This window comes from Haemaphysalis longicornis, unplaced genomic scaffold (genome assembly GCF_048455015.1).
Source record: "Haemaphysalis longicornis isolate Haplotype H1 unplaced genomic scaffold, Haemaphysalis longicornis Haplotype H1 scaffold_7, whole genome shotgun sequence".
Classification (NCBI taxonomy): Eukaryota; Metazoa; Arthropoda; class Arachnida; order Ixodida; family Ixodidae; genus Haemaphysalis; species Haemaphysalis longicornis.
In genome coordinates, this window is record NW_027526422.1 from 131,557,023 (window position 1) to 131,701,201 (window position 144,179).

A 144,179-nucleotide genomic window follows, 5' to 3' on the forward strand; every position below is an offset into this window, starting at 1 on the left:
AATCAAATAAAATTATTTGTTTGGCGCAACAGCATCATAAGAGGGCCGTAATAGCCTCTCCATTACAAGGAACCCTACGCATGGCATTTGTCCACACTTCTCGTAGTAAGCTGGGGGTCACATGATCGAATTCCAGGTCAAAAAATAACAAATACATGTGACTGTTGTTCATTACTGTGTTAATTGAGTTCGAGCTTGAATGAATGAATCCGCGGTATCGCTACGCGTCGCCGTTATCAGGTGTAACGTATCGCTGTCTTTAAAGCGTCATACAACCAATGGTCACGGCCGTCTGTCTCTCTGTGTTCACTCCATAAACTTGTAACATTAAAACAGACGATAGCTTGGCACCATTGACCACCGGGAAGGCGATAACGCTGCAAAGCTTCTATTAGAGCAGAGGGCTCAACTACGTTACTAAAAGCGGATGAAAAAACATTTATTGATACGGCAAAAACATTATGTGATATTCTATATCTTAACAACCGCCTTTCGCTCGTTTTTGGATCAACGTTACCTGATCGCTTGTGGTTATGACGCCTATTTGAACCTAAAAAAACTGTGGTTGATTCCGCTGTCATAGGAATCGGTAAAACACAAAAGTGGAATGCGCAGCGAAACCTGCAGCTGAGCATGAATTGCGGGTCAGCGGCAGTCTTGTGGGTGTGGGTGAGCGACGTCCTGCTGGCGGATCGCTTCGGCAAAGGTGCTGGCGTCATTTCCTTGACGGGGATGACTTCAGTGAGGCCTTGATGTGTCCCGTCATAAAACACTTTCGTGTTAAAATGTAAAACCCGAAAACGAACAACCCTAAGTATAACCTACTCTTTTGTACTAAAGGTTGCTTCCCCGCAAGAAGCCTCTGTGTGCAGGGGTGCACCCATTACAGGCCACTTGCTTCGTTGTACTGGCGTCACTTCCGTGACGGATATAACTTCAGCGAAATCTTTGTGTATCCAGGAATAAAACCCTTTTGTCTTAAAAATGTTTCGCTTGCCAGCCTCAGCTGCCGTCCTAATTTTAATAATACGTGTCAAGTGGTTTTATATCTTTTATGCGGAATATTTCATAGCTTGGTTGTGATCTTTGTAAGCTTAGCGTGAAATTACACTGCATGTCGCCATAGCTATACGTGCACTTCGTCACTGACTGCTTACGTTTTGCTTACGCAAGAAACATGGCGAATTCACGGTGAATTTATGAAGTCGAGAATAGGGCCCATGACGTATTTCTTGCGCATACAGCTGTTGCCGACTGCAGCACACAAAAGCATGGCTTTCGGGATTACCTTGCGCTAACGCGAAGACGCTACCCGCAGGGGTAGCAATTCGCTGTCGCCATCAAATTCAAAGCCAATCCAGTTCAAGAAGTAACCGCGCATAACGCTCTTTTTTTCTTATTCCCCAGTGTGTTTGCGGTCGTCATAGCCATCGTCGTGCTCTTTTCGGTCGTCATGCCGTCATCGCGGCAAGGCCACCACGGCCGCAAGAGAAGATGAATGTTTTGCTGCCTAACCGGAATTAAAGTCTGCCTGAGTGTGTGTGTGTTTAAGAGCCGCGCGTGTCATGTTCTTTTCCGGCAGATAAGTATATAGGCGAAAAACTGGCATTGGTGGGTTAATCCGTACATCCTTTTGTGCGTACCTAAACGTCGTTGCGGCCGACTGCGTATCAACGGGGTTTGACTCTACATGTATTCGCACTGTAGCGGAAGAAAAAATTACCGTCCCTTTCTGAAGAAAGTTTGGAGTAGCACGAAAGCTTTCTCGCACCAAAACTGCGCCAAACGTGCGTCAACACATTCGCTAGAAGTGCGTCCAACCTTCGCTCAAAGTGCGTTCAATCAATCGTCAAACATTCGAAGACCCACACCGCAAACGAAGAATAATCCCGTGCAACGATTTTTTGCGCACCAAGTAAACGCACCTTCAAACGATCTAAATGTATACGTGGTTTATAAGATGCAGGTATACCATTGTACATCTTGTGCCGGAAGAACGACGCAAGACAAACCGGGGCCATGGCTGCCCTTAGCGCGAACGATAACTTTAATCTCAGGGTAACCTACATGATGATAAGGGTGAATGGCGCGTACCCAGCGCGAGATTTAACACACCCTCTTCGTGATCGATGCCTGTATTTTCTTAGGTAGAACCATTCCTCCTTCGCAATTTTCAAGTAACCGTTTCGACACAATGGAAGACCGGTTTCACGCACGCGCCGTGTGCTCAGACATCTTATCAGTGCTTATCGGTCGACCAATAGGTCGACCTATAAGAACTGGTAGGATGTATATTCGATAAGATGTAGATTCGATATAGGTCGACCAATAGGTCGACCAATAGTTTTTGACAGGACGCCATCAGGCCCACAAAGAAAGCTTCCGCTTTGAAATGTGCAGCGTAGACACCGAAACCCTCAGAGTACAAATGGAGGTGTTTATAAACAGGTTGTCCTTACATTGGCCTCTCGGTTTGGCCCCTCGATGATGGCCAATACCAACAGGCTAATAGAGTGAGTGACTGATGGAAACCTCGCTATTCAAATCCGAGACTGTGACTGCAAGCCGCCTCTTGGATGGTGCACCGGTTTGCTCTAAGACGTCGAAAAGTAAACTTCGGGCATTGTTTAGGCTCTGTAAACGCAGCGCCAAAGGCATAATTTGAAAAGGGACCTTTCTGGTGTGGCGTGCAGGATCTACGTAGCTGATGAAAAAATGAGTGCATACAGAGGGCGCAGTAACGTGGCAGGGCCTTATCTCACCGTGTACCCCTTTTAATTTATTACATGTCGTTTTTTCTATGACCTTTGCTATTTTTTTTACCACTAAAATGTTTGGAACAAGAAAGACAGGCTTCGTCGCGGAGAAGGTCGTGCACATTTTTAAGAAAACCCACTTATCGATAGCGTTCCGGCTCACGCTTATCCCACACTTGAAGCAAACGATAAAAGTGCAACACGTCGAGTGTTCTCTGCTTTGAAACGATAGCAAAGCGCGCAAGAATTTTGAGAGGTGACTGACCAGCACTGCACCGGGCCGGCGTAGCAAGCTAGGTAGCACGTTTGGCACATTCGTCGTTGCTACTTTCAACGTTTCTGAAAAAAAACCTGGGTCATTGCATCGCGTTACTGGTTCGTGCACACAACGGAGACGGTAGCAATCTGATGATCGTTGCAAAAGCATGCAAGCGCCAATGGATATCAATAAAAGGCTGGTGCAAGATTTTTATAGCATTTTACGCGACCTGGAAATATGGGTAAAGTTCTGCACTAGAGGACGGTGTTTTTTGTGCCGCACAAGCGCGTTCGCGAAATGACAAGCCAGCATTAAATGACAAGCAATAGTAATGTAATGAAAACAGTCGAAAGCAACTATAGTTCTCCAATTGCCTTAGATCCGACAGAGAGGTTAGATTTTTTAGGAAGATTATATTGCATTTCGGAATATCCCGGTCCCACGTTCTCGCACATAATGTTACTTTTGAGAGCAACTTAAGGCTTAATTGAGATCATGAGGTGAATCATTACCAAATATTTGTTTTGCCGCGGTTATCGTTTTTTGCTGTTTAATAGCGCGACTCTTTTGGTGTTGCACCGTAATTTCGTACACACATCTCCGTATATTACCGACCCCGACTATAGGCAACGTTTATAGCCGAACCTGACCTAAACCCTGCGTAACCTGCCCTTCACAGTTGGAGATCGTAAGGTCGCATCGTTACCCTTCATCCGGACCATCATATAGCCATATAGTCATGTTACAACAACGTAAGCAAGAAGACAGTGATGTCCGCTACGGCTCTCAGAGTCACCGCTCAAATACTTCCACTTGTATGAGGACATTTCATGCCATAAAGCATACGCTCGTTTTTCTTTCCGGCACCGCTGCGTGAAGTTGTCGTGAATTTATGAATGTCACACGGAATTATAGCCGCTAAAAGCATACGTGTTTTTTATTAACTGATATTGCGCCTCACTTCGGGCGATTAGGCCTAAAATCGGTCACGTGACGCCTAACAAAAGTGCTTTCTCCTAGTGGTACGTACGGCTTTTTCCGACATTCCGGGTTGCTTTAGCGCAAGCTTCTCCGTTAGCAGGACGTTCAGCAAGTGACGAATGCGTGTCCCTAAACGACCAAGGCCAAACGATGCGTAGCACGCGAGCGCCCATTCAAATATTTGTTCAGCTTGCGCCTGGGACAACAGTGGGTGCAATCTTTCTTTTTTTTTTTTGCGGTTTCACTCGACTGCGTGGGCAAGCTACTTCTGTTTGCCAGGCGGGTTGGCCGTGGCCAGACACAAAAACTAGTGCCTGAATGTGTGCCCATGTGCAAGGCGGAATGAGCGGAGTCGAGTGATGCCACCAGAGGAAGCTTCGTGAAGTCGTAAATCTTCATGGCACACAGATGGGGAACCGCTATTAATAAAACTTTATCATCCATTCCTAAAGAAAGTTTAGAGAAGAGCGAAAGCTTTCTCCCATCAATACTGCGTCAAACGTACGTCAAAACCTGCGCTGAAAGTGCGTCCGATTGATTGTCAACACCTCAAAGGCCCAAATCTCAAAGCAAGAACGAAACCATGCGAAGATTTGTCGCGCACTAAGTGAGCGCATCTACAAACCATCTAAATGTATACCGATACGTGGTTTACGAGATAAAGGTGCAATGGTGTGCTCCTTCTTCGTGATCGATACGCGTATTGTCATATCGAGAATCGTTCCTTCTTGGCGATTTTCAAGTAACCGTTATGACGGTATCGAAGCCCGGTTTCACGCACGCGCCGTGGGTCCACAGATCTTATCAAAGCTGTTCGGTCGGCCAGCCGCTCCAAGGGGAAATACATAAGTTTATTGACAGGACGCCATCGGTCCTACTAAAGAGATTTCGCTTTAAAATAACATACACTGCCAAGACGAGCACAGACGCTTGCCGCCCATGCAACTAACACATCATCCGGTGTGTGTTTGTCGGGCGGTAGTTCAATCATCGGCGATGTAAGAGATAACGCGAAAATATGCTTAGGTTAGGTGTTTAAAATAGCAGCTTGTTGCAGTATCGAGTGCTTTGTTTTAGAAATATAGCACATTTTATTGCTCGGGAGCAATCTCCTAGAGAGAAGTGGTCACCTATGGCTTTCTGAACGGAGCGGAAGATGCCAACTGCACATTACTGCCAGTTTTTCTACGAAAAAAATGCTAAAACACCTTTTTGATATTTGCATGCTTTACAAACCTCCCTTTGTTATGTGCAACGCAACTTCCAGTGTGTACACCGGTAAAATGCGCAACCGACCACCGAAATTGCGTATGCTGCTCAGGAGGAGGGAAATGTCTGGAGACATTGCCTTCCCCCTTTATCTTCCCCCTTGTAGCGCCGGTGTTTTTTTCATCTAGCAGATCCGTTTGTTTACCACCAGGGCGCTACACCGATCTTATAAAAGGTGACACCGTTCTCAGTAAACTATTTCGTCTTATCCTTCAATGTGAGCGTACGCCTCTCTGTTAAGTCTTTCGAGGCCGTCGCCGACGCGGCGCTACCCCGGCTCTTTCCGTTGAGGGCAAACGCGATGCCAGCAGTGCGAAAGAGGGCGTAATCGTTTACGGCGGCGGCATTCGTACAACGTTCTGGAGACGCCCTGTATACGTCGCCACGTGGGCTTCATCCCACATCGCTACGGGGGACGACGCTCAGGTCCCAGTCCCCGACGGGGAGAACCGAGGAAGTGCGCCATGGCAGAAGAGGCTAAGGTAACTTCTCCTGAAGATCCTCTCCTGAATCCAGAAATCTGTGATGAAAAAACGCGGCGATTACCAAGCTACCAAGCGAGCCGTTCTAACACCATCTCCTCCATCACCTTCCCATTACAACTTGAAAGTGCAATTGGCCGGCGCGAAGTAATGTGTTGCCGGCTTGCCTGGTTTAAAGGAGCCATGAAGACAAAATACAAGTTGGGTTTATTACAAAGACTGCTTAGTCCCGATCATACCAATATCATCGCAATCTTCGAAAAAATATCGGAGATATTAAAGAAAGCGTGTGAAGCAGTCGCGACCCCATAGCCAATTTCCCGCAACTTTTCTATGACGTCACGGAAACTTATTTGTGCGATTGGCGGCCGCCTAACTGACCTGTCGTGACGACACATGACTGGACGTCTGTAATGGGGCCTCTAGTTCCATTTGGCCGCATCACTTGAATGCTAACGTGCACTTAACGCACTGAAAATTATGTTTTATTGTTGGCCCGTATGACGTTACTCTTGCTCATAACACGTCACTGTGGAGCCAAGTTTGAAATTTTTGAAATACTTTTTGCTTTTTCTTCGTTAAAAAAAAACACCTTTTGTGTCTGTAATGGAGCTGAGTGAGATACTGAATCCTAGTTATTTCAAATTAAACGAAGTTGTATTTTCTCTTCATGGCTCCTTTAATGACCGTTAAGATCCGGGCAATTTTCCAGCTGGCCGCAAGGTGCCCTATCGGCCACAATTCGCTGTACAGGGAGAGAAGCTCATGAAAACCTTTTGTGCCTATGTGGCCTAAAGCCAAATACGTGGTGCCATCAGCGCCAGGGGAGGACGACAAACTGAGATTTTCCAACGCCCTGGTGTGCTCTTCAATGGTGAAAAGTTCACCCATCGGCGCCGCGTTTGTCGTGAAGTAGCAAAACACGGACGCCACCGAGATCACCACGTTGCTGGCCGGAGTGGTGATCTTAGAGCAAAATCCTTCTTCAACACATACTTCACTAACAATTGCCCGTCCCGAATGTCCTCACCAACGAATACTGGGCCTCACAATACCCAGAGATGGTGCTGGCAGACCAGCACTGCCACCCTTACACCACACATCTAGTCACCTCTTGCACGGCATCCACTGCGTCTTTGATTGTCGCTTATACTTCCCAAGGAAGAGATTTTACGCATCCTCCAAAACATTGTCATCAGAATGATACGTATGGCGCACCAGCATTAAACCTTCTGTGAAAAGTAAAAAAAATACCCTAATTCCCCCTCATGCGACCACTAGGCCACGAGAGCTTCGCAGGAAACGAGTCGACACACACACCGCTGTCTGCTGATTCACATTGGAGTAACCTCAAGGATAACACTACGCGTCACCTACAACAAAATTCTAGCGCGTTGCAAAAACGACTGCCACCGCTTCCAACCACTTTAATTGCAACTAGTACGTGACGAACTGGCCACTTTCCGGTAGCTGCACGTAATTCATATCCTTATAAAACCCTCCTACAAACTACGTATCTCATACAAATATCCACCAGCCTGTAGCTAGCACCTTATACAACATGGTGTAAGTGTGCCAACGAACCTTTACCCTTACCCCTAATCTCAATTCGACCTATGAGCAGTTAATAGAGCAACTGATTAGCTCCAAACCCTCGGACGAGCGACGTTTGGTGGAGCAGGCCTGGACTGTGCGCCACCAACTATTCGTTTCAACTATAGGTGCTTCTTACGGAGTGTAGACCATGACAACAGCGTCCTGCTCAGAAATTATTAAAAAAATTTGTCGCTCTCTTCCTCTCTGTATCTCTCTCTTACCAACGCAGGAATGAGTTTTAAAGCGAAAGCCCAACGTTTTCCCTCCTGCCAAGAAGCACGGTTGTAGTTGTCTGGTCACGAAAATGGCCACCACTGTAAACAGTAAAGAAACGAAAAGCACACCTGTCATCCCGTATAATTTGCAGCCGGGTATGTACAGTAGCAACTGCGCAATCTCCGCACTTTTTTTCTGCGCGTTGCAAGCGCTAGAACAAAAGTAAAAGTTGTCGTTGTTCCTTTATTCTTGCCACATACCCACTGGGTGAACTGGCCACACATCGAGGTATTTGAGAGGTTAATGTGCCCGTTTCGGAAAATTCACAAAACTACAAATTTGAAACATAAAAGTTGAAGAATAGTCCGTGCCGCCTGACACCTGAACGTGACGGCATATGAATACATGAGATGCACATCAGCCGCGCAGAACACTCATTCCCACGAAGCTGTGGCGTGTGCCAATCTGCTTGCTAACGTCATTCAAGCCGTGAGACGAACAAACGAAAGCTTCGAGATAGGCGCCAATACCACGCAGTAGAGAAGAAGCCCAGCGAAGTAATTCGCTTCAAAAGACAAATAAAGCCAACACAAAAAAAAAGTGAGGCAAATGTAACGTTCCTCCAAAGAGGTTCTGCGGAAGTTTCGTCAGGTTTTCACCTTTACCGCACATCAGCCGACGTACGTGTTCCAAGCAATTTTTGGTGTAGCACTTTGCCAAGCACTGTCGCCACCTACTGACATCGGCTAAAAGCAATCCCCATGAACGTGTGATACCGTATTCAGAAAACCGGAAAACGTTCGTGTGTGTGTTCTGTTAACAACGTTCTGTTCTGTTCTGTTAACAACTTCGTTCTGTTAACAACGATATTTTGTGATCTGCCTTTCGAAAAAGCTCTGACCCGAAATCGATACCAATCAGTGCAGGTCATCATTATCACCATCATTCATTTTCCAGCCCAGCAAGACGGCTGAAAACCCAGAACAGACCCCCTCCTCGTCTACTCCACAAGAAAATCACGACCTCAAGACCCTTACTATCACTGCACGGGGAAGCACCAGACGCGAAGCCGCCCGTCACAGCAGCGCTTCGTGCCAGCTCCCGGAAGGTTCGCTAGAAGGTGGAAGGGGCCCAAACCAACGGCGCCGCTAAGATGGCTGAAAACCAAGTACAGACTTCCTCCTCGTCCAGTCCCCACGATAATCAGGATCCCAAGGCCACCACCACCACTAAACGAGATAGCAAGCCAGGCGTGAAGATACCTGTCACGAAGGTGCCCCGCGCCCACGTCGGGAATGTTGACCCTCCGGTAGAGAACGCCCAAATCTTCAGCACCGCCAGCGGGTATGTTCCCAGAGGTATCCACGGCCATCCGCTGTCATCAATGTTTCCCTGCTGGGCCGGCTCACTGTGCATGGGTACTACAATAGGATACACGCTACCAGCCGGGCGAAGCTTCGTCTATAACATAGCCGAAGGCACCACCGACATCTCCCACGCGCAACTATTCTGGTAAGCGCGTCCATACGCTACGGCGCCACGCACACGGTTCTTCGACCCAATGGGGGCGTGGCGCCTGATTGATTGATTGATTGTGGGGTTTAACGCGCCGACGCAACGCAGGCGATGAGGCGCGCCGTAGTGGAGGGCTCCGGATTAATTTTGACCACCTGGGGATCTTTAACGTGCGCCGAAATCTCGAACACACGGGGGTTTTGGCTTTTCGCCTCCATCAGAAAAGCGGCCGCCGCGGCCGGGAATCGAACCCGCGACCTCGTGCTCAGCAGCGCAACGCCTTAGCCACTGAGCCACCGTGGCGGGTGGGGCGTGGCGCCTACGGGCCGCGTTGTGATAACTGGTTGGACGGGATTGCCGGCTTGTTCATGCACAAATTGGCTTTAAAATACGGGGGACAACATAAACGTGCTTTATTATTTCACCCTTATTTAAAAATTATTTATCAAGCTGAGTGAATGTTCCAGCATGTTGGCGGATACATTAACAACAGCGGATGGCATTAGCAGGATCTACAGGGTTTGTTTTCGTTACTATAGCAGTCACGTCGCTGGCTCTTTTTTTACGCACCTGCTTTTGCAACTACGGTCACTACGCCGTTATACGCTGTTAATTTTCAAACTAGGATACGTTCTTGTGCTACACCATAACGTTTGTGGAAACGAAACCGCCGATCGTGCCAACAGTCATACGATGTTGGATGCACATTGCGGTTCGCTAAAATATTGGCAATTCGTAGTCGTTGGCTACAAAGTCAGGATGTTCTAGGCTTTGTTGTGTGAGGCTCCCTCACTCGTATACACAGATACCATACAACAAACCCGCCAAACTGTTCCGAAATTTCCGCGCCATAGCATTTCAGTTGTTGGCACATCCAAAACAAAACTATAGGACGCTTATCCAGTTACCTCGTGACACAGGGTGCCATGTTTGTCGGGGAAGCTGCGAAATCTGTGAGCACGCTGAGATGCTAAACGTCTGAGAACAGAAACTTGTTCGGAATCTCAACGCGAGGAAATGCTAACCTGCGATTCTCGTTTTGGTGATTCACAACGAGAGGATATACCCTTAATACATTAAATCTTTTTTTTCGAAATATTATGCTTCAGCATTCCAAATCAGGGCGTCTTCTGCGAATGATTTTCGACAATATTAATTCATACAAAAGTTGCGCGCAACATCTCGTACCAAGTACAGAGAATTGCAGCCGAACTTAGACGGTTATGCTCATCTGTCAAACTTTTAGATGCGACTGCATTTCATTCACTCGCCTTGTCCCTCCACCCGCCGCGGTGGCTCAGTGGCTAAGGCGTTGCGCTACTGAGCACGAGGTCGCAGGTTCGACTCGCGGCCGCGGCGGCCGCTTTTCTGATGGAGGCGAAAAGCAAAAACGCCCGTGTGTACGAGATTTCGGCGCACGATAAAGACCCCAGGTGGTCAAAATTAATCCGGAGCCCTCCACTACGGCGCGCCTCATCGCCTGCGTTGCGTCGGCGCGTTAAACCCCACAATCAATCCTTGTCCCTCCATACGGCGTTGTCTGTCCACACCCCTCCCCCTACACTATAAAAAAATAATAATAGTTAGCGGCACCCGGTTTCGATCCCACGACCCTGTCGGCGGAACGTGAGGTACATGGTGCTCTTCCCACTGCTCCACAAAACCGAGACAGAATCAAATGCTACCGACGCGCCTTATATCCTTGACTCATTCAAACTACGTCAAGATGCTACTGATACAACGCGTGATGGGGCAGTGATTAACACTTGCAATAAAAGGAAAGAAGCTCCCACTTACAGCAACAATGATGGAGTAAAGGTCGTTGCGACAGCGAAGCCGCAAGCACACCACTTAGAGAGATTGACCAAGATTGGCCAATAAAACATAATAATAATCATACAACATATTAATCATACGCGTTCCCGACACGCGTCACGCGATTTCAGAATCAATCCAACGGAAACACTAAGTGAACCCCACAATGCGTGAAGTGAACCCTGTGTCTACACAGGGTTCCCCTCGCGGGGAGGTGGGCGCATTTTTTTGACTACCAAACCACAGAACATAATTGGCGATGTGAAAATTACCTATTCAAAGAAATATTCTAACCCACCAATCCCAGTTCGTGGTTTTTAACGCAAGTTTCACATCACCGGCACCTTCAGGGGGAATCCAGGTTGTTTCCGCTGCTCCGTGCTTAGGTCAGGGTTGCTTCTTAATGTTATAAATTTTATAGACTCTAAAATCAACTTTCCGTGGACGGCTGCGCCATCTGCGAGAAAGTAACAATCGTAATCACTCGGCGCAAAATATTTCCACGGTAAGATATATTTTGGTGGCGTCCACTGGGATACATATAAATAAAAAGAAATTCCCTTGACAAAATCAAAAATTACATAACACAATTAACATAATTACCAACAGAAATTTGTTAAAATTTCCGCAACAAAAATATTTCGTTGTTCGCTTGCCTTTTTTACTTTTACTCAGATGGGATATGTATATTACCAGCGTAACAGCATCCTGTTGACCTGTTCATTCTACAAAGGCACATGTAATTGGCACCGACACATCTGAGCTCGTAGCCAACACAAACTTTTTGCCGTCATTCGTAGAGTAGGCTTACAATGTGTGGTCTCCTAAATACGCTACTAAACAGCTACGGAAGTTTGCCCGTGAAGGGCACAAGCGTAGTGACGCGCCAGCAACGCTTTAGCCTCCTTCGGCAATTCGCACGTCTGAATTTTGCGCTCTAACTCCTGCTTCAACACAGCCGGATCGAAGCATTGAAATACAGCTCTTGAATAGCCACGAGGTAAAAACAACAGGCAAACACTCTCAGGGAACATAATTACAACAATGAAACCTTCAAAACTCTATTTGTGGCTGTGGAAATATTCTCTTCCGAGACAGGTACACGCTCAGTAGGTCCGGTGCGATGCAGAACAATAATTAAACCTGGTTGTACGCTGCGCCCCGCCCACAAACTGACCTAGAGGAGACCAAACCACCTTATTTATAAAAGAAATGCGTAGTAGTGATCCAAGAAAAGATTTTAGAGTTAGAACAAATCAAAGATGTTGAAGAACGGTTGCACTACTTGCGCTAGAACGCAGGCCGTTCGGATCAAAACCTGTTCGATTGATTGATTGATTGATTGATTGATTGATTGATTGATTGATTGATTGATTGATTGATTGATTGATTGATTGATTGATTGATTGATTGATTGATTGATTGATTGATTGATTGATTGTAGGGTTTAACGCACCGACAGCGCAGGCGATGAGGCACGCCGTATTGGAGGGCTCCGGATTATTTTACCACCTGGGGATCTTTAACATGCGGCGAAATCTTGTACACACGGGCGTTTTTGGTTTTCGCTTCGCTCAGAAAAGCGGCCGCCGCGGCCGGGAATTGAACCCGCGACCCAGTGCTCCAGGTCAAATCCTGCGGTTGTATCAATTGTATGGTGAAGCCGAACAGGAGGGCACTTTTAGCAGTTCCTCAAAACAATGAAAGGAGTGTTGCAAGCTCAGCAACAAATGATTTTCGGTGCGCACAGCAAGCGGCGGGCCTCAGCACAGAAGGAAAGAAACTCGCTGTTCTCCGAGAGTCGGCGGATGGAATCCTTTGCACCTTCCATTACTACAACACTTCATGAAATTCGCCTCAGAAATCAAGACTATGCTACGGAAACTGTCGCAGTTGCATTTCTTCAACCATAAACCGCTCCGTTTCCACCTTCTAGGAGCATATTTTAAGTTTAAATAAATCGTGCAGGTGTCATTGCAAACACAAAATATTACTCGCGCACAATGCCAGTCACTGCATTGCCGATTTCGATGCGTCGTTTAGCACAATAAAATGACCCGATCCCACTCAGCTTTTTTTTACAGGTACCCTAAGCGTCTTCATCCCTCCCAAACGACAATAAAAATTTCTAAATTATACACATCGAGCACGTGTAGTCTCCGCGCAACGCCGAGTACATTTATGGTCCATTTACCCCAGGCGACAAAAATGCGTGGTTGAACGCGGTTAAACCAAGTTTTTCGAGCAATAGCTCGGTTTTGCTTGCTTTGGGGAAGGACGAGACCATCGGTTTAACTGTAATAGGTTTAACTGTTTAACTGTATTGCATGTAAGGAGGCGATTATTTTTTCAAAGAGTGCCGCTTTTATTGCACCTACTGCCGCATCAACAAATGCAAAAAAGAGAGCACACATATGTTATTTGGAGCCATTGGCGCTCTCGGTGCAATCCAGCTGTCAACTTCCATTTAGCCAACGCTCCTTGCGGTGGCGACACGAGAGACTGACCTTGAGCCGCTGGTTGTTTTCACTCCGCAACAGCCAGAGGGCCTGGCAACGTTCAAATTTGACCTTGGCTGACCTTGAAGGTCAAATTTCCGGCGGAACAAGACGTTTTCTTCATTTGTGCAGCTATCCTCTGAGATACGGAGCGTATCATTTGTGTCGACGCTCGGTGTTTCACGTGCGCAGGTTTGCCTCGTTGATGAGTTTGGGCGCAGTGTTCGGCTGCCTAGCCGGTGCACCGCTCACGCAGCTTTGTGGCCGCCGTTGGAGCTTCGTGGGCGCAAGTCTCTTTCTAATCGCATCGTGGCTCACCGTTGTGAGGGTTCAACAGACCTTCTTCTTGTACACTGCGCGCTTCGTCACCGGATTCTTCACCGGGCTCATCTCGCTCATCGTACCCGCCCACATCGCCGAAATGGCAGTTGCCACAAAGCGTGGAAGCCACGTGAGTGTTGACACTGGGCTTCCCTGGTTTGCCATTATTTCTGAGTAGACCGAAGAATGCCCTTGCAACGGAGGACCCGTTAGAATTGACCGGAAAATCGAGCACCTGATCAGTTCGGGTGACTTGTGGAAATTCTAGGGTAGATACTCAGAAAGACCACCTGCTTTAGTCCGAGGGGAGTTTCTACCACTGAGCAGTACCAGGATAGCTGATAATCGGCCCAGCAGTATGTTACGTAGGGATTACCTGCCTAGGCCTGGTATCAACGGGTGCGTCTTCCCGAACTCGTAACGCACTTGGTTCGGTAATGCGGACCCTGTTGAAGAATTTTGGCACACCTCGGACTATTTCTGAATAGTCGTGTTGTGGATCAGCTTTCTTTTGAATACTTACTGCCACTATTTTCCTCGGAGATGAGTTTATAAAGATCTTGTCTCTTATACCATAAGCTCAATGCGTCGATAAGCTTTGGCAGCGTCTATTAGCACGTAATCCCACGACTTAATCTCGGTGCCGATGGTTCAGTTTATTGAAATTATAGCAGCTTGCCCAGTTTAGTCTCTTTTGCACTTTTTAAAGAAATAATATTTCCTGCGTGGGGAGAAGTGTTCGAAGAGGGAAATATGAAGTAGGCCATCAATGGAAAGCCATCCAGAATACATTATTTATCGTTTACCTTCCAGTGCTTGGAAAAAAGCTCAAATGGTCCCTCAATGCGGGCATGAAGCGGTGTTAGCAGTCTAAGGCCTTCCCTTTAGATTGGAATCCAACATGGGTATTGCATGTCAACCACAACACCGTAGATAGGATATTTGGTGTGCTTCACAATAATCGATACCTGCGTACTTACTGGACACTCCCTGCCCTTATATCTCTTATGCGCACTGAAAGCATCTCTTGGCAATAGTAAAATAGTATAGTTCTCTTGCACGCTGGAATTAACCAAAAAAAGAATCGCTGCCTCAAAGCAATAAAAAATCCAATAAATTTTTATTTTAGTACCACTCCACCAATACAAAAACGGCTCTTGTGATGGCGCTATCATAATTAGATCATTCTGGGCATGCTACTGGCAGTCGTCATAACCTTGGACGTGCCACGGAACGTGCACGAACAGAATGCAAAGCAAAGCCTCCCTGTGACGGAGGATGACCAACGGAGTGGCTGACGTTGCGACAATGAAACTTGTTGTGAAGACCGTATTGCATCACAAATCATCACTTAGCGACGAAGGCCACAGTAGTCTTGTTGTCGCTATGATACACACTGATCGTCCCATTTACTCGCAGCTGTACACATATTTTTGGCAATGTCAAATCGATGCAGGAACGCCGCTCAGTGGTAGGTTTGGGGGGTCGGTGTGGCATCGCAGGTCAAGTTTCCCCAACACGAAACGCGGGACACCCTCCCTTTTCGGTTATTACACATCCACATTGAAATCACAGCCTACCACAACTGGGGCAATATCATCGCCACTATCCATCGACGGAAGACAGTTTGAGGATTCCAAAGCTATTCTTGTGCGTTCTGGATGCGGAAGCCATAATGTGCCATAATGTCCATATAAACGCCTGCGCTACTGTACTTACGCAGTGCGTTCTCAAGGGTGTTCGTCGTTTCGTCCCTTGGGACGATTTGCTTTCTTATCCGCTCCAACCTTGTGCTTTCGAATGGCTTTGATCACTGTCCTACGTGTTTCGCCGCTGCTCGTTTCTCGTCATGTATACGGGATATTCCGGAGTGATGCACAGAAGAGCCTTATGAGGCGCCTAATCAGAGCGCGCGCCGGAAGAGGTTACTGAGAAATGGTGACGAAGCGCGCGTCGGGAAAGGGAAACTGCAGCGCCAGACAAGAGGTTCGACAAAGGGCGATGGACTGCAGAACCTTCTTGACGTGTCTTGTGTACGTCGCCGTGTGGGCTCAGAGCTTCATACTCTAAGCGCATTAGAATAATCTGAACACATAGAGCGGATTTTTAATAGTAAACTGCCAAAGCAAATTTCGGGCGCTTAATAGAAATTCGTTCTACATTCATCAGCACGCGCAATGTTGTTCGCTTTCAACACAAAGCAGGTCTTGACTAATCTTGCTTGTTATTTCTAGCGCTTAAGCACCTTACTCAGCAGTATTCCTGTAATGAAATCTCTTTTTGTTGTTATTTATATCGCTCTATAACAGAGTGCGAAATTAGGGTGACCATCAAGGCACTCCGTACACTGTTTCGCACCACACAGACTTGCTTCATTTCTCTGCTGTTTTATCGGTGCACTATCGTCTTTTCCCAGTATCACCAGGGCGCCTGCAGCGCCTCTTCCCCGACGGCGCTGCTGATCGCGGAGGCTGCACACGTACATCCAACCACGTGTCACATCTTTTCATCAGCCATTATGAACATCTTCATCTTTTAATCTACGGGCCCGCTACACCCCTATGTACAGTGCTGTTGCGGAGCAATTATTTACAAGTAAAAAAACGTGGAATAATCTATTCACCAATCATTTTCAAACCTGCCGTGGTGGGTCAGTGGCCAAAGCGTTGTGCTGCTGAGCATGAGGTCGCGGGTTCGATTCCCTGCCGCGGCGGCTGCTTTTCTGATGGAGGCGAAAAGCAAAAACGCCGGTGTGTACAAGTTTTCGGCGCCCGTTAAAGGATCCATGAAGAGAAAACACAAGTTTGGTTCATTCGAAAGATTGCCTCGTTAGAACCATAACGACACCACTTATAACGCAAACTTCGCTCAAATAAGCTACATAATTAGGAAAAAAGGAAATGACCATGCGACCCACCAGCTCATTTCCCGCAACAGAACCTGTGATGTCACTTGGGAATGCTCTGCGATTGGCGGAGGCCGGCAAAAGCAAACGCATGTTAGGCAGGGCTTACAGTTTGCATAGCGAGCAAAATGCCCGTGAAACATACTGCACATTCTTTTTATGACAAAGAACGGTGGAGTAAACGGTTGAAGGTCCGAACGAACTCGCAAGCGTGTGCGCCAATGCGTACGAAACTAGGCGCCGGCCGAGCTCGACATCTCGCCGTCGCGCAGACGAATTTTCGGGTTCGAGGCTCTTCGGGGCCAACGAACCGTTCCAGCACGCACAGCCGCGACCTTGCTTCGTATCGTAATCCCTTCACAGGAGGTTGGCCGTCATATCGCTAACCAGCAAAGGTAAAAATAGAAACGAGGGGAGTAAGGAACAGCAAGAAGCGACGAGATAGTGCCAGTCGTCACGTAAGTTTCGAATGGTGTTGGCTTGCTGCATAGACATAATATACTGACTCGCTTGCTGCTGTCGTTACGAGCTCGTTTCCAGTTTACAACCACTGAAAACTTCAGTTTGTTCGAGTACTTTACAATGAAATTTCGTTGCTGCGTTTTGAAATGCCCATGTAGTACGGGCAAATCGTCAAGGGAGTGCGACATCCCCGCCGGTGAGGAGATCTCCTTTCATGTGCTGCCCAACGACGAACCTAGGCGAAGCAAGTGGCTACGTTTTGTGAACTTTGCAAACGGAGGAGAAAGAGAGTTAAAGGAAGTACGAGTGTGCTCGCTTCATTTCGGAGGAAGTGATTACGGCAGGGACCCTTACGTTAGCTCACTCCTGGGACATGCTGGCGCTCGTCGCCGACTTCGTCAAATCGCTCTGACCTTGGGGAAACAAATGCCGTAAACACCGCGCATTGACGCTCGTATCTTTCTGGTCGAAGCAGAGAGCTCGCGCGAACGGCTTTCCATACACGACACCGGCCAACTGGCATAAGTGATACTGCTACTGAAATTGAACTATTATTAACCGTAATCAAAATACGGCACATACGTACCAGTCTATATTCGTCCGTCGCGACGGGGCTGACGAGGCAGCGGTGCCGACGGCTGGGCGGTCGTCTGTTGTGGCTATCGCGCAATGGTCGCTTTCCCGTCCACCGCGTATCCCACAACTCTTGCCGCTCGTGCACTTGGAAGCATTGAGCGGTTTAGCGGTGTAAGGTTGTTAAATGCAAGCCCGAGCTCCTCGGCGAGAGTTTTGTTCTCCGGATCAGGCGATTCCATGACTAGGGCTGCGGGTGCACTAGGTTTTACTAGTATTTTTAAAATGGCCGCCGTCTCGATCGACTCCCGCGTGTAGGTGCTATATGGAGTCGACATACTAAGTATCTGTTTCATGGACCGGCGCTATGACGCCATTGTAAACGTCACGGAATGTTCAATTTTAGCGGGAGATTTAAAATTTTGGCTTAAATTGCCTTATTTCTCAGTGAATAAAGCATCATTTGCTTCCGGGAAAGCGCTTGGGGTACTATGAAACACCTAATCTTTCTAATAAAACAAACTTTTGTTTTCTCTTCATGGCTCCTTTAAAGATCTTCAGGTGGTCAAAATTAATCCGGAGCCCTCCACTACGGCGCGCCTCATCGCCTGCGTTGCGTCGGCGCGTTAAACCCCACAATCAATCAAAATCAAATCAATCAAATCAACGATCATTTGCAAGGCAGATTCAGGCAGACAGCTAGATCGTTCTGCTCGGGCACACGCTAGTCCACCAGGACGTCTTATTGTTCCTCAATGCCTAGCTAGGCTGCCCACACAACCATGGCACATACCCACTTTGGGGGGATTGCACCCTTTGCATGTCGAGTGTCTGGACAGCACACGGTTATTTCATTTCTCTGATAACCGCCAAGCGGCAAAATTTTAGGATATATCACACTCATCTCATACATATTTTATGATCAAACCTGACTATTGTAGGACCACGTAAGATATTTTTGGCACCCTTTGGTCATAGATAGCCATGCTCCAATAAACATAAACATACATACGTATTTACATACACCCAATGCTTAGGAGCGGTGCATGCTGACATCAGCCTTCTCCTAGGGTCTCTGCTATGCATTCGTTCGCCCCCTAGGCTCTCGCACTATGCTATCATTTCTCCCGCGTTCCTTTGTCCTTGTTCCGGAGTACGCGCACAAGCCTTTAAGGCTTTAAAGGCTTCATACCCGCGCGAAAATTCCTAGCGGTAATGCACCATGGGCTAGCGCACTTAGAGTTTCTGAGTCGTTTCACTAATCTGTATGTGAGTGGCAGTAGTCGAGCCACGGGAGCTCTGCCTCGTTTTTCTAGGTTGTCTTTTTGTTTCTATTACTTTAGCTCCATCTTTGAACACTGTACATTGATCTTCTTTTCCTTTACAAGGCTGTCTAGCACAACGACCGCTACTCCGAAGCACTGACATCAGTCGAAGTACTTTGCCCGTGTATGTGCTGAAACTATTGCTGGACGATAAACGCGATAGAGGCGTTTCCCTGAATAAACGCGAGGAGTCAAGGCGACGTAAGCTTCGACCCGGCAATATGCTCCAACCTCCTCTCCGTACTGTCGTTATCTGTGCATCCTATGCCGCTACCGCGCTCTCCCTTGCCAAGTACAGCAGCCGCTCTGCCTAGCGTGGTCACTAATCTAGTCGTCTTCGGTGTCTCCGAAGTAGTCGCAGACCTCGGCCAAGGGGCAACGGCACAGTGAAGCACGGTAGCAGGCCACGCGTTTTGAACACTCCTGCCATCAGCGTTGCACACTGCCGTACTTTGGTGTTGCCTAACAAAGGTCTTTATTCGATACACTGCTATTTTGTGGCGCTCACCTTGACAGCCAGTGCTCATTCCAATCGAAAGAGCGACACCTAGAACCTCGGGGTAACTGTTTGAACATTATTCAAGGAAGAGAAAATGTAATTATGTGTACCGATGGTGGAATTTTGTTCAAAGACGCCATGAAATGCTAGATCATAATTTACCCCTTTCGGCCCGGGTGGTGTGAATTGACGCCACCACATAAAAGTCCCTCTAGCGCATAAAGAACAAAACCAAAGCTGGTAGTTCTCTGCGGAATTGTCCTTCAAGGATGACTATTGCGATAGACATCACCATCGTTGCGTTTTATCAGAGCTGAAATCTGCATAGAAGGAAAAGCTCGAGTTACTACGTAATTACGATGTTGAGGCTCAGGGAACAAGCGTTCTTGTTTTATTTCCAAGCTTCATTATAGTTCTCATTTTCCTTTTGTAGGCTCATGCCGTCAAAAAATGTAGGAAAACATGAAATTTTTTTCTTTGAAAATACACTTTTATTTCTTTATTTCCCAGTAGTCCTAATTATTGACTCATTGATAAATCACTTAGTACTTGCTCTGCCTGCTCAGTGTTGCGTTTGTGGGCTTGTGGGAGCCCTAAAACTTAGTACAATACACATAGAAGATTTCTCTGCTTAAAAAAAACCCGTCATAAAGAGGTAAAGCTCATAAAAACGCATTTATGGCCACCTTTTGCTTACTTTAAGAGGCTGCGCAGTTTACTGTCCCTTTTATGTTCTTTCAGTGGGTGAGTTCGACAGTTCTGCCTTTCACTGGTCTTAGATTTTAGGGACTGGTGGTGTTATAGAAAAACATTGAGCTTATTGCCCCACCTCCCTTTTTTTAATGCAATGCCGGGGGCACGCTGGAGGGAAAACTCCATTGGCCGGGGCTGAAAATATATCACGCTACAGGTGTACGAAATAATCCTTCCCTCGCCACTGTTTACCGTCGTAGTTCTGAGCGCACGTAATTAAGAATTTACGCAGCCTAACCTCAGACAGTAGCTCCAACACTGCCAGAAAGACGGTTTTCTGTACACCGAAACTGCGGCACACATACGGACCTCGTGCGAATTATGGTCCCTAGAAATATGTGCTAGTCTGCCGTCCGCCGGCCGCGAAGGGGGCTCCTCCGTGATGCATGCAGCGGCGGCGCTGCAGTCAATCGGAGCACGGTGGCCGGCCGGCGCGATGGGCAGCGGCGGACGGCGCTCTGCCGTGCCGCTGCTGCCTTCGTGTACTCTGCCCTGTTTCTGGGCGGGTTCAGCCCAATTTAACTGCCCCTTTTCGAACCCTATCCGCTTCTGTCGACAAACCAGATTAGCCAAATAAGTTGGTTCTTACCAGTACGAAGAGTTTTAACCGAAGCGTGAAGTGACAGGAGTACGTTTTCGCGTATTATGAAGGATCGAGTTTCCTAAAAACCGCGGAATCGTGTCGCTACGCAATTTCGATTTCGACACATATTCGGGAGCTTCGGGAACACTGCCGGCACGGCATCGTTTTCCAGTTTGGAAACATCATGCGGGACTTCAGCTACATTACCAACCAAACAACCGTTCTTTATGAATATCCCCGCCGTTGTTAACTGATGGATTAGTCAGCGCCTGAAAATGTGTGTGTGGTGTGTCAGCACTCCGCTTTTTTTGTATGGCTCTTTGGAACCGTCTTTCTTTGCAAGTTTCCCAAGATGTTGTCCCCTGTACGTGTATGTAAATAAAGCAGCTCGAATCGGTGCCTTCTGACCTTTCGCATCGTTGATCTGGAGGCTCTTAAGCGCGCGTCTTCGCGGCCCCCTCAGTTACGTCCAGTCAACTGGGAATGTTAAATGTAATTTCCGTTAAATGTAAATTCCGAATAAAAAAAACAAGACGTGTGCACATGCATACGAAGTTTAATCACCTTCAGTCATCAGATACAGTGATTTCTCCATAACTCGAACTCGGATATCTCGAAATACCGGTTAAGTCGAAACCTTTTTTTGCCGTGCATATACCTGCCATAGGCGACATTTTCAACCCTTTGTCTTCAAACGTCCATTCGGGGATCACGAATATCTCGAAATGTTGACAAAGAGGACGCAATGCAACATCCGCTGCAGGCAGCTGATAAGCTATCGGTTAAAGCTTAGCTCCCATTACCCGCCGAACAACGTCGCGAACGGCCAATTTGCGCGGAGTACGCACTGTGCGCGGCCGATTTCCCGTTAGCGGAGTGCTGTCCGACGCCTACATTGTTGATATAGCTGGGGAAGACGCTTCTGATCATGTGGACGACGACGGGTCTCAAGAAGTGCCAAAAACGGCAGGAACAAGAAAAACATCAGCTTTGCCTGCTTCACAGCAAGATAAAATATAGCGTTGGCGACCAACAGTTGATGCGGCATTGAGAAGCTCGAAAACACTTTTTTGGGACCAGATGCGGAGGCGAAACAGGCGTGCATCACGCAGTTCTTTTTCCGCAATACCTGAACAATTTTTTTTTCTGCAAATTATTTTGCCTGTATTCCGGAAGCGTCCCTGTGCATTGGAGCGTTTGTTACCAGCACTAGCTCATATTCCAGTGATCTGGCCATACATTTTTTGCATTTCGCTTAACCCAACACTCCGCTTACTTCTAAATTTTCAAAAATTTGGGTACTATCAAACCTCTTTTGCGTGCCTGTAATTTTCGTGAATACCACGATTTGAAACATTCGCCAGCATTGGTTACGTGAAACTGATTTTTAATAACACCCGGCTGCAAATCAGTAACTTCGCTTGCATTTCTCATTGCACAGGTTCTTTTTGGTCCCCCACACACTCGGAGGGAATTCCGAGACGCACGCGGGGAAAGCAAAATGGGAGAATATTTGTGTTATGGCCAATCATTATAATCGCGGCTGTTTGAAACCAAGGAGTAAAAATATTGAGGTTTATTTATACTGTCATGACCATATATACGTTGCTTTATCCCCTCTCCCCCCGAACTCTGCCCAAAGTATATAGGAACAAGTTTTTGCTGGCGAAACATTTTACTCAAGCTTTCGCTTTTCTTTTTGTCAGTCTACCAGCCGGCTGCGTGCTTGTCACCGTCAATGACGTTCGGGAATGACCCGGTAGTTTCAATGTGGAACAAACGCAGCTTCTGGTGCCGCAGGGAGCTCTTTTTGAACGGGATTCACTGTCTGAACATTGATGGTTGAACGCGAAGCTTTCTTGTGAGCGATTCCTTGTCGTCTGAGTTTTGAATTTGACTAATTGAGCTTTCACTTTGACTCGCACGCATTTTGGACTTATGATCGCGTCGGATTTGACATCGACCCTTTGCCATTTGATTTCACGCGAAGAAAGCTTCGTGTTCAACCATCGTTGCGGAGTGGAGGAGTGGATAATTTTTCTGGCTGCACTCCTCTCCAAATCCAACTGCTTTGACCATGTTGGAAATGCGCATTGAGATAGACGTCGGCTTCAAAACGCGATGGAGCCAGCTTCAATTCTGACCACGGGAAGCGTTATTTTTTTCCCTCTCACTTTACTCCCAAACATCACCGTCGTCAGAGACAGTTGGCCCTTCCTGCAGTGCTTTTTCGAGGCGAGATAGGCCATCAGTGAGACATAGAAAGCTTCACTTTAATAATGGTTCAAGTGGTGGTAGTGAGACGGCTACTCTGGTTGCTGCGGTTTCATCCTTCGGTCTCACTCGCGAAATTCAGCTGCCGCAAAGAGGCTCCAATTCTCCAAAAACTTGGGGCGTGAAACTAAAAGGTCTTATAGTACTATCGTACTTTCAATTGTGAGCTGATGTACCTCGTACCATTCGATTTCACCGCTCTAAGTGGCCGACAAACCCCGATGCGCGCTCGCGCTCCGCGGCAGTAGCGCGCGGCACAGGCCGGCCGCTCTCGCTCCGGCCGCTCGGGCTCGGGCGCTCCGATTGCTCGCAGCGCCCTCTGCGCAGCGCTGTGCATGCATCAGCGGCGCGGACACGCCTTCCCATAGAGTAAGCGCGCGGACGGCAGACTAGCACAATTTCTAGGGACCATATGCGAATTCAGCTGCCGTGACCACACTAGCACCACCTGACGGCTACCGCGTAAAACCAAGCCAGGTTGTATTTTTCTAGGTCAGCGACAGATGCCGCTAGCTAGACAGGTCCCAAGCGGTGAAGTGGAAGCGACTGAGGACCAGTCAGCGGACCAAGCGGCACGGGAAGTCGTGAGGGCGTTTGCCGAGCGGGCGTAGCGCCATCTACCGCGCCTCCGCGCAACACTGGGTAGGCCGAGCCGCACTGGCCGCACCGTCCTGGCCGGCCGCCTGCTTTCGGCACTGTGCGCGCGCCCTTGCAAAGACCTCTATCAAGTGGTTAGGTGCGCTTAAGTGGCTCAAGTTTGCGGAATACGCTGCAACGGCGACAGGATGGAGTGTTATCGACCGTGAGGCTTTAAAAAGAAACAAAGCCCAGAAGGAAAGCTACGGCCTTCGCTGCCCTGAATAGTCCGAATTGGGAAGGCTGGTCACAGCCTCACAGGCGGCACAATTCCGTGAATTTTTTAGAAAATACATGGCCAAGACTAACAAGCAGATTACATGCTGCTGTCAAAGTAAAGTATATCGGTTTGCCAGCTGTTAATACTCGTGAGCTTACAATAAATTTCCCCTCTTAGCGAATACCGCGCACATTGGCAGTGTTTACGCGAAGGTTGGTTTTTCTGCTTTGTGCATGTGTCTTCCGCGGCGTTTATAATGAAAATTCATGCGGCACGTAACACTCAGCTTTCGTTTTAACGGGGCTCACAACAGCAACTTAAGAGAACAATAAAAAATAAACGGAGTTTATGATGATTCTAATATTTGGAGGCCCTGCTTACCCCGTAAAAAGGAAGAGGTAGTCTTGCAGCGAAACCCGTGTACATTGTGAATGTATTCACGGAAAAGGAGACGGAAGGCACCGAGGTTGTAGGCTTTCGCTCCTGAGGCGATAATTGACTTCGTGCACAGAGCAAGGATACGTGCTCGCTCCGTGTTCTCGGGGTGGGACGAACTGGCACCAGTGGAAACGAACTGTCAGGGGCGAGGAGCAAGACGCATTCTGGGAATGTTTGGCAATAATTCAAGCCGTGAAATTTAAAATCGTCATCAGGTTCATTTCCCGGCCGCAGCGGCCGCTTTTCTGATAGAGGCGAAAAGCGAAAACGCCCGCGTGTTCGAGATTCTGGCCACGTGAAAAATGCCCAGGTGGTCAAAATTAATCCCGATCCCTCCACTACGGCGCGCCTCATCGCCTCTCTGGTGTCGGCGAGTTGAACCGCACAATCAATCGAAAATCTCCGCCATTTGGTGCGCAGTTCTCTATGATTCCCACCCGCATGATCCACACTGGAGCCCGCGTATTTAAGGTAATTATACTTGCTTTGAACTCAATGCTACTAGCACGTAGCGCAGCGTACACACCGAACTACACCCAAACAATCGATTCTGTGAGACGGGCACCGTACTCGCGAAACCACGGCGGTCCGATTTCAAGTATGCGAACAAAACGGCTTCTTCCCAATGCTTTGAACAGCTAATTAATTTGTGCTTTCTAGTGGAAACACAAAGTCACTGAAAAAAACAATGTGGAAACGTGAAAACGTGCGCACAAAAGGCTCCACCTGCGTTCTGGCTATGCATTGCAAAGTCAATGTCGATGTATAGTACTTCTTTTCGCAAAAATCAAGCATCCACGAATTTTTCTTATAAAAGAACACTGTAAATATCCCTTGTGTAATAATTTTGTCTTATATTTGCGTAATCTCTTGTTCTTGTTCAACAATGCTGAAAACCGGACTTATACGTTTACATTTGGCTGTGAGTATATAAGACTATTGCGCAGAAATCGTTTCACTTTGGCCGGGTCACTGAATTGAGTCACAGACACACAAAGAGACACAAACGGACAGACCAAAATTTCTGGGTTTAACTAGCCCAAGAAAGACTATCGTCTTTAAAAAACGGGCACTTATGACCTGTTTCCGGCTTTCGAGATTGCTTCTGCCGCAGTCTAATGCAAAATTATGGCATCCGACATCAAAGTTTGTTACCCCGGCGGGCGTCAAGCCAATCCTCATCCAATCCGAAGTAGGACAGGGTGCTTACGATTCAAAATGGCTTCGTCCTGGAGTCGCAGCATGGCTCTGTCGCTGACAGTTTTGTCCGGAAAGTCGAACTTTGGCTTTATTATATCAGAAGTATCCGTTGTTCATATACAATACTCCTATTGGGCAACTGGCGATTCCTCCGTTAAATCTGTGATATATATTTATCAAGTCCGAATTTCCGCAGTCTGAAAAAACGGCTGCCTACTGTGCACACAGAACACTTCTTTCCGGTCTCGTAATAGCCGGGGCACGTTGAGTCTGACAGAGGGAGGAAACAAGGGTTTCGGCGAGAAGAATCTGTTCCCCGAATCACGTTTTAACACACCATTTATCATAACCCCCCTTCATTAGCTTGCATTACTAACCCTGACCATTTGCGGGAAGCATTGTGAATTAAAATTTGCTGAAAGTTTTTTTTTCCCAATACTTTCTAGTAAGGAGTGCTTTTTCCATTTTCGTTGTTTATTGTTTCTTTTTTCTTTTTTTTAGCGTATTGTATGTTTGTGTCAATCCGCCGTTACTGTGTTCTTTTACAGCGAATGATGTGCGCTTACCATTTTCTTTCCTCTTGCTCCGAGTGTGATTTTGTTTATGGCTGCGTTTATTGCATTTGCTTTGCCAGGTTTTTTTTAACATTATCGTATATTTTTGTGTGTACAATCCTTAAACACTTGTCGCGTGCTTTTGACATGTTTTTTTTTTTTTTTTTGCTTTTCTGTGAGCCCCTCCCCTCTACAATGCTTCTATGCCCTGAGGGCAAAATAAATAAATAAACAAACAAATAAATAAATAAACCAGTTTTTTTTTCAGGATTTTACAGCTGTCGTGGGCATGAATCGCCGCAAACAAGGGCGCGCGTGTCAGACACGCTCCGGCCAGCGGTAACTTGTTTTAGGAGGGCGGGCTTTTCCGCAACACACACAATAACTTCCCCGCACTGCACCAAGTTTGTAGCACCCGCGCACAGGGTAGCGGCGTGTTGAATCATAGAAGACTATCCATCTTCTTCTATCAATCTTTACCGGACTTGACTACATAGCGTCACAACAGCCTAACGCCCGCTACGGTGGTGAAGCAAAGGCTAGCTCTATAGGGAAGCAGAGACCCAATAGCCCTTTCCTGCCCAACAAAAAGTAACCTGCACTCACGCTACTCTGTCCCGCAGCGCTTGCTCTACTTACACTCAACATACGCGTTCCGCAAGATTTTAAAGACGATAGTCTTTCTTAAGCTACTCAAACCCAGAAATTTTGGTCTGTCTGTATGTCTGTCTGTCCGCCTGTCTGTCCGTCTGTCTGTCTGTCTGTGACTCGATTAATCCACCCGGCCAAACTAAAACAATGCCTCCGCAATAGTCATGTAGTCACAGCTAAATGTACCCGCCTAAGTCCGGTGTAATGTTCATGCTTGTCAACATTGTTGAAGAACAAGACATTACGCAAATATAAGACAACAAATGAATACAGATGTGATATTTGCAGTGTCCCTTTATAAAACATCATATATGCTTGACTTTGGCGAAACGAAATAATTTATCAACTGCAGAAAAAAAAATCACTTCGCCGCCGCCTGCTGTCGCCGGCGCCACTATAGCTTCTGGCGCCATTTTAAGAAATCAACCGGCAACAGTTACGAAAGGTTCCACTAGATAGGTTCCACGTTCTGCTTTCAACGCACGTGGAGTAGGGAAACGCGGTTCTATAAACGTTGAAGTAGGGCGCCTCGATTCACGTGCTTCTTCGCCATACGGTAGCGTTGGCATCGAGACACCCGGTTTGGAGCAGTGGAAAGCGGGAAATTTAAAATGATTTAAGCAAACATTTGGCGTCTTTACCTTGGGAGGAGCGCGACGCAAGAGGAAAAACATGAGAGGTGAGCGGAAAAGCGAAGGGAGGTATTTACTTGGCAAAAGTCGATGAAGACTATCGTCTTTTGACGACATTTGCAACGAAAGGAGCAGATACGCGGCCAATTTATTTTTCCTGTAACAACGCTGTTTATCTTGCCTTCATGCTGCTTCAGTAGCTTTATCGGAGTCCTCCGTGGGTGATGTCCTTCATAGTAGCATTTTATTTTAAAAGCATGTTGGATAATTGGTACGTCGCACGCGTAGGTGGGAATCGACGTAACGCGAATCTTCAATCGGGGCATAACCGGGTTAAAATCATCTCGCGTACGACATTTTTATTGTGATTACACTTTACGCAGCTATCGAGTTTTTAGAATGGTGAGCAGAGGTGAGTATGTCGAGAAATACGAGGCATACCAAAAGAAAATTAAACGTGTCAATCTCATCGTTGTGCTTTAAGCGCCAAGGGCGTGCTATGCACGCAAGAACTGGGGTCTTCCCGCGCTCTGCGGAGTTACTAAGCCAGTCGCTTCTCGGCCGACCCTTCGGACGCAGTATAGAGGGTCCAGCGTTATCTTTGGCATGTTAAAACTGGCCGTGCACCCGATAAGAATGCCAGTAGCAGCAGCAGCCGTGGCACCGCCCTCAGAAAGCCGGAATAATAAGTCCAAAAAAGCTTCCCATAAAAACATGTGGAGCCGATAAAACTCTGAAACACGATAATAAAGGTAAAGCCAAACATGCAACGGCTGCAGAATTCGCCGTGAGGCTAAAGCCGGTATCGTATTTGTATAACAGAAAACGCAACAGCAAGAGTCCGCAACATCCGTGAGTTTGAGGCAAATCACGCTACTCACTTTCCGCGACTTGTTTTCGTCAGATACACGAGTAATTTTGCGCAGTGCCCCAGCCTTGTCCGGACATGTCTGCATTAGAAATTACGTGGCTGTCGGCTAAGCAGGCATTCAGGGTTTACTGATGTCGATTGTCCTCTGTATTTTTTACCGCCCGTAATCTGGCTAGGCAAGTAAGGTGCCTAGCAGAGATGCGTTTTAGAGCGAAAGCTCTGCCAAGTTATATATTTCAAGGACCTTCATTGCGTCACAAGTAACCATCAGGTGCGGGCGTACAAGTTGTGCCGTTCCTTCATACCGCTTCACCCGCTGGGAGCCTCGCCGCGGCGTTACCGCGTGACTAGGCGAGGGTGGAATGGCTGCTTCGCCTACGCTCGACGTCTCCCAGCCGGCTGGGACGCCTGTGCGTCCGCTTCAACGCAAGCGAAGGGGTGGATCCTATCATCCAGTAGATGTAGATAGACAGCAGGCTACGAAATTTCAAGCAAAGGAAGACTTCCCCGAAACCCTGTGTACTATCGCACCCAATTTGACTCGCAACAGGCGAGCGGCCGCCGCAGCTGCTTTCCGGGAAGCGGTGACGCCTTGCAGCGAAGCACTCGAGAAGTAAAGGGAGGGAGAAGGGGTCCCCTCTTCCGATAGTCATCAGCAACCCCCGAGTGCTCTGTTGCCTTTCGCGCTCCGAATGCGGTGCGCATGAAGCTGCCCGATGTAGTTCAGCTTGGTGCAACCTGGCGACTACCCCGAGCCCCCCGGTCGCGGCGACGGCAGAACCCCCGCCGAAAGCGCAGCCGATGGATATAACGAGCGACGTCCCGGAACCCAGAGAGCCGGCCATAAAGAAGAGAACGGTGGAAAAGCGCGCCACCCAGGAGATTAGTAGCATCGAGGCCGGCATGGAAGAAAGAATGAGCGGCATCGAGGCGCGCATGGACGACAGCTTGAACAAGCTGGAAGCGAAAATGGAGCGGATGTTCGAGACGATAAAGGCGGCCATCGCAGAGAAGAGCAGGCTGGACCACGAGCGGTTCGTAAAAATAGAGGGGGCCGTCCAACACCTACAGAGCCACATGCAAGCAGTTATCCAATATCAGGACCCGCGCAGCGCACCGCAGGGAGGCATCACTAGAACGGAACAAGCATGGACCCAGAACCAACAGTGATCATCTGGCAGTGGAACTGCCGCGGCCTGGAAAGGAAGTGGGCGGTACTACTGCAGCACGTCGAGAACAGCAAGAAGAAACCGGACGTGATATTACTGCAGGAAACACTGGCGACGCATCGGCCGCTCCACGGCTACAGAGCGATCTGGTCCGACGAGAAAGACAGCAGGGGACTGTGCATCATGACCAAAAAGGAGCACACTATGCTGTAAATTCAACTAAAAAATGTCGCAGTCGACCACGTAATCGCCGAGGTGGTAATTGGCAAGAAGAGGAAAGAGAGCGTCTACGTCCTCAACGTGTATAGCAACTCGAGCAAGCGCAAACAACGCTTCAGGGCACTCCTGCACAGGGCGAGCTCGCAGGCAAACGGCTCCAAGCTGCTGGTCTGTGGCGACTTCAACGCCGCTGACCAGTCCTGGGGGTACGCCAAGAGCAACGCCAAGGGCAGGAACCTGGCGCAAGACGCGATCGACAACGGATACGTCCTCATCACGGACCCCGCCAACCCGACAAGAACGGGAAACTCGGTATCCAGGGATACTACTCCCGACATCACTTTCGTCAAGAACGTTGCAGCGGAAGACGTCGTGTGGAGAAACACGGGGACGGACTTGGGCAGTGACCACATGATCGTGGAAACTACGATTCGAATGAAGGGGGCTCAAGTGGCACAGACGCGAAAACACACGTGGATCGATTGGGAAGCGTTCAGGAAGCAGAGAAATGAAAGTGCGGAGGGAGATCAACAGATAGAAGACATCGGGGCCTGGATGGAAAGAATCACCGGTGATGTCAAGGCAGCCACGAGAGAGATCGAAACGGACGACCAGGTAGACGGCATGGACAGCAGACTGGCCCATCTTATCGAAGCTAAGAAGTCCATACAGGAGAGGTGGACGAAGCAAAGGCTAAATAGGAGGTTGCGAAAGAAGGTCGCTGAACTTAACCGCAAGATAGAGGAGCACTGCCGCACGCTCGGCAGCCAAAAATGGGACGAGATATGCAACGCGGCAGACGGACAACTGCACAACGGAAAGACCTGGAATCTGTTCCGGCATCTTCTGGACGCGACAAAGACCAAGTCTCACCAGAGGGACAGGCTGGCGAAGATCATACACGCGGAAATCAAGGAGAAGGGAACGGTGGCGGTGGAAAAGAAGCTTCTGGAGAAGTACATTCCCACCACGCAGAAGGTCTTTCACGGAGGCTATCTCGGAATACCCAACGAGAAGCTAGATAGAGACATTAACGTAGAAGAAGTGCGCACTGCCCTGCAAGAACTCAACAGCAGGTCGGCGCCGGGCCCGGACCGCGTACCGAACAGGGCGCTCAAGAACCTTGACGACGCATCTATCGAGGCACTGACTAAATTCTTCAACAAGTGCTGGAGAACGGGAGTCGTGCCGAAGGAGTGGAAGCACTCGAAGATGATCCTGATCCCCAAGCCAGGCAAGCCGCCGAGCACAGACAACCTCCGGCCCATTTCGCTCACGTCATGCGTGGGCAAAGTATTGGAGCATGTATTGATGGCGCGATGGCAGGACTACCTGGAGGACAACGACCTCTATCCCGACACCATGATTGGTTTCCGAAGACACCTGTGCACGCAGGATGCTATAATCCAGCTGAAGCACCTAATCGTTGACAGGGACTCCCGGGACTCGAGGGCCATAATGGGTCTCGATCTGCAGGGAGCTTTCGACAACGTCAACCACTCGGCGATTCTAAGTCAAGTATCGAAGCTGAACATGGGAGAGAGAACCCATGCGTACATCAGAAGCTTCCTGACGGGTCGGACGGCAGAGATCACCGCGGGTGACATTGCAACGAATGTCAAAGAGGTCGGGAGCCGAGGCACCCCGCAAGGGTCGGTGATCTCGCCGCTCCTATTCAATCTAGTTATGATCGAAGTCGCCAACAGACTCGCAGAGGTGGAGAACGTCGGTCACACTATATATGCTGACGATATCACCCTGTGGGTCGAGGGCGGCAGTGATGCTCGAGTGGAAGAGGCCCTGCAGCAAGCGGTGAGAGTAGTCGAGGACAGCCTGGAGGGCACAGGCCTGAAATGCTCACCGACCAAGTCCGAGCTGTTGTTGTATAGACCCAAGGAAGGCACGCGCGCCGAGAGAAGGGAACGAGAAGAAATCGCGGTCTACACCAAAGACGGCTCAGTGATCCCCAGGGTATCAGACATCCGCGTCCTGGGCATGCTCCTCAACGAACGCGGAAACAACGGAAGTACGGTGGCACGGGTCGTCGGCAAGGCGGCCAATGCCATCAGACTTATCAAGAGAGTGTCAAACAAAAAGAGGGGGCTACGCGAGGAGAACCTCACAAGACTCGTGCACTCTTTCGTAATGAGCCACATCACGTACGTGGCCGCCTTCCACAGGTGGAAGAATGGCGAGAAGAATAAGTTGGAAGGGACCATCCGAAAGGCATACAAGGCGGCCATCGGGGTACCCGAGTCTACAAGCACCGGGAGACTGCTCAGCCTAGGCATCCACAACACCCTAGATGAAGTGATTGAAGCTCAGAGAACGGCGCAGCTGGAGAGACTGGCAACAACTAAGACTGGAAGGAGAATCCTCGAACGGCTGGGGCTTCGATACCACGAACAACAGGGAGTCAAGATGCCGATCCCGGACGAGGTCAGGGGCATGATCCGGGTGGATGCGATCCCGCGTAACGTGCACCCCGACTACAACGAGGGCAGACGAAAAGCGAGGGCCAAGGCACTGGCGGAACTACACGCCGGAGACGCGGGTGCCCGCTACGTAGACGCAGCCGAGTACGAGAACGGAAGCGGTTTCACCGTAACCGTGGTCGACGCCGAAGGCAACGTCAGGGCGGCGGCCAGTACGAGAAGCGACAAACCAGAAGAAGCTGAGGAAGTGGCCGTAGCACTGGCCCTTAAAGACCTAGGATGCACCACTGTTCTCAGCGACTCAAGGCAAGCGGTCAGGAACTTCGCACGAGGAAGGGTCTCCCGAGCTGCGGAGAAAATCCTGAGAGGGGCGCCAACAATCGTGGAAAAGAAGAAAATCAAGTGGTTCCCGGCACACGCAGGAGAGGTGTCGGACGTCAGTGCGAACCACAACGAAACCGCACACGCCCGGGTGCGCGAACTAACAGGCCGCGCCGGGCCAAGCGGGGAACGCCCGTGGCACAGCACGAGAGACAGAATGACGGGATACAAGGAAATAACCCAGGCTTATCGACTCGCGAGACGAACGCTCCCACCGCCCTGCAAAGGGCTGAGCAGAGAACAAGCAGTCGTGTACAGGCAGCTCCAGACAAGAACGATCATGAGCCCGTCCCTAATGCACAAGATGTTCCCGGAGACGCACCCAGACGATACGTGCAGGGTGTGTCGTAAAGCCACCGCGACCCTCGAGCACATTGTCTGGGACTGTCTCAACTTCCCGGAAGAATCCACGACAGGAAGACTGCCACCCGCCTTTGAGGAGGCGAAGCGATCCGATGACCAAGACCTCCAAATCCAGGCCGTCCAGCGGGTCCTCGTAGCGTTGACCAGGCAGGAGCCCGAGCGACCCGATGACGGGAAGCGAGGCTCGGGCCTGGCGGCGACGGCGAGGGCGACTCCGGCCAAGTCTGAAGTCTTAGTGTAAGGCTTTAACCGCCGGCCCAATAAAAGTTTTTCCAATCCAATCCAAATGGCGACTCCAGAATTGTGACGCGTGATGGTTTCGTTGCTATTACCGCGAAATGAACGGTGGCTCGACTATTGTTATAGAACGTATTTTTTAAAAAGCTTTGTTGATGAAACTTAAAAATTAACACTGTCCTTTATGTTATCCTTGAGACGACTTGAAGGTGAAAGCCCGAGTGCCGCTGCACTAAAGACATACGCATGATTTACTTGGTTGCACGTTTTTTTCCGCATTCATGTCCACCGTAGACATATCTTTCTTGCTCTTGCACGAATATGTTACCAACAACCCTGATATCGAATTCCGCAAAAATTCGCTTTTCATTTACATTTCCCACCTTAATTAGTACGCTTAATTAGGCTCGTAAATTAGCGAATTAAATATTGGCCATCATTAGTAGGCCTAATTTGATTATTCATCCACCATATTACGGTTTGCCATCTCCTTTAAACCATCAAGTCATCTACTTTATTCGCTTTTAGTGATTCATCTTAATTTGCTGACTCATTCACTTCTATCGGGTAGTCATCCGTCTTCAGTAAATTTAACTCACTTTAATTCCCATTAATTTACCTAGTCAGGCACCTAATTCACCTTGTTTCACTTCGATTCCTCCTATTCTCTTTTATAACCTTTATTCACTTAGCCATCCCCTTTCATTCACTTTGATTCCTCTAAATTAACTTCGAAACGTCTTAATTCCCAATAATTTCTCTTTGTTTTCTAGTCCCTCCTAATCCGCTTTGATCGATCATAATTCACTTTCGCTCCTATTAATTTACTTTGATTCACATTAATTCGCTTTGATTGCTCTTAACTTTAGCAACTCTCAATTCATTTTGTCCTCCACTCATGCGCCGTCATGCTCTGGTCCGCTTTAACTGCCTTAAACTCGCTGGAGGTGTCCACAACGTTTATACAATGGGTATTGGCGACCGGTTTTCGCCTTTGGAAATACACAAGCCACAATTACCTATAGATGTTCATTACAAATTTAAACTCACCAAAATTAATTCAGAGTTAACACATTGAAACTGAAATAGTTTATTGACCTGCGCCACTGTAATTCCGTTACATGTCTGTTCGTTATGAGGCAGCAACAAAGCTAAAAATGCAATAACAATAACTTCTGTTTAGAAAAAAACCTTATGGAGACGAAGTTGATGGTGCCCCAGTATCAAGTCATGCCTCCTTGAGCAGCGATCACATGTTGGATTCTGGATGGAAGCGATGCACGAAGAGCCTCCACGTAGCCTGTGTTCTCCTTAATGACGTTAAAGGCGGCTTCAACCACGTGCCAGAGATCGCCCGCCGATGCTCTATGCAGTCCTTCCTTCGACAGTGCTACCTTTATCCTTCCCCATACAGGCTCGATAATGCTCACGTCGGCACCTTTAGGGATCCCTTCAAGTTGGCGCGCACCGCGGTCAGTTAACAATTTCTTGACACTTTCTGCGGTGTTCAGAGGTGCCAGGTCTTGCTGGAAGAGGTAATCGCCGTCAGGCAATGGGCCGTCTAGAGCATATGGGAGCATTACATATTCCGGGATTTCGGAATATTTCTCTGCAGTTAAGGAGCATTCAATTCGGTGTAGTGCGCCAAGTCCATCAATGGACATGACGGCCCAGACGTTCACGGTGGTCCTTCCGCTTGAGGCCACATCTTGTATGTCTTCCGGCTCGTAGCGAGTGTTCACAGGACGCCAGACGCGACGTTCCTGGTCCCATCTTGTGGTAAACGTCGATTCGTCCGAGAACACCACCTGCTTCCAGTCGTCAACGCTCCAGGTGCTGTGCTCAGAGGCAAACCTGAGACGTGCTGCTTTGTTGTCGTCGGATAGAAGAGGCTTTTGCACGGTGACACGGCTCCTCAGTCCGGCTTCTGCCAACCTTCTTTTCACAGTAGTCAGTGAAGCTGAAACACCTGCCAGTTGAGCATGCTGCTACGCAGTGCCAAACGGATTAGCATAAGCCGCGGCGACCAAAACTTCGTCTTCAATGGCCCTGGTAAAGCGAGGGCGATGATCATGAGGGACGTCACAAATTCGCCCTTCATTTCTATAAGCCTGAATAATGCCGTTCACTGCGTTCGTTGATCGTCCAATTAATTCAGCGATTTCTCGCTTGCCATAAGTCTTCAAGCATAATTCCGCAATGCGCACACGTTCACTGTGAGGCACTCTTGACATGGTGAGGCCTGCTGTGAAAAGAACAATGCAGTATAAAAGGGCATTTAAAGGGGCGTATAAAAACTGGCATCAGTGCTTTGCGCTCTCCTCTCGTTTTTCAGCGTGAAAGTGACCAATAGAAAGCAGTAGGCGATAACGGTTCCTTAGATAGCGTCATGCATATTTTCTTTTATTCTTAGCATGTTGTTTTTTGCGGCACTTAAAGGTTTTCACTGTGGTAACGCAAGCATAGCGGCGCAGTGGCCATAAGTGACGTAGCTGAAAGCATAATAGTGCATTGCGTGCCGTGAGGCATTGTCAGAATTAGAGGCAGAAGCAATAAAAAAATGCGGTCAGCCAGTGTTTCAGATATATCTTTATTTGTGTGGAAGATTGAACGTTACCGATATTTCGCGACGCCCTATGGCCAAACTGGAAGGCTTGCGCTACTGCGCATAAGAGCATTGCAGCCAATGATAAAACTTACCGCCGGCGATGCGATAAGCCACCATGAAAACTTCTGAGGTAACAATTTATACCAGCCGCAAAGGAAAGAAGCCAGCAATGGTGCGCACGGGGATGCCGATGGGTATCGGAAGAGCGGACCCCTTCTCCCTTTACTTCTCGAATCCTTCGCTGCAAGGCGCCACCGCCTCCCGCAGTGCAGCTGCGGCGGCCGCTCGCCTGTTGCGGTGCAAATTGGGCGCGATTGTACATACCCTGTTTTCCTTTTTAATAACTTGGTTGACTGATGTAACCCCAGACCCATTTTTAAAGCGAAGCTTTAAAAATCTTAGAAACCTCTACCCCCCCCCCCCCCCCCGTGTTCTGTCGCAACCATTGGTGTCAACAGAAAACTCCCGCGAACGAATAAAAGAAGTTTCTTGCACCGCAGGAATCGAACCTGGAACGAATATAGAAACGGGGTGAGAGCCCGTTGTCTTATAGTCTGATCTACGAGCCCACGTGGAGACGGGGTAAACAGACGGTGCACTCACCCAGCACATCGGCGGGTTTACCCCCGGAGTTCTCACTGAATGGCACGGGATAGCGTCAGGTAACCTCTCGCGCCGCTGTGCGCACCGCCCATGGCACGTGTAGCGGCCGTGTGTGAGGCCTGTGGATTCGCTAGGAGTAAAAAATTAACGGAAGCTCACACCAACGCATGGCATATCACTTCTCCGTCTGAGCCCCTGATCTTGTCGCCTCCGTCGGCGGTGGCAGAGACGGAGAAGTGAGATAGTCTAGCACCGGGTTCGAGCTTCCGTTAATTTTACAAAACAAGAGTTTCCAATCATGTGCTTCACCAATAAAACTCGACCAACCACCGCTCATGAATCATGCATTGATGGAACCTTAGCAAAGAATGTCTTTTTGAAGTAATAAAGGGTGTGGATAAGTGAATTTCACTTGTCACTGGTTTCACTCTGTGCAGTGCCACGTATGTGAATTCAAATTACGTGGCTTGGGTAATCGTTGTTGGTGTCGTTTACAGCTTTGATTTTCAACCACCTTCACAGGGTGGATTGGCTCGCATATTTTTACTTCATTTTATGGTTATCGCTTCGTCATTACCCCTGAGGATGTCACCTGCTTCTGCGCAGGTTGCGCTGCACCAGCTGATGATCACCCTTGGAATCCTGTATTCCTACGTGTTTGGGAGGTTTCTGGACTGGGGCTGGCTGGCGTGGTGCTGCAGTCTGCCTCCTCTTCTCATGCTCTTTCTCACCTCACTCATCGTCGAGTCGCCTCGTTGGCTCCTGCAGAAGAACAAGAAGAAACTCGCTGTCCTGTCGCTGATTCGCGTGCGTCCCCGCAAGGCACAGGTATTCTTTGGCGGCACAGCAGTGCCAGGAATCATTTTCACCAAATATCAAAGCATAGCCAAATTCTCACACAAACAATTTCGACCATATTTTTTTCAGATTTGTAGTATGATTGCTTTTGATTACTTCTGCTCCCTTAATTTGAGATTTGTTGTATACATATTTTGGCAATTATGTTTTAATGACCTCCAGGAAATGGTATTCTTATCTTGTCAGTTTTTTGTGTGCGTTTGTGAAGTATTGTGAATTTTCGAAAGTGTGTAAACATTTTCTGTTTTATTCTTGCAATGCTATTTTGCGATGTTCAAGTATAAACTTGTATTTTTGTGATTATGCTTGTCGCTGAGCCTTCTAGTGGTTTGTTGGGCTCCGTCAAGCTGCTTATGCAGCAGCGTTTACCCCGGAAACCGCCCAGTTTTATCTGGAAATAAAAAATAAAAATTGGTTTGGTTTGATTTCATTTTTATTTTCACCTTTTTTTATCGATGACTAATTCATCCTTTCGCGAGCCTATACGTAAGAATGTTTTTGCAGGTTTGTCACCCGTCATTTCCCTTGCCATGACTTACAATTGTCATGTGATTGCTACTTGTCACCTCTCATTTCTGAGGATGAAGGACGAGTTTTGTGTTTTCCGCCAGCTCCATAGCGGTTTGTTATTTTAAAAGTTATCTTGCCAACCACAGAAGCCGCATTCTTTCGATTGAGCGCTATACATTCGATGTCTGGTATTTTTCGTTGAGAGTAATATATCCGATATCGGAGGCTTTTGCAATGATTAAGGGTCGCAGGAGTCACAGACGGGTGGTGATATGCTCAAGGCCCATTCGAAGATTTTGTCACGCATCTTTCTGCTGTGTCTACACCAGGAAAGCAGGTTACTTACCAATTACAATCTCTGCAGCGTTACCTTGCTCCTTGTTATGTTTTCAGGGTAGCGGTGTAGCGGGGTCGCGGGGTCGCGGGGTAGCCCTAGCGTACGCTAGCATTATAGCTCTGCCTCTTCTTTCTGTAAAGTGCACATTGAATCATGCCTCTTCATTTTGTACGTTTACAAGTATAGAGAGAGAGAGAGAGAGAGAGAGAAAGAAAGACGTGCTTCATTTGAGGCCTGTGCGAGAGCACTCTTGCTGTCTGCATCAGTGCTGGCCTGTGAGGGTGGTTGAGTCGTCAGGGAGGGCGGGTGGGATGGTAGGAGTGTCTGGGGTAGGTACCCAATACGCCTCTTGGACCCTCGTCGGCATAGACAAACGCGGCAAGAGAGGTCCATAACAAAGTGAGCGTGGTGATGTTTCGTGTTACTGGTAGCACCCAGTCGAAGTACGCCAAGCTTGCCTCGGAAAGGTGGCGCGACTTATGCTCGCGTTTTAATGGAAATACAAGTATAGTGTAAACGCAGAAAAGTGTTATTTTTTGTGATCAACAATGAGCGATAGGAGCGACAGTGCAGTCTTCATTAGCTTGGTATATTTTCTATGTCGGTAGATTTAATGAATGTTGTAATCTGAAGGTTTTGGGTTCTCACCGAATGTGCATTTTTGCCCGAAAAATAAACATTTTGTGGCGAGCATGAAAGCTTCTCAAATTAAGCTCACCGCTGTGGAACCGCTGCTGTTTCTTTCCAACAACCCGCATAGACATGCCTTGCCTGTGCTAAATAAGCTTTATATGAAAATAAGGGTTGGCAGTCAAGAAAACTTTGCTTTGGAAAGCAAAGGGGAGGTTGTGGTGGGTCATAGAAACAGACGAAGAATTTTTTCAGTCAGAAAATGGTGAAAAAATGCCTGCCGGGTGGGATCCGAACCCACGACCTCCAGAATACCGGTGTGGTGCGATCCTGTGTCTGGCGCACCAGACCATTATTCTGGAGGTCGTGGGTTTGGATCCCATCCGACGGGAATTTTTTCACCACTTTCTTTCTGACTCAAAAAATTCATCTGTTGCTATCACCCACCACAACCTCCCCTTTGCTGTCCGGGGTTTTCTTGACAGACTGCCAAATCTTATTTTCTGTCTTATTGCATCGAGCTGATTCGCTATATATATATATATATATATATATATATATATATATATATATATATATATATATATATATATATATATATATATATATATATATATATATATATATATATACTCACTGTAGCGGAAAGAATGAGAGGACGCCTCAGAGAAAGTGCACATAACGCTGCGCTATCCGCTCATGCGGGTATGCAGTGCATCAGGGTAAAAAGAAAAAGCAGAAGGACGCTTGGCGTGTGAACTCGCTGAACCCTGCTCTACGTCTTCGCGTCTTTGCGTGTGCACATGTCGACCGTGAATAAACCCGTCTCCATCCGTCTACCCAGGCGTCGGCTATAGCCTCTTTACTATATATATCACTCACTTCATTCTTCACTTCGGCACTAACGACCTAAAGAGCAACACCGCTGAAAGCAGTTTCGTGGCCATAACAACTCCTCTTGTTCACGACGTTCACACCAACAGGCCTAACGCAAAGATAACCACCACAACAATACTTCCCAGGATCCAAACCAAACTCAAGCCAGACATACCACAGACGCGCAGACTTATAGCTCACTTACAAAGGACAGCTAAGCTTAACGAGTTTCTCGTGTACTTGGCACACTACAAAAAACACTGAACTCATTCACCACGCAAGCATTCACCACGACTCTCAAGGACACCTGGCCAAGGACGGTCTACACCATAGCTTTCGAGGCGTCCAACTAATTTCCGAAAACATTAAGTAGAGACTGAATAACACATTTAAGGTGACGCTTCTCACTATACCTGTCAGGCTCCCGTCCGCGGCCAGCCCAGAACAACAAAACCAACCCAACACCTCCAACATTAGCGAATTATCACATCCAACTAAGAGTAGCACATGTGCCGCGAGCACACAAACCTTAGGCGTGGCCGCAACACCCGCTGTACAGCACGCAAGCGAACAACAACCAGACACACTAAAGGCACCCCGCTCACTGTTCACGCAGACCCGAACGCACACTAGAACGCAAACAAACACCCAAACAGTCGTCGATGGGGATTTTACCCCTAGCAGCCCCCCCAAACAACAGACTCCAAGCAGAAAGTTGTCACCCCAGAGGTCTTCTCGAAACAAATGCGAATGACTACCACCGAGTAGACCGGATGCCCCAACCCTTAAAACCAGCTCTTTTCTTAAAGCTCTAAAACTCCCCGGAAAACAAACCAACTACAGATTTCGCCTTCAAACATACTCCTCGTATCTCCAAAGCAAAAAGATCCCCAAAGGCCTCCGCCTAAAAGTTAGTTGTTCCCTTGGTGTGCTCCCTCCTGAACTAGCTGCCAGGTGGCAAGGTATTCTGAATAATGCTTCGCTTTCCCTCCTAGAAATTCTTAGAGATCGTTGTACCAGCCAACTGAGCCACTTCAATGACCATATTGAAGCTATTCCGCTGAGCAGAAGAAAGCAGATCATAATATTTTTTTATAAATAGCAAGGAAAACGATTTTGCAATAAGCAAGTGGTTAAGTTTCAACGTGATAATCTTCCCTCGCGAAATACCGCTTGCATCGTAGAACATCAGATTATCGATAATCCGGACTAAGGAGCATTAGGTCATGTAACGTGCCCCTCGACACAGAAATTAATTTAGTAGAACCTCCTCCCTCAGCCAATAATCAAATTGTAGAAACGAGCTCCCTCGATACCTGTACCAGTAATGTCATAGACATTTCCGTAACATTAATGGCAGACAAAAAAGTATCTTAGAACGAGGTCTAAGTTTCTCTCCCACAAATAACCGCGTGAATGAATACGAGTTACAGAAAGATCTTACTGAATTTTCTCGGAGAACGAGACTAAAAGTTTTTTTTTCGGAAAAACAGGACCCACCTGACATTAACGAGCACGCCCTCCACCCACCTAGCACTTGTGCAATAGATGTAGATAAATCTGCGGAATTAAATCTGCCCTTAAAGTCAGTATCAAGAGAAATATTGACAACAACGCAGCAATCAAACAAGCGCAAGAACCTAACTCCGTCGGAAGAAGTTACCCTGAAAGGCCTATCAGTCAGAACCGACATAGTCATAAAGCCAGCCGACAAAGGTGGTAGCGTAGTTGTTTTACCTATGGGATAATACAAAGATGAAGCTTGTAGGCAGATCAACAACCCTTGCCACTACAAGCCCTCAGTTAACGATCCGAGCCAGGAGTACAACCTAACAATCCTTCAGAGCCTCACATGTCTGCGATCTAGATAATAATAACGACCACTTACTTAAACTTCATGAAACCGAATAATAAGCAGGCAAGACGTTTTTACCTCCTCCCAAAAGTCCACAAAGTCCCCGCAGAGTTATTGTTTACTGCCGGCATTCCCGGCAGACCCATAGTTTCGAATAACAATACCCCAACCGAAAAATTATCTCTGTTTCTGAATCATTACCTATCCGACATTCGGGCTATTCTTCATTCATTCGTTCAGGACACCGCCCATTTCCTTCGCATAATAGAAGAGATAAATAAGGGTGGGAGCTTACACAGGGACACCCTGCTAGTTACTCTTGACGTTGCCGCCTTGTACACAGATATCCCTCTCCTCGAAGGAGTCAAAGCTATTTCAAAAGCTTTATTAGAGAACCCGCACCGACATGCGCCAGAAGTGTACATAACGTTGTCAAAAGTAGTTTCAACTCTCGATTATTTTGAATTTGACTCGTCTGACTTCTTACAAGGTTTCGGAACCAGCATTGTTACTTCTTTCGCGCCGACCTATGCCAATATTTTCATGGGGCAACTTGAAGCCACCCTATTAAGCTCTTTTCCGCATAAACCTCAGGTTTACTTCTGTTACATAGACGACATCTTCATGATTTGGGAACATGGACGCGCGACTCTAGGACGTTTATATCTCGCCTCAATTCTGCAGATCCCGTTATTAAATTCTCATGCCAGCATTCTGAAAAACAACTGAACTTCCTGGATACTCCTGTCATTCTAGACAACGGTAAACTTAAAACCACACTTTTCAGAAAACCAACGGACAGGCAGCAGTATCTCGACTATAAAACCATCACTCGAGACACTGCAAACAAGGGATCTTTGTAGGACGAGCCACCAGAATTTGGAGAGTATGCAGGGATGACGGTGAATATGTAAAGCATCTAGACAAACTCGTGCACCCATATAAACAGAAACCACCCCAAAAGCTCGCTCGATCAGGCGTAACAACCTGCATTTAATCTCACAAAATGGACGTGGTGCTCAACCAACAGCGGCAAAATGAAAGCGCCAGGCCGCCTGCCCTAATAACGGAAATCTGAAACGCGCTTCCTAACGTAAACAATATCCTCCGGAAATACTACCCCATTCCTTGTATTTCCCTATGTTACCTGAGCTTATGTGTGCTGTTATCAATACTTAGTATGAAATGATTGCTATATATTACGTTACACTACGGGTATTGAAGTTAAATGTGTCTTTTTCTCATTGCTTCATATCTCTGAAAACAATTTTCATATTGTATCTTCTTTGTGCACCACAACTGCTTCTGTTGCTGCTTAAGCGGGGTGAAGCCTAGTCAAGAGGGTGTACCTCCTTTTGCTTTGCCTCGCCATCATTTCTGCACCGTACTGCCAAATGGAACAATAAATACAATACAATAGCATAAAATACAATACAATAGAATACAATTTTAGCCAGTAACTACCCGCTTAAATAGACGTTTCCGGAAGCACTAGGGTCACCTACAGGAGAAATAGTAATACAAAAGATATTTTAGTGCGTGCTAAAACAGGTCCTTTACAAGAACCAGTCATAACCACCTTTATCCATCCTAGATGCAAGACTTGCAAGTACCTGCAAACAGACGGCATTGTAAAAAGCACCGCCAGCAAACACGTTGTCAAGATTAATTCCACTTTTACACCCGCCGCGGTGGCTCAGTGGCTAAGGCGTTGCGCTGCTGAGCACGAGGTCGCGGGTTCGTTTCCCGGCCGCGGCGGCCGCTTTTCTGATGGAGGCGAAAAGCAAAAACGCCCGTGTGTACGAGATTTCGGCGCACGATAAGATCCCCAGGTGGTCAAAATTAATCCGGAGCCCTCCACTACGGCGCGCCTCATCGCCTGCGTTGCGTCGGCGCGTTAAACCCCACAATCAATCAATCAATTCCACTTTTACGTGCACTTCATCCAACATCGTTTATATGCTAGAATGCTCAAAAGAATCTTTTACAAGAAGGCGGGTTTAAAATTCGGGAAACAGTTGGTAGCGTGTACAAACCTAGCATGGTTTCTAGCGTTATGGTGACGGGGTGGTCTTCTATACTCAGTAGCCTGGAGGGATTATTCTTCTGCTAACATCGTACCTCCATATGAGAAAAGCACTCTCCCATATAACAGATAACACACCCAAACATCTCGTGATGCCGGTATGCGGGACCTTTATTTTATATTCGGGGAGGGGTATCGCGGTTCCCGATTTACGTTACGTCTTGGCTTTGAGGCACGCTTATATTGGAGGGCTCCGGTAATCATGATGCAGGGCATCGGGTCACCACCTGGGGATGGGTAACGTGCGCCGGCTGTCGTAAATACCCGCACTACAAGTCCGCGTGGTTTCCCTTGTGCAAGGACAATGGTACTGTGGTCTCTGTAAGTTCATCCACTTTAGTATGCAAGCTCGTCCGGTGAAGTTTCACAGAGACCGTACAATCATGCTGTTTAATGCTGATGTAATTTAAATGTACTAATATATCCACCCAAACAAACAACAAGATGGGTTAAAACTGAAGTGACAAAACATTGTAGGCCGCAAAGCTGCCTGGAAAGAGACTAATAAATGTTCTGAAATTGTGTAATCCCGTTGATGGGGCCAACCATGAGGGCTCAGAAATGGTCGTGTGGCGAAACAACTGCCTGGTACTATCTGCTCCCTCAGGCCGAAGTGGAGTTCAAGGCGATCGAGGCCACCTTCCCAAGGTGCAGGACACCCATCCCTCACTACTTGGTGGCTCTGCTGGTGATGGTGGTGCAGCAGCTCAGCGGCGTGAACACTATGATCCTTTCCACCACGACCAACTTAGCGGGGCTGGATCTAGGCGCCAGTTCGTTGGACAGCCTCATCCTGCTCTCAGTGGTGCAAGTACGAGCGTCTGTGACTTTTGTCTTTAAGCGATCGGTGCTGTATTTGTTCCTAAGGTTTTTGCTACCCTTCTCAGCAGCTGATGAAAACCTAATGGTAGAATGACAACTTTTGTTACGATGGAAATTTAAAACGTACCCGAAATGATGGCATGTTTCCCGCCGGGAGCAGTGCGCCGAGCTTCTTAGTTCACGGAATATATCACGTGTGCTATTTGTCACCCTTCCAGACGTTAATTTCACGAAACATATATGACGAAGAATTGTGGACGTACCTGCTAACTTCTCTATGTACGTGCCATGTGACGTGGCACAGCGGACTATGAAGGATAAGAAGCGCTTTGGGCAGCGGCTCGCGTGGCTGCTCGTCGTCCGCTATATTACCAGCCACCGCTCGGTGCTCGCTCACGTCACCATTTAGGTACACAGCCTGATAGCTCCCATCCGGTGTGTATCCAAATTTCGTCCAATGTTTGCAGGACACACAAAAAGCCCTGGGTAGCTTGCTCTGACGCGCAAGTATTGAATATCTAAGCAATTGTAGGTGAGCATTGCCGAACACACAGTTAAGTTTCAGCATCATTGTTCATTTCCATAGTTGAGGTGCTAGTAATCGTCCTCGTATGCTTCGAAGAGATCGTCGTCTTCTTCGCTGCGAGTGGCAGATGCAGAATCATCCTGAGCATTGTAGACTTCCACCATCACAACTGGCGTTGCTTGCACTAAGTCGCGCAAGGCTTGAGCCATAGCGAACCTGCATGATTTGTTTATATGTGACCAACGAAGGACACATCACCGCGCATTTGTACAATCTCGAAACGTTTTTTAATGTTCTGTCATTGCTTTGAACTGTGCTAGAGCAGTCATCCTAATATGCATCGATATCGTCGTGTTCCTCATGCCAAGCATCACATGCGCGTTAACGCTTAAGGACATCGCTGAAGGGCCTTTTTTTTATTTTTGCTAAAGCCACTGCGTGATCCGGGGACGCTCGGCGGTCGCCGCGAGGCCCGCGCTCACCAGCGCCCCGCATTTTCTTGGTATTTTTTTAATGCAGCGGTGAATTTACGTACAACAGCTCCACTGTTAATATTGTGAAAGTGAAACAGGAAATTCAAATGTATACACTGCATAAAGGTGACCTTAGTTGCGCCGAGCACATCACTGTAAACATCCTTCCGTTGCAGTCTCTGGCGGCGGCTCCGGCTTCAACCGTGATGGATTCCCTCGGCCGACGAACGATGTTCATTTCTTCCGTAGTGATGTGCACGGGAAGCCTACTCGCTCTGGGATACGTCTATGACTTCTTAGCGCCACCTTTACCGACCAGCGAATCACCTTCGGCACCCGCAACCAATGAAGCTGCCGATGATTCACCATCGTTTATCTTGAGCCCGCTGACCATTACATTAAAGGCACGTTGAGCAATGGGTTTCTAGTAATGTTAATATTACATTTCCACATTGCGTTACAATCGAAGGAAAATTTGTACCTACGATCGCGTTTATAACCCGAAAGTGGGATTGTAAGTTGGTTACATTTTTTTATCATTCATAAAAGCATTTTCCGCGAGATAATTTGATACCTAATTAGTTGCAAAACGTTATGTTTTCGGGGAAAATGATGACTCCGCTAAGCAACACATGCCTGCGCGAAACTTCGGCGTAGACTTTTAAAGATAAACCACGCAAGACAGGCATTGACTTTCAACTGATGTTTGCGGACACAATGCTCGTACAGTGGTGAGCTCGCGTAGAGTGAACATGGGAGCGCGTGACCACCGGGACTATCGGAGCAGCCTACCGTAGGCTCCGCGAAGCATCACGCATGCGCTGTGTGGATCGAGGAAGAATTTACTTTCAGCGAGCGCATCGCGTTATCGGAGCGTCTGTTCGTTTTCTGCTATGTTGGGCGTCGTCTGCTAATGGTGTCGCTCTTTGAACCTCGAATCCAGGACCCTCGTATGAACCTGCCTAACAAAAATCACAAAGGTGATTTTCCACCGCAAATTGAATCGAGGTGGTAGGGCCTGAGCAAAATTTCAAGCTATGAATTTATTCCTGACACACATTGTGCGCATGTGTTCCTTCGGTTTCAGGGGCAATGACAAAAAATCAAGTGCTGATAAAATCCCCGTCATCTTTTTATATATTCTGTTCGAAGCAAGCCGGCGAGTTGCGATGTAACGAACCGAATATTGCATTCAAGTTAATGAGCGAATAACCGCTCAATCGGAAACATTTTTCTTGCGGACTCCAGTTCCCTATTATTTATAAAGCGGCCGAATGCTCCGCCGATACAAGCAAGATGAAGTTAGCAGACGACGCCCAGCCGCTCCGATGACGTGATGCGCGCGCTGAAAGTGTAGCCTCGCTCGACACGCACAGCGCATGCGTGCTGCTTCGCGCATCCTACAGTAGGCTGCTCTGATAATAACTGCGGCCACGCGCTCCCGTTTTCACCATAAGCAAGCTCACCATTGTACATATACACTAAATTTTCCCTCAGGCGCAGAAGTGCGGCAGAAATTACTTATGATTCGTGCACGTTCGTACAATCAACCCTGTCACTCCCTCCCCCTCTAAAAAAATCAAGGCTCCGCGGGACCAAAAATCTTGCTGGTCGTCTAAGCCCGCCCCAGTGCGAAATTAAACAGCTCGTCCCGTGTGTCATAACACCCCATGTAAGTGCCGTTCATGCACTGACTTCCATGCCTTGCGGTTAAAACGCTTCCATTTGAAACCTTGTTCGCACTAGAACCTTGAACCTGTTGACAAGCAAAACATAAGTGCAAGTCCACTAAAATCCGCTTGAATTTGTTTATATTTTTTTGGTGAAGAGTTCAGTTGGGCTATTACATAAATACTTTACCTGTCTGCTGTGATAAACGTAATTGTCAGGCCATGAACAACAAACCTTGAAATTGTCTTACAGTGTTCGAAGATAATTTGTGTCCCCTTTCGTGCATGAGACCTGGAAAATCTTTAACCTAAACACACAAGCACGTTTACTCACAAAGTGTCATTTCCTGCCATGTTTCAGAAGCGGCGGCTCAGAAACTGAACGAATAGGAAAAGGTCTCACTCAATTTTTTAGATCTGCCTCTTAATGCATAAACATGTTCTTTTCAACTATTCTGCGATGTACCAAGTCTCCGGAAGCCGCCTTTACTGCTATAGACATTATCAGATATGGTGGCGTGTGCAATGCGCAGGCATTCCGTGAAGGCCGCCCGTTGCTTCCCGTTGACGTTACTGGGCGGTGCCGCGGTGCAATTCGGCCCCGGATCCCGTGCTCCGTTTACTTCTGCACGGACCTGTACATTGTGCAACCATGCACGTGATGTGTATGTTTGTACAGCTTCGCTGGTTATCTACCTAGACACGGTTAAATGGCTCCTAATTGTTTTCCCAGATAGCATTTCAGTTCGAATCCAAGATGCGAAACAGTTCTCAGGCCGCATAGGAAAAATAATTCCAACGTGCGAACGATTATCGCAAAACTTCCCAATTCATGCGTTTGATGCGTACACCGTCATTCTTAACCGGCAACCTTTGACATTACTGAAAAATTGGCAAGGTCACTCTCATCAACGTAGCAGGTGTTAAATACTGTCTCCATGTCTACCGACAATTTCGAGAAGCATGTCATCAATCCTCCAATTAACCACTTTCTAGACTGTAATATTTTAATAGGCACAGCGTTTGTTTTGGTCAGGAAACTTTTACGAAGCACCACTAACGATCTTCGCCACCACCATGCTAACCAATGTCAAGAAGTTAGAAACTGACGCCACCCTCCTGTATTGGGGAAAGAGATTCTACCAAGTCTTCCCGCAACCCGCCACGGTGGTTCAGTGTGTAAGGTGTTGTGCGGCTCAACCCAACGCAGTACAACGATATCGGCCACTGATCAGCGACGATCAACCCATGCCGCGGTGGCCGCTTTTCTGGTAGAGCCGAAAATCGAAAACGGCCGGGTGTCGGGATTTTGGCGCACATTAAATATTCCAAGGTGGTCAAAATAATCCGAAGCTGTCTACTACGGCGCACTGCACGGCCCAGGTGTAGATTCGGCGCGTTAAGCCCCACAGTCAATCAATCATAGTCCCCCACAGAGTATTCCCACCCGCCGCGGTGGCTCAGTGGCTAAGGCGTTGCTCTGCTGAGCACGAGGTCGCGGGCTCGATTCCCGGCCGCGGCGGCCGCTTTTCTGAGTGAGGCGAAAAGAAAAACGCCAGTGTGTACGAGATTTCGGCGCACGTTAAAGATCCCCAGGTGCTAAAAAAATCGCGCCAATCCACCCCGTGAATGTGGTTGGAAAGCAAAGCTGTAAACGGCACCCATAACGATTACTCATGCGACGTCACTTAAAATCACTCACATCGCTCTACAAATAGTAAAACCAGAGAGATGTGAAATGCACTTAACCACACCATTTATTACTTCAAGGAGATCTTCTCGGTAAAGTTAACTCAATGCATGATGCATGAACGGTGTTTAGTTGAGTTGTATTGGTGTAGCACAAGAGTGGAAACTTTTTTTTTAAAAATCAAAGCAAGCTCCAACCCGGTGTTGGACGATCTGATTTCTCCGTCTCTGCGCCGCGGACGGAGGTGACGAGGCTTGCGGCTGAGAAGGGGGAGGAAGAAATACTTCTGTTCACATTTCTGAACGGCCCAGAGTGCAGCCCTGGGGAGTGATTCCTTCTCCTGTGGGGCCCATATGCAGTCCGCGCGGCCTGTGTTCTGTCCACCCGCTGACGCTGGGTAGGTAGAGAGGGCCTGGAGAGTAGCATCTCCCATTGCTGTTATGGGTAGTTGACGGAAAGAGAGGAGGGTGCTCAGGGCTAAAGTCGCACACCCCGATTACGGAGCGGGGTGTTCCTACTTCTGAGCAAAATTTACATTCAGCGTCGTAGCTTTTCGGGTGCATTAAGTGAATACGCGTAGGCTGTGGGAAGGAGCCCGGATTATACGAGCCGTAGGGTAGTTTGTTGTTCTCTGGAAAGGTCAGGGTAAGGCGAAAGAACGGTCTGTCTCAGAAGGCGATAATGCTCGATTATCTCCCTGGACGTGACAAGCGGGTGACTGTCCTCGTGCAGCTCCATAGCACGGGAGGTAAAAGCGCAGGCTTGTTGGGTGGGCGTATTTGTTGCCCTCGATTGAAGCGTGAGGGGCTGTCCAGATGAGCTGAAGGGAACCGTTTGGGGAGTGGTTTTTTAGCACGCACAGTGCAGGTCAGGACACCCAACCCGACTGGTTTTTCCAGTAGGCTTGCCGGGAATCGGTGACTACCCTCCGAACCCCTGGTTGAGTGAGAGCCAAGGTTATGGCTGCCTCTTCTGCTGCCGTCATTTGTTGGGTCCTAAGCGAGGTACACGCAAGGAGGTTGGTTCTGGAGGTAGCCACGATGATGGCGTGTTGCTGCCCTCGATGTTTGGAGAAGTCTGTGTAGATAACTGCATGAGCCCCACCGAGGGTGGTGTTTAGCGCTTGAGCCCGTGCTTTTCGGTGACCCTCGTCATGTGAGGGGTTCATATTTCTAAGCAAAGGGAGCATCTTTAGTTTTAGTCACCAAGAGTCTGGGAGTACGTCAAGCGGAGTGACATTCTGTGCTGCCCAGCCAATCTGGTGAAGCATGCGGTTACCCACCGCAGTTCTGAGTCGGACCTTCTGGTTTGAAAGATGGCCTTCTATCAGCTCTTCCACCGTGTTGTGGAGCCCGTGCTAAGCAGCCTCAGTGTGGACGCACTCATGACAAAACCAATGGCCTGCTCAACCGCATTTATAATCATTATATAATGCATCTCTATGTGTTCCTCGTCGAGAAGAAGACAGGGGGTTGACGTAAGTGACTCTCGAGAGGACAAAAGCTTCAATTAATCGAAAGATATCGGATGCCTTTAGGCCTCGCTTCTTGGTGGCAACTCGCCTGATCATGTGTATGATTTGATTAATGCTCTTTTTAGGCACTACAAGGAGACGTCACTCTTGGTGTTATCCTCGAGATGTAGGTCCAGGATCTTGATGCTGGGGCTGGGAGTGATTGGAGCACATTGGCGTACTAAAAGTGAGATTCCATGGATTGGTGTGAGCTTCCTTTAATTTTTGTAACTCTTAGCACATGAGCAAGGTGCGCACAGGGCCGCTAGACGGGCGTGAGTGGTCGTGTGACGCTTTCACGTGGCATTCAACGAGAAGGCAGGGGGTAACCCCGTAGATGTGCTTGGTGAGTACACCATTTGTCTTCCCGTGTTCGCGTGCGCTCGTAGCTAAATCGGTAAGACAACGGGCTCTCGCTTTGTTAGTCTATTAGTTCCAGGTTCGATTCCCGGCGGTGCCAGTAAATTCTTTTATTTGTTCGGTGGAGTTTTCTGGTGACACCAACGGTCGCGAAAGAACCCTTGGGGGGTAGAGGTAGAAAGCTTTGCTTTAAAATAGTTCCGGAGCCCTCAACTACGCCGCGCCTCATCACCTGCGTTGCGTCGGCGCGTTAAACCCAACAATAACGGAGAATTCCTAATTAAGTCTGGGCTCATGCCCTAAATTGGATCCAAACAAATGGATACACTCCACCTATTTTTCAGTCATAACCACGTTACCGTGCTGTAATTTGGTGCTGGTCTACAACTGTGCCCCGTTGCAATAGGACGGGTTATACAAATACGAAAAGAAATAAGAAACGAACACTGGTGATCAAGTAATAGACAAACGGAAAACATAATCAGAATATGGAATCAAGTAGTAGGATCTCACCATTACGTAGAATGACCTGTGATTGCGAAGACTGGTAGAAAGGGGGTTGCAGAGTCTGCCACTTCTGGGCGCAGAGAGAGAGAGAGGAAGAATAACTTTTTTTGAGTTTACCCACTGCGAAGCGGGCTGTCGTCGGCCGTGAACCCTCGGGCTCTGGTAGCGTCCTCACCCAGCAGGACAGGCATGAGTTATTACTCCGGGCAAGAGCTGAGCAACACGGTCTCCAACTGCTCACTATTAGTTATTTTGTAGCCATTTGATATCGCCTGCGGACATTGGCATGACGTGTGTGCTTGGTCCGCTCGTTCCTGACATGTATGACACTCGGGGGAGTACCGCCCTGGCTAACAATACCAATACACATGTGGGTTTGGATAAGAGTGGGTCTGTAAAAGTAGCCAGACTACCGAATGTCGCTTACGGTGGGATTTGTTCGCGGGTGGTAGCTGGCCCGGTATAAACGATAACGGAATGTAATGTCACTGCATGATAACAGCATGTCCCCTGCCCGGCATGAGGACGAGGCCGGCATCGGAGGTGCCGTCCGCGCGGTCGGAAAGCCTGCAGTGAAAAAATGTATATTGTAGCATGCCCGCTAATAAATGATGTTCTATGCGAACTGATAGGTAGCTAGGGCAAGTGAAAAGAACTTCTTTTAAACCTATGTTTGTATAAAGCATTTTATGAAAAAGAGATTTACGAGATATTCGTCGTCGGGCCGAGAGGCCAATTAGACAAAATACTGTTTTTTTAGCGACACTTGTAAACGGAGAAATATTTTTAGAATGCCTCTGGTTTAAAAACACTATACCTATAGTTATCATGAGGGAGAGCAAAGAATATGCACACAGTGTTCCGTGACAGTTTCCCTTTGATTGAGATGTTTCAGGCTTACTGGATGACTGAATGAATCATTTTGCTTACCCTGAACAGCACGCGTAGATAGACCAGCCAACATGCCGTCTTTGGCAGGACTGCGGGATCAAACGGCTGCAAACCAGCAGTTAAACCCTTGCTCAGTCCTGTGGTTCGCTTTTGTTGAAACGTTATCACAGACGGCCCAGCCGGCTTTGATAAGTAAATCGCAGGCGAAGCACCCTTTTCACCCTCGTCTAGTCACGTCGTACAGCAGGGGTGAGGGGGTGAGGCTCCAAGCGAGCGAAGCGATAAGAAAGACAGGCGCAGCTGGCCCACCGGCGTCTGAAGGTGACTTGTACGTCGTAGTAGAGCTGTCGCTTCAATATTTCCCACCTTGTAGGCTATCTTCGTGGCCGGCTACTCCGCAGGCCTCGGTCCCGTGCCGTGGATGCTGGCTGCCGAGTTGACGCCCCTCCGTGGAAGCGGCCTCGAGATGGGCACCGTGTGCGCTCTCAACTGGACCGGCGTGTTCGCAACTGCCACTTTGCTGGCCGAGGTGTCATCAGCAAAGCTCGTCGCTCTGACGCTTTGGGTGCACGGCGGCTTGACTGCCGCTGGAGGGGCCCTGGCGTACACGCTGATGCCCGAGACTGCGAACTTGTCCATCGAGGCCGTGCTGAAACTGCGCCAGGTCGGCCAGGTATTGTGCCCCGGAGGAACGTCTATCGTTGGGTGAGAGATGGAGTGGGACTTGCATTCAGATGCAGGTTCCCCGACACCTGATCGACCGTTAAACGTTGTTTACTAGAAGTGCTCGCCGGCATAGAGTAAGCCTATATTTATTCGTAGCTGTGTCTAAGTGCGTGAGATTACGTGCGCCATTTATGCGCGCCAGACACCTCTGGTCACCTGGAAAATACCCAGGGGTGGGTCTGGTGGTTCCCGGCCCCGGCCACTTCCCCTCTCGCACATTCCTTATGCTCTCTAATTTGTGTGTGTGAATCTACAATGGCGGGGCATGATTAACATCTCCACTTCCTACTTACCTCTTGCGACTTCTGGTCACCCCTTTGTAATGAAGATTGTACCTCCCTCCCTTTCTCCCTCCCTGCCTACGTCCCTCCTCCTGTCAGTTTTTTCCTCCCTCCTTCCCTCCCTTACGTACTGCCACATAAAGTTTGGACTTCACAACTCTTGTGTGATAAACAATGGGCTCTTGTAGCACTATTCCTATAAACGACTTTATAAACTCGGGGACTCAGTTTTATTTACTTGGGGAGAAAAGAGATTTCATTTCTCCGTTTAGATGCAGCAAATAACTAAATGGAGGCAGTTGTTGGCATATCTTGGAATGCGAAGGCCTTTATTCTTACCGACTGCACGTCTACTCGGTTAACTGAAGGTGCATTCAGCCACTGTTATTTATTGCAAGGGTTATGGGCATCGCTGTCAATTTCTTATTTCAGCCTCCTTTGTACAGAGCGATCAGGAATAGTCCAATGGTTTGCAGGCTTGTGGCACGAGTCACGGTCGGAGAAAATTAGTTTTTACGTTTTGTTTTTCATATTTTCTTGGTTGGCGAGCCCCGGCGTCCGTCGTTCTTTTTAAGGGTATCAAGCACTGCAAGGCAATGGCATACGCAGGATTTTATTGTCAGGGAGGCCGCGACGAAAAAAGAGGAGAGTGAGGACATGGAAGGAGAAAAAATTCATAACCAGTAAATAGTTCAAAATTTTAAAACTGGAAAACTTCGGAATACAGCACACATACTCGGCACACCGTTGCGACAGTTTCGTCCATCTTTGTGTTTCTTCACGGGTACCACACAAAAGGCCGATCGTCTTCGTGTGAGAGCGGACAATGAAGCCTCTAACCTGAGTGTTTAGCAGCCGACTGAGGAATAATTATTGGGGGTCGTCATTTGCTGTTGGTCGGTATCAGTACCCCCGTTATTTCCTATGAGTGTTCTCATCTTCAGTCCCCCCTTCAGTGTCCAGATTCGATGTGCCTATCTTTCCTTCGTAAAGCCTAAAACTTTGGAAGGGGCTCCCTCGACCCCTTTACCTTAGTTACGCCAGTGAATCTAATAAACCCTTTCATTTTATTGAAAGCGGCATTTCGTTAAAAGCGGGTGCTCTCACTGTCCGGCGGCTTGAACGGATGCCTTGCAAAAATGACTAATAAGGTGATAGTTGCATTAAGCAGTTGCGTCATAAGAAGCGTTTATTATTCCTTCCATACAAAACCCGCCATTCCAGAGGAAATCGCACGTCTACGTGCGCCGTCGTTTTCAGTGCGAATCACTCTCCCGTTTACCCTTGCGGCCCGCCGCAGTTGGCTCGACTCGAAGACATTCTGGCTAAGTGTAGTACACGCCTTTGGCGATCGCCTACTGTATTCAAGCTCCCATGCGTCCAAGCGTATTTAGAGCAGATCGGTAGGTCCTGGAATACGGTGTATAAGAGGACACTGGCAGCTACTTTAATGCACGGTAAGTACACAAATAACACTGAGTGTTTCTATCACTTGCGTTCTACACTGCTTCTTAGAGAACTTTTACCCAAAACGCTAAGGCTGCGTTTGCCTGCATGTCCAGGTGTTGTCTTAGATGTTACTCCCGCTGGCCGAAACTACACCTGGTTATTCCTCTCACTCGGACAGGATGACGTGAACAGACAACTGTGCTTTGCATATGTACATCATTTCTTTAGTTTCATTTCGTGAAGTTGGCATTCCGTGAAGTACGGCTTGCATATTGAGCTTTGTAATCAGTACAATAGACTCTCGATAAACGGGACTTCAAGGGATCAAAAAAATTAGTTCCGTTTAACAGGAGTTCCGTTTACATAAATAGATGTGCAAAAGTGCAAATATATGTGCGTACACACTCTTAAGGGCATTTCATGGAACTCTAAGCACTAGAAGGTGAATTTAGCTGATAGTTTTTCAGAAAGCAAGAAAACTAAAAAAGGTGATAGATTTTCAGAAAGCAAGAAAACCAAAAAAGGCTTAGGCACAGCATTCACAAAGTTGATTTGACAACAATGAGTCGCTGTGCAGTACAAAATGCGTCAATTATTCTTGTTTGAGTCCTTGCAACTGCGTCTTCATGGAGGCTAGAGGCCGCAACTTCGCGAGTGTTACGGGCCACCGAATGTAGAATACGGCAACGCGGTAATCAAGGGGGAATAGCACAACGATGGCACGAACAAGGGAGAAGGAGCCGAGCCCTGTAACCTCAGCGTCTTGAATCGAGACCGAACGACTGGAACAAAAACTGCGATGTAGCATTCGTTGCGCTAACCACGGCTGACTACTAATAAGACGGGGCTTGCGATGCCAACGAGGTGAAAAAAAACACGGAGGAAGAAAAAAAAACGAAGCAGCCAGAACCGTAAAACCTTATTCTCATTCCAATGGGTTTCACAAGAAGTTTCATTTCTAGTTCCGTATAGAGGGTGACCTGAAAATTTTAGTTCCGATTACCGGGAGTTTTTTTACGTAATCTGAATACAAAGCCAACCAACTTACAGGCTACTGTTCCGTTTAAGCCACAAATCCGTTTAAGCGATTTCCGTTTATCGAAATTCTACTGTATTTCAGTTTATTTCTGTCTACAGTGTCCAGTCGGCCTAATGGGCAGATATTGTTTTGTATTTTTCTCTTTAGCAACTACCTTAAAAAAGTGCAGACAATGGCTAGCTCGAATGCTATAACTGCTTTGTGAAGCGCACGAAAAGTGACAACGAAATGCGCACAGGGGACAAAGGAGCTCCTCCTGTCGGCCGTATACCTGCGATTTATGCAGCCCGTTAAAAAAATTGCAATGTACTACTGGTTGCAGTTCAGCAACCGAAGGCAATTACCGCGTCCCCCAATCATTAGGACCATTAATCTCAATAAGACCCTGATCGTAAACGTTCCTCGACGTTAAATCGCTCGTGAAAGGATTTTCCCGTCAACACTGAAAGTATGGCGTCACGGTAGAACCGCTACGTCTTAATGAATTCTGCACCGTAAGGCTGGAACTTCGAACAACTATAGCGGCTTGATTTGCATTCATTCGTCCGATCTGCCTAACCGTCGTACTACGCGGTGTTCTTCCGTCACCGCATGTAGAAATTTACGCCCTTTCGCAGCAATGGGATGTGCAAACGTTGTTCCAAGATCTCCAAATCTATACTACTCATCCAACACATCCGCATGGCTTAAGACGCTGCCGGGGTCCACGGACTCCCGGCTCATCCTGAACGAAGGGGGCGGAGGGGGGGGGGGGGGGGGCGGACTGGGGGAAAGAAGGCTGAAGAGAATCTTCAACCTCTCTTATTTCCCTCGACCCCATTCCGGACACACCTAAAGTTGTTGTCTTTCTCTGTCCTCTTTCGCAGAAATACAGGCGAAAAGGTTCAAGCAAGAAGCGACCAGATTCCGATGCGGGAAAAAGCGATGCCAGACCGAAATTACAGAATAAGTCCGAAGAGGAAAAGACATCGCCGCAAGAGCCCGCTATTGACAGCACTGACGAACAGGCGGAACGGCGGACACGCAGCCAAGAACCCACTGAGGGATCCAAAGCTTCTACGATGTCTACGCCATTGAGGGAGCCCAAGGATGGGGCCGATACCAAGGGAGATGACGCGTCGCCCGGGAGCGGGTCCGCCGCTGACGCCGACAGAACGGACAGAACGACTCCAAGCCCGTCAGGTACGTCTGAACCGCCATCCAAAAAATCATTAACAGATGGAGCTCTTTGTTACCCTTGCTGTAAGGCGGCTCCCGTAGCCAACTCAAAAGGTCCGGAGGGTGCCAAACGCCGGCGGCATTCCGTCGCGTCCGGAAAATCTACAATGACCAAGGGAGAGTCAATAACGCTCACGGCGTCCAGAAGCGCCTCAGGTGCCAGCGGAATGAAGGTGCCAGACGCTATCACTGGCAGCGAAAATCCGCCAGGTACCGGCGGGCATGAATGTTCCGTCGCCTCTAGGAAATCAACCACGTCTAGACCTTCGACATACTCGAAGACAAACGCGAAAAAGAAGCGCCCCTCCGACAGTACTGTCACGGAAACTTCAGTCAAGACAAAAGACAGGTCGTCCATATCAGGTACAAATCCGGATAGGCCATCGTCGGCTGCTGCTGCGCTGGGGCAGGGCTCCTCGGAAGGGAAGTCTCGGCAAGTGACAAGGAGGAGAGCAGTAGAAGCTACAACTTCATCGGCCGCAAGCAGTTATAGGAGTGCAAGGCAAGCAATGTAGCCACCTTGATTTCATCGTTGCCGGGGACTCCCATCAATTGCAAATAACGATTGTTGTATAACTTTGTGGCATACTCGTGTTCTCATCCTAACAAAAACATATACTCTTCGCCATAAACACAGTTTGTATCTTATATTGACTAGAAAATAATAAAATATATAATAGAATTTTGGCTGGTATTCCTCAATTTCAACTTATCATTCACGCAAGTAGTCTCATAATGCGTCCGAGACTGAGCATAGCTTCGTCCGGAGTGATTCTTGTGGCGATCGTTTTTATAATTTTATATCACTTTGAAAATGGTAGATTTAGATTGTCAGGTGAATTAAAGAGCACCACATCGATCCTGACGAAAGTGTGCATTTCTCTATAGCCGGTATTCACGGTGGCCATCAAGAATTTTAATGTGAACGCAATAACTGGACAATTGTGCAAAAAAGAGCCAGGGTCCGGTCTCGTTAGTGTCCTCGCTGGGACAAAAAAAAAACGGCTGCTTCAAGAGCTTAGCATGGCTTGGACATTACATCACCTTCGAAATTTCTGGTGCACTGCTCGTCCTTCTATCGCGCCCACATGCACTAACATGGATCGAAAGTAATGTCAGTGAAAGCTACGAGCCCCGCAATAGAATAAAAATGCAGGTTGAGGACCGCAATGCTAGGCAAAGCACAGCAAGATGGGAAGGGGAGGGTTCCAGCTTTTCGGTAGTGACTTAGGTGTTTGCCGGCATATCAAGTCCGCTTGCCGTTGACCTGACACTGCGGCGAAGAAAACCACAAATACTAGCGGCGCAAAGCATGAAATACCATTCCGCAGAGTTGAAATGGAAATTATTTCTCCCATAATCGTAACTTGTGAAAAATGTTTAGGTGTTCTGAATTTTTTTTTCTTCCGATGATCGTTTAGTCTACCCTCGCTGCAAATTATCGTACCTGTCAGCAGACCAGAGCCAAGGGCGTTCTTTACTTTGCACTGCATTACATTTATAGGATACCAAACCTTGAACATGGCAGTAGCTTCGTTACGACAAGATAGGTCTTCATCACGGCAATTAAGGTCTTCTTTGGCATGCCTTATTTAGAGATAGGTCGCATCTTGAAGGCGGAAAAGCTGGCCACAATAATTTTCTCCGCTAACAATCTTTCTTTTTGCGATGACATATCCCCTATAGGTTGTATTCACTGGCGTGGCACGCATGCGGGAAACCATGCACGTGCGCCGCCATGATTTTCCCCAAGCGTCTATGTTGCTAAGGCGACACCGCACTGGTTACTTCGGACTCCGCCACATGGCAGGACTTGTCCGTGCTGGCGCCCGTTTGATCACATTTCTATGGGTCGTGACCCACAGGATTAAAAAGCATCGTTTACCGCTAGGAAAGGTTTTGCAAGTTTAATGAAATATTCCTATCGGCCTTGTTTGAGTCTTTAGAAATTTACCAGTTTTTTATTGAGATAAAAAACAAACAACGAACTCATTTTGCTTTACCCAGTTCTCACTGGATGGCGCTAGTTGTCTAGCAATTAAGAGTTCCTTTTTTAATTCGGTATAGAAGTGACATATCTTTTAAGCAACTGAACTAGGCCGTTTTTAACGTTGATATATATTTGCAAAGCTTTTCGTATTCGTGCAAGATGTTTTTTAAGAACTGGGTCATGAAGCGGCAAGTCCCATAGGAAGACAGGTGAGTCCCCCTTAAAGCACAGCGAATGATGGTAACAGCGAGCTGTTCGATGTTCCTAACTATGCCCCACCGAACATGCAGTAGTATCACGTGCAGCACCCTACGGTTTACTTATCTCCATACACGGTTGAAATTGTAGCACGTCTACCAGGACCGGTAAAAACTTGGGAGCTCACGTATACCTGCAACTGTGTCGTGATTGACCAAGTCGCGTGCATATGCTAGTGAAAGCCGATTGCCACTCAAGGTTTGTCACCTGTTCAAAGCCCACAACAGAAACATTCTTGCAGAAAATTTTTGCCGCGCTGGAGCCAAACTCAAGTGATTTGTGCAAATGTCGCTTGCGATTCGCCAGCACTTGAGAGGCCGGGAAGCGCGAGCACGGCCGCGGCTCGGGAGACCGCTTCGCATGCACTAGCTGCTACGCTACCGTCTTATCTAAATCGGCACACACGTGAACATTTCTTCAAAACCAATATTTGACCACGCATCAGAGGGCACTTCTGGCGACATCCGTGGTCGTAGGCAACGGCAGCGTTGGCGTCTTGCGCGCCGTGTCGCTTTCATTCGCAGCCGCGGTTTCATTCTCGGGGGTTACGAAGTTCTCGACGGCAAGTAGAGCGCCAGCACATAATGTGAGTGCGCTTAATAATAGATCTGCTGACGCCACCACCCAGAATCGGGTGGAAATGCGGCAGACGGGGCACGCTGGTGTTTATTTGTTCTTTTTTTCTGTGAGGTGCGGCTGCAAAGCGCGCATGGTGATGGCGGTTTTCAGATTTGCCTGTGGATGAATATCCCGCTAAACTTAAAGTGGATACCATCTATAAAGCGTTCGAACAGGGGAAGGGGGAAGATAGCCCCGTAACCAGCGGACTTGGCGAGCAGGGAGGCCTGCCTCCTCTTTCATGTGTGTCCGCAGGCAACGTCGCGGGCGCTTTGTTGTCTGGACTGCGCACCGGAGGCATCGTGCGGAAACCTTTGCATATGCTTTATGCCTTATACTAATTAATTACACATAGTGGTAAGAAATAAGTCAGACTGAAGCGTTGTACCGTGTAATTCAGACAACAAAATTTTTGATGCCAATTTTGTGCGCCTGAACTCTTCCTGCACCCCTCTATAGCAGTTTCATAAATTGCATTCACTAATGGGTAAGAAGGTAATAGTTTCCGCGCTTGGACGAACAGCAGTCCTTCACTGCAAAGGAGAAAAGCAAAAGGAAGTTGAATTTTGGCTCATTGATTCATGCTGAACACCTATCGTGGTCATGCATACTGTGTCCCGTTTTCGCTTTAATAATAGGGCAGGTTTAGCAGGCATGCTTCTGGCTAGCGAAGGTCGCCATTATAACTGCCGCCATAACGGCTTTTTTAAACATTGCTCCAGAGCGTATGCACCACTTACTAGCCATGCTCCTGACACTTTGGCGGTTGACATGCGCCGGAAGGTTAGGAGAAACCAAGCGTAGTTTCTCTGCCACGAAACCCTCGCAAAAAAATTGAAATTGGCCAATTTTCCTTGTTGTTCTGCCTCTACCGATGCTGGGGTACGACGTCAACCATTCGGGCAGCCGCAACTCCAACCACTACGTGGGGCTATTTGCACAGTCATTATAATCTCGCAGAAAGGTCATTTCCTCCAGCGGAGAAGGGGACCCATGGATAATGTATCAGAATTTCCAATAATTTGAATGTCTCCAAAAACACGCTTTGTGCGTATTTCACGTTTGGTCGCGTGCAAGCAGCGCGACCCAGACGACACACGACATAAAGGATCGCACACGAACAACAAAAAAAAATGTCCCGAGGGAACAGTAACGCCAAACACTGTTTGGCCCGGTTATTAAGTCAAAAATCTATCCGAACCACGTCAGCCTCATTCTTTCCTTTATCTCAGCTTTACGACAGACAGTTCTGCTCGGGCTCTTGTCAAGAAAGGGATTCGGGGCTATAACACGTCCATTATAGTGCCGAGCTAGGAGGGGAAAACGCTCAACCAACCGGTGAAAGCGCAACACTTGCGTTTGTAATAGGCACTCGGTTTGTATTTCTGCGTGGCGTCGGCTCGAGACACACCTTTCATTGTGAACCGCGTTAGAGTCCGGGGTGTATGCGTGACTCGGAACAATAGCGGGCGGCCACTCGTTTGAGTTGGGAGTGAAGGCTCACGGTTAACACGACGCCGCCGCTGTCAGAGGTTTTCGTCAATGCGCTGGAGCTGATAGCACAGAAATATAAAATCCCTGCAGGGAAATTTAAAATTTAATTTCCCTGCTATCGTAAGTTGACAGCGGGGAAATTTACAATTTTAGACCATGTCTCTCCGTGTGACGTTTCGTTCAGTTCGTGTGGAATTCCCTGTCATATTATTTAAAAGAACCAGTTTTTTCAACATTGAACCATCATATTATTTAAAAGAACCAGTTTTTTCAACATTGAACCATATTTATTCGAATATAGTTCCACCTTTTTTTAAGAGTGTCCAAGATTGAAAGGGTGCATTTGCTCTCTGTCCTCACAAGCCTTCTAACTTGTGTAGAGTCGACGTATATTTACGCGAGTTCTATTCAACCTAACACCAGGCTTCGGTAAAAAAAAAAAAAAAAAAAAAAAAAAACTTGTGCAATGCTTTTTTTCCACGTTGACCTTTGTCTTGCCTTCGTCGACGAGGTAGGGCGAGGCTCCCTATACCTGGTTACAACTTAAGAACGGCACCACTGCATGTAATGTATCACTCCGCCGAAGCGCCGGACCCGTGACGTCAGTGCGCGCGCGTTTTGAAAGAGGATCGCGGTAAACGCGTGACATCATCTGCTTTTCTCACCGAGTTTGTTTGTCGTCACTGCAGTAATTTATAGGCAGATTAAGTCCGAAAAGTCATGGAAACGACTCGTGTCCGGTGTGGTTATTGTGTGCGTGCGCTGGCGGTGACTGCTATCGGTTGTTTATCTTGCGTCTCTCATTTCAGAACTGATCGATTGTCCACACCTCACCCCACCAATTCGTGGACGGTGCGAGATTTCGTAATTATGACATCGAATGAACAAATAAGTTTTAATATAGGGCGTAAAAGAGCGAGTGCGTCGTTAATTTATATAAGACTCATCATGTTACAAAGATCGATGCAGTTGTACGTACGTGAAGTACTCGATGTGCTGAAGCATTAATTTTGCGCGGTACGCAACGTTACGCGCTTTCGACGACGACGCGGAGAACAATTTTAGATTTTTAGATTATGCTGATGGTTAATAACAGTGGCATCAAACACTCTTGGGTTTAGTAATGTGTGCACAAAAGCCACGCCAATCGGAGGTGCACATAGGTAGCGCGCTGTTTGTAAAAAGAAAAACAATAACAGAATTGCTCCTTTGAGATCACGCGTGAAAAATAGCTTCACTTCTGCTTCATTATTACGCCTTAGTTTATTACTTTCTATTCCCGGTCATTGCTCCTTACGTGTGCATTGCCTAAGCACTGCCGTCATTTCTACGACTGTCCTTAATATCGCACTGTTAGGCGTTTTTTTACGCAGTCTTGACAAGAAAGCCTGCAGTTTACAGGAAGCGACCATGAAGTGTCTGCGCGTAAAAACCGTGCTTCACGGTGCTGCACATTTTTGGAAAAAAGCGCTTTTAAGCTTAGTTCTGCTCAAGCCTCAACGCAATGCGATTCTGATCGAGTCTCGAAAAGGATGGTAAATTAGCACCATTCCTGAAAAATGCTCTTTCGCAGCTGCCATTGCAATTGCGTTTTTGACAACGCCAATATAGGTTATAACAGGCTATTTCACTTCTTTCAGATTGTTATACGCCCTAACACACGGCATTTGGAGTGTTATTTTACGATACTGGGGAAAATGCCTGTACAAAGAAAATTTCTTGGCGTCATAGTTACAGCTCACCTTTTCATGCCCATTGCTTGAATTTACATCTGCTGGGGCAAGCTCAAACAAAGCGCAGTCCAAATAGCAAAAAAGTTTGCTTTTCTCTTAATTATATGTTGGAGTGAATTATTCACACTTATAATTTGGCTAGAGAACCGCCACTTATAAACAGCATTTGTTTTTATTCCCTTTTGCGCTGAAATGTTTATGAATGAAAAGTTGTAGTGTCTTCTATGCAAATTCAAGTTCCAAAACAAGGGCATGATGCAGACAGTCTCACTGGCAGGCATACTCATGCATACGAGCTTGAGGTATCATGGACACGAGCTTGAGGTACCAATTTACAAATATGAAAAGGTTATTAGAACTCAGAAACATTAGCAGGCGCCTCCCCCCCCCCCCCCAAACTAAACTGGGCTAAAACGTGTTGTGTGGTTTTGACATGGAGCTTCACTGAACAACAGAATGCAGGGTGTGACAGGTGATTCCCTGCAGGCCTTCCATCTGGATTTACCACTAGGGCACTACCACAGGTGTATGAAGATATTCACAGTGCCCGTACAGTTTTGTTCAATGTTTCCTCCACATTATCACAATAACGCACTGCTAAGAACCTCGATATCTCACATTTCTCTCTGAAGTATGCTTTACAGTCCAGATGTTGAAACAGCTGCTTACACTTCTAATCAGCTGCTTATTTATATACGTGAGGTACTTTCGACAAACTTGAAACTGGGTCTTCTTTATCACATTAAAACAAAGTTACATGCAATGACCTCCCCATGCCCGTAATATGAGTCACATATTATCGTGTCTTACAATGAGCCTGAGATTATTATACATGCTTTCGTTATAAGCAGTGTACTCTCCATGCACAAAAACAGTAACGGCTGCTTTTTTGATACCATTCAACACGACACCAAGCCAGGGATGTGTTGCGAAATTGCAACTGCACCGTAAATTGTATTTTTTTAATTACATATTACATACATTGAATTACACTGCAAGCTTTGACTTGAAATCACATACAAGCACACCTGTAGTCAGAGGAAAAAGTACACATCCTCAGTGAAAACACAACATCCCATACGTGGCGCTGCCATGAGAAGTCCATTCAAGCACATAAGTAGCATATGATGCCACTTAGAACACTGCAGTGATTTCCCTTATACCTTACTTCCAAATGCTGCCGGTGCAGAGGGGCTTAGTGAGATTGTTATACAAGTCGTTTTTTTTGCCTCACCACCTCGGCAACTCTTCAGTGCCAGCAGTTTCAAATGAAATAAAATCACCAAACAACGAGAAATATGGTTGCAGGTCACATAGTGCTGCAAGACAATTTCAAGCTTATGTGCAGAAGGTTCCTACTCATCAGGCACAACGCCACAAATTAGACGTAAAGAAAACAAAACGACACGAGCACATTCTGTACAGCAGCCAGTTATCGTAGCAGCCATTTAAAAAATTTGTCTGTACTGCCGCGAGGCACAGTCCTCTCGTTGAAGCTAGCCGCTGAAAGTTTCAGGCAGTCCGACAACTTAATCTGACAGCCTTGCCCTGGTGGTATTCAGCTTATCTTGTGTATTGTTGCAACATGTTGGCATTCGTTCCAAGGGTAGAAGAGTGTATTGTGGAAAGGCAGGGCACACATGGTAGCAACGTCAAAAAAATTGTTGGTTGGACAGTAAGTTAGCCTGCTAAATGTAGTCGTGCGGGCAGAACAGCCATTCTTATAGAAAAAGAGACTTCCTTAAAATTTTTGACTGCAAGCTTGGGCAGATGGTGGTTTCTCCCTGGTCGATGCAAAAATGAGCGGGAAGTTGTTCTGTTTCCTTTGCGTGCATTCCCCCGACAAGGCGCAAGCTCGTACTGACCTGTTTGCTTCCCCACAAACAGTACCACGTAATGTAACGGGAAATGTATTTCTTCTTTGTGAGGGGATATTAACTGCGTAAAGTGTCAGTGACAAGGAAGAGCAGAGCCTGACACTCTCAGCTTGTACACTAATGTTCGTTTTGTGGGACAGTGATAGAATCCATGTGGACCCAGGACGTCAGTGGGGTGCCGCCCCGCAACACATGCCGGCATGGCACGTCTCAAGCTCACCTGGACCGCTTCTCGGTTACCAGGGACTTCTTGCAGTGGGTGGTTAGATGCAGTGTAGCACGTCTTTTCTGACCATGGACTAGTGTCTTTCTCCATATTAATCACCTTGGCTCGTGTGGAAAGAAAGACCAGCAATCGCCGGATAACGACTCCTGACGCTGTTCACAAACCTCAACTCATTGAAAAGGTAAACAAGACTATTGGAAACCATTAAACCAACACTGCAGACGTGGCCGCATGAAAATATTTTAAGGCAAGATTTGAGCGTGAGGCCACAAAGATAGGTAGGCGAAGGCAGCCGAGCATAAAGTTACAGAGCGTCGCCTCAATAATACAAAGTTGTCTTTTCACTAATGCAAGATTGTGTCACCATCCCCCTTAGTATTGTTTCATGTTCCTTAGCCCTACATTGTTGACCAGCCATGTAAACGACCTTGGTACTGTTCCAGAAAAAAAAGTTGAATTTTGCTGCATAAACCAAACATAGTGGGAGGATACAGAGGTGACAAGCTCACTGTAGGCCAGTCCGCTATTCAACATTTGGTGGGCTCTTAAAAGAGCCGTTTGGAGCTTCGGAGCTGAAGACTGCAGCATGGTAAGCCTCACTCCATTTGCTCGATGCCGGAGAGGTCGTCATCTGCACCCCCACAGCTGTCGTCGTCTTCCTCCCCAAGGCTGATGATGATTGGGTCCACATGGTCGCTAAACCCACGCGCCTCTCGGCATTTGACCTCAATGCCAATGACGTGCTCAACAGCCTTGGCCCAGTTGCTTGGAGAAACATTCTCAGCTGCTGTGATGAGGAGCTTCCGCACACTGTCAATCTTGAAGTTCAGCCTAGCAACTTCACCTTTCATCTGCGCCCAGATCAGCTCGATGGGGTTAAACTCACAGTGGTATGGTGGCAACCTCAGAACGACGCACCCAGCCTTTTCTGCCGCGACATAAACTCTGAACTTCACAAACTGGTCTTTCACTGACACCACCAGTTCAAGAAGCTGCTTCTTTGTCATGGTTGCATCACACGGGATACCTTTTGATGTCAGCCAGGCTAGTATGTCAGGCTTACGTGAGGACATGGTCGGGACAGTCTCCAGGCACCTGGAGTGGTAGGGCGCGTTGTCCATGACGACAACACTACCCTGGGGCAGCTTAGGGAGAACAGAGCCAAACCAAGCCTCGAAATGCTCGCCTTCCATTTCCTCGTGATAGTCTCCCGACTTCGTTCCTTTAAAGATGGACAGACAGCCGTCAACAAAGCCGTCCTCGTTGCCGATGTGGGTGACTATCAGCCGCGCTCCTCTTCTGGATGGCTGTTTGAGTCCAGTCGTCAAAGCACGCAGGAAAGCGTCCTCGGGCGTTTTCACCGTATCGTCCCTCCAAGCCTTCGTCACGGTGTGGCCAGCGTTTACCCAAGTTTCGTCTGTGTAGAACACCTTGCGGTGCTGCTGCCTGTACTCAGCGATCTGACGAAGGTACCTCTGCCGCCAAATCAGCCCGTCCTGACGCTCGATCATCATCGAGTTTCGTTCGCGTTTCTCGAAGACAAAGCCGATGTCACCCAGGAGGCGGCGGATGGTCCACGTTCGAAGGCTGGGAAGATGCTCACTCCTCCGAAATTCTTCCGCAATCTTCTGTGCAGTAGGAGGCTCGTTGCGCCGGAAGAGGTCGTGCACAATGTTTCTCAGCGCGCACAAAGTGAAGCTGTCATACATCGCAGTGCGGCGTTTGCGGTTCTCGCTTCCGGGCCTTTTCCGGGAAGGTGTTGTCAGCTTCCCGCCCGTCGCCTTCGCTTTGGATTTGATGTCCAAAATCTTCCGGAAACTGACACCGGTGTACTCACTTGTCTTGCGGCAAGTTTCTTTCACGCCAATGGGCTGGTGCTCCCCTCGCAGCTTCATGTAGACGTTCAAAACTGTCTGCTGAACGTGGCGGCAAAGAACAATGCCGCTGCAGTTCTTCCTGTACAGATGCTTCGGCGTTGATGGGCTCTGAGGGGTAGGTGAACTCGCCCCAGACCGCAAACGCGACGAAGAATCTGGAGTCGAAGAAACAGTAACAAATGCGGCTACAGGTGGTACTGCGTAGTCATGCTCCGCCAGAAAATCGACCTCGTACGAGACGTCCTTGTTGGAGAATGAGATGGTGTAAAATGTGGGGACAAAAATACAATTAGGGACGCAAAGAGGCCACTATACGCTAACACATCGTAATTTCAAAGCTAGAGAATAATGCATACGTGTGTAAAATACAACACGTAAGCCATAAAAAGTAAACTGAACTTTGTTATTTTTTTATTAATAATGTTCTGTTTTGTCATTTTTGCACCGGGTTTTGACTAGGAATGGCAATTTTTTTATAATATTTTTACGTTTTGATACACGGTATTGTGGTATTGTATCTCGCATTGAAATTTTAAAATCCCAAGAACATTAAGTTTACTTGTTTTGTTTTGGGGGGTTCTTTCATTTTGTGCTTCCAAAAACATTCGCAGTAACGCACTCTTTGCGCCGAGCGGAGGAACAGCCGGTTGCGGTGATGAGGCGCGAGGTGCCGTTCTTGAGTTGTAACCGGGTATAGGTAGAGTAAGTTTCTGTAATAAAAATTTCACACCCTATTTCAATGCAGTCATACAAGTACATACTAAGGCGTTGCTGCTTTGTTAGAAAACTTTGCTGCAGTTAAATCAAAATATTTTTTTTGAAATAGCGGAAATCATTCGTACTCCTCTGTTACGTCGCCCATTTTCAACGGGGCTGTTTGCGCAGCTACTTCTGGCATCGGCTTTTTATCGTATACAAACCTGTTCATCTGTTCACTTAAATACCCTTTTCAGCGATTGTTAGGCATATTACCTTGTCGAGTTCGTTGACAGGATATTATGATCAGAAACTTTTTATAGCTTTCCTAACTTATACTGGAAGACAATACGCCTAGAGCGCGGCCTGTAGGGGCGCCACTGAAATCCCCCTAGCGGCCCGTATCGACAGCAGCCGCGGGAGTCGCTGGCCCGCTCCCCACTGTCACCGTTGCTTTCGGGGCCCGTTCACGACTGAGATTTACCGTTTGTAGGCGTTGGAAATACATATTGATGTGGAGCAGTCACTCTGTTCGCAAATGTGGTGTGTTTACGAAAGTGTAAATGTGTGTGACGCGTTCTTAGTCTGGTACATTCGGTCTTTACAAGCGCCAAGTGTGCGTCACAGGTCGGCGTGGCGAAACCGGGATGTGTATATGGAGATGATTGTGATTCCATTGCCCTGAAATTTACTTACAGTGTCTCCGTAAGCATAATATCCCCAGATGGCTATACAATACGATGTAAATCAGTTTTGTGCCCTTATATAACCTAGTGGAGCGCTTATGCCTGACAGCACGCCAGTTATGCTTGCCAATACCATACCTCAGATATTGATCACTACCCTGGACATAAATTTCACGAACATTCTACGAAATAAGTACAATGGATAATCCAAAATTATATCCGGGATCAGCGCACGACAAAAAAAAATAATGCTGGGGCGTCTTGTCGTGAGCTGAGCGCCCGCAAACATTCATATATGTTACATATATCCTTCGCAAGCAGGCCGGAGAAGGGCTTCTACAGTAATGCCCGTTCGCGACTAAACGTTTCTTCGAAGCATAGTCATGACGCAGGGAGCCTGCAGAATCAAGCACAAACGGAAATCAGAGGGCCTTATCAGATATCCCACTCTTCTAACGACACCTTTTATCAGTTTTTAACTTGTATACCTCAAAAAATGCGTTCGCCGAGGGATCAGCTGTTAGTTAAAGTCTAAAAACTAGAGTGACGGGAACGAGTAGCTTGTGTGTGTGATTACTAAAACGTTCTTATCTTGATTTCGCCCCGCAATCGTACACAACGATACGTAAGCGTCTTCGTTCTCTTCCCCCTCCCCATGTCTCGCGAATTAGGAGTGCATTTCGCACACTAGTTGGTCTCGTAAGTCCTACCCGGCATATGTTTATACGAACGTCTTTAGTATTTCAGAAGCTGCACTGAGTTTTTTTTTTTCATGTCTGTACGAGCTATTTTGTTTCTTCAGGGCTTGCAGACTATTAATTTTTCAGTGGTTTAATTCACTTTTCTTGGTTCTTGCTATAAGGCATGAGTGCACATCTTTCCCGACGCATAGCCTTGGAATATACTTAGCATTTTCGCGTGGCTTATATTCTTATAAAAGGCACAAGTTATTATCAGGTATTGGGTAATAGCATCCCCGAAATATATTTTTCTACGACGCATATATTCGTAATGAGGCCGCATTCGCTGTCCGCGCTACAAAACAAAACACACCTCTCACTGTGCCAGTATCAGGTTTAAACGAGGCGACAATAAAATTCACTTGTTCCGGACGTATTCGGAGGTGACAGTGGTGGTATGCTGCTACCGTCGCCGACTCCCGTAACAGCGGACGAAAAGGACGCAGAGCCGCGTTCCCGGATAGCTATTGTTGGTGTTTGAGCACCCTACCAAGACGCAGCGGCTTTTGAAGTGACCTAAACGTACTGTTTACTTACAGACGTCACCATAACAAGTTTTTTAGCGCTTGGAAGGGCAAAAAGAAGCGAAAGAGAACCAAAACACTGCATGAGCCCCTATCGGCCGCGCAGCGCTAATCCCGTCAACTCCGTGGAGAAGCGGCGGCAGGCGGCGCAGCGATCGCAAAGCTGGAGGCGTATATGGGCAGTGTGATTTATTGTTATCAGTATTCGGGCGGGCCCCCGCTCACTCCCGCGCCAGCTGTTCTGTAGGACAACTACGACGTCTTCCCCACATATCGCGAAATCCTCTCCATCTATCGTCTTTCTCTCCGCACTCGTCTAGCACCAGATAATAATTGGCCAAAGACGAGGCACAAGACTATGGGTGACTTCAGACCACTACGGCACCATTCCCCCTTGAACCATCCTCCATGCCATGCACCCTGCCTCATATCTCCCCACACGAGAGAACTGCCTTGCCCCATGTTCACTGTAGCACGTGATTCAAATTGGAGTGAAGGCGCTCCGACTGAAAATTGCGCTCGTCGCGTGCATTTTTCAGTGGCCGAGGACCTTTCAATTCTCACGAGCATACTAGCCAGAAATGAACAAGGGTACGCAACTCGGAAAGATCCCCAAGCGGGTGAAGGTTTGCACGTGGGCTTCACGGTTGTAGAATGCCGTGTTACAACCGCACTTTCGAAAGGCTTGACAAAAATTTCTCATGCCTGCCTAAAGAAAGCTGAGAGAAGCGCGAAAGCTAAAAGTGCGCCAAACCTCCGCTGAAAGTGCGACCAACCGATCGTCAAACCTTCAACGTCCCAAATCGCAAACGAAGAACAAATCCGTGCGACGATTTTTCGCGCACTAAGAAACGAATCTACGAAGGATCCCAATGTATACGGATACGTGGTTTATGAGATAAGAGTATAATATTGTACTCCTTTTTCGTGATCGCTGCTTGCATTGTCTAATCCAGAACCGTTCCTTTTTCTCGATTTTCAAGATGCCGTTTTGACACAATTTAAGCAATGTTTCACGTCCGTGCCATACGTCCAGAGATATTTATCTGAGCTTTTCGGTCGACCAACCGTTCTATAGGGAAATGCATTTGGTTTTGACAGAACGCCATCGGTCCCACTAAAAAATCTTTCGCTTTAAATTTTTAAGTTTTACCGTCACAGCTTCGGGTGCGGGCAAAAAAGCGTCACGTGACGCGCAATCGGTTTTTATTTCCTCTCTAAAAATTCGAGAAGACGAGTAATACCAATGTTTTACGTTCTGTTAAGTATTACATCTCAAAAAGTTATTTGCTAAACCGCCAGCTTATGCTATCTGCTGGTCAATATTAAACGTCGCATGCCGTGCTCCGCAGTTTCCGCGTGGTCGCAGCAATTCCGACGCTAAATAAAATGAGTATGCCGTGCACTGACTCCTTCTTAAGAACATTGTTGCAGTTTGCTTGAGAAATTTGTCTTATCTTAGTCAGACGGAATCCCTCAGAGTGAATCAAGGTAAGGCGGTATCTTCATCGTAATTTCCCATTTTTTCGAGACGTTTCCGAAATTCCTACAGCCCACGCCAATGGTAAGGCGTTTGTTTTATAACGTAGTTGTAGTGCGTAGGCGTTTTTTATCTGGGGAACTACAAGAGGGATATAAAATGGCTACTCCCAAAAAGAAGTTACTTTAGGTCTAAGGGGAAGAACCTCATTATATATCGTGCGCTGTTTGAAATAATTTGTCCTGCGTAGCTGGGTGGCGCATGACAAACAAACCCTATTCGATTTTCAACCACATGCCTTGCAAACAGTGACTTTTGTACGGGGCATTACGCCCCCACACCCCATTGACCACGCACGATTTCGCCAAGCAGACAAGATATACTTGACGCATATTCTTGAGACGACTTCAAATAATCGCAACGGCAATGATTCGCATGATAGAATTCTCGTTGAAATATCACGCTTCACGTTTCTGCACCCATGAGTTCAACGAAAAACATGAGTAGAACTGATAAAAAATGCGAGAAGCACAGCTAAGGTACGTGCTGAATTTCCTGCATCATAATGCAGCCTATTATTTTTTAAAGAATGAATGAGACCCCCCCCCCCTTCCCCTAAAAAAAATCTAACATGCTTTCTAGTTCATACTGCTCTCCAAAATACAAGACAAGCTGAAAAAAGTGCAGTTAGTTCTTAGAACGGCAGAGACGTTTTCAATGGTCTTGCGGTACATCCGAATGAACATGTGAGCGCTCAAGACATCTTTGTTTTACCAGCACTGTTATAAGCTACAAATAGTACCGAACGATTTTGGTCTGTGGGCACACAACAGCAGCCACACCATGTAGCAGAAAAAAATATGTAATGAGAATCAGGGCGAACTAAAGGCTGCCTGAAGTTCCCGCCCTGCATTTGGGATCAGCCAAGTTAAATCGTGTGCTATGGAACAACTTGCTCTCCACAAGCTTTTATATGAAACGCCTTGACAACCAGTGTTCAGTGAAAGTCGTAATTTCGGACTTAACTGTGAGACATACAAGTCTTTTTGATTATAACATCAGAGCTCTTCAGTACATGCCTCTGGCAGAACACAGCTTCAGATTGTCAGGTTTTGGCAAAGCCCCTTCCGCCCTTCCCCTTCACAAATAGTGAGAAAATAGCTGCAGGCGTAGCGTCTACCAGTGCAAATGACCGTGAAACCGTGCTGTGTTTGTACCCGTACTTGTGTATGCGTTTTTGGACTGTACTCATGATCGGTCTTACGTGCAATCAACGCGAACGAAACGAGGACAAGTAATAAAACACAAGAACAGGCCACTGGGCTTGTGTTTCCTTTACTCTGACTTCATTTCGTTTACGCTGGGTTCACCCAAGGATGTCGTTCCTATTCGTCCAGTTTGCAATAATTCTGTCTTCATGATCGTGTTCATCCAAGTAGCCCAAACGTCGACTTCACTTAGCTGCACAAAATTCTCGTCGAATTAGCGAATATTTTTCGCTTCCCAATGAAAATGAGGCTATTTAATTACTTCAAAATTTTCAGGTAGTTTGATTACAGTGCCAAGTATTGCAGTACGCCATTTCCTAGCTCCAATTCTTGCGCGGGGGGGGGGGGGGGGTGGGGGTGTAGGGGGGTGAACAACACAATAGTTTTTACCCTTAAAATAGGGATGAAACATATGGCGGGTCACTTTTTAATGCCCGCCCTTGTGCGGAGTTTCGCAACTTGTTCTATTGCAGACCTCTGGAGATGAACGCCAAGGACATACTTCGCGTCGCGTTCCACCGTGCTAGAGTATGCGTTGGGAGCGTCGTCTTCACAATTCAGGTTTCTAGTATATCGTGTTTGTAGCGGATGGTACTACGTCGGTTAAACGCAGTGGCTGATGGTTCAACATGCAGCTGAGGGAGCAGGTCCCGCGAGGACAGGCGCAATTTTGAACCATTTATTTTACGTGGTTTGGCAGATAGATTCTGTGTACTCATGTACGGTGCGTTGGTTTTGATAGGAAGCAAAGTGTTGTCCAACACTTGGAGTCATCAGGTTCCGCATTTTTGTGGTTATTTCTACTGAAGGGGGGGGGGGGGGAGAGGCAGTTGGACTGGCCACATATGGAGCTTCTTTCCACAAAATGTACTTTTTGGTAGCCGCTTGTTTTATCATCATTCTTTTGTGGCATCCCTGCTTCGTGTTGCAAGTGCTACTTGTAATATATCGCCCCCACTGGCCCAAATCTGCTCGTGGCCAAATTTCAGGGTTTTACAGGCTATGCTTTAATGTACCATCAACTACTTCGGCTGCGTGCTTTAAAATATATAGTAAAGTCGCAGATCTATAGCACCACATATATTGATTATGGCCAAGCAAAATGTCGACTTCCTCTGGAGGTGCTTGCTCTCTTTACTTACCTTACAAAAAGACTGTCACATAGTGGGCCACCTTGCTTGAATGTGCTTTTATGCGGGCTCACCCAGTGGCTCCTCAGCGCCATTTTTTTAGATTTCGCCGCTTGTTTCCCTCTTTTTATCGCCGTAATTACAAGCCTATGTGGGGCCTCGCCAAGCAGCGCTTCCACAGTTCGTAACTGATACAATAAATTTATTTCAAGTTTGAAATAGTACATTAAGACAAACTTTCAAGACTGCCTATTCGTGGGAATTCATTCAAAGTCGCATAGCTTGGAAATTTCATTTCCAAGCTATGCAATCCTTCATTACTAAAAATAGGTCTGCCTGTCTGCTGTCACGTCATATATGCATCTTCGGTTGCGACGATGTCTTCCTCGTGCCTGACGTGCAATCTTCGTGTCGTGACTGGGGCGGTGGTGTCGTCTGGCTGTTGGTTTAGCAGCAACAAACGCCTGCCTTTTTCCTCGCCACGCGAAATTTTTTAGTTTCCTTGTAGTGTCTTCTTGGAAGCCGTATTTCCGCTGGCGACAATGTTTCACAGATGCTGCGTAGGTACACACTTCTGACTCTATCGCAGTAGACGCGGCACCGACAGCACGATAATGGCCAGCAGTTTTATTGTCCTTTCATTACCATTGTCATTATCCTTTTCTCCTTGCCTAGTTTTATGCTGTGTGTTGCTTGACCATTTGCATCTTTAGCAACACATATACGCTGGCAGGGCACAGGTGCTTTGCTACTTCTGTAATTAGCATGCTCTAATTGCACATATAGGCCAACCTCTATGGTGTCCTGACCTCCCCTTAAAATTCTTACAGTGAATGGCAGCCTACGATTGTCCCTGAAGAAGAAAATGTATGATAGCTGCATCTTACTGGTACTCACCTACGGGGCGGAAACTTGGAGGCTCACTAAGAGGGTGCAACATTAATTGAGAACGACTCAGCGGGCAATGGAGCGGAACATGATAGGTGTAGCATTAAGGGACAAGAAGAAAGCGGAGTGGATCAGAGAACAAACGCGTGTTAGTGACATATTAGTAGAAATTAAGAAGAAATTGACGTAGGCGGGGCATGTAATGCGAAGGGAAGATAACCGGTGGTCATTAAGGGTAACAGAGTGGATCCCTAGAGAAGGCAAGCGTTGCAGGGGGCGGCAGAAAGTTAGATGGGCAGATGAGATCAAGAAGTTTGGGGGGATAAATTGGTCGCAGTTAACACAGGACCGGGGTAACTGGAGAATAATGGGAGAGGCATTTGCTCTGTTATGGGCGTAGAGAGGCTGGTGTTGATAATGATGATGATGATGAGGATGATGATTTTTCTTTTTCAATCGTTTTATTCTTTCAGACTCTATGATTAAAAGGCTGGCCACTGGCCCTGGCTAACCAAAATATATGCTAATAACGCCAACACGCTTTGCTACGTTTGTAGATACCATGCTCGGAGTACTCCTGTAGGCTTGCAGGGGTGCGGTTGTGTTCTTTCATTACCACTGTCATGAACCTTTTTCCCAGGCGTCTTTTTTTCCTCTTTGGTTTTCATCTTTCTCGCGAAATTGGCATGTTCCGACGGAGTGCTTTTTTTCTCGTTTGTTTTCTCCTTCCTTGCCTCTGTAAGACCTAGACGTCTATTTCCGTAAAAGTGCTTTGCTACTTCTGCAATTAAAATGCTAAGAGTATTATGTAGGCCTCAATGCATGACTAAAACACGTTTTAAAGTAGAAGGCCACAACCCATTCATTTATTCCACCTTTTGTTCCCTAAAGTCGTATTTAAGTTCATTAATGTTTAATGCCTATTCAAAGTGCGGTAGTTCTTTTTGTATCAACCTTAAAGGATTACTTTGTGTTTGTATGGTTATCCAGGCAATAAAGAGAAAAAAATTTCGGCGATGGTGCAGGATATGCGTGTTGGACTCGCATTCTGTCGGTCCCGGGCTCGAATCGCAGACCCCCTTTATTTTCCGCTCTTAGCTTTTATGATATTTGCGCTGCAGGAAATTTTTCGGGCCATCTTTAGTCTCTCCCACTCTGGGCGCCGCATTTTTGCCTCGTGGTAAATTTAAAACATTCCAATTAAAATCCCACGTTCCTGCGAACACTCACAGCGTCGGACGTAAGGTTGCCCTCTCTGCGTAATGAAGTGCCATGGGTGTGTCGCTCACGAGTTAATGCCCATTTAAAGCGCTTTCACAAGCTCCCGCGCCGTTTGGAACCTGCCATCTGCCTCGCCTCAAAATCTTGCTTCGTCCCACAGAACGCACCACAACGCGAGCGTAAGCGCCCAAAGAACTTTCCTAGCACTAAGCGTATGTTCCTTCAAACAGCCATTGACGGAGTATCACGTTTTTCGAATGTGTGGCAGAAAGTTCTACACAAATTGGACTGCTACAGCTTCTACACCAGACAGCTGTGCCGGCTGTACTGCCAACCGTTTTTTTTTCTCAAGATGCAACCAAAAGCAACCCTGGTTACCCAAGCAAGGTGTTCTTGATCCTTGGGGAAAAATCTTGAACAGTAGGAACGCGTACGCGCGTGTGTGGAACTTCGCAAGCAATAGAAAAGTAACATAGCCTCCAAACGAACCATTATCTGAGTAAATAAAACAGCGCCTGGTAACAAATGGTTTATCATATGGACCACAGAAGAAAGAAACGACAATTTGATTTGAGCTTGAATAATTATCTTTCTTAAGATACATAACAGGAGAAAATGCAGGAGAGGTAGCGATGGCTCACTTATTTTGGAATTTTTTTGAAGGAATACGTTAGTGCTGCTTCCGCAACTGAATTTGAAATAGAAGACCATGAAAGTAGTTTTCTTCTTACAGCGCTTTTTTTTATTTTGCACGTTCAACAATGAAGACAATCACAAATCATCTTAAAGTTTTTATTGCAACGTTCTCTTTCTTACTCTCATTTATTACAAACATACAAAAGGCATTTTATATACAGCACTGTAAACCCGGCACACGCAACAACAGCCAACAGTTGAACCCTCGGCCACTACAGGTGTCGCAGGAGGCACGGCTATACCACAAGCAAAGGTTCAACAGCAAAATCACGCTCACAATGAGTGTATAAGGTGGTCCGGCTTCTTTAGCAGAACAAATGAAGCACAAACATACGCAAAAGTACATACAAGTGCGACAACACGCCTCATAAAATGTGTGTTATTTTTGTATCAACAACAAACGCGCTGCAAAGAAGGCATTATTAAAAACTACAGCAAATACCGAAAAGTAGTCAATGCACGCAGTGTCCCGGCTTTCCGCCGTTTGTTGTAGAGCAGGGAACTGTTCAAAATGCGTTGAATACAATTCTTTCAGGACTTTCAACAATACCTTCAAGGCATTTCTGAAAGTGCGCCGCATTTGCATGCAATATTTTCTATCATTTTACCACAACTTCGTGCTAAAGGCGCAAAGTTCTTTCTTGGAGTGCATAAGTAACATTTTCAGGCGTACTTTGTCTAGAAAGCATTGGTGTACTTAACGCTGTGAAAATATACAATCGTTGCAATTGTCTTTCTGATCTGATCTGATCAGACTACTTTGAGTATATGAATTGTATTTATTTGTTTTATCTTCTGTGGGAAACAAAAAGGATGAATTCAAAAGCAGGGTCAATAGTTTGATCGGCCGGTTAAATTCTCCGGGAACAATAAACAAGTTTCACCAATGTGGTAGTGAAGTCTAAACAATGAAAACAGTATTTGGAAAAACATTTGCAACAAGCTCAAGTGAATAAAACGAAACATTAAGAAACGCTCGCAATAAAAAGATAAGCAATCCATGGACTATACTAGTTCTAATTTTTTTCCGGCGGAATGCTTGAAAAGTATAGTAGCTTTTTCGAGCAGCATAAGAATATGATAGTAAGCAGAAAAAAAGGGGCTACGAGCATTTTATTGTGACTAGCAATGCATTGCTGAGAAGTAAGAATCTAGAAAATACAACACATACACACACACACGGCACAGGATAGAATATGAAATAGCAATATATAGGGGCGCATTAGAGCAGAAGTGCATTAGGCAACGTGGCACATGATACAAGAAATCCTAAACTCTGAGGGTCCATGGTGTGGTCTTTTTCAAACGGGGCAACGTTAAGAAGATTATTCAAAAGCAATAACTGAGCACAGGAAGAAAAAACTGCGGAGCTCTGTAAATCACCACTTTAACTTCAGCGGTTTCACCTATCCCACACTGTTTGGAGATTCAATTAAAAACTGCAGTAATGAGCGGCGAGGTGTTAATTGCTTTACGCGTTTCTCTTCAACGCATCCGATGCAATACATGACAGGCAAGCTCGTGCTTTGTGTTGCGGACAGGCAAGTATCAGTCACAGTATCCGTTTACCTCTTTCACAGCCTTTCGTACAACAATGGTGGCAGTGTGACCAAGCACATAATTTACTTGGACGCCGTAGCCATTGTGGTGTGGCTACACTTCAGCTTTTACTGTCCTTTCGTTCTACTGCCGCTAATGGCTTTTTAATGCTTCTTTGCCTGAAAAGAGAAACTTTAACCATTTAAAGGAAGTTTAACGATTTTACGTATTGCACTCGAAGTAGGGAAAAGTGAATATTCCACCATCTCCTGCGGAGGTTGCATATATGTCACATATACGACTCGTCGCGATGACTGTAAGGCACCAAGAGCCGCAGAGCAACAGTTATGCAACGCTGGGGCCTTCTTTCTATGCTCATATAAAACGTTGTTTTGTAAGTATGGTTAAGATATTGAGTGTTTTTAGTAGCAATAAATAAAAATAAACGCTTTAGAGTTATCCAAAACAATCGGGAGGATTAGGAGTTTATACAGCCCAGGCTCGAAACAACACCTTCGTAATAACTGGCACCTCATAACGTGATATAAATGGTGGACAAAATGTGAAGGCTAAGGCGTTTCTTGTCAAATGCGGCAAGCGTCCGGGTTCAGGATGAGAGTAAGGATTTGAAATAAATCAACCAAGGGCTTTAAAATGCTTTCGTTTCGGATGCACACCAAAAACGTGTGAAAGTACTAAAATTAAGACGTTTTCTTTACTTTGATGCAATTTACACGCACATGAGATGAATTAGCTTACCGAGCATTTACTACAGCCATGCTATGAAATAGCGCATATAGAAGCCAGCAAGGAAACAGCAGGATGGGATGCGAGGGTACATATTATATGGGAAGAAAAATTCTCAACATTTATGTAACGCACAAATATCCATATTTCGTTTTTTTTCAGCCTAACCCACCATCTGTAATTTTGTTTTACTGAGGGTTAGTGCGCACGGACTTTAACCCTCACCGATCTCTCTACAGCTGCAGTCACGGGGTGATGCGGTTACTATCGTATTTTTCATGAACCGTTTTTCTGTTGTGCTGTCGCGTCAACGAGGAGAAAAGCTGTGAACGCAATTGTAATAACAGCCACAAGGGAACGCAGCTGTTCCGGAGTTCTTAGGCAACTTCTAATCTTTCATCAGTACGTGGGACGTCCCCAGCTTAAAAATGTTGGCGGCATGGGGGGTGGTGGTGGAGGTGGTGGTGGCATTGGAGGCGGTATCAGCTTTTCTGGCCGCAGGAGGCACCAGACAGCCGGTGGAAGCAGCAGCAAGAGGAGTAGAGGAGCCAGGAAAGGCCACAGAGGCATTGGTCGACTGAATTCACGTCCGCTTGCTTCATTCGACGGGTCGGGGGCTGATGTTCCATCCACAGAGAGCTCGTCATCGCCAACTCCTGAGTAATGAGTTTCGTTACCATCCTGATCCACGGGAACAGCGGGTGGGGATAGCTGAACGTCTTGTAGGTTCCCATCTGGATCTTTGTCGTCCTGTTGGCCGATTGGTACCGTCGGTGCCGGGCTGGTGGCTGCTTCTGTTAGGGTACCAATGGCATTGGTGGATCCAGCCTTACTGTTGCCTGTTGTCTGGAGCGACTGTTTACCGTCCACGAGGTAATAATCGCCATCTTGCGAATGCCGGGGCTGACCACTTGTCTTGGGCGTGTCTTCAGGCTTATGTAGCGTCCTCGTTGCGCTCAAGCCTTTGGGAGTGCGTGTCGCGGTTGCTGCCACGGGGGATGTGAGATCACTTTGCGAGTGGAGCCGTGGCCGAGAACTGACAAGAGAAACACTGGCAAAGAGTGGTTTTGATGGCGCGTTGTATGAGCCTTCAACATCCGGGCTCTCTACAGTTAATGTAAATGAGGCTGTTTGGTCTGAAATCTGGGTATTAATACTTTTGTCGGAGTGGAGAGACATTTCGGAGGTCGATCTTAACCTCGACGTCGTAATTAACCCCTTACTCCTTACTGCAGGCGTTCGGAGCTTACTGTTAAGAGTTTGTAATGAAACTGTAGACGGTTGTAGTGTCGGGGTAATGAATTCGCTGCTCGAATTTTCCGAAACGGCGCTTGAACGAACCCTCGAGGCAGAGCTCGTTTTTGTAGAACTTTGCCGATTCTTCATTCTTGGTGTCAAGTTTGTTTTCTGAGTTCGCGTGGCACTTAAGCTGCCGTCGTTTCCGAGGGCAGGTCTTCTTGACGTATTAGCTGATGAATGGTAGGAAGTGTTCCTGGGTAGCACCGGCGTCGCTTGTGGCATTTCAACTTGTGTTGGGTACACCGATGAAACTCTAGAGGCTTCAATTTTAGAATCGCGATTTCTGGACCTATTTGTCTTCGGAGAGGACTTTCTTACAACCTTCCAATCTGTTGAGCGGCCAGTAGCAGAAATATTTGAATTTTTAGGCAATGCCGCTGTGGTTCCTTGAACCCTTGATGGTGACGGGTGTGCGACACTAGAGGCCGATACTTTAGACTGCTTTTTATGGTTTTCTTCGGAATCAGTCGTTTTAGTAGCGCTGCTTGATACGGACACGCTCGTTGGCCTTGGTACGACAAGCAGCTTTCCTCGGAGGGTAGCTTGTGGCCGCTTTTTGGACCTTGATGATGAAGAGTCGGAAGTTAAGGCAGAAGGCGTTGGCGAAAGTTTCGAGCTGCCAACTGGTTGCAGAGAAGCGGAAAGTATTGGCCCTGTCGTTGAACTTCCACCAACCGATAGAGCAGGCGTGGTAGGCCCGAACAACGAAAAGTCCGTGCCCAATATTTCTCGAACGTCAGAAAGTAGGCGGTCCTTGCCATGGGAGCGGGAAGATTTAGTGTCAGTAATGTTGCCCAGCTTAGAACTATTTCTGTGCAGAGCTCTGTCGACATTAAGTTTTGTGTCTTCCGAGTCAAGGTCAGAGTTTTTGCCTAGATCGTTGTTCTTTTTCAAAGAAGATGCCGCGGAATCTGTCCTGTTCGTTCCTTCTAGACCTTGAGTACTCCTGTCGCGAGAGGTATCGTCCAACGACCGACGGCCGTTATTTTCAGCCTTGACTTTCCGTTTTTCTTTGGTTCTGTTTGCCTCCATTGACGCACTGGCTTTGTCTAGTAGGCTAGCATCCTGAGTCTTGGATGCGCCGATTGGTGCGATGGAGGTGGGTGTTGTTGCGGCTTCTTCTATCGAATACAGTGGTGTTGAACTTGCTGCGAGATTTTCAAGCGATGACGCAGTTTTGGACCGACGCACGATTGTCCAGAAGCAGGTGTTTTGGCAAGTAGGGAACCCTTCATTGTCGAAAGATCTTGTGGATGAAATTCTCGCTAATGTGGATGGTAGGGATACTTCGCTGTTAAGGGATGTTCCAGGAAATAGCGCTTTCCTTGATTGGCTGTCTGACAGACGTAGATTTAAATTTTCCGCTTCCTTGGAAATGGAGTCTACTGCACTGCTAAATGAAGGAATAAATAAGACCTCGGTCGCTGAAGTAGTTGTCTCGACATGCTTTGATGGGTCTACCGTTGACGGCGTTTTCAATATGGTCACTTCAAAACTTGTTTTCAGCGACAATATGTCTGTGGAAGTTGCTGCTGGTGAATCTACTATGCTGGAGCTTTCTAGAAGCGCTTTTGTTGACGAAAACGACCCCTTCATTTCAGAAGGCGCTTGCGTCATCGACGTCATCAGAACAGTACTAGTGTGAACCGTTTTGAACCCTCCGTCGTTTACACTTGACAAGGCGCGATCGCTCGTAGTGGCTTTTCTGGAAAGTGATTTTGTGTCTCTGAGTGGGTTTGCATCTACTTCGCTGCTTTTACTCCGACTCGTGTATGTCTTAGTGAAAGCATCGAGCAAGTCCTTGGTGTTTTCTGTTGAAGAGTGAAATTGAGGGCGTAAAACGAGATCGCCTGGTCCAAGAACGTGATCTTTTTTTAGACTTGGTTCTTCTAAGGGTTCAGTCGGCTCCGTAGTTGTGATCTCTGGCTCTTGAGTATTGTCAGTGTGTTGCTCCTGTTTCAAGATTGAGTTCAAATAGATGTTTAACACACGCGTTGGCTGAATGCCCTTGGAGGGCCCTGAAGTTTTGTTCTTCGAGTTTTGTAGCACAATAGGGAGCTTCACTTCGTGACTGGAATCGAAGATGGCCCCTGTATCACCAGGACCAATGGTGAGAACTCTTGGTTTGTGATGGCCCTCCTCTTCCTCGTTGCTCGACTTGCTCTTTTGTGGTACTTTCTCTGGTGTAGTCTGTGCAGCATTGTGTGCATCAGTGTGATTGTTTTCACTCCAATTTTCCAAAGTTTCTCCGCCGAACACTGACTGGCTGTGAGAGTCACCTTCAGGGGATTTTTCAAGTGGTTGGTTTTGTACTAGTAGAGCGGAAATATTTGGTTTTTTGTCCTCTCCTGCAAATATCTCTGCCGGCTTCCTTAGTGCATTGTGGTCTGCGTCGTTCTCCAAATCGCCGTCGTACTCGCCGCTGGCATCGAAAATTCCCCCTGTTGCTCCCGGAACAGTGATTGGTTTGTCGTGTCCTTCGTCTTTCTCCACAGTCGATTTGAGCTCTTCAGGAAGCTTCACTGGTGTGTCTTGTGCGGCGTGGGGTTGCTGAGTGCGATTCTTTTTACTCCAATTTTCTAACTTCTCTACGTCCAAAGGTAACTTGCCTTGGGACTGACCTTCAATTATTTGAGCAGTTGGCAACGCAGGTTTTTCAACGAGCTGTTCTTGAAGTACAGGGCTCGAGCGGTTTGGTGTTTGGAGCTCTCCTGGAAAGTTTTGAATCGACTGATTCAGTTTATTCTGCTCTGAGTCATTTTTCAAATCATCTTCGTACTCCTCGTCGTAGTCTTCGTCATACTCGTCGTCAAAAGGCTGAGCTTCGTCTTCATTTTCCTCTTTATCTTCCTTCGGGGGCAACTGCTCTTTTTGAGATAAAGTTTGGTTACTATTTTTCGAAGGCGGCTTAGTCGATGATTTCGAAACGGTCAGTTGATTTGATGGCTGCACTTTCGATGAGGTGCTCGTCGTAGCAGATTCCGGGACTTCGTCGTCAGCATCTTCGTCGTAATTTTTGTCAGTAAGCACTCCGTCTTGTGTCGGCTTTGCTGTTCGCAACACAGTAATTCTTTTGGTGAGGAATGGTCGTCCGGCGTGGCGTTGTACCACAGTCTCTTGCTTCTGTTGCTGTTCGTCCGCAGACTCGCCGCTAGGATACCCGGAAGTTGTGGCGGAGTTTCTTACTTGTACGCGAATCTTCCGGCGCCTCACCAACGAACGCAGCGCCGGAGGGGCCAACGAACTGTTTGTAGCCACGAAAATCATACTGACCCCTCCCGTCGTTCAGCACGAGAGGGGTCTGGACGTGGTTCTTCACCACAGCTGTTGTGTCCTGGCTTTGCGAGGTTTGTAAAGGAATTGATGCAACGGTCGAAGTAGTCACAAGTGCACCGACGCCAGTATCTATAACCTTAATTTGTTTGACGCCTCGCCCGGCGGGTATGGTTGATTGTACGTCACTTCCGGGTAGAGTGTCACTCAGCTGAAGTTCATCACCATCTGGTGATTTTGACACGGCTTGAACCGCGGGTGCTGTCACGTCCACGGCGGCGTTTGGAAGTGCGAGAACCTGCTCTTGAGCATTAGGTGTAAGGGTGGTGAGCACTCTGGCCGATTTAATTTCCTCATTTGAAGCGACAGCAGCCCCTAGTTCTGGAGGAGACTGCGGCTGTACGACCAAGGAAATCACGGCGGCTTTTCTCTTCGCAACATCCGGCTGCGTTGGCAGCAGAGGCGAGACGTGCACAGGTTGGACTGAGGGTGCTCCCAATACAGGCTGCCTCTGGACGAGTATAGTTGGTGGGGGAACACCTGACTGAGCCCCGCCCCGCAGTGTGGTCTGAACTCCAAGAACTGGCGGTAGCAGCGGCGCACCTACTGGGCCAGTTGATATAGGGCTAACGATTGGCCGCGGCTGTTGAGAGTGGTCCACTTGACCGACAAACCGTAACGTTGGCACTGGAGGCCCGTCAGCTCCGTAGGGCTGCTCGTAACCTGGCACGAAAGTGACTAGCCCGGGAAGGGACTGTGGCGACACCTTCTGGTAGCGGGCGGGGTAGGCACCAGGAGTGCGGGTTTGTGAGCCGTCTTCGTAGTAGACAACACTGCTTTGAGGGGTGCCGAGGGCAACTTCCACGCGTGATAGTGCTCCGCCGTGTGCGATGGCGCTGGTGTAGCGTGATGTGCGCCCGTTGAGCGGCGCCACTTGGGCGACGTCATCGACGCGCACGTCTGACGCACCCGTGCGTACGCTGTAGCCGTACCATAGCACTCCGGGTTCTTTGAAGCCAGTCGGGGCCAGGCCTGTGGGCGGTGGCGCTGCGAACAGCAGCACCTGCGAACAGAACAAGATATGCAAATAAGTTAGGGGTGAACGATACGCTTGCTTCTGCAGGCGGTGACCAAACGCTGGTGTGAAAAACAAATCTTGCTAACCACACCTGTAATATAATTTGTAGATTTAAACGTTTGTTCGTAGTTACTATGTTGTTATTACTCTTACATATTCGGAGGATTAAAGCCTGGTTAGTAGGGATTACGTACTCATGTTCAACATCATGATCAACTTCTTAAAGTCGACGGTGAAACGGAAAGCCGCTTGCCCGGGAGGATACGTTTGAAACAGAGACGGTGACCGTAACTAAATTGTGCTTGACGTTTGGGCTTTCAGCAGAGAATCCTGCTTACCTACAAAAACCTTCCAGCAACCGCCAGAGGGATCCCTCGTGTATTTTTAGAGCGAGAGCGCTCAATTCGCCAAGGGTGAAAAATGTGTCCAATTTGTGAAGCCTCATGAGCGTAAGAATGCCCGAGGAAAAAAGCACTGAAGAAAGAATGTCGCGCCGATGCCGCCTGTATATCGCGTGAGCTGATAATGGTGTAAGAGGCGCTTTCCCTCACCTACTTTTGTCCACTCTGTAGCCTTTCCACCTGATGCCGGCCTGAGTGGTAGTTGTAGAAAAACTTTAGAAAATTTGGGGGGAGAGGTTAAAAAGATTCTAGGGATACCTGTAGGCGGGGCCCCATGTCTAGGGCTCCACCGGCCTTAGCACTGTCCGCCGGGCCGTGCGGCTTCGCTGAAAGTGTACGAAACAATTTACAGGGTTTGTGCAGCGTTCGTAAGGTGGCGGCCCTGCGCCTCCATTTACAGGCTCCCTAAGACACCTAGTTCCTCTGCTTATGTGTGGCGTGGCGCGTGCCGGTGGACATGCCTCAGGCGTGCTTTCTGCGCCCATTGGAAAGCGGCTGAGACGGCAGGCGATGCTAGACAGACGGCGTTGGTCGAGTCACCCAGCGCTTGTCTTTATTGCTAGTCAACTCTCTGCTGAAGAAAACCGAGTAAGACAGGGGAGGCCGTGTCTGCATTGCTTTATTGTTTTAGTTATTACGACTGCCAACCTGGGAAGACACTCCGAATATTACCAACGAATGTACAAACCTGATCCCGCCTGCGCTTCTAGGATTCCATATAATCGTCTATGCAGGCGTGACGAAGCAATTATAAGCCTCATACGCCTTAATGTCGCTTCCACGGGGGAATACTTGCACAAGACACGCTGAGCAACTACCTCACTTGTCATGCTTGCAGTGGTCGCAAGGACATCGAACAGGCACTGCGATTTCATCGTTTGGTGCACCGCGGCTCACTATGAAGACGGTGCCTGCAAATCAGCGATGTCATCGGACCATAGCAGTCTACTGCCCCTGCTACACTGGTGTTTGGAGTCGCATTTTATTTTTTTTAACAGCTACAGCGGCTTGGTCTAAATTCTGCAGTCCTTTACCGACAACCATAATCCCGTGCGTTTGCTGTTTGCGCGTTGTTCGCCTCTTTCCCCCATTATGTACATTCTCATTTCCATATTGAGTGGCTGGCCAATCGCACTTCCAAGCTGGCCTTTCGTAATTGTTATTGTTAAATTTCTCTTTACGTGCAAAGATACAACTGTTCGCTTTCCACGCAGCTTGGTCACGTGGTGCGGAAGGGAAAGGAACAAAGTTTTAATGCCGCACGGAACTGCCCCCTAATGCCCCGGATTTGAGTCCGGACGTCCCAGTCGAAGCAAAATAACGCGAGCAATTCAAGCGCTTTCGCTACTTCACGACTTGTCTCCGCCGTGGCGCGCGGATGCAGATTAACCCCATTTAGCGGACCGAAATTGTTCCGACAACTACCGAAGCAAACACGCGAGAGACAAGCAAGAAATGCTCGCAATGCGCGACAAGCAGGAAGGCATGCGCCGGACAGCCCACTTGCATTTATTAAGAGGTTCGACGCGGGCAATGGCAGCGTGGCATAATTAACGGCACAACGCGTGCGTAGACGGAGTCCTGTTCTAGATAACAGCGACACCAATAAGCGTGAAAACAATCGCGACAAAATAAGGACAAACGAAGGGCGAAATAGTGCGTGCTAGTAAGAGAAACCAGAATAAAAACTTGCTTTTTCGAGACGGAGTGTGTGCTTATTAACGGCTTAAGTGAACTTCCAGTAGCAAGGGGGGAGATTAGTTGATATGGCTGTTGTATGCCTGCTTTATAAATAAGGGGGATTTACACGCCAGAGCCAGGCTATTAGGCACACCGCAGTATAGCGCCCCACGGAATAATTTAGACCACCTGGGAATATTTAACGTGCTTTATGCTTCGCCACACGGGGGCTTCCGCTTTTCGCCTACTTCGGCAAGACGGAAACCGTGGCCGGAACCAAACCTGCGCGCTCGGGCTGAGCCCCAAACGCCTTGGCCATTGACCTACCGTGCAGGTGCTTCGAACAAGTTCGTACCGATAATGACAGATTTTTGTCAATACTATATATGTGGTTCTGCAAGCCCCTCTCCGACCTTTCATGTATGCTCGTTGTACAGCAAAAACAAAATTAGTTGTTCGGGAACGTTCTCAGAATTTCTTCTTTTTATTAAAAGAAAAATAATAACAATAAAGAACAACCCAAATAAATGCTCTTTGCTTGCTTTACGTAGCGTCCTTTAAAGTGGTCAAATGCATTTACACAGTAATGAAGGTTTTGGGGGGCAATTTTTGTACCTGTCGCGGTCCCATGAAAACTTTATCTACGTTTGCATCACTGCGTGTGGCCTTAAGATAATTTCAAAGTGTTCGGAGCGACAATTTGTTTGCTCAGAAAGGACAGAGTAAGCTGGTAGTAGTGGTGTCGTTTTTTTTAATATCCAAACAGTTGTGGATAACACCGGGTGTTTGAAGCAAAGTCGAGTGTAGTGCCTCCCCGCTTGTTGCTTTGCAGGGTAGCGTGTAGAGGAAACAAGGCTCAAGTTTTTAGGACACTCAATGACTCTAGTTCCAAGACCCCATTTAAACCAACCAATATACCGCTTAGACGAACAAATAGCTTATATGCAGCTGGGTACGTTAGAAGGGTCTGTGATGAAGCCACGGAAAGAATACATGTTTGGTTCAGTCAAAGGAGTGCTTTGTCCCAATTATAATGGGACATTTATAAGGCAATGCTTGAATAATTTATAGGGATAATAAGGAAAAGTGTTAAAGTACGGCGATCTGTTAACCCCCCTCTGGACCAACCCTAATGACCCCACAGGGTGCTCCTTGTTTGTCTAGAGACCGCCACATTGAAGGCTCAAGGTTAAAGTTTTCTAAAGATAAGGATGAGGCAGATAGGTCAATGAAGATGACCCCAGCCGAGAGAAGATGACGGTCGAATCACCAGTTTCTGTGGGCGGGGCTCTCACATCTAGATACCCACACAGAATTCACACATACACACTCAAGATGACAGTGACAGCTGCCATAAAACTTGTACGGCTTATTAGCAACTTCCAATTTTACTGTGACGTCCACATAACCAAATCACTATTCGCATGTCAAATCAGGGGCAAGAGAGAAAGAGAGAGATGAAACATTCATTGAGCTGCAAACGTATGTAGTGGATACTTGTTCAGGAAGCCATGTGTTGACCATACTGTCGTAACCCCGTTAAAAAAGTGCTTGGTCCTCCAGGCGACCACTAGACAGCAGTATCTCCCACTTCTCAGGGGAAAGGGAGTGTAGAAGGGGTGGTATATTGGGGTTTTCTTTGAAGCCCACAATGATATGAAGGAGCGGGCATCTTTGATTACACAATTTGCATTCGGCTGCGCACTGTGTCGGCAACATTAAATTCTGTTTTACGGGGTGCTCGAGATGCCTGTTTGAATTTGCCTAAGCTTAATTTCTGACGACTCCCATCAGAGCCTCCCGGTCGATTGACGAATTCCTATGTGAGTGGGTATCGTCACACACATGCTTCATTGCACAGCAAGAAGTGGCGCTTAGCATTCTTACATAATAGCCAAAGCGTGCGTACTCGTCAACGTTTTCTAGAGATACTGAACGGAGAATACGCAAACGAACCGGTAGGAAGAAAGGGGCTCATGATGCAGTGATAAAACTGATGATCGGATTTTTATGGCGCAAAGCCAACTGAAGGCATGGGATGGTATACAATTCATGGGATGGTATACAAACCGAAAAACCGTCCGCGGTCTTTCCGAACACCCGGTTCATGCAGGCGCGCCACCATACCGCGAAAGCTGTGCCTGATCACTGATGTATAAACGACCATTTAGCTTGCATTTGCGGCTGATTATCACGTGATATTTACCGCAAACTATGGGCCATAAAATTTCCCGGAGCAAAAATGCCGACGCCAAACCTAATCAAGCATGTTTTCCTTGTGATGGAGAACTATTTTGCGCTGCTTCACCTGTGACCTTGAGGCTTGAAGTTTTCCAGTTTGTTTTAACTAGTTGTGCCCAGTTCTTGTTGAATGTGGCGGATGTCTACCATCATCCACTCTTCCATGCGTGTTTCTCTGCGTTCTAGTCCCCATTGTGAATCATTCGAGCATCGCCCTTTACCATATGTGTGTGAGTGAACTTGGCAAGCGCTTTGGAAAGAAACCAGTGCTGAACATTTATATCGTGGCTGCTTTCCGTATATGACAAATTACTGTTGCTTCCGGAACATATTGTTGTGAACTTGGCCCAGGCAAGAACACGATAACGTAAATCGATCAGCTGCGTTCGCCGCCTCCTCACCACCCTTGTTTGGTTTTGTTCTGGGAATTCTGACGTCACACCTACGTCCATATCGTACAGTCATAGACAAATGAAACAGGATCCCGAAAATATATACCAGAACACACAAATTCATGCAAGTCAAATTGGCGCGTGGCTTAAATACAGTAACAAAGTGGGGAAATGTGGCTTTCCAAATATACCAATAGTGCGCCATTATCAGACCTCCAGGAACAGTATTTCAATTTTCCGTGTTCCGGTTCACATTTTTGTGTTCTCATTTCGTTTGTCCATGACTGTACGCGTGTTCTCGGTGACCGTTAGCTTCGGGTAAACCTTTCGTGCCTACACGGCGGTTTACAGTTAAAACAAACGCAGTCTGACAGCGCATGTAAATGAACGCTAACCATCATCATAAAAGCATTTGTGCAAGGGAAATGCAAATTTGTAGAAGGAAAAATGAAGAACGAATCCCTGTAGCAAGCAGAAAAACAAAACGGCCCCGCCTATTTACAGAGAAAAGGTGTTGTCCTGCAAACTGAACACTGCTGAGTCCAGGAACAGGTGTGAATGAAGACCTGTAGCATCAGTGGGCACGGTCTCCAATTTATCTGACCTTCGGTTGGAGGCCGGAGAGTCTCCTGGAAGCATTGCTAAGGTGCGTCTCCGTCCCAGATGTTTAGCGGATGCAGCGTCCTTGCGCTCAATGTGCTCTTTGAATTTACGACCGCATGACATGCCTTGGCTGCTCTTCAAGCGAGGGATCTTATTTATGCTCCATAATTGAGCTGCTTAACCCACCTGTTTCCTTCACGAGGAGAACTTTCATGATTCCGTTGTACCCCATACGTAACAGGCACGTCATTGTACTTCCCTGCGGACTTATCCGTCATTTTCTTTCGTACGGAACACGTTCGTGACCCTCTACTAAGGGGGTTCATTCGGTTCCCACGTTAGGCAACTGCGACTAAGTCCCGTCAGTGAGAGGTGGGCCATTATGATGATGGCCATGACGCTGCATCGTAACGTACGAACATCACATTATTCCATAAGCACAATGATTGGAGAAGCACTCAGTGCAGTCGCTGCGCGAGAAACCGATATTTTTTTTCCTACGGCAAAACCTGTTTGGTTGATCCTAGTGCTTACAGATGCAGGCATGTGCAAATGCTGGAGTCTGCGCGCAATTATCTAGCCCAATCACACGGCAGGCGACGGAAGGGTCGCCTTATAAGGTGAGGGTCACTGTGAACTATACGCATAAGCAGCAGAGACGCTACGCAGAACATCTGCATAAGAGCAGGCGTAGTGAGCAGTAAACGTTCTCATATTCCCAAGTCTTGCGGTGTAGTAACCGTGCAATATGCCCGTATGCTGTCTTATGTGCACTGTGCTCACATACCGTGAGGAAGGAGAAAATGAAAACGTCACAGATGATGACTTATAAAAGCAGCCCAATAATTTTGTAGAAGGAAAGCAGGGGTATGAAAGTAAAGCAAATTTACGTGACTTTACGGACCGCCTTGACGTATCTTGGCACCAGCCCTTGTCATGTCTTCGCCTTGAAGGCGCTTGGTGTCACTCGGAACACCGAGTCTTGGTTCGCCTGGCTCAAAAGTGGCTTAGTGAAGGTGTACGTTGTCGTCCTCTCCGACACCAATGTGCAAAATAGGCTCTCCAAAGCCTTCTTAAAGCCAAATCCTTCTGTCCTCATAAGGCAAAATATCAAGCGCGGTCCCTGGTTTTCTCGTTGGATGATTCCACGCGCTGTGCGTCGCCGTCGTCTAGCTGAAAGAAATGAAACATAAAACAAGCACGAGCCTCTCGTGGCGGCGCAGAACGCCAGGAGAAGCTGCCAGTCTGCCTGGTGTTCCTCGGAGCTGTCAGAGTGACTCGCACTGTGTTTCGCTAAAGGAAGAGCTTAGGCGTGGGGTGCAGAGCCAAGATTTCCGTCGGCAAACGCGGCACACACGCAAGCCAACCAACAAGGCCGAATTGCATTAGGCGTACAATGCATTGAGGAGAGCCAAGTTCTGAAGGAACGTGGTGCTATTAAAATGGTTCCATTGTATCCCTCCTTACGTATACCCAATCACGATGTGCCAGTATGCCAGAATTTGCTAAGTATCGGAAATGAATTCACATTGCTTTATAATTGAAGCCACATGAGCAATCTTAAATGTCCCGAAGAATGTTTACGCTCGGCTCCAGGAGCGCGGCATCACTATTCCCCTCGCCGCCTGGTGCAGAACTTCCCAGTCACCTATAGCAATCAGAAAGGCGGTTGTGATCCATTCCCTTGCCACGGCAAGGTCACGACTCTGTGCCCAAGGAACGCGTTCGCCAGCCGTTGGGGTCCCGTTACACCGGCTTTTTAAGGGGTCATGAAGACATAAGACAACTTTTTTTCATTAATAAGAATGATTTGGCCTTACCAATTTTATCGCAGAATGCAAGCAAATAGTCTCGACAGTGAAGACAACGTATGAAACAGTGGCCACTCCCACGGCGTTTTCTGGGGATTTCTTTATGACGTCACAAGGTGTTGTCTGTACGATTGGTGGATGCCAACCTTAGCCCCTGCCAAGGAGCATGACTGGGCGATTCTAGGGGAGCCTCGAGTTTTGTTTTCTCGTATCAACCGGATCATAACGTGCAAGTAACACATTCGTAACAATGCTTTTAGTTCGGGCCCATATTAAGTCCCTGTAGCGCGGCATATCAACGTATTTCTCTATGTCTCACATATTTCAGTTAAAATAGGGCCTTACTTGCTAGAACGGAGATGAGTGATTTACCACTGGCTAGTTCTTTCAATTTGAACCGAGTTGCATTGTGTCTTCGTGGCCCATTTAAAGGCCATAACGTGACTGAATCAGTGTCTACATCACTGTCAACCGGGTCTCTACGTGTGTAGACGTGGAGCCGTGTTCGGCGCCAGTGTTCAGCCTTCCACGGCGGCATGCAGAGGGGTGCGTTTTCAGTGAAAGCTCGTGTGAAGGTGGTGGGTGCAATACGCATGCTGGTTTGCAAAAACTGGTACAGGGACGCAATATCACGCTTTGACGAACTTCGATTTCGTGGTAACAGGAAAACGGTTTCAGGGAATTGCGGAGAAAAAGAAAGGTATTTAGGAATAGGCAGCTCAGAAAACATGCACGGAGCCAAGATACCTCTTCCTCCTGTCCTATCATGCCCTTTTCCCCCTAAAGTAACCACTACGTGGCACTAGACGAAACAAGGGCGAAATAAAGGAGTGCTCCCCGCACTGTCTGAATGTTGACCTTACTGGCTCCCTAGCCACAGTGAATATGCATTTAGGCCTGTTTTTTATAGAAAATGGACAATACGATGACAGAGATATAGAGACAGCTTTTATTTGAGCAGGAGGATTCTAGCTTAAGTGGGGAAGTGAAAGTGGAAAGTAGGGTGTTTGGGCCCTAGGAAATTTTGAAGAAAGACAGTTCTAACAGCGAAACAATTGCGGCCCTTGAAAAGTCGGGAGAGGTCGTGTGGGGTGAAGACAGCAGGTGAGAGAGGGGCGGAGGGGGGTGAGGAAGGGTTCTTTTCCCGGTACAGCCGGGACTTCTGTGAAATTTCAGTTGCCCAGCAGCTCTGTCTGTTTGTGGCCCAAGCGAGGACAAGAGAAAGGAGGGGATTCATGCTTCTATTTACGTGGGAACTAGCCGAGACAATAGCGAAGACACGGAGCGGTGGTAGGCTTGATGCTACGTAAAAGTATAGAGCAGGCTCCGCACGAATGCCAAGCTGCAGCACCACGTGCTTTGCACGTGTTCTGCATTAAATCTTTGATTTCTAGATGAAACCAACGGCTGTCAAGTTTTTTTTATTTGAAGATCTTGATCGCTTGTGCATTCATGAAGAGACACCTTTCTGGTTTTAGTGTTCGGCACGTCAGCAATCGGCCTTCTTCGATGAAGTTTTACACAAATGTTTCCTGATTTCCACTTCGACATTATATCACGAATGCTCATCTCCTGCCGCCCTATTCCATGGTCCTCGTCTTGTTGGGCGCCTTACGTACTGTGATTAATGAGAATTCGGCAAGCAGCGGCGCAGTCATTATCACGTCACTGTAGTGACAAGGTACAAAGGAAGAACAAGAAATATGAAAACGAGGAGTGAGAAAAAGGGGAGAGAATATTGCAGAAAGTGATAAATACGGCGCACCAGCACTTAAGCAGCGTAGGACAACGACGAAATTGAAAGAGCAGTCAGTGAAGTGGCAAAACAAGCCGAAAAAGCAGACTCGATTCGCAGACATAAAAAAAAAACACGAACGCCGCGGGGTGGCATAAAACCTTCACCCTTAGGATGACCCTTAAAGAAACCAATATGGTTCTTTAGCCAGGCCCTTCGAGGTATGCTGGGGTTGTTGCCCATTTCCATGCAGGTGTTACCAAATGCGCCAACATTCGCGACACTGCGGTCTGCAAGCTCCGAACATGGATAATCTGAGCCAGCCAGCCCTGGTAGGAGCTGGTACGACCAATTACTGTGCTTTACCATACAGTTACGAAAGTTTTGTTTCCAAATGGCTTCAGGGCCGTATTTTATCACGCTACGAATAAGGCAACCGTGACCATAACAACCACGGTATTCTATGTACCCAAGCAAAACTTGACAGGGTTGATAAACTGTCACTTATTACAGCACTTCATTTAAGTAAGAAACTGGTTATGAAATGTAGGGTTAAGTAAAGGGCAGAGTAATCTGTGGAAGCTCTTGGACAGCATAACTTTCACACCACAAATTTCCATGAAGGATAATGTTTCTTTTGTTGCTGCTGCATATCTTTCTTCTTCTTGCCCGAGAAAAACTTTCCTTGGACAGGCGAGACTTCTGAGGTGTGAACGCACGAGGTTGTTTTCCCCGTTTACTCTCTGCGGAGCCCTTCTCGTCCTTTGTGTCCTCGGCTGGCTGCGCGGCGAACAATGCGCAGCCAGCCGACGGTGACAAGCACGTGGGCTGCCCCCGGGCCGACGGCGCGTTCTCTTTGCCAGTGTCCTGGATTTGAACGCGATTCAGGGGGAGCGTGCCCGCCGGTGCACTGACCGCATTTGCAGAAAGAGAGCGCGTCGCCTTAATTGGACGCCGAGGAACGCGCGATCGGCGACGCGAAGACGGGATGTAATGGAGCGGGAAAATACTCGCGACGATTTGCGGTAATGGTCGCCGAAATACTCTGATCTGCACTTGGTTAGTGACCTTTGGATTGTAAAATAGCGGGTGTGAAATACTTCTGGGACAGCATGACAGAAGACGGGGCAAGTCAAGTACAGTGCAACGCTGTTTCTTAACTTGAGTTATTTAATTAGAAACGTATAGATTGAGAACAAATAATTAAACAGGCACCTGTCAAGCCACTAGGAAACAGGAAATGTAAACAAGTGAATTTAAAGGTAGTGATAATATAGAACAACATAATATATTTCCAACTCAGTGGATCAGATGCGTAGTATGGATAGCCCTTATTCAGGACTCCATCAAGGACCAGAACACATCTTTACCCAATTTACTATTTTTGTCTCTTTGTAGTCTTTGCTTCTAAACTCCCAAAGACAAACCAAACAAATGTTTATCCCAGCCCCTCCCTATTGTTCCATATTTAAAGGGCTCACACAGATTTTATGATGGCTTCCGTATGTTACGCAGAAGTCAAATTCATTCTTCTAAAGCCTGTAGTTGGCTTGACGTACTGAAACCGAACTGCTTGTCCTAAATACTTGCAATGCGAAGAATACATTTCTTGCGGCAACAGAGGTCCGCTAACGCAGGATTCCTATGAATGTCAACCCTAAGAACACGAGAAGTGATGAAATGCGTTTTTGCAGTTCAGATTTTTTTTAGACTCTGAGGCGATCCTTGGTTTTTGTTTCGTCACAATGGGTTCGAGTGACCAGCTCTCCCCGCCAACTCAGCGAGTGAACAACGGGTACACCGTTTGACTGACACAGGTGACGTGCGCTGTGTCGTTACGCAGTGCAGAACGCCATGCTTGCATTGTTTGATGCCACACCGTAGACAGAACGTTTGAGTAAGTCGTATGCACGGAATGTTCATTCGGCGAAATGTTATTGTTGGCTGCGTGGACTGGTCAATTGGGGGAATTGTGGTGAAGCTGAACCGCAGAATTGCCGCAGGGTATGTGAACGAGAAAAACTAATTACATTGTAAAAAAGAAAGGGCCCTCCAAAATCACCTTCGAACTCTGCCGAAAATAAATTCGTAAATGCGGGAACCAGTAAGTGATAGGGGTAGTTTTAAGCGAATGCGGTGCACTAACACGGCAATAGATCGTCTACGTGCTGGCGTTTTTCTGAGCAGCTCTGCCAAGGAAATATAGCCACCGCGCTTGGCAGTCCAACTGGTGACCTCGTCCGAAGCTGTCGGACGGCTTAGTAGCGACGCCCGTTTGGCGGGCGTTACTTGACGCCTGCTTGCATGCATAAATTCTAACCCACATAGCGGCAGTACTAAGCCGACTAGGGCCACCACACGCCCGAGGCCGAAGTGCATTTCACATGTTCTGCGAGTTTATTGCAGTAAACGCTCGGTAAAGAAGTTCGGCGGAAGTATCGACGGCCGTCCCTTTAAGCGATGCCAGGAAACGACAAAAATTTCACAGCCGTATCACCGAAATAAGTCGGCCGAACTGAAAATGTCTCTAAAACATTGACTCGTTATCTCCTTACTTCAGTGCACATTTCGTAGATAGGCGATACACCTGTGCCGCTGTTACACCCTATCCTCTTTTCCCCTTCCATCCCTCAGGATGTTTGTCTCTCCTTACCTTCTGCCTATAAATACTGCAATTGAAATTTGTTCAAGTCGATTCTGCTTTCCCAAGCATGCGCACTACTCGCGTGCCACCTGTTGGCTCTTTTTGTTTCAATTGTGGTACGAGAAGCTCGATGAGGTATCTTTTTTGTGATTACTCTCTTTGAAATCGTTTTCAAATTTCTTTTTTCTTATTTTCTTGGGAGGAACCAATACTATACCGATGCATATCTCGGAGAGACAGAGAGGGAGAGAGAGAGGGAGAGAACTTTTCGATGTTAACTAGAGCGGTCAGCTATGCTAGCGGCAGTGCTTGCTAAGCCAGACGGGGACGACTGCAATGAAGTGAGGTGAATTTTGGGAGACAAGGAAGGCGACAATGAAAACGAAAATGAAAATAAAAATAAAATAAAAACACGCAATAAAATGCACGAAACGAAGCTCTAAAGATAAAGTTCAATAAACGCATGCTTGATTTACAAAACAAATTATAGTTTTATAAATAGCGCAGCTGGAACTAGTGGCGCCAGGCTGTAGAAACGACAGAGCTGGCGACCTCTTTCCCTTTGTCGGAGACCCGGCTGTTACATCATCAGCAGCAGCAGCAGCGGCAGCAGCCCACTAGGTCCACTGCAGGACGAAGGCCTCTCCCATTGACCTTCAACCGCTCCTGTCCCGTTCCGCTCGAGACTATTCTTTGCCTCTGAATTTCCTTATTTATTTTTTCCACCGAGTAATTGGCCTTGCTCTTTCTCTCGACCCCTCTCGTGGTGTCCGCTATGTAACCTCACCTAATTAGAGTGGCCGGCCAAAGTCCATTTCCGTTTGCGTATTTGAACTATGATATCTTGAACTCTACTTCGCTGATCCAGGAAGCTCCTTTTCGGTCTTTAAATGTCACTCCGATCATTATTCGTTCCATTGCCCGTTGAGCCGACCTAAGTTTGCTTTCAAGTTTCGTAGTAAGGCGCCAAGGTTCCGCTCCATGTATCATCACATGACATTTATTTCCGAACTTGCCGCTTGAAGTTCTCCATTACAGGCGGGCCCAGATGGTATCGTCCGCAGGCATTAAAATATCTCATAAAGTGAACCCGCAGCCACGTACAAAGCCAACACCCGCACTTTGAACCCAAAGAAAATGTTATGCGCCCGGAATGCGATGATAGCTTACAAACGCTCAGCGTTCAGCATAATCTTTAGACTTTCAACTTTTGCAACATGCTCCTCGCTACAAAATTGCTGTATGTTTTAGAAATTTTGCACTGTGTGCGGATCCAGATTCTGGGTTTTCACAGGACCTTCGCGACATTTGTATGGTCGTTTTCTATGGTGCTTATGAGACGTGACATTCTGCTTAGGCCCATCCGTGCGGGAGGGCTCGGGCTTACGCAACTCTAATTGAGGTAACTAGTCCTGCGTTTTTCGTTTCTTCGTGACTCATTCCATCCCATTATTAGAGCTTTTTGTCAAGTGGAACTTGTGGATGTTCTTCCAGGTAATACTGCTTTTTCTAAATTTTCCTCAGAGCCCGGTTTCTGGAGATTCATGCGTAAGGTGTATTCTTCTGTCAGCTTTTGGTTGGCTCGTTTTTGCACTGACTATTTATTTACGTTATCGCGCAAGACACTCTACCGAGATTTAATATCGATGCTTTTTTCTGCACCCCTCTACAGATCCCCTTAAGATGGTTTGCCAGGTGATGATGTCCTTAGGCGCGTTTGTAATATGCCCCTTTTAGCTATACAAAATCTTTATTTTTCAAGCTACATGAGGAAACCTTGCCCGTTAGAACATGGCTCCGCAGTATGAACATTTTTGCGTCTTCTGTTGACTGTAGACTTTCGTATGCTCCAGAAACATCTGAGCATTGTTTCATTGGCTGCTAATACGCTATATTGTTATGGGGCATGCTTCAACGGACACTACAAAAATACTTTGAATTAACAACGCACAGTGTGCGATACCTTGTAGCTCCCTGCGATAATGTGCCTTAGGACTTGTTTTTTCTGATGGCTCTACGCAGTTTACGGAAAGCGCGCATGTTAGACAGAAACGCTGAGTGGATGGTATAGTCGACGTTGCACTTTAGTCAAATGATAATTAAGCTAAGAGGCTACTATGACCAAATTATTTGAGACCTCATTAGTACCCTGCTTTGCACCGGTGTGTATCACTGCCCCCTTACTAATGGGAATTATTGCCAATGTTTTGTTCCCCGAGTTAAGGGTTACGCGTTTCACTTTGTATATTAAGCGCCAAGATTTGTAAATGTTTTTGTATAGATATTTCTCTATATTTGAATTAAATACACCGAAGAAAAAAAAAAGAAGATGATAGCCCGATTGGATAGACGCCGGTTTCATAACACGAGGGACCCAAGTTTGATTCCGACCGTTTCCGAAAACGTTTTCGATTCCGGAAGCGTTTTTGTTCTTTACAATTTTCTTGCACGTGTTATTGTTCGCCGCCATTGCTAACCCGTTCCCCACGGTTTTTTTGGGGTGGCCCAGTGATTAGGTTGCCGGTTGCACAGCGTGAAGGTCTCGGGTTCGGTTCCCGGGACCTCCCTAACCACATTTGTTTCTTGCGGCTTCGGGGTTTTCTTCTACGACGGTCGGATTGGTGTCGGCCTAAACAGCTATGATGTTCAAAGTGGAGTAAATGGTGACGGGGATGCATACAACGCCAAACGAACAAAAAGAAAAAAAAATATGTACATGACGACTCAGACGCGAGCAGGTGTAGTCATGCGAACACTTCAGGAATTACATTTTTTTCTAGTCCAGAATACCGAGAAACACGCAGCGAAACATTCCTTCTTAAAGGTGCAGTATCATTGTTGCCCCGGAGTCCCAGAATGTGACACAACTAAAAGCCTTGCTTCACGCGGTACACGAGACAGGCGGATATCCAAAAAAGGTTTATTCACATGGGAGAAAAGAACGCGGCTGCTGCCAGTTCTGCATACCTATGTTTTGCCTCTTTGTGATCTGTTTCAAACAACCATGCGCGGAGCAACAAAACGCCGGTGGCCGAAATCGGTATGCTTGTCGTTTTGGATGAAATGCGGTCTGGTGCGACCATGAAGAAAACAAAGGTACCAGTGGTGCTTATAGCAAATCGAACGACATTCAGCGTCGACCTTCCCGTCTGTTTGACGCAGCGGGTCACACCTAGTTCGTAATTGGCGCCGCACGACGAAGGCTGTAATGCATTCCGACCGAGCCAGATAGCAATCAAGGGAGGTAGCGTACGCCTGTTTTAACATACGAGCTCCCATTACCGTCACGTCCTTCCAAGTCATTAGGCTGGCATTGTTAGCGTTGCACTGCTGCCTACAGTGCCAAGCTGTGTCCCATTAGCGTGGCTGCGCAACGAAGGGAAAAAAGCTTTTGCATTTGCAGGAATATGCACCAACAAACTTCGCGCCATGCTTACCCAATCATATTGTTTCCTTTGCCATCGAACCAAGGAAGGGACGAAATGAAAGGAAGGCAGAAAAGTTGACCTGGCTGTGGCTTAGTTTGCTATCCTGCTCGTGGGGAAGAACAAATTTCGGAACATCTCCACTTATGTAGAACCTGGAGAGCGGCGAAGCCTGCAGTGTATAACTGTTCTCGTGGCGCCTAGGCCTTTTTGCCAACGGAGATGAAACCGTTGCAGGGTAACTATGTACAGCTTTGCTGTAAAAGTCTCGTGTCTTTAGGCACGAAGCGTCCTAGCGCGAGGCGTAAACGAGTGTCCCCGTGTTTTTTGAACGCTTTACAAAGCGTTCCTGCGGGAGGCGTAAACGAGTGCCCCGGTGTTTTTTGTTTTTTTTTTAGTGCGCGTTACGTTCCAGCGCGAGGTGTAAACGAGTGTTCCGGTGTTTTAGCACCGTGACTACATGAGACGACGGTTATGACGACGACATTAGACGCCAACAGCCCGAGCCCCTAAGGAGCTTCGCCTCTAAAAATGGCCACAAAGCAGACGGGACAAAGGAGAAAGGTTGGAGCACAGCATAGGCAGGTGTGTCAAGCGTCAGAGCCCTAAACGTTCGAGCTAGGAATGCATTCTTTAATTGTGTGGTCTTGTTTTTAAGGATAACACGCCTAATCACGTTCCTATGGGACTCACTAATCCATGACCAACGGGCTTCAAAAACAGGCATCGAGTGCCGATACGCAATGTTTTACAAATTCCTAGAAATTTTCCTACCGCCCTACTTTGCGTCTTTTAGAAATATATCACTTCCTTACTGAGATAAAAAATAAACAAAGAAACCCAATTTGGTTTGTCCAATTTTCACCAGATGGAGCTACCTCTCTAGCCAGCAAGAGATTTCCTTTTTTATTTCAGTTGAGATGTCACATATTTCCAACCTTGATAAAACTACGCCGTTAAGAACATTTTAATAAACCGGTACACCATTTCATATCGGTGGACCATGGTTTTTAAGCGCGTGGGTCATGAAGTCAGTCCTATAGGAATGAGGTCAGGTAAGTCCCACAGGAACTTCATTTTCCCTATACTGTAGGGCCACAAGCGGACAACAGCTGTTTCTGTTCAACATCAACCCTCCTGACGCCTCTCTTGCGTTGGCCTTTCACTGGTCAAGCGTAGTGACGTCAGTGGTCTAGGTGCGGTCAAATTAGGATGCAGTTTAGTCTCGCAAGCGAACCTTATCACTGCATCAACAGCTTCCTGATTGTTGTAATGGCACCGGAAGCCCTCGCAGTGCGACTTGCAACGCTGGTCAAAGGGGTTGTTTTGTATATTTCTGCATACGGACGGCATTAGTGAGTGCATTGCGAGTGCACTTGGCTCAGGGAGCGGCCGAACGGGCGCCATTTTTTGCAGCCTGTTGTACCGTACATAATTTATGGCAGCGAGGCAGTAGACGCGCCGCAACGCTATAGTGAAAAGCAGAACAGAGCGTTGGTTTTTGCGCCTAGGCGTCAAGAAAAACCCCCTGTGTGTTCGAGATTTCGGACCACGTTAGCGATACGTCCAGCTTGCATAAATTAATTTGTTTTATGGGGTTCCACTGTGGCGTACCCCATAGAAGAGTTGCAGCTTTGTGTCGAACTCGGCAAGGAGCACGCTCCATGCGGCACCCACGCACAGCAGTGTTGAAGGGGTACCTTGTTGGAAAAGAAAATCGCTCCAACAACTCAAAAAAAGTTTTCTTTATCTTGCTACCCTGCTGGGCGTCTTTCCACTAAGATCTCTCCGCGAAACGTCGCTGAGGTGGTGCACAATTAAAAAATTTCGCGGGCTAGTTCGATCCCAGCTTTAAATACATGCTTAAGGTTACAACATACATGAAAGTATTAAGACTGTTATATAAACCTGATTAACTGAAAAAAAAAAAATAGCTGGGAAACGTCAAACTGATTATGAAACACTTCAGCGCATACGAACCCAGTTTACAGGTAAGTACTGAATAAATTATTTTGTCGTACGGTACGAAATACGTAGATATAAACAACAAAATATGAAATCAAGGTACGCAACAAGGACAATCAGAAAGGAATTCTTATTGCTGTGATTATAGCTCGCCTTTCTGGGACTACAGCTGGAATGATTAAAAATTTTGCAAAGACACTATTAAGTCGATTCTTTTTGCTGTATGCACAGATTACTTTCTGCAGGGCCCAACCAAGTTTCAAATTTGTGTACATATGCGCGAATTTTCAGGCCGAATCGGAGGAAAACTCAATGTGCGTGAGAATTTATACGACAATATTTTACGTAAGTGAAGAATTCTGTCATCACAACTGGGCGAAACGTTGTGGCTGTGTTTTAGCGGTCATTAGGACAAAATACAACCATGCATGCCTACTTTAATATAACCAGCCTTTCGTAACTTCATTCCATCCCCGAAATATGCTTTTAAACCGAAATAACGCAAGACACATAAAAAACTGTTATTTTGTGCTTAAGTGACGTAATGTGGGTAGGAATGACGTAATACAGGCCAGCACTGAATACATAGACATCAGCCTGTTAAAAGCTCCTTAGCCTTCAAGTGATACGATAAAGTGGAACTAGAGGCCCCACAAGAAGGCCCCACCAGAAGGTACCCTTAGGTCTCCGGCCATCAATTGTACATACAGGATTTTGTGACGTCACAAAGAAATTGCCGGAAACACGCAACCTCTAACGCAGACAGATTTTGACGGCTTTGCACGCACAGCAGATGGCAAACATCTACGGGCGCAAAGTCCGGCGCTTTCTTCGCACAATTCTGTGTACCAACTTAGCGCTTGTGGGCAGTCCGACCGCCGCCTTGTCTCGAAGACAAGCATGCCCAAACTCGGTCCCGTGACAGGCGCAACCGATTTTGAGTTGCGCTGCGAGAAAATAAAACAGGCGCGAAAAGAACGCGCTGAAAGCTCAGCCAGCGTCCTCCGGGCCGCTCCACTTACGCGCTGTCATTCAAGGCCGCGCAAACAACAGGGCGTTTACGCGAGACCTGAGGTAACGACGATCAATCGTACGAGTGCGTGGCCGTCAAATGGGCGTCGAGCCGTTTACGGCCCGATGATTTCCGACCGAAGCAATTGTTAGCGCTCATTGTTAGCTTTCGCCCCGTATTTCTTTTTTCAAGACGATAGTCTTTTTTGGTCTAGCTAAACGAGAAAGTTTGGTCTGTCTGTCTGTCTGTCTGTCTGTCTGTCTGTCTGTCTGTCTGTCTGTCTGTCTGTCTGTCTGTCCGTCCGTCCGTCCGTCTGTCTGTCTGTCTAGCTAAACGCGAAATTTTGGCCTGTCTGTCTGTCTGTCTGTCTGTCTGTCTGTCTGTCTGTCTGTCTGTCTGTCTGTCTGTCCGTCCGTCCGTCCGTCCGTCCGTCCGTCTGTCTGTCTGTCTAGCTAAACGCGAAATTTTGGCCTGTCTGTCTGTCTGTCTGTCTGTCTGTCTGTCTGTCTGTCTGTCTGTCTGTCTGTCCAGTCAGCCACCAGGCCAAAGTTGAAAGAATTCCTAGGCAAGAAGTATATAAAAGGCAAAGCCGTTCCGAACTATACTAAAACTGGTGGCGTGACGCGCGTCGTTCATGCCTATATATTGAGCAAAAACTAAAACTCCAGACCGGGTACCTCGATGCCAGCGCTGCCGTACGGCGGAGACGCGCGTTAATCCAGGCGCCCTACTTCAAAGTTTATAGAATCACGTGGAACATTTCGTCCCTCTTGCCTTTTGATTTCTTAAAATGCCGCCAGAAGCTTTAGTGGCGCGTGCGACAGCAGGCGACGGAGTGAATTTTTTTTTCTGTAGTAGATGTAGTGTTTCATTTCGTAAAAATCAAGCATCTATGAATTTTTTATGAAGCAACGCTGTAAATATCACTTATGTATTAATTTTCTGCCTTATATTTGCGTTATGTGTTGTACTTGTTCAACAATGTTGACAAGTATGAACACTGACACCTGACTTAGACGTTTAGATTTGGCTGTGATATATAAGACCACTCCGCAGCTTTTGTTTCAATCTGAACCGAGTCACAGACAGACAGACAGACAGAAATCTCTGGGTTTAAGTAGCCCAAGAAAGACTATCGTCTTTAAAAAACGCTTCTCGTGGCCTGGTCGGAACGGAGCCTGGGTACCTCGCGTTTTGAAGCCACCGACGTCTACAGGTTGCGCCATACCGATATGGTCGAAACAGTTCGGGTTTTGTACTTTGACTTTGACTCAGGCTGCATAGGAAATAGCTTCGAGTTTTAACCACGGGCCTTGATTTTTTTTCAGCGAATCGCTTTTTTTTATGACTACAATAAAAGAATTCCTCACGGCACTTCAATCTGCTTACGTGCTTTCAGGGCAAAAACAATATGACTTCACATGGCGACACTTATGAACGACCGCTGGTACATGGTGATGGTGGTGGTGGTGGTGGTGCCAAAAAGATGGCTCATGCCCACTCAGGGGGATTGGCCAGGAAATGGGTGCTCTACATGGTGTTGTCGCCTCTTTGTTCGGTTTTTTTTTCTTCATCTCCTGGCGCAAAGTACTTTACAAGCTGGCTAGTGACACTTGATACCCAACTCCCAAAAAATCAGAGCATTCCGTCGTTTCCGTGCACCTGTTTTACTCGCGTTCCGTCAGGTTCACCGGTAATGCGAGATGACATCAGCGCCACATGCACTAAGGTAGGTCCTGTTCCGCTACGGGAAACGGGCTGATATAGGGTGGTTAAAGAAAAAATGCTGATGTTGCCAGGTTGAAGGAAAAAAGATGATGTAGTGTAGTTGAAGAAAAAAACTGATATAGCGTGGTTAAAGAAAAAAAGCTGATATAACAAGGTGGAATTTTAAAAAATTGGTACAGCGTGGTTAAAGAAAAAATGCTGATATAGCGAGATTCAAGAATAACAGCTGATATACCCTGGCTTAAAAAAGCTGATATAACCAGGTTGAAGAAGAAAGCTGATATACGAGATTTGAGAAAAAAATCTGATATAGCCTGGTTAAAAAAAGCTGGTATAGCGAGGTTGATGCAGAAAAGCTGATATACGAGATTGAAGAAAAAGAACTGATACACCGAGATTGAAGTAAGAAGTTAATTAGCGTGGTTAAAAAAAGCTGATATAGCGAGGTTGGAGAACAAAAGAGATATAACGAGCGTGAAGGAAAAAAAGCTGATATAGCGTAGTGGCAACGCGTTCTGCTCCTATAACCAGGGTTCGATTCGGTGAAACACTGTAATGTACCAGGTTTCTTTTTAAAACTATTCGTTTATTTAATTGGAGTTATTCCACATGCGCACTTCGGTACAAATCCTGAAATTTTGTAAACACTTTTTACCCTATAAAGCTGCGGCAATTTTCTGTACCGAAGAAAGAAAGAGGGAGAGAAACTTTAATATGAGCTGAAGTAGAACACCGCCGCTTTTTCGCACAGAAGGGCAGCTTGGCGTTTCCTTCTAGAAACGCTAGCATTAAGAATTCACTGAACGCTGCAGCAACAGAACCTGATCTGTGTTCCAACAACGCTGTTGACAGAGCCGGGCTCCGTTTACTCTTCTAAGCGTAAAACGACAGGCGAGGGGGAGCCATGCCTTTGCAAGAAGGAGGAACGACCGCCTGGGCATTCCGTGCTAATTATTTTTTTTTATTTCCCGAACGAGGGTGTGTTAATGTACTCTCAAGGACTTCGGGGGAACTTTGAGCGGTTAACATTGTGGGATGCGGTTATGGCAACCTGGGTTAGCTCGGTATTGGCATAAATGGGTCAACTTGTTCATTTGTTTCACTTCGAGCTTACGCGGGCGATAGCGTAATTACAGAGGTCGCATATGCCGACGGTGTGTTTAGGCTCCCTCGAAAAACCGGTATACTTCTGCTACCCCACACGCAAAGCGCCGGGTTGTCAGTACGTGTAACGCTAGTAAAGCTGAAGAAAACAAAAAAGAAAGAATCGGCTCGACACACACGTTTCACACTGCGACCTTGGCGGGGGAAACGCGGAGGCTAAGTAGGAGAAACAAGCAGGCGTCATGGTGGCGTGATAAGGTGGCACACTCCTCAAATTAGCTGTACGTCGTGGAATATACTTTGTGATTTGTCCGTGGCTTGCATGAACTTCTCTGAGTAGATATTTACTCCTTAGTATACATTACAATCAGACGCGAAACGCTCAGCCCGAGGCTTTCTGATGTGCATCATTTCTTAAATTACTCGTGTTGCCAGAGTGAAATAATCTCACTTCGTGTATCTAGAGAGTGCCGGCATGTAAATGTTGGAAACGCGTCTAGTAGGCCATTACGAGTTTGCCGATAGGGCGGTACGTAATTAACGATGTTCCTTGAAATGGTTAATTATTGCTGTTGCTGTTCTAACACCATGGTTTTAACCGCGTCATTTGCATTTGTCAATACTTTAACACAGCTAAGCCGTTGGCTATGGTTCCGGGTATTTTTCTTGTCCATCAACAAAAATGCGCAGGCATCAACAAAAAAAGCGTCCCCGCCATTTTGTGTTCCCTCCTTGAAAGGCTCCTGGTGTGACGTTTTAACCGGTGTTTTTCCCGTGAGCTTAAAGGGTTTGCGGCACGATATTTCGGCTGGTGTCTAAGTACGTGCACAACCCCGTTTGCCGAATATACGTGCACGGTTTCACGCTCTCAGCGATTACATATGCCCGCTGTGCTGTTGCGAGATATTTAACATGTCCTTACGTATCACGGCACAATGTGACCTGTCTACTGTCCTCCTTGATCGAAGGGTTTGGGGTTGTCTGCTTTTGCCGGCAGTGAGATGCCTGCGACGCCGCACGGACACGAAAGGCCCCATCTTTGGCCGCTAGAATGAAACTGTAGTCCTGTCAGGTGTCAGCCAGCTCGTTGGCTAGGAGGCATGCTTTATCACAAATCACGAACAAACGCGTTTTTTTTTTTCGTGCGCTCCTGGGACTTCGTCCAGCTTGGTTGGTCAACCTTCTTTACTAAGGGGAAGTGTACTAATATTTTTTCTGTATCCGCTGTAGGGCACTATATCCTTATCAAAAACCCCAAGAGTGTTGAATCTATCTCTCGATCATTTCTTGCGACAATCGCACCCTTAAAGTGCGTTAACAGGAGTTTACTTCGGACTTATTTTCCTTTCAGTCCTCCCATATGTCTCGGAAGAGCACGTATCAGTCAGCTAATTATTAAAATGCCCTTTCTTAAAAAGATACTTTCATGTGGCAATTTAGCACAGCAGGATCATAGTCCAAGGTTTGTTGAAACTCCGCACCCTTCGAATAGGCCTGCCACGCAGATTACCAAACCCGTCACAGCCTACTGGTGTCGTCAAAATTACAAAAACGTCTGTGTCTCCTTTTTAGATAACCGAAAATTTAGTAACCAGCATAGATAATAAAGAAAGCAAAAGAACTACGAGAATGTAAGCGCGGTCTATTGCCACTCAACACGAGGCAGGAATGTAAAGGATTACAAAATCTGAATCCACGCCGTAATCGTCCATTAACATTCTAACCCCAGAACAGCAGAGAATAATACTAGCTCTCAGAATTACTGAGGCGAGTTGTTTTTCCAGAGACGTTTCGCACACGTAGAACAGCACAACGGGAAACTATAACCGAGTGGACAACGCTAAAATGCCAAAGCTGATATTAGAAGGCACAATGATTTTTCGGCGATTCACCACTTTACACCAAGAAAACGTGAGCGTTTTAAAGCGGAGCTTTTATAGACTAGGTTCTGACCAAAACTGCTTTCGTCGACAGTGTGTGTAGAAAAATTAATCTTGCGGCAAAGCGACCCTTACTATGAGTGCACTGTAGCTCCCTTTCTAATGAATGCAGCCCAAAAAATTTCCCTCAAATTGATAGCCAGGACGACTTCATCATTACGCAGTTTCATTTACTTGCTGTATTTACTTAGTCCGCAGGGAAGTTGCCAACGTACGGTATTACCGGGTATACATAGCCGTCAAATGAAAGAGTACGCTTAGTGAAAATAGCTGTAACTCTTGCTTCGTCGGAGCTATCTCGACACAAAATGTATGATAATTAGCCGCAAGGATGAATCTATTATTGCGCCGAGTTTCGTTTACATGCCTTAATTAAGTAGTTCGCAGCGAAGATGTAAATATTGCTGAAATGCCGTCTGCTGTGCAAACAAGTTTCTAGGGGAGGGAAGAGAACAGGCCCATATTTGTCCGCTAGAATAAAATTCTAGTCGTCAAAGTTTTATCCAGCCTATCGATAGTAAGTACGCTCAATCAGAAATTACTATCGAAAGTGTTTTGTTGCGTCCCCTCCTTGGACTGCGTCTAACTCCGCTGGTCATCTTTTACTGAAGGATGACCAGCACTGAACTTCTTATTTCTTACGTGAAGCTCCTAAAACAACGAAATGGCGCTTATTTTGTGAGATTACGCTTATGATAAACGTCATCCTACGAATCCAGACATGAAAGCATGAACCCGATGGATGCACTTCTCTAACAAAAACGGTAAAATCCCGCCGCATTCTCTTTCACCCTGAGTGCAGATTCATTCACCAGAACGAATACCACGGATACTTTGCAAAACAATATCGAATTACTGGGAAAGCAGAATTCAGAGAACAAGCAGAAACGCAAACTGCGAACAATTCCTTAAATGCTGTAAGCACAGTTTCTTTGCCACTATCCGGAAAACGAGGTTTAGCTTTTTATGCGACCGCCATCAACAGTGACAGACGCCTCAGAACACAAACGTACTTGCATGTGTACGCCCCGACATCGCCAAATGCTTCCACAATTATAAATCCCCAGTTCAGCATGTCATGAAATACCAAAGCCTTCTTTCAGTCATTCCTTCCCCGATTGGAAGCGTCACAACCGATTGGATTGGAGCCGATTGGATTGGTCACAAGATTGGAACGGCCTTCCTGAACAAGCTACTGTCATCAAAGACAATCATCATTTTTGGGCAGCACTAGTGAGCGTTCTAGGATTAGGGCACATTTATACGTGCGTGTACTAATTAATGTGCCTACTACTTACTGTTAGTGCCTAGTGCTGTTTACAACCCTGTAACCCGCTCCCCTCTGAAATGCCTCTGGTCTTGAGGGCACAGATAAATAGAAACAAATAACTCTGCTAAAATTCGAATGTCCTCTCACCGCGAATAAAATGATCATCTTGAGTCGAACGTCGTCAGCGCCAGCCCGGACATGTAGCAGCGGCGCAGATGCGAGACTTTTCCACCGTCACCAGCAACTCTCCAAAGAACCGCCACTGGCAGCCGGACACCGCGCACATCTTGAGTCGCGGGCGGCGGTCCTGTCGTCGCAGTCACTTGAAGTTCTCGCCTGTCCTGGACGTCGCTATAACGAGAACACACTTAACAAGAACAGTCAATCTTCCCGGGCCCGCGGCCACAACTCCCAGCAAGAGGCGACGACGTCGACGTCAACGGCTTGCGCAGCCGCGTGAACAGAAGGGCGGCGACCGAAGTGACCACAGGGACACCACACACTTGCCGACACACCACAAGGACACCGGAGGCGCGCGCGGAACGCGTTTAACTTGCGCGCTTCGCAAGAGGAACGGTCCGAACGGTCCGACGCCAATTACCCGTTCTGGTCGCCTCGGCACAGCCTCGGCTGGGACGTTCCGGGGAAGCACGTCGTCTTCGGCATGCCTGCCACACGCTCTCCCTTTCTTCTTCTCCGCCGCGGTCGCTTTCTTCTCAGTCAGCGAGTAACTCTCGGCCGTCGCGAGATTAAAAGGGGAAAAAAGAAGGTAATATGAAGCAGCGACCCTCCCCCGTTCACTCGCTTCAGTCTTACAGCGCGCTACGAGAGGGGGAAAGCAGCGGGCAACGCGAAGGCCTCTCGAAAAAGAACCCGTCCTCTTCCTCCGGTTCCTCTTCTTTTTTTCCACCAGGCAGATGCACAGCCGGGGTAGGGACGTCGACGCCGATCAGGCAGGAGAGTGCTCGGGGGAACGTTACCGACGTCGTCCCCCGATGTGGGCCAGCGATAGACACCGCCGCCGGCACCTCAGAAAGTCAATCTGTCCCGTTGCTCGCCCCTCGCCGTAACGGCGCAGAGGACCGGCTCCGGTGGTGCGAGCACGAAACGGGTGAGCCGCCAGCACTCGATCGCCCAGTTCTTCTCTCCGTGGTCCCTTTCCTTTCCCAACCCCCACTCCTTTCTGTCTTTCGCGCGCGTATTCTCGCAGCGTTGTCGCTTCGTGGAACCGCTTGTCGATTCAATTTAAAATCGACTAACAGCGGCGTGCATCTCAGAAAGTCAATCTGTCCCGTTGCTCGCCCCTCGCCGTAACGGCGCAGAGGACCGGCTCCGGTGGTGCGAGCACGAAACGGGTGAGCCGCCAGCACTCGATCGCCCAGTTCTTCTCTCCGTGGTCCCTTTCCTTTCCCAACCCCCACTCCTTTCTGTCTTTCGCGCGCGTATTCTCGCAGCGTTGTCGCTTCGTGGAACCGCTTGTCGATTCAATTTAAAATCGACTAACAGCGGCGTGCATCTTTTCTGTCCTGGTCGGCGGTCCGGTCCGCTCTCCCTCCGCGCGGAACCTGCGCCAGGCCAGGGGCTTTTATTATCCAATGTGTGTTCGAGGAACGGGAATCGTGAGCGCGCAGCTTTCGACTCCCTCTCTCCGCGATCCTACTGGCCTCTCCGACGCATTCCTGCACACGTCGCTTTCACTTCGCGCACGGTGCGTGCGTGCTCGGCGCGGTCACCGCAGACCCGGTCGCCGGTATGCGCGCTGTCCGCCGGTCGCATGCAGGAACAGCGCGGCGCTGCTGCCGGCGACGTTCGATCTGCGGCGGATGTGCGTGATGCGGACGTCAAGCGGGCCTTGCGGTGATAAAGGCTCACGCGACGGGGTGTCCCCGTTTGGACGCCGGCACTTCCGCAGAATCACGTGTATGCCGCGGCGGTTTGTCAGTGCGGTGGAGGTTCGGCTGTGTGTTTGCGCGAACACGGGTGCACACGTCGCACGCTGAGCGCGCTTGCATTTCCCAATTCATATTCATATTTGAACGCGATGTTCGTGAATACTGGCCACTGACTTCGCGCTTATCTGTTTAACTAAATAGACTTCGATCAATGGTTTCGAATGTTTTTCAATGCAAACGGAAGTCACCAGTGTTGTGTGCACTACCGCTGTAAGTGCCACTGGCACTTCGAAGCCATCCAGTGATTACTCGTTCCAATTCTGACAATGAACTGGGTAACATTTTCAGACCTTCTAAGCACATGCAATAAAGGTGCAAAAATAAGTATCAATTCGATATTCCTGCGAGATCCCCACAATCTGATCGTGGGAATGACATTTCGACGTTCCGAACATTTTACTTCCAAAACCAGCTATCCTAGCGGAGAATACCAGTTTTCGTGAAGTGTCCATCTCATGTTCTACATTATTTCGCCCTATTTACGCTCATGTTCTTTTTAAATACCCGATCATAAGCGGCCTAAATGTTTAACCGTCTTAGTTTTCTGGTTCGTGATTCTTCCGTGAAGTGTATGGAAGGAGACAGAAGAATAAAAAGGATGGAAATAAAATGTAGGCGAGTTAAGAAAGGAGGAGGAGGAAGGGAAATGGAACGCAAAAAAAGGCGAGAGGAGCGGTGCAGTGGGCAGCAGATCTATGAGAACCCATCGAGTCCGGTATCATGCAAGACATCTGGTGTACTTATTTTACATCCAGCGGTTGTAGTCAGTTTACGCGCAACATTCTTGAACATCGCTGTTAGACAACACTAGACAGTAAAAAGTATTAGTTTTACAACATAAATTCTGCTCTTCCAAAAGAAAAGACCTTAATGCCTATAAATGAAGTTGTTTGATAGACAAAGAGAGAGAGTGGGGCAAGGTTTGTTTGAATTGTAATTGTAGAAGTGGCTTCTTATTTCAGGAAGCTATGTGTCGACCGTGCCGTCGTAGCCCTGGTTACCAGGAGTGCTTGGTCTTCTGTGCGACCGCTGGTCAACCGTATCTCCCACTGCTGAGGAGTAGGGGTTTTTCTTGCAGCATCGCTCACGCATTGCATGGCTCATTTACCCATGCCCATAACCCCATCATTAGAACCACTCAGCAGAATTCTTATTGGCTCTCAAACTTGTCACCGAAATTCCCATTGGCTTCACCGAGCCCGAAATCCATCGTCAAAATCCCCATTGGCTATGGTGTCCTAACAACGCACCCACTCAGATGGGCATATGAGTGGCGATGACAGCATCCGACCATAGCCCACAGCCCATTCATGAATTGCGCTTTTCCTGCGAGGTCGAGACGCCCACTCACAATTCTCCCAGCCGTAGTCGGGGGTTCACAGAGGAGCATAAGATCAGGCGCATATAGTAGTGACTGGGCTTAGCGCGAGGCCTGCATACATCTTACGGCTATAAGACATTACCGTCACGTGTTACACCTGCACAACAGAATTCATACTCAACAACCTAGTTAGGCCCACTGCAGGATGAAGGATTCACCCATTGACCTACATTTACCGCTACGTGTATTCCGCCTCAGCGTTATTAAAGAGGTAATCATTTCGCATATACCACACGTAAACAGTCCTAAATGTCTCTCCGAATCCTTCACGTAATGTATGGCCAAGCATGAATGAAAACTCCCGTCGCCCTAGTAGGAATACCGGCAACGTTGCTCGACTGCTTCCATGTTTGCTGTCTTACACAGAGCACCAATTTTCGCTTCCCTTGCGCAAGACAATTTTTTGAGGGAAAAGGAAACCCTCAATACTGCACCGAAGCTGTTAGCCTCGCGTTGAGCGAGATTTTTTGCGTCATCAGAGTACAGATTAAATCATAGTTGAAGAAGCATTGATGTATCTTCAAGAATGCGTGAGCATTTCGTTACACTGCGTCGCGAAGTGGAGGCTCGATCGGCCCGATGCGCACTCCTTGCCCCGGCTTTATAAGCCCGCAATACGGCGCTCCTGGTACACAGTGTCAATCAGGCTTTGCATATAACTGTTTCAGTGTTCATGCGTGTTCGCTCCTGCCACTCCTTTTAATGACCACCAGTATGGGCACTTCGTCGCCGGTATTGCCATTACTTCCTGTAAATTTCTGGCGATTGGGCGGGTTGGCTCTATTACCTGAAATTTACAGCTTGAATTTTACCGTAAAAAGCATTGTGTTCATGTTCTCTTCTCAGCCGTAGTTCGTTGTTTACGTTCAAGCTGAAATTCCCGGGGACTTACTTTTTTATAGCGAAGGCTTTTTTAGTGGGACCGACGGCGTCCTGTAAAAAAAAAAAACCGCGGTCGTGAAAGAAACTAATGTGTTTCCCCATAGACGGGTTTATCGACCGTAAAGCTCTGATATGATCTCAGAGCACACGGCGTGTGGGTGAAACCGGGCATCCATTGTGTGGAAAAACGGTTACTGCAAAATCGCGAAGAAGGAACGGTTCTGTGTAAGACACTACACGCATCGATATTGAAGGAGGAGTACAATAGTACACCTTTGTCTCATAAACCACGTATTTTACATTGAAATATTTTGTACAGACGTTTACTTAGTGCGCAAAAAGAAATCGTTTCATGGGTTGGTTCTCCTTCGGCGATTTGGTTCTCCGAAGGTTTGACGATCGATTGGACGCTTTTTCGTCCTCGTTTATTCGGTCGCCCTGGGGACGGATCGAACGAGAAGGCTTTTGCCGACATTCCCTATCTATTGCTGTTGCAATAAAAGCCTCGCGTAGCACAGCGCGTGAGAACAAGTGAAGGCCCGTCCACCCCAGGCACGGATAACGCTGATTCTGGGTAATTAATGGCATAAAATCACAGAATGGTGTGGTTGAAACAAAATGAAGACATTTACAATAATTACTAATACAGAAACTATAATAAAGGATGATGCTTATTTATGTTGAAGAAGGGTGACTCCACGCGATTTCATGGCTGAAGGGCTGAAGAAAGCGGGAAAGGAAGGTGAGAGCACCTACATTCTCTTGTCTATCTCCGTGGCACTTGCAAACGTCCACAGGGACACGACTGTCGCCTTTTAGTGCGCCCGGCCCGGGCACCGCGAGGCCCACACCTCCAGGGTCTTGGCCTTGGCGGTCGGTGGCAGATCGTTTTCTTTTTTTAAAGACGATAGTCTTTCTTGGGCTACTTAAACCCAGAAATTTTGGTCTGTCTGTATGTCTGTCTGTATGTCTGTCTGTCCGTCTGTCTGTCTGTGACTCGATTCAGCCACCCGACCAAAGCAAAACAATGCCTGCGCAATGGTCTTATATAGTCACAGCTAAATCTACCCGTCTTGGTCCGGTGTAATGTTCATACTTGTCAACATTGTTGAAAAAGAACAAGACATTACGCAAATATGAGACAACAAATCAATACAGAAGTGATATTTGCAGTGTTCCTTTATAAAAATTCAAGCATGCTTCACTTTTGCGAAATTAAATACTTCATCAACTGCAGAAAAAGAATTCACTCCGCCGTCGCCTGCTGTCGCCCGCGCCACTATAGCTTCTGGCGCCATTTTAAGAAACCAACCGGCAACAGTTACGCAAGGTTCCACTTGATAGCTTCCACGTTCTGCTTGCAACGCACGTGGAGTAGGGAAACGCGGTTCTATAAAAGTTGAAGTAGGGTGCCTCGATTAACGCGCGTCTTCGCCGTACGGCAGCGTTCGCATCGAGAAACCCGGTTTGGAGCAGTGGAACGCGGGAAATTTAAAATGATTTAAGCAAACATTTGGCGTCTTTACCTTGGGAGGAGCGCGACGCAAGGGGAACGACATGAGAGGCGAGTGGTTATAGCGAAGGGAGGCATTTACTTCGCAAAAGCCGATAAAGACTATCGTCTTTTGACGTCATTTGCAACGAAAGGAGCAGATACGCGGCCAATTTTTTTTTTTTCGGTTCCGCAAGACCCTGGAACTCCCATGGTGCACTGTGGGCCTCGTCAGCATGCGTGGCATGAAGAGCAGGTCACGGTGGTCACCTCAGTGTGTTTATCATGGCTAGGTGTCTTGAGTGCCAGGGACGGTACGCCTGCCACTTCGGAAGCACGGGATTCGTGATAGCGGCCCAGGCTCTGATCTTGTGTACCACGGCTTGCGTTTATCTTATTTTTGTCAGAGAATTCGTCCAGTGAGAATGTTGTATTTACCCGAATGTAACACTCACAGCCAGAGAACATGCATAGCTTCGGTGATTGCTGAAAATATGGTGCGTGTTGTGTTCGAGAACACCTGACTGTGCCATGGGGTCCGTAAGGATACTCTTGTTACAAAAGTTCGACCAAATAATACAACCTTTTAGACATGCATTGGTGTGGTTGAGTGTGTCAGATTATTTTATCGTTCGTTCATTTGGGAGAACCGTACAGCTTCGCTGACCGTCTATTTCTACGGTACAGGATGGCTCCCCGATTTTCAACAGCAAAATGAGCCCACAGGCCCATTGAATTCGTTTGAATCAGTTTGTCCCACTTTGATTTCAATTTGACTGGATCAATTGGTTCCACATCTGTGATTTCGCTGATTGGTCAGAACACAGCCACTGAAACTGGGCGCTGAGTGGTGTTTGCAACGAATTAGGTGCTGCAACGTCAGTATGGTTTGTTAAAGCACATAACATCCTTGCTTTTTCTATCGTGGCAAATTCGTGCGATTGCTTCTCTGCTTGCTTGATTCAAGTGCCATCGAACGCGGCATATAGTAAGAAGTCGGGTGCGGAACACATGCCTGGCCACATTCCTTCCACTCGAAGAGGGCCTTGAGGCAAGAAAGAACACAGAACGCAGACACAACTCCTATAGAAACCGACGCACGGCAGTCGTCGCACTCAACTGAAGCGAATCAAGGAGGCCTACGTACAGGCCCTGGACGGTGCATTACACTGACCGCCACTCCAAAGCAGACTATCCAGAAAAGCGCCAGTGGCATCGCCTGCCCGCATCCATGCCCGGCACCCTACGGATTCTATTCTCCTACACATATTTCGATTCTCCCGGAGCCAGCATTACTGTTTCTATTCCTCAAATGAGGTCACGGATTGGTTGTCTGCGCGTCTGCCGATGTTCACTTTCAGCGGAGCCTTAGTGTGTCAGCTGCGCGACGACCTTCCCAGATGCGCCTAAGAATTCTAATGTACTTCATACGGCTTCGCACTCGTTGGTAATTCCAAAAATAATTCCTATTCAACTGCGGCAGATGCGCAGCCTGGGAGCACGAACGCGCAATGAGCAACGGCACCCCGACTGTTACTCTTTACGAGCCACGCGGTCGCTTCTGCTTGGCTGTGTCCTTGCCGCTAGCATCTTTCTTTCCTTTCGACTCTAATAGCCAAAACACGGGTGCGCCTCTGCACCGCCATGTCGTGGTTCCATTGCATGCTTCTCCGCAAGCGAAAACGACGATAGTAGGCGGAGGCAGCAGATTTTGCGCGTGGTGAAACTTTACAGCGAAGCTCTTAGCCTCTAATTGGTCGGAGAATTTTGTGTTGTAAACAAGAAACCCAGGCAGTATCGAGCAGTGCTCGCCTAAGAAGCTGAGGGAATGCGTCAGGCTAATAAGGCATAGAACATAGAGCTCCGTATTCGTTTAAAAAACCACAAAACAAGTATCGACACCGCGTTATGGATGATAAGGCGCCGGTGACCCTTACCCCCACCATGTGTTCCTCGTAAGATTATGTCTGCAGATTATGTTTAAAGGTTAGGCAGGATTAGTCTCACTAAATAGAGCAGTTCTTGCCCAAGACGCAGAGCACTTGCTTCAGGCTATAGGCAGGACCCATCATCTGCAGTCAAAGAAGCCGAGTGCAAGCGACAAACCCGTCGAGACTACGAGAAACATTTCTTACCCTCCGCCATCAGCATTTGTTGTGGATTACAACAACTTCGCTCGACATTCATCTTCGCAGTGCGGGGTGGCGACCATCTTTTTTGTGTTTAACAATCAATTGCAGACACCTGCTGCTGCGCACTCATTCCCGTTTTCTCTCCAACCCCACTTACAAAAAAAAGAGTGTTGAAAAGCGGCCTGTTGGTACATTCCTAAACAGCGCTGCGACAGGAGGAAGAAGACGAGATGATACGGGGTGCTGAACTATGCGAGTTTATTTCGATTAAGCCTAATATATAGACTAGGATAAAGGCCACTGCTTACAGCAAGACCAAACTACCCGGAAATCATTTTCTATGTAAAGCCATTTGTCTGCACTTCCCTCTGAGATATAATAAAATAGTAACGGCTACAGATTCCCGCAAAACGGTTCGTTTGGAAACGACTGCGCGTGATACGGATGTTGTGTTGTTACTTAATAATTGGTGTGAGCCATTTTTTTGCTGTTGTTGCATAAATAGCTAATTAAAGCCGGCCATTGTTATTTTCTAGTTTCCTGTTTTAGAACCATCCCGTGTGAACAAGGCAAGTGGAAAGCACCTGAGGTCATTAAAGACAATCTAAGCAACGGCTGCCCTGAAGCTATGCTCTGCCTCCTGGATTCCCGGAACGATAGCGCGCTGTGCTAAGTTTAGCCCTCTTCGAGAGGCTTTCAGCGCTTAAAAAACACTCTCTTCGAGAGCCTTTTTCCGCTGCATTTGGCATGCGCGAACAAGGATGCATAGACTGTTCGGAGTCGGTAACAATGACAGATTACAATAAGGCGCCTCCCATATCGTTGAAACAAGCTTCGGATGAAAAAAAAAAAAAAAAATGAAGCTGCAACTCCAACTTATGTTTTGGGGAACAATGGCTTGCCTGAGTTTTTGCTTTCAGCCGTCGAAAAAACAATGGGAGCATTAAGTTACGCCCACTCGCACCGCCCTCAGCGCCGGCGGCGCCGTCAGGCGAGTGTCGGGCGTAACGACAGGGACCGGCTCTTTTGTTTCCCCGGAGTTCAGCAATCGGGATAGCCCGAAAAAAAAAATAGAAAAGCGTCTTAGTGCAACAAACCTAACACGACTCTCGTATTGCACAGAGGATACCGAAGGGAATCGCCGATCTAGTGGTACTGGAACTTTTTCCTACCTATGATATTTGCGAAACGAGCGTAAGGTGGGAAATCAATATATCTATCGTGTGATGTGAGGGTACTAAATCATTGATGACCATTGAATCATTTGCCGAAATCTCAGGTTCGATAAAATGTCGACCTGTTGGGTAAAAGATTCATAGTTGAAAAAAAGTGGTGGTAGCCGACAAAAGTTTTATTTAAAAATATAAAAAAAACAACGTTTCGGTTTCCATACGGAAGCCTTGTTTCGGCTTCCATACCGAACCCTTGTTCACGGAAGCCTTGTTCAAGGCTTCCCTATGGAAGCCGAAACTTTGTTTACCTTTTAAAACAAAACTTTGGTCGACGATCACCAGTTTTGCCAACTATGAATCGTTTGCTACAGCAAATTTCACAAATTTCACCTCGCGCATTGACGCGCGTGAGGTTGGTTACGTAGAAGTGAAACTGCTGTGGAGTCATGAAATTCATGATCGGCAGACTTAAAACTCGGTAAAAACACCAAGCTAAAAATACGGTTAGCCTTTCATCGTCATCTGTACACTCAGTGCTTGTGTACACGGCTTTTTAGCTGGCACTAATTATTCTGATCCCGAATCACCAGGCCCAGTTTTCAACTTTGATTTATGAAATTCGCCTACGCAAATATATCTACAGTCGGACGTCCATTCAATTTTTAAAGTGAAGCTGTTAACCTCGAGTTGGTCCGAAAATTTTGTGTCGTAAACAAAAAAACCCACGCAGGACTCAGCAGTTCACGCCTAGGACGCCGAGCGCCTGCGGCAGGGTTGTCAGGCATACAGCATAGAGCTCAGTATCCGTTTTAAAAAACCGCTACAAGCGTCGCAACTACATGATGAATGATAAGGCTCCTGTCATTAATGGGACCCCCCTCCCCCCCTTCCCCCCTCTGTTTTCCTGGTAAAGATTATGTTTGCAGATTATGTTTGAAGGCTAGGCAGGAGTAGTGTTCCTAAACAGAGCAGTTCTTTCCCAAGACGCAGATTGCATGCGTCAGGCTAGGCAAGACCCAGCATTTGCCGCCAGAAAAGCAGAGCGCAAGCGGCAAGCCCGCCGAGACGTCGAGAAACATTCATGCCCCCCTCTTCCCACCCAAATCTGCATTTGTAGTGGTTTACAACAGCTTCGCTGGACATGCACTTTCGCGGGGCGGGATGGCGAGCATTTTTTTCTCGATTTTTCATGCCGTTTTCGTGGTCTTCAGTTACGCAACTGTTTAGGTTATTTTGTGTTGTTTTGAGGCGTATCCCAATTTCCCACCCGCCGAGATGTCTCAGTGTCATCAAGGTGTTGCAAACTGCTCAGCCCAAAAACGCGGGTTGTAATGCAGACGAAACATTCACGCATCTCCACAAAGTGAAGCATGACGAGTGGGCGAAGCATTGGGGATCATTCTTGCCGTAAATCACCCGTGGCATTGCCCATTCGGGCATGCTAATTGGTGACAACGCGTGTGTACAGTGTACACAATTCCAATCCAATTCAATCCGATACAATTCAATTTATTCCAGACCAATTCAATCGAATCCAACCCACTCCAATACAATGCTCCTCGCGCATGCGCAACACTCTGTACACGGACGCCAAGCCCCGTACAAAGCGAGGTCCAAAGGTGCTTCGCCCTTAAAATGGCGGCGCCCATGCGTAGAGATTTCGGCGCATATTAAAGATCTCCAGGTGGTCTAGATTACTCGTAGCCCTACACTAACGAGCACCTCATTACCCAGTTGCGTCGCCACGCGAAGTACTGAAATTTGAACCCAGTTTGTTTTATTATAATCTCGCAAAATACGCAGTTTTCAACCGATTCAATAAAACTTACTGCCACACTGCTTTAAACGCATTAACATAACTACCGCTGGTTTTAAAAAAAGTCCGCAATTAAATTCTGGGAAGAATATACAGTGCTAGTATAAATCAAAAACCCTCAGTTATTCTAGCCTGGGCAGTGCATAGTTCGGTGTGTTATTCTGAAGCTAAAATGATAAAAGAAGCCTCCGCTCGTACAATCACCTGCTTCTCAATCACGAAGTTCCGATTTCCGAACACGTTGTTTTAAGGGAATATAACGAACACGGTATACCTGAGAAATGGCGAAGGGTGGCCTGGGGAAAACACCACACCTGCCTTTCCTGCAAGCGACTTTGGAAGAGCGATATCCGTCATTCCATGGTCTGTCTTCTAGGCCTTTTGATATCGCAAACATTGAACAGACTAAGCTGCCGGGAGTCGTCAAGCCTTGCGGAAACTTTATTTTTACGCGCAAGGCTCGTTTGTGGCTCTAGCTTCACAAACTGTGCAAAAACATTTGCACGTCGTTGAAAATAAAAACAGAAACGTTAACGGACATTTCTGAACGTTTGCTCACCGATGACGAATTTAATGGGGTGGGGAGGTTCCACGTAAAGGGAATTTCGATGATACGTGCCATGAGCGCGCTTAAGAATTTGAGATAACAGGGGCCGTGGCTTACTGCTGTTTTTTGCTCTGAAACATTCCGCGCCTTTCGCCGCAGTGGTTGCTGTAGAAGTGTAAAAGGCCGCTAGAGGCATGCGAGCGGCCGTCGCAATGCCCTTGAGTGGACTTCTAAGGAACGCACTTGGCATAAATAGAATGCGTGACGAGGAAGGCGAAGCGATGACAAATGAACTGCAAAGCGAGCGTTTTTGATCCGCGAGGGCGCAAGCGTTGTGGAGAACCAGCCCAGCAGTGTAGCGTACGAAAACCTCCGTTAATGTAGCCTATCTCTGTGCCCAGTGTTTCAAGACTAAATCAAAACCTTCAAGAACATATACACAGCGCCATTAGAGCTCTCACTTCTATCATCAACTTATGCATCATTTATTCGCTTCATTTGCCCTGAAGCGATTTGTCAACTTTATCGAATCGCTTTAGAAAGGCAGCCCACGCAAAGTTTTGCTGCATTCGCACGCACGCGCCCGCATTAGGACGGGGGAGAGAGAGAGAGAGAGAAACTTTATTTGAGCCCCATGGGGCTAGTCTGGGTGGCGGGTGACCGGCGGTGGTAACCGGCCGGTGACCATTGCAGCTCGCTGGATGACCTTAGCCTGGACCTCACGGTCCGAGCTGCACAACGCCTTCGCCCAGTGCTCTCCGTCTGTGAAGGGGGGGAATGGGTTTTGGGGGCATTGCCACATGCAGTGGTCTTGGGTATCGAGGGACCCGCAGTCGGGGCACAAAGGGGTGGGGTACAAAGAAGGGTAGATAAGGTGAAGTCGATATCGGCAGGGGAGTACGTGTGTCTGGGTGAGTCGCCATAGGCGTTCCTCTTCGTTGGAGAAGGTCGGAGCGGCTGGGGGTAGTTGGCGGCGGGAGAGGCGGTAGTGCGAGGTTATGTCGTTGAAGGTAACAAGTCTGTCGCGGGCTGATAGGGCTCCGTGGAAGGGCTCAAGGCCAGGACCAGCTCGGACGGTGAGCTCTCGAGCGGCCCTGTGTGCTGCCTCGTTCCCCCCCACACCCGCATGGGCCGGAGTCCATACCAGCTCGACTGGGGTGGTGGGAGAATTTTGAAGAAGGATTTTGAGGGCCAAAGGCGAGATCATTCCTTTGGCGAAATTTTGAACGGCCGTTTTGGAATCGGAGATTACGATGGAGGGGGGCGGCCTGAGGGTAAAGGCTAGGGCTACTGCCGCCTCTTCCGCGGTCGCCGGGGAGTTAGTGTACAGAGTAAGGGAAGCAAGCGGAGGGGAAAGTGCGCTCAAAGGTGTCGTTTTCTTCCCACCGTGTATTGGACAACTTTGTAACGTCGGCTGTGATGGCACACTGCCAACTTGCTGCGCAGCATTCAACGCACGTTAAACACAGTGTAGTCCCTACAAACTGTGTCCGAACAAAGTGTGACTTCAAAGCCGCCACGGAATTGCTAACACTAGACGTTTCAGGTCAGTAGCATCACCTGGACTCCGACTACCTAGGAAGGTAGTGGTATGTGGCTGCGGATTTTAAAGCGGCAGCTTCATTAGTGAGTCTGACGACGTCCTGTGAAAAAATGCAGCACGTCGCGATAGGCCGTTTAGTCGACCGAACCGCCCTCATAAGATCTCCGGACACACGGCGCGTGCGAGAAACCGGACTTCCATTTTGCCAAAATGGTAACTTGGTAGTCGCGAAAAATGAACGGCTCTAGATAAGACAATACACACATGGATCATGATGAAGGAGTGTAATAGTGCACCTTTATCTCATATACCACGTATCGGTATACATTTAGACCGTTTGTAGATGCGTCTACTTAGTGCACGAAAAATCGACGCATAGGTTCGTTTTTCGTTTGCGATTTGAGCCTTTGAAAGTTTGACGATCGATTGAACGCACTTTTAGCGAAGGTTTTACGCACTTTTGACGCAGTTTTGATTGTAGAAAGCTTTCACGCTTCTCCCAACTTTCTTTATGATGGAATGGCAAAGTTTTTTTTACGAGGCCGCTACGGAGAGCGCCATGGCAGTGTCTATTCTGTCAGACTTTAAAGGGTCCATGCAACACTGCCGATTGACGTTTTCACTTTTTGTATCGTGCGTGGAAGCACCGCGAAAGCTATAAGTATCCCTACACAGAGCGGCACTGCGTGATTTACTCGTCGCCGCAGGCTGTCTCCCAGTTTCTGATTTGCATTTGATGCAGGTTTCTTTAAAATGTTCATCAAAAGCGCTTATGCTGCGACTGGAAGGAAACCAGCCAATCACCGCGATAAAGCTCAAGAGACGTCGGTTAACCGCGGAAGCAGCTCGCAGACCAAGAAAAAGAGAAAAACACTTTGAGAAAGTTCGTACGTTACCTCGTCAGCGTTGGCCGGTGCACCTGTGACCCCTCATTTACGTCCTCAATGCACTTACTATTTTCTGAAGAATCGCGAGTTTTTTTAAAACAGTGTGAAGGAGTGTTGCAGGTCTTATTTAAAAATAACGTGAAAGCTTTAACCCTCCACCAAGAACGTAAACAAGACATGACTGCGGCTGCACATCACAATCCGACCACTAATAATGTTCCACAAGTTGACTTCAATGTCTATTTTAAAAGCTGTGCTTTCAGCTCTTACTAGGCTTTAAAGGTATACTGAAGTAAGCTGGAAGCACCGTCTGACTATCTTACCAGAAAGATCTCTAAAGTGCGTAGGTCATGCTCCAAGCTTTACATTTACACTTGCATTTTCATTTGTTAAGGGAGAAAAATTGGGTTCCGTGGTGTCGGTCTTTTCGCTCCATCGTCCCTACCGATTAATGCCGACACACGAGCATATCAGTGGAGCTAACTTTCCCAAATTGCTAGCATGTTTATTTTTGTAAAACCCGTGCGTCATTTCACCAAACGTCAATATTACGCACGAACTTCGTAACGTTCAAAGCCAGTGTGACGTCATTGAAGGTACTTGGGGCAGCGGGGCAGGGAATATCCCACAGTGTATTCGCTTCTGCAGTCATTAGAAATTATCTTGGACTCTAGACTGACGTTAAACAGTCAAATAGTAGATTACCTTCTTTTAACTGCCCGATGCAGCCATAAATAACGCTTCCACGAATTCCGTTCGCCGTACGTTGAACGCTTGCGTGCGTATTTTCACCAGGTGATTATCAAGAAATAAATTGGCCACAGCGCTACGACATAGTCACCTGTTACAACACAACTGCGTGCCTTCCGCCTACGAAGACGCTCACACGTGACTCTGTAACGGCGTCAGTAGAAAGCAAATGCGCAATTCAGATTTGGTCTCGCCAAATGCGCCATGAACCGCAGAGCCAGTGCCCTCGCAAAGACCCTAAATTCACGATTCACCGCACAGAACGGCCAACCTAAAAACCTCCACGAACGTATTCCTACTGCGTGCCGTGTGTGTGAGGTCCATGAGTGCGGCGTAAAGGAAAGTGAATTGCTCCGGGAGAAATAGACCTTCACTCGGCCACGGTGTGATCTCGGCGAGACAGGGAAACCCGCTGAAACGAGTTGCTCTCCAGCTTCAAAATTTTTTGTTCTCTCGTCTCTCTTCCCCTTTATTGTGCGCTCCTTTTCGACGATGTTGGCACGACGCACTGGTCTTTAAATTGGCGCGGATACAGCGACCCCCCTTCCCACCCGCTTCGCCCCCGCGCGCCTATCTTTTTCTCTTGCCCTTTTTTTACCATTTTTGTCTTTCGAAACGCGTTCCTAGAGTCATTGAAACGCCCTCCCGTTGTATTATCCGTTACGTACGTGCAGAGCCTCCGTGCGGCGTCTCGCTAGCAAAGCGCGCGAGCCGTATCGGCAAGGAAGTCTTTGCGCAAGACGTCTCCGAGGAACTGGTGGGGGCGAAGGCGGCGAACCGTGCTTCCGCAATTCGGGTCCCGCTAGCACCGACCACTCCGCAGAGAACGAAAGTGCGGGAGAAAAATAGAAAGAAAAAAACAGGACGCATGGGTTTTTAAACGCGTTCCCTTTGCCAAGTTTCTATGGCACGGTCATATTTCAAGGTCCTTCCGCGCCAGGAGATGCTCGCTACACATGTCGACGCTACGCGAGTTCAAAGAAAAACGAAATGGGGCCACGGTCGCGTTACGGTGCTTTTCTCGGATCAGCGTTGTGTGTACGTGCTAGCCCGCATTCCCGCCATTCTAGTCCTCTGGTGTTGAAAAGTAAGCGTTGAGAGTCCCGTATACAGTGCCTTGAACAATAGGAAGATAAGTAGAACACTTCCAGAGAATTTCACACGCGCACGCACCAAGCAGGGGTCGTCCTGCCTCGAAATATTTTTCTTTGCAACGGTACTCACTCGCTTTCTCATTACAATGTGTCACGTCTCAGCATTTACAGCAGTTTTGAGTCCATAGTACGTTTTACGAACTCGAGTGAACATACTGTTATACGTGTTCTACACGGTTTATATCCTTTCAATTTCCATTGCTTACACGTCCGTGTTGTGATGTAATGCAATAACGAGTATGGTGCCAGAACCAAACGTTCAGTATAAGTTTTAACTTATCGTCGTTTATTGTGCGTGCATGTTTCTCTCTATATATAGCCTCGCCCAGAAATATAGCCGTGCGCCCCCATGACCCGGCGTGAGGGAAAAACCGGACCACGACTCTCACATTTTTTACGTTTCCTTCCTTGATTCCTTCTCCTATAAAACGGTGCCTCGATACGCATCGCAAGTGTAAAATACGGTCGTGCCAAATGCGCCCAGTAAATTCAGAGAACCCGCCTCCCTCCTGAGCCGTAATTCAGGATACCCGTAGGCAGTGGCCATGCGGATGGCCCTGCAATCGCACTCCGGTGGCGTATTCTTGCTGTGTGGGCCACAAAAGTGTCGTAAGGGAAAGTGAATTACAAGCAGAGAGCCACCTATGTGAGCTGTAAAGCCTTTCAGCAGATGCCAGTAAAAAGCGCAGGCATTTCGGCACTGCTACCAGAATTCGATCACTCTTTTTCTGCCTTAACTAAATTTTGCAGAGCTCTGAATAAATACCTTCTGTAAACTACGCAACGACATTTTTCGCATAGTTTTATTTGTTCGTATTTTCGTGTGTCGCGTGTTCACATGACACAGCTTTATTCCGTTGCTGTATTGCCGGCTTGAGCAGAGCTGCCCCTGTGGCAAGGTGGATCAATCAGAAGTGTTGTGTTATTCCGGTGTTGCCAGTTCTATCTTCCCGTTCAGACAGGGACTGGTATAAGCTAAGTACTTCCAGTCAACATGCATTAAGGTGAGTTCCACAGGCACTCACATTTCGCAAGTAATTTGCCGCAGCAGCAAATTATACTTTAGATAGAATGGCCATCACATTCATAAATCCGAATATTTCAGACTATATAACAGGAATAACAGAAACATAGCCCCTCGCGAGTGCATGTCTGACACTTCCAAATATCATATAGTTTTACCTCACTATTTATTTAATATTTATAACTTCAGGTATATCTGGGCAATCGCAATGTCAATAAGGAGAATTAGTCATCTGCGGGTAATTGCTGTCTCATCAGATATTTGGTAGTGTGAACTGCATTCTGCTCCTAATTTTGTGCATGTAGTTTTGGTGTTGTCCAATGGCTTCCGCCGGCATGTAAGACTTGTTTCAAAGCCGTGATCGGAGCAACCCCTTGACCACTGGAGTCCTTGTATTCAGTGGCTTGCCCAAGTATGTTCGTTGAGCCTTGAGCTGGAGTCTCAAGCTCCGGGATATGCAGTCGCGAAAGTGCAACAGCGTTCACAGGTCGGCTACCAAAGCAGTGATTCACATCAAGGAATCATCGTGGGATTTGACACACCAGTGAGCAGTTTCTTTGATTAAGCCCGCAAGGAATATGTCACGACTTATTTTGAACTGCGAAGGTCTAAGCCACAAGCGTTAAAGATTCTGCTGTCTAATGTTACGGTCAAACAGCAACAAGCGCACAGTTCTTTCCTGGTTTCTGTTCTTTTTTGGAGTACCAGTAATAACTAGTAATTCTTACATTGAAAATTTATTGAATTTGCATTGACGCAACCCAGCTCTAATTCCATGAGGCCACGCGTGGGGTCATAATTTGAGTCCAGAAAGCACAATATTCCGGCTTTGCGATATGGTTTATACAAATCTAGATGACCCCTTCCCAATCCCTGGTCCAAGTTGAGTGCCATAATTTTAGAAATAGTTTACAGCAAGCGGTAGGAAAAAAATTGCGCTTACCTCCCCGCGAGGGGAACCCTGTGTAGATGCGACGCATCGTGGGGTTCACTTGGTGTTTCCGTTCGATTGATTCTGAAATCGCGTGAAACGTGGCGGGAACGCGTATGGTTATTATGTTTTATGATTATTGTTATGTTTTATTGCCCAATCTTGGTCAATCTCTCTAAGTGGTATGCTTGGGGCTTCCTGTCGCAACGACCTTTACTCCATCATTGTTGCTGTAAGCGGGAGCTTCTTTTCTTTTATTGCAAGTGTTAATCATTGCCCCATCATGCATTGTATCAGTAGCTACTTAACGTAGTTTGAATGAGTCAAATATATAAGGCGTGTTCGTAGCATTCGATTCTGTGTCGGTTTTGTGGCGCAGAATAAAGACAAAAAAAAGTTTTGTGGCGCAGTGGGAAGAGCACCATGTACCTCGCGTTCTGCCCACAGGGTCGTGGGATCGAAACCGGGCGCCGCTAACTATTTTTTTAGGGGCGAAGCTCCTAAAGCCATGGGTCTGTCCATCCCTTGTGTCTCGTGGTACGTGACCACCGCATGCTTTCGGAGATGTCACAAAGTGGGCCGCGTTGTACGCGCAAGAACCGGCTGCAACCGGCAGCGCAAACTCGGCACCGGGAGCGCGACCTTGTCTGTGTTCGCCAACGGAGGCGCGAGCGCACGTGCACTGCGAGGGGGAGATCACGCAAGAGATCACGCCTGCGAGTCGTTCTCGGAGATCGAACGAGACGCAAGGACCTTTGCTCGTTTCCTCTCGTCTTGTTCGGGCACAAGTTCGCCCTAAATAAAAGTTCTTTCTTTACCGTTGTGTCCCATCCTACGTGACAAATTGTGGTGGAGGTGCGGGGTAGTCCTCGATGGCGCGGGGTCTTTCACCAGGTCTGGGCCTGGGAGCATTGACTCCGAAAATAAAAGTTGATTTGTACAATGTACGCACACAGTCTTACGTCTTTCTTAATGATGTAATGGGCGAACTTTCACGGGAGAGTTACGGTTACCGATGATCTCCCCCTCTCGAGCTTCGCCCCACTTATCATCATTCATTCCGTGGATATGGCGTGATTTTTTACCCGCCGCGGTGGCTCAGTGGCTAAGGCGTTGCACTGCTGAGCACGAGGTCGCGGGTTCGTTTCCCGGCCGCGGCGGCCGCTTTTCTGATGGAGGCGAAAAGCAAAAATGCCCGTGTGTACGAGATTTCGGCGCACGTTAAAGATCCGCAGGTGGTCAAAATTAATCCGGAGCCCTCCACTACGGCGCGCCTCATCGTCTGCGTTGCGTCGGCGCGTTAAACCCTACAATCAATCAAATCAATTAATTTTTTATAGTGTAGGGGGAGGGGTGTGGACGGACAACGCCGTATGGAGGGACAAGGCGAATGAATGAGATGCAGTCGCATCTAAAATTTTCCGCATGTTATCTAGTAACGCCGGCATATGCAACGTCCCGTTTCTTCTTCGGCTGTATGACGTCATGTGTGTAGGATTGTTACGCTACTGCCTTCCTGTTCTTCTCCCCCTCTCAAAAGGAAATGCGAGAGTCCTACAAAGTATGCAAGCGCAGGTCCTGAGGGAGTGCATAGGAGTTCCGAAGACCACATCCACGGTGGGAACTATGGTGGAGTGTCGACGACTGGCACTACTTGCTCTTGGCGCGCAGGAGCTCCTTCGCGCTCAACTGCGGTTTGTAGCGCGGCAGCAAGGTCACCCATTAGCACTCAGCTCAGCAACTGAAGTGCGAGACCTTTTGCCTCTTCATTAGCAGCATCCTTCTCCGTCGCTACAACCACCTCAGATGTACCCGCGTCTACAAATTACTACTGGAGTGCCAGGCATTACCCGCAAAAAGGATATCGCCACACCTGCCTTAAAGTTCTTCGCCTTGAAACTGATCTTACAAAAATACAGGACCCACACCCATCTATACACGGATGGATCTGTTACAGCCAGCTCATCGGCTATAGGAATCTGGTTTCCGTCCTCCTCCACCGCCTACAGCGCAACGCTTAGCCACAGGACGACGTCCATGGTCACCGAACTTGCCGCTCCGCGTGCTGCTTTCGCCTACATCATCGAGCAACCAGCACGTCAGTGGGCAATCTTCACGGATTCTCGGGCGGCCCTTCAGTGTTTAAAATCGTACCCGAAAGATCAGCTTTCTTTCGACATCCATGCATTGCACTTACAAGCTCTAAATGCACACCATCATGTAGAGCTTCAGTGGATTCCTGCCCACTGCGGTATAACTGGAAACGTCAAGGCGGACACTGCGGCATCGATAGCGCATGATCTGCACGGGCCAGTGATACCGATACCGTTCTCCAGAAAAGATGCTTCCGCCCTAGCGTCCAAGGCTGCCTGGAGATTTCAGCGATCCATGTGGGATGTTGTGCCGCAGCATTACGCACCGCTTCACTCCATAGACCCGCACGGGACCTTTAGGATGCCTGACGGACTTTCCAAGCATGCCGAAGCGGTTCTTCACCGCGTGCGGCTAAATGTCGCTTACACAAGTTATTTTCGATTCAAGATGAACCAGGCCGCTTCCCCCTTCTGCACTCTTCGTGACGTGCGCGAGGACTTGAACCACGTATTATGTGAGTGTACGCGGTATAGAGCAGCTAGAACGTCCCTTCTAGTGTCCTTGGGACGTCCGCTTTCTAGAGGACTAACTCTAAGTGACGTGCTATAGGCCCTTGGTCGAACGCTAAACGAGCATCACGGGCGACAAAAGCTCTATTTTCTTTCCTGCGAAGCACAGGACTTGATCAGACTCTTTAAACAGGACTCTCTGAACCAGGGCGTCATCTTCATCACAGTCATTATCATCATCAGTTCATTGATTTCATTTTTTCATACATCTGGTGTAGCAAGCTAGGCGCCTTGGCCAGGCTAACCTCACCAGTATCATTAAAGACTATTCTCTCTCTACGGAATGGATCAGCAAGACTATAGAAACTGGACAGGAGTGGAGTCGCTAAGCTGGACCAGTCACTTGATAAAAGCAATGAATTCTACTCTTCTCCTTATCGCGTCGCATTGAAAGCTGCGTCTACAGGCCAGGCGTCATTCCTGAAGACGACTCACGTGCGGGTTGTCAACGCGCTTAGTGCTCCTGCCAACTGCATGTGCGGAACGAATACGTAATGTGAAATCAACGCATTTATATGCTCGTACCGGAGTCGTACTGAGAGAATAAGGTTAGAAGAACATAGCGGGAAAAGGGCAGCCGCAGAAAAGCTTTTTGAAAAACGACTGGCCACAGTTAAACAGCCGATGTGCTTGGTGGTAAAATTGGATGCTGAGCTGAAAAAAAAATGATCCTAGATTTTAAAAATGGCCGCGTTCCTGCTTGCTCCGCAACAATTATTGTCGAAAGACGACAGTCGTCTGACGCGTTTGCAACTTGACAGGCTCACTGCTCTACTTATGACACCGTGCAGGCTCTCCTCCTGCTCTCTCACTACTCCCCTTCAATCTTGTTCCCCCATTACTATTGTCAGAAGTTATGTGCGGTTTCTTCACTCCAAATGTACGAAAAAGGAAGCTGCTGAGCTAGAAAGTTGTGCTCTGCTCTCGGGGGGAACCGCTGCTGATTTTTCTCATAAGCACAACAGCTGCGCAGCTGAGTTTCAGAGACCAGGCCCCGTTTGCCCGTACGCATAAGTTCTCGATTAAGTTCCCGCTTACGAATAAGACGCCAATACGTTGAGGTCAGCACGGCAAATAAGCCGGTTGCCAAAAAACCTGACGGAAACGCTACCTTAACCGAGCGTTTGTATCGGTTTCGGGCAAACGACTTATTACCTAGACATCGCTAAAGTCGTAGTTGAGAACTTATTCCCACACTTATCGAGTTCGGGCAAAACGGGCCCAGGGCTCTATATTCGTGACAAACTGTGTGCATAGATACCGCATATCCTTCATTTGGAGCACCTCAAAGCTGCAGTTGTGGATCCGCCTTCCATTGCATTACCAGGTCTTAAATGCCGCCTGGTCCAGTCGTGACATCAACGGACATCAACGGACACTAGCGGAGTTTATAGTTGAAGGGTGCAAAGATACTAGGCAAGGTTCCCTGGGATCCAAACAGTGTTTTTTCAACAAGTAAAGGAACTGACCCCCGTTGGTGCCGTATTCAGCAGAAATCCGCCAAATGAGTGAACAAACAACTACATGAACTTCAGTCTCGTGCGGCTGTAGAGCCCGTGTCCAAGGCGGCGGCCAGGCAGGCAGGCAATACAGCAGTATGTGCTAAGAATCTCTGAGTCCGGACAGGACGCCACTGGGAACCACATATTAACTGCATAACAGAAAAACACCATCAGGCGAAGACAGCTTGCTTGTGGTGCTACACGAACTCTTTTAAATTGAAGGCATAACTTAGGATTGAGCGAAAAAAGGCGGGGTTTATAGTGCTAACTAGGAAGCATGTTCTTCGCTATCACGGGCCTTTCGAGAAAACAGAATTCGCAGTTAGCTTTTGATAAATAACCAAATAGCAAAGAATGTGAATGAATTTGCAGAATGAGTAAGTTGGTGGCCGAAGTCGTCATCAAGCCAAGAGATACAGGTGGAAGGTTATTCAAGTTTACGCGCGGACGGCAGCCTATATGAAGACGAGGTTGCAGCGATTTCTATGAGGATGTCGAGCTAGTAGCTATGGTTATGCGGGTATACAACGTAAAAATAGGAAAAAAACTTGTCGGACAGCATTCACTTGGAGTCTACGGGATAGGTACAAGGAACAGCCGAGGTGACATTCCGGTTGGCTTCGCAGAAAGAAATAACGTGAGTATAATAAACAGGTTCTTCTACAAACGCCACAACGAGAAATGGCCATGAAGAAGGCCGAACGGCAAAACAAAAATTGAAATTGTCTTCATCTTAACTGCAAATTCAGGTACTGTGCAGGGCGTGGAGGTTAGTGCCAGTGTCAGCACCAGCAATCACAGGATGGTTAGGAAAAAGTTACATTGAACCTGGTAATTAAGAAAAAGTGTAAGCTGGTTCAGCAAAAGGAGCTCAACTTGCCTTCAATAAAAGCCCAGGGTTAAATTCAGGCCGGTAATTGAGACCAGATTCGCAGACTTTGGTAAGGATGAACACACTGTGGACATACAGAACAATAAGCTGAATACAATACTTATTGAGTCCGCTGTGACACTTGGGGGGGAGGGGGGAGGCGCGGGATGCAAAAACAATATACTTGCAAACCTGCCTAAAAACGCACATGCATGGTGACAGCAGCAAGTGCTATAAACCGCATAGAATTGGCGGAACTGGCCGATTTGATCAGCAAAAGGAAAATTGCGGACATTCGTACGTACAACATGGCGAAAATGGAAAATTGCTATATCTGGAGGCTGTAAACAACAATGGACCATTCATAGGTAGGATTAAAATTTAGAGCACTCAAAGACGATAACGTAAATGTAACGAACATCATGGCCGATATATTTTATATGGCGCAGAAATGTTACAGAAAAATGTACACATCCGACACTTATTCCGGAAACAGCGTTGAACCAACTGTTCCCATTTAGCATACTCCGAGCCTAACCAAGGGTGAGGTGAAAAAGGCCGTTAAAGGGACGAAGAGATTATATCCAGGAGGTGGAATTACAGTTGATCTATTCACATTATTGGATACGCACGCATAAAGAAAATCCCCCCCTCCCCCCATCTCCATTAACGTGAAACCTGGAGAGGGGCGAAGCATGCAGTGTATGAGTGTATTCAACGATTGCTGGCCTCTCTCTTGCCACAGTGCACGCCCTGATTGGGTGCCTGAGAAGCGCCGGTGGGAGGAGCGATCACGCGCTTGTTGAGGCCGTGGCGCCCTTTTTTGCGTTGAACAGGGTTCAAGCAATAAAATGAGACAGACTGGCCGTAAGTTGTCTTCGTGTTACACGTCGCAGCATGCTATGAAGTATGCGTTACAGGAGAAAACCTGGCATTCGAAACGAATTTTGAGACGGAATTTAACAAACTTTCCTTATTAATGCAATTAAATCTTGATTGTGTTTGTATTTTAAACGTTTAAATGATGCTAGTTTATTTTGAAACGGTTTTATTCATTACATACGTGTTTTTCTGACCACCGTTTGACAATCGTTTGATTTACCGTGACGACAGGAGACGAAGACGACAGAAGTCGCCGACAGCCCGAGCCCCTAAGGGGCTTCGCCCCGAAAGATTCGCGTAATTTTTCTTGCGTTGTATTAGGTCTTAGAACATGCGATAGGCATGAAAAAATGTAAACCTAATTCTAATTCATTACGAAGGTGATGTTAAGGATCTTAAACAATGCAGCCCCATCAGCCTACTCTTTTTGCAAAATTGCAAAAACTATTCACAAAAGCAATGTTTTATCGACTGCGCGACACCCTAGATTTTCAGCAGTCGAAGAAACAAGCAGGCTTTCGAAAACGTTTTTTCAGAATCGATAACATTTTTGTAATCAATCACGTAAATGAAAAATTTGATTGATTGATTGTATGGTTTAACGCGCCGACGCGCGCCGTTGTGGAGGGCTCCGGATTAATTTTGACCATAAATGAAAAAATTTGCTTACTACAATAAACCCTTATATATGCGTTATAGATTATGAAAATGCATTTGAATCGGTGGGCACTACCACGGTGGTGGCAGCTTTGAGACGTTATGTAATACAAAACGCTCACGTAGCATTATTTACGACTGATTGATTGATTGATTGATTGATTGATTGATTGATTGATTGATTGATTGATTGATTGATTGATTGATTGATTGATTGATTGATTGATTGATTGATTGATTGATTGATTGTAGTGTTTAAAGCGCCGACGCACAGCAGGCGATGAGGCGCGCCGTAGTGGAGGGCTCCGGATTAATTTTTATCATCTGGAGATCTCAACTTGCACGGAAATGTTTTATACACGGGCGTTTTTGCTTTTCGCCTCCATCATAAAAGCGGCCGCCGCGGCCGGGAATCGAACCCGCGTCCTCTGCCGTTGTTGGGGATATATACGAACAGTGCATAGGTTCCATAGCTCTTCGAAGAAGACTAAGCAGTTCCCACCAACGCTCGTCCAATACATTTATTCCTCCTCCGCCCCCTCCTCCTCCTCCTCTCCCCTGTAAGAAAAGGAGTCATACAGGGAGGCACAGTATCATCGAAATTGTTTTCAGCGTGCATGGACGGAAATTGGAAGAGAGCTCAATTGCAAGAGATGAGGATTACGGATCAATAGGGAATAATTGGGCCACTAAAAATCTGCTGATGACATTTTCCTCTTTCGTATTGCGTGCAGGGCCTTACGTACAATGCTTTATGAACTTAACTCGGAAAGCTTAGGAGTGAAGTTTAAAAGAAACACGAATACAGACATTCCAAGTAATGTTAAACCAACATGCGAAGCAACGCATCTCCAATTACACGTATTGTGTTACTAGTGAAAGTCTCTATAGTTCGGTGGGAATCAGCTTGAATAAGACGAACACAAAAGGAAGAGGGGGTAACACGACACACTGCTGAACAAAATCGCAGTTATCGGACGGAAGAGAAGTAGAATCGGACGAGAGATAGTTGAAGCATTGGCGATAGACGAAGCTGGAGATAGCTGCGTCAGTGTGCCGTCTGTGGCACTGTCTCGTACCGAAAAAGAGTTTCTGCGCAGTAATCTTCGCTAATCATTAACTGACTGACGTGAACAAGCTTTTTATATTTTTCGTGTTTTTTCGTATGTATATATCTGTGTTTCCTTCAGTAAAATTCCAGTTGATAGTAAAAAAACAGCAGTGTGTCGTGTTACCCCCTCTTCCTTTTGTGTTCGTCTTATTCAAGCTGATTCCCACCGAAGATGTACCAACTAGCACAGACCAGAGCCATTTTTCTCTATAGTTGTAGCTATCTTGGGAAAATTGTTTGTGAACATCGAAATCACGGGGAAAAAAATGGGCCCAGAACCAATTTGGGCTGGCCAGCATTCAGTAGGTTTCCTGAAGTTGTCGGCAGTAACCTAACATCCTCATTACACAAGCGACTATGTAACCAGTGCGCGCCACCGGCTATTTTCCTGGTCGTATTGTTTAGCGCACCAACGCAACGCAGGCGATGAGGCGCGCCGTAGTGGAGGGCTCCGGATTAATTTTGACCTCCTGGGGATCTTTAACGTGCGCCGAAATCTCGTACACACGGGCGTTTTCGCTTTTCGCCTCCTTCAGAAAAGCGGCCGCTTAGGCTGTGAATCGAACCCGCGACCTCGTGCTCAGCAGAGCAACCACCGTGGGTACCGGCTATGTCCTACAGGGAACAAAAGCATGGGGTGTCACTAGGTACACCGGAAGAAAACTTCGATCAGCTCAATGAGACGTGGAAATACAGCTGCTAAAGTTATAGACTGCAATCAGCAGCATAGGTAAAGGAGGAAACTCGGTTTAAAGAAATCGCAGTTCAAATTAAGTGTAGGTGGTCGGCCGGGTCTGTAATGCGGATGCGGGACGACAGGTGAACTATTCGTTTAATGGAATGAGTACCACGGATCGGTAAATCGGGCAGGTGAATTTTATGAAGAAATGAACTACGAAACTTCGGGGACACAGAACGCACGGAAAACCTACGATAGGAGTGACCGCAAACCTTCGAGAGAGGCGTTCATCCTTCAGGGGACACAAGTAGGTCTATGATGACCATAACATGATGGCGATGAATGTATTTTCAACGTTTATGGAACTATCGCAGTGCACTAAATGAATAAAAGTTATTTCTCACTTTTTTTTTTTCATTGTGCAATTTCCGAGACTGCTACGGCCAATACCAGTTCTGCCTCTCAGGACAAAGTTCGAATTCCTCTCTCTCCTAAATGCGTTTTTTGTATTATTATTATTTTATTATTTTTGTTGTTATGGGCTTTCCTTGTCGTTATATGTTTTGGAGTTGTGTTTAAAAAGTTCTTATTCCTTGTATTTTTTCTTCCCTACGTTTGTAATTTGTGATCCTCTTAGCACCCATTCATGTTATTGTCGATGTATGCGCATGCTCCCCTCTCTGTAGTACCCTCCTACGGAGGGCCTTTAGGGGTACCTGAATGAGTAAAATAAATAACGTATATGGGTGACACCGCCTGATGCATCTAAGAGCAAAAATGTGAACTGGAAAGGCCTTCATTCATTCGTTTTGCAATCAGCGTCGGCAAGCCGTGCCCTGATACCTTGTTCAGGACTGAAACATTCTTGGTGAGGCTGATAAAAATAGAATTGCATAATTCCTCACGCATTTAGCAACAAACTGGCTTTAATACAGCGGCTGCTATGTTAGCAGTAATGTGTACAGCGCTGTTATATCTCGCTCCTTTATAGTTCCTTTTTGCTTGTATGTGCGGTTGTTTTTGGTCGCTTTGTTTCGATATCACACAAATAAACGCATCCTTCTACAGACATCTCTATAGCATATGCCAAACAAATCCTAACTTAAGTTGCCCTACTTCGCTGCAAGGTGAAGAGTGTCGTTCGGTTGTGTGACCGGATACAAGGCTAGGCTGCTTGCGTGCATAGCTGGGCCGCTCGGGCCGTTGCATAGGACAGTACAGTGACACTATTTGCTCTGATTCCGCTTTCCTCTTTCCCTAAGTACCATTTGACTTTTAAGCTGTTATCACTACTAGGTAACGCTTGTTATTATCGGTTTTATAATTGCAGTAAAGCTTAAAAAATATAAAATAAACTTCCCTCACCCTTAGCATGAAAGTTTTTACTCTACTAGAATATTTCGATTCTGCTGAATAGAAAGTCTGTTTATTGGTGCCTTCACCCCCAAATCGAATTCGAAAATAATTGATTGATTGATCGATCGATTGATTGTGGTTAATAGATTGATTTATAGCTTGATTGATTGATCGATAGATTGATAGATTTGTTCAATCCTGTTTATTGGTGGCTTCAGGTCCAAAAGGAGTTCGGGGGAATGTGAAAACTGTGGTGATATTGTGTCCCCTTGCCGTACAACCTTTTGTGTAGAAAATGTTCAAGTTCTGTAACGTAGCCGTATACTTCCCGTGCATACGTCGTATATATCTTTGAAGAACGCAGTGCATGCCTCGTCGACGCCGTGATCATGCAACGCCTTTATTACTGCTGAAGTGGGCACTGAGTCAAATGCTTTTTCACAATCTATGAATGCCATATACAGCGGTACAATATAGTCAGAACACTTTTCTATTGCGCTTTTTTGAACACTTTTTGATCGATGTATGTCGAAGCTCGTGGAAATACGTACATACATATAACTTGTATGAGTTGATCATTTCTACGAGCCTCAACTTACTTCGAAGCCTCCTTGTTCGACGTCAATGAGGACGCGTAGGAAAGTGGGACACCGGCGCACGGAAGAACTACCGTAGCTGCATAACGTTGAACTCCAATGGCAGAACTGTAGCGGTAGCCCAGCTCCGCAGCAGGGCGCGCTGCTCCCCCTCGAACCTTCGAAGAGCGAGTGCCCCGTAACTGCCTTTGGAACACACGCGCTACCGCCGGAGCAAATGCCGAAACATGACGGGAACAGGAATTTCCCGGCAGCCTTTACGTCGGGCCCTTCGGAAAATCCAGGACCATTTCCACTAACGTCAAACCTGGTAGGGCGAAGTATAAAGTGTATAAGTGTATTCAGAATAACGAATTCATCGTACTAGCGAACATTAACACAGAGGCAAAAGTAGAGGAGACGAAACACACGCGAGACCTTTACCTGTGTATCTGTTTTAATGTTCGTTAGTACGATGGATTCCTTAGTTAGTAAACAACTCGCCCAACTTAGCGCCTTAGTTGTATTCAGAGGTTGTAGGTCTCTCTTGCCACACGGCGCGCGCTGATTGGGCGCCGGAGAAGCGCCGGTGGGAGGAGCCATTGCGCGCTTGCTGAGGGCGTGGCGCCCTCTCTTGCGTTGAACCAGGTTTAAGCAATTAAATGAGAGACAGACTCGCCATAATTTTTCCCGAGGATATGAAACCGTAGGGGGGTATAGGTATACGGCTTTGCTGTAAATGTCTCGTGTCTTTGAAGCACGAAGCGTTCTAGCGCGAGACGTTGAAAAACGAGTGTCCCGGTATTTTAGTACCGTGACTAAAGGAGATGATGACAGGAGACGCCGACAGCCCGAGCTCCTAAGGTTCTTCGCCCCTCAAAGTGAGCGGAGAATGGCCGTCCAGCACCCGTCGTGCGTAGTCTTAGGTGCCATGACCAGCTACAGCTCGAACGACCCGAGTCACCAGTTTGCGACGCCTGGTTCTCCTGCACTTCGCTTGTCAGCGGGACCCCCTAGTGCTCTCGAGTTGGTTCCAAGACTTAATAATGCAACGCAAAAACAAAACCGATTTGTTTCGCGTAAGGCGTCACTGTTAAGGCAGACAGCCCAACTTTTGTTAGATCTCTCCCGAAAGTACAGTATCCGGTAATCAACACCCCACTATCCGCTTCCGCTTAACGGACCTGCACGCAAGGAGGTGCTCCGGTGAAGTGGAAACGAAAATTCCTTCGGTTCGGGGTCAGAGGAAGCTTCGCCTTCGAACGAGGCGACTAAAAAAGAAGTACTAAACGCAGGCCGCTTGCGAAGGTCGCCCGGTTAACCAGAGTGCGGGCGGCCGCACGCGTCAGCCACCCGCTTTGTTCCGCTCGACACGGCAGTTTAGCCACTGCACGCGCAGTAGAACCTCTGGCGGCGCGCGTTCTAACAAGCGCCACCGAACGGCTCCCGCCCGACGCGCTCGGCTTTGTTCCTCGACCGAAGTCCGTACACCACCGACGCCGCCTGGAAAGCGGAATGAGCTTACGCGCGCGTAGCCCGTTCTGTTCCGCCCTTTTTACCGCGAAAAAATCCGGAGCCGGTTTAGCGGAAGGCCCCGGGAAAGGAGGACACAAAGGAGAAGAGGAAAAGAATGCGGCAGAGACAAAACGGTGGTGGCCCCGATTGCTCGACTTTCTAACGGCGTGCCCCGCGTACGGGTACCGTTCGTTTGTCGAGCAACAAGATGTTTCAGGGGGATTGTTAGTCCTGTTTTTTTCTCTCTTTCTTTTCTGCATTGTCGCTGTGGCGCGTCAGACGAGGAAGTTTGTCGAGCCACGAGTGACGCCGTCGCGGCGGGAACCTTCCTTGGGTAGCCCGGAGGCGTAAGACGACGACGAAGACGCGTAATTACGGCAACCTCCTGTTCCAACCCACCGGCACTTCCCGGCGGCGCGCGAGCGTTGTGGATGCGACGGCGCCGTGCAATCGCAGCGAGCTCGCTAGAAGGAACCCGCTGCTCCGGTCTCGTTTCAACATCTTTAGCGAGTGCTCGCCTTGCAAGGAATTGAGTGCGGTAGAGAGGGCAGCTGGGAAAGTTTCGGAAGGGGCGCAAGAAGAAAAACTATCGGCTTGTTCGTCATGCTGCTTTGGGAAGGTTGAAAATACCTATCTCGCGGATTCGTGTCTTCTTGGATTCACGCGCATAATGTCGGTACATGGGGGAGCGAAAAATATAAATACAAAATGCGGGACACATCAGGGAATTTTGATTCTCACCGCCAATTTCAGTTGTCACATTCTGGCCATCATTACAAACCTTGTCGTGCTTAATGATTGTTGACCCGTCGTAAATCGGCGGTGAGTACTTACGCAAAACAGGAAGAATTAATTTAGTGCCGGCATTAGCAAGCTAGTCACTTACATAAAAGAAATGAAGGAGACAGATGCACGAAGCAGTAAATTTGAGGCATAGTCACAGAAAAAATGATGAAGGCGCACAGATCACGTGGTCACTCCAAGGTTCTCATGCCTGAATCTCTTTCGGGCGCTGTTTTGTGAACCATTCGCTGAGTCCCGAAGAAGACCGTGTACTGAGTTCAAGGGAACCCGACACGCACCCAAATTTCAGGGGCTTCGTGCGAGGAGGAACGCACGCTAAAACAGCTCTACTCTGATATGCTTCTTATGGACCAACTCGGAGCAGTTAAGTCTGTCTACTTGCATTCAAGGCGAGAGCCCGGCGATACTTCTCAGCTACTTGTTTACCGCCCCACCGTGTATGCGTCTTTCAGCATAGGAGCTGTTTAAGCTCGAGTTCCATCCATGCCTGGAATCGCTCAGAACTGAGCGCAACAACATGGAGAGGAGGAAAATGCTCGGCTAAGAAGTGAGAGGGACAGTGGCAAGGAAGCAAGGAGCCGACAAGCAAGTGTGGAGAGTGCGCGTCGCGGCGCAGATGTTCGGGTGGGGAGGCTTGTGTTGGGGATTGGCTGCGCCCAGTGAGAACGTAAGCTCCGACGTGCAGGCGTAGTTGAGAGAGACGGTGTGCGCTCCGCGGCATCAGTGTCCGGTCTACCGACAACATGGGCAGACCTAAGACAGGATAAGTTAAGGCTAGCAAAGACCACCAGCTTCGCTGTTTTATCAGTCTTCGCACCTGAATTGCGAAGGTGGCCGAATTTTAATTCTTCGCTCTCACTTCTTTTTCTTACGGCGTTAAGTACGTCAGCAAGCAGGCTGGCACACACCACAGCTTTCGTGGAACCGAGGTTCTGCGCGACTTGTGTACGCTTGTTCTACTCACGTGCCATCGCGTTCAGGTGTCACGCGGCACGCACTATTCTACAACTTTGGCGTTTGAAATTCATAGCTTCGTGAATTTTGTAAATCCGGCACATTGCCTCTGAAATCTCCAGGTTCGTGGCGAATCCTCCAAGTGCGCATGTGCCGGAATAGCAACAACTTTTGCTCTACGCTGGAAACTAGCGCTTCCGTTCCGTTCTTACGAGTTCTCCAGTGCAGAAAAAGAAAGATAGCTCCGTTGATAGAACATACAGGGCCGCGACTGCGCAGACCCGAGTTCAAATCCCATGGGATCACACGCGTGTCTTTTTTTTTTTTACACCGGCGGCCATTCTCTTGACTGGATAACAATAGCCACAGTGCTTCTTCCCTGAATGGGGCACTTAAGGCTTCCGCAGTAATATGAAAGTGGGACTGACAAGCGCCATTATGTCCGGAGGGGGGCTCCGGCAATACCGATATAGTTGCGGCATGTGTCTAAAGGTCCCCTAGATAGCTTTTTTTTTGTACCGGCTGCGGCCGCTGCCAGCGGGAAGGTAAGTGCACCCAGTTTTCCCGCCTCCCGGCTGGCGTCCTACAAGACCTTCGTGCAGCAATGAGGTCACTCCACGGGGCCAAATGACAGACACTGATATAACCGGCGCCTAATAGCTTCGTCTTCCGGCTGGCTGCATTGCGGTGAAGAAACAAAGTGACACGACAGACTTCCTACCCGGGAAAGGGTTACCACTTGACGTCAGTAATCAGTCCCTGTTTATCTTCAAATGACAGTTGTAAGCGACCCAGCTTAACGGTGACCAAAGCAGCGTCGGAGAGTAGGGCTAAGAAAGCACTTACACCCCTTGCGGGCTTTGAGTGCTCTCTCAAATTTCGTACGCGAGGCCGTTTTTCTTCCGCCTGCATCCAAAGGACACCGTCTGTGACTGCAAAGGTTCTCATCTTTTCGACCTCTTAACAACAAGGAGCATGGACTGGCTGGAGAAACATCTCGTTACTGGGTGGCCCCAAAAACTCACACCGCTGATTATACCACAATTCACTGCAGCCCTGCGCATTAACGGTTCCTTTTCCGCCCGCGTGCATAGCGCGCATAATGTAGGGTTTACGGCTTCTGCTGTCAGAATTCCGTTGTCAGAAAGAATGCGCTCAGTCCACCCCTGGTCTTGGCATGATTAGAGAAGTCATGGCTTCCAAACAGAAATACTGACAGAAGAAGTCAGCAGAGAGAGAGAGAGAGAGAGAGAGAGGGGAACATTTTATTGCTGGGCTGGCCTAGGCGCAGTTGAGCCACGGAAGTCCAGCTCTGTGGGCCCGAGCCCTGTCCACCAGAGCGCACTGGGACTGGGCGTCCGAGGGCGCGAGGGCAGACAGCCCGGAGTCGGTGTGGGGCGGGAAGGGGGGCTGGATAGGGGAAGAGAAAGCAGGGCGTGGCAGTGCCAGATGGCGTGGGGTGTATCGCCGTAGTCCCCGCAGTGTGGACTAGCGGGGTAGGAAAGAGGGACAGTGAAATGTGAGTGAGGATGTATCGAGTGGGGATGGAGTGTGTATTAATTTATCTCCAGAGTGCCGGGGTAACGAGCAGTGAGGGGGTGGAAGGTTGGTGCGTGAGAGCATGTGGCGGAGGGTGATTTCGCAGAAGGTCAGCAGTGGCTCTAGGTGAGGAGGAGGTTGGGAAGCGGGGAGGGGACTTTGTTTAGGGGTGTGCTGTATCAAACCTCGGGATGCTTCGTGGGCCTTCTCCGCGCCGCCAAAGCCCACATGGCCAGGAGCCCACAAAAGGGAGATGGTGCGCTCGGGAGGGGGTGACCGTGGGAGAAGAGAACGTTGTGGCCGAGGGTCGCAATGATGCTCCTGCTGAAATTTCTGAAGGCCGTTTCTGCATTTCTTAATATGCAGGGGTGGGGTGGAGGGAGGGTGGTGGTGGCCACACCGATTGCTGCTTCCTGCGCCCCGTAGGGATGGGCAGCGCTGATGGTGGGTGAGGTAGAGGGGGTTGGGTATGGTTTACTGCTGCTGTGGCTGACGTAGAGCGGGATTGGTGTTCTGCAGTATCAAGGTATACCTTGTTCAGAAGAAGGGTGAAGTGTTTGGCATGGTATCGTGCTGGCTTCACGCGACGGTGCGTGTGCTACGTAGTGTGTTGCGAGGGATGAGGAAGGGGTACAGAACCTCTCGGCATTCTGCAGGGATGAAGAGGGGCAGGGAGTGGTCGATGAAGTGGTCCAAAGCGGAAACTCAATAGGAATCATTTTGCAATGGCAAACGTGTCTTCCTCCAAGGCTAATCATCGGCCAAGGTTAATAGTGTCAGCCCAGCTGTTTAGGCCGAAACAAATGTGTCCGGCGCATACAGAAAACCCCGAGCGCCCGTGAGCGCGTTCCTCGAAGTGATTGCCCCGCGTGCATGACGCGATTCGCCGGGCTCGATATTCACGCAGTGCCTTTAGCAAAAACAAAAAAACTAAATACCTCACGCACGTGAGCGTGTGCGTCGCGCCGACCGCCTGGTGTCGCCCAGGCTTTCGCGTGGGCTTGCGCCACAAGAGGAGCTCCAGCCTTCGTCATCGTCGTCGTCGTCGTCGTCGTGTAGCACGAGTCCGCCGCACCGAAGACGATGACTACGAATCTGTCGTCATCATTTCACAATACTACGAAGTATCCGGCTGTGGGTGCACGGCTCTTACTGCTGCCCGTACGAGTAAATGGAAATAGGACTACCGAAGGCACGTGAAATATCCAACCAGCTCTAATGAAACGGTTCCGGCAGACCTTCACCGCCCATTAGGTACATGTCCTGGAATTAAGAAAAGTTGGAAGATATGTTTGATGGCAGTAGGGCTAAATTTGCTGCAAGACACGAATTACTATCGGTGGCTCTATCTACCTGCCTACCGTTCCTTGCTGGACTATATCTGGGCGGCCAACCTAGTTTCCTGCATATAGATCGGACTCGCTTAATGTCTACTAAGTATTGACGCTATTAAATAGACTAAAACACAACAACAACAGACGTGAAGACGGCCACCGGACCAGCTGACAAAGAAGAGGAGGTCTCCCGAGGCGAGGAGGCGCTACAAGACGATCTGCCCTACGCGGCAACGCCGTCAGAAGACGACAACGGAAGGAATGACGGCGATTGCTATTGAATATAACACTGTACATGCTAAAATGGTCTTGGCTTTATAGTTCCGTCCAAAACGACCCTGCGCTGCTGGGTTCCGGCTACTCCCTCTCTCCTGAGATCCGCTTTCACTGTGGGGAGAAGCTAGGTCGACAACGAGCTCGGTTTTCCCGTCTTGCCCTCTAGTGCGAGTTGCGCCAATTTCTCGCCTTGTTTATTTTTTCTTTTAACCTGCTTCTGCCACACTATTATTGTTAGAGTATTGCTGCTCCGTTAAGGAGAAGGAGGAAGTAACTTTATTCGGTCCTAAGAGTTGGCCTGTTTAGGCGTGTGGCGCCTCAGACGACGGCCGAGATGCCTTGGCTCCTGGCGGCGTCTTCTTCCCTAGACGGCCCTCTGCTGGATTTTACAGTTTTGAGTAAATAATTTTTGTTCCAGTAATCCTATTCACGACGCTGATTCTATCACGCGTGAATGCGCTTGCAAGTGCACAACTAATGCAGGGTACGATTGCGCTTCCCTAACCAACCAAATAATAGCCTTAATCAGAGCATGTAGGAAGTGAAGCGGATAAAAAGCTGTTACCTAAAATGAGGGGTGTTTCAACAAACATGCAGTTGTGAAAGCCTGGCCCAGGGACTGTGTAATAGCTATACGCACGCTGAAATAAAACGCAGTGTGGTTTCTGGAACCACAATTTGCTAAAAGAATGCGAAAGGTTGACACTTGTAAAACCTGGGTGGCCGGAAAATGGGAGTCCACAGAAAAACGTCCTTAAAGAGGCCACGCAGACAGAATAAAAGCTTGTTTTATTCGAAAGATATGTTGTTTTATAGTGCCCCAGCCCTTGTCCGGCAGCAAATGATGCTTTATTCAGTGAGAAATTAGCGAATTTAGTTAAAATGTAGTCACGGTGCTAAAACGCCGGGACACTCGTTTTCCAACTCCTCGTGCTAGAAGGGAAGATGTCCCGGGATTTTTTTTATGCTGAACACCTATTTCACACACTCTCGACACCCTACAGGAAACCGTGGGTGTTGCAGTCGGTCAACACCGTTTTTGCCACGCATTAAGAGTGTAAAGCTACAAATTAGGGAGTTGGAACCTAAGAAAACGACCGTAATGACTTCCCAAAGCCCTTATTCCTCTTATACTACAACTTCTTTAGGCAATAAGGGTGTAAAAAAATGTTTGGTGTGTACGTCATGAACCCCTTGTTGAGAGAAGCTGCGGCCTAACACCCCGTATACGCCTGTCTTGAATAAACTATAGCTTACCTCCCTCGCGAAACCCTCTGCTGTTCAACGTTCTTAAAGTCTATGTCCGCAGCGCCCCGGCATCCCGATACTATTCCCAGCGCGTCCTTGACAAGGTGTTCCGGCGCCCTTTACATATTTTCTTTGACAATGAGCACTTTGTCGCCAGCAAAAGACCGTATTTGCAAATCCGGCGACACAAGGAGGCACAGCACTTCTGAATGGGAATATATCACACAATTACAAATGTTTTATTTTGCCCCATAATTTTGTATAACTTTTAAGGCGAAGCTTTAGTGTTCTCACTGATGCCGTTTTACGACAATACGCCCTGCAGGAAAGCCAGCTTTCTCTGACGATGATGATGAATGATCGCGGGTGAAGAGAAAGAAAAACGCTTCCACCGGCCGGAATCGAACCTGCAGGGTCCCTCGCGCATGAAGCCGGCGTCTATCCGATTGCTCCATTTCGACATGGTCGAAGCAAACACCAAGCACTAGGTACCGATTCGCGCCGTACACTCCAAACGTAAACGTTAGGCCTATGGAGTGCACATCCGATTGTTGCTGTGGGTGTTCCAGAAAAGTGATGCGTACCTCCATAGTAACACGTACTCGCCGTGTGCGATTGGCCAACCAAAGAGTCCGTCACGCGAAA

At 47.6% G+C, this 144,179-nt stretch overlaps 2 protein-coding genes across 2 annotated transcripts; one reads left to right on the forward strand and one right to left on the reverse strand.

The window, feature by feature from the left end:
* The first annotated feature begins 13,585 nt into the window (after positions 1–13,585).
* Positions 13,586–57,260, forward strand: LOC144145134 (trehalose transporter 1-like protein). Its single transcript, XM_077676642.1, has 5 exons — positions 13,586–13,838; positions 36,906–37,127; positions 44,059–44,262; positions 52,277–52,576; positions 56,265–57,260. The coding sequence occupies exons 1-5, from the start codon at positions 13,593–13,595 to the stop codon at positions 57,129–57,131; spliced, it is 1,839 nt and encodes a 612-aa protein (XP_077532768.1). The 5' UTR covers positions 13,586–13,592; the 3' UTR covers positions 57,132–57,260.
* An 18,840-nt stretch (positions 57,261–76,100) lies between these two features.
* On the reverse strand, positions 76,101–108,966 carry LOC144146994 (uncharacterized). The gene is made up of 2 exons (XM_077678992.1): positions 108,053–108,966; positions 76,101–83,939 (listed from the first exon to the last, which is right to left on the reverse strand). The coding sequence occupies exons 1-2, from the start codon at positions 108,068–108,070 to the stop codon at positions 82,755–82,757; spliced, it is 1,203 nt and encodes a 400-aa protein (XP_077535118.1). The 5' UTR covers positions 108,071–108,966; the 3' UTR covers positions 76,101–82,754.
* Positions 108,967–144,179: the final 35,213 nt, after the last annotated feature.

What these genes read in the sequence shown, in the direction of transcription:
- LOC144145134 (XM_077676642.1), top strand. Translation starts at nt 13,593, where the DNA reads ATGAGTTTGGGCGCAGTGTTCGGCTGCCTAGCCGGTGCACCGCTCACG. An exon ending in CCACAAAGCGTGGAAGCCAC is followed by an intron (nt 13,839 to 36,905) that starts GTGAGTGTTGAC and finishes GCTTCTGCGCAG; the next exon opens with GTTGCGCTGCACCAGCTGAT. An exon ending in TCCTGCTCTCAGTGGTGCAA is followed by an intron (nt 44,263 to 52,276) that starts GTACGAGCGTCT and finishes CCCACCTTGTAG; the next exon opens with GCTATCTTCGTGGCCGGCTA.